The sequence below is a fragment of the Uloborus diversus genome, chromosome 1 (genome assembly GCF_026930045.1).
Source record: "Uloborus diversus isolate 005 chromosome 1, Udiv.v.3.1, whole genome shotgun sequence".
NCBI classification, from domain to species: Eukaryota; Metazoa; Arthropoda; class Arachnida; order Araneae; family Uloboridae; genus Uloborus; species Uloborus diversus.
The window spans coordinates 1,875,699-2,019,877 of NC_072731.1; positions in this window are offsets into that span (position 1 = coordinate 1,875,699).

The window sequence follows — 144,179 nt, forward strand, 5'->3', positions numbered from 1 at the left end:
GTTCCTACAATAATTACTATTTACAGAATTTGTAACATTATCGTTGCCAATACATATGAGTAAAGATGCGAATTAAATATTTTGTTCTGTGAATGGCAACATTGAATTGCATTTCATCATTTGTGATATCACACGACAGAAGTGAAAATAATAAAAGCGCACGATTTAAGTAATTTTTTAAAAATATTAAACTTAAATAAATTATTTAAAAAATGGTCAAATCCTATGTTTTTAAGCATGCTCTTTTAGAAAAAAAAATATTTTAAAAATTTTGGAAACGACCCATTCTCTTACAGCTTCGCAAAAGGAACCTAAAGGAAAAAATGTATCTCAATCAAATTTTAATCATTATACTCGCTTCAACGCTCAGTTAAAAATGAGACATAAAAAAACGTGCTGACATAAACAGTCATGAATCTGATTAATAATCCTTTTATTAGAAACATCAAAAAGTTTCTCTGTTAATAACTTCATGCGAAGTATATTTCTTTTAATTAATGTTTTGGTTTGCATCTTAAGTAATTAAGCAGATTTGACTGCACGATTCACTGAACTGTATAATGTCGTTTCGTGTTTTCCATTAGAGAACTTTTTTTTTTAGATATTTTATTTCCCATTGAAGAAAAAGTGGAAGGAATGTCGTTCGTCTCGTTCGAACACTAATTATAAAAATGGAATATAACTTTATTTAAAAGGACATTAACTATTTAGAACCTCTCAGCGTTTTTAGGTATTCTATGGTTAAAAACTTACTTTTATGGTTCGATAAGGATAAATGTGAAATAGTTATTTCCATAGGAATGGCAAACACCTGTTAAAAAATAGTTTTCTGATGAGAAATGATCTGTATGTGTTCCATTAAAAGACAAGTTGTTTTAATTCTTTACTACGAAGCACTCGTCACAGATTTAGAATATTTTTTAAAGAAGTAAGATGCTTAAATCTTAAATTTTCACAAAATATTTCAGAAACTATTTGCGTGCCCGGCGTTGCACGGGCTACTTAAAAAATAAAAGGGATGTCCAAATGGTGTTTTTGTATTACTCTGACATCAGTTTCTAAAGCGCCAAGGAGTAAATAAATACGCGTAATGCAAGGTTTGCAAAACACCAGTAGAGCATATTTTTGGCAAAAATCTCTTTAACGTTAATCATAGTTATCAATGATACAAGTTATGAGTATTTTCAATTAGCACAAAAAATGAAAATATATTCATTATCAACTATAATCTGTGCTCATGTTAAAATGAATTACATCTGGTAGACTGTATTTAAAATATTTATTTAAAATTACAATCAGCTTTTTACATAAAATGACATACACTTTTTGATTGATAACGTGAAACTAAAATACCAAGACTAAATAAATACCAATAAGCATTAATTCAATACCAAGACATAAGATTCCAATTTAACTTTAGTTAAAATCCTTAAAAACAATATTTTTTGTTCAACTCTGTTTCACTTAAAGAAATCCAAACAATCTTTATTTAACATGTTCTTTTAACGATACAAACTGTATTTCAAAAATAGAAACAGGAAGGAAAAAGAGAGTTATTACAATTTGAAAACTCACCAACGGGAAAAAGTCCAACAAAATAAATATAATTAGTCGCACATCCTAAATGTACCAAAATATGAGGCCAGTGAATGATACTTACACTACAATCAATAAACATAGCTAAAGAAACAATTTTCATATGCTGAAAAGAGTTAAGAACGTTGAATGTAAATATAAAAACAAAGACAGACGATAAAATACAGGCTATGTCCGAATAGAGCAACCAATTTTAAACTAATTTAAAATGAAAGTCTAGATGGAAACATACACTAATAATAAGAATAGACCGAGCTATGGCAATCCTTTTGCTGCTCATAAACCAAACCATGTGACTGGTGGATATCCTAGCAACAGCGGCCGTTGATCGTAGCAGACGATCAACGCCCGCGAGAAATAAAATAAATAGAATTGATGGAACACGGAAGAATGATCATTTATGGAGTCCGATATGTAAATTTGTTGTTCTAAGTTGTAAATATTTTGTTAATATAGCGAGTTTTTCGTTTAGATATTACTGTGCATTTTCTTTAGTCAATTTCAATAACTCTCGAAGCAATTAAAGATGCAAGCGCCCAAAAAGAATTATTTTTACCTACAATTTCAAATTAAGATACCGATATGTACATTTTTGTGTTAACACAAAACGTTTACGCCATTACGTTCACGCCAACGCTGACGTAGCAGTTCCGAATGAAATAAAAGTTACTGAAAACTGTGATCAAAAACTAATTACTAATGTCAAAATAATGCATACCTAAAAGAAAAACAGTTCAATCTCTGCACCTGGGAAAAAATTATAATAAAAACACATTACGTCTTAAAATGCATGTCGAGTGCCAAACTATAGATAATGTTGCCATCTAGCAACCATGCTGCCAAAGTTTTCGCCAAGCCTTCCACTAGTCACATGATGTATCCATGAACCAATTTTTTCATCAGCAAGTCTGGGAAAGCTCGGTCTACTCTTATTATTAGTATATGGATGGAAACGATGTTTTAAGATTTGGACAGCAGCCAAAAAAATCTCTTTTAAAACAATTATTAGAATTTTACTTGCTCATCCGTGTGTAAAAAGACAACAGGAAAGAAATAAAAATTCCTGAATAACGTTATTTTTTTAACGTTTTAATTAATATCTCCGCTAATTAAAGTTGCACAATTACGAGATTGGTCCTATTGTTTTCTTTGGAAAATTTTAAATTGATCGATATCTCGTTTGACTCTCGATTCGCAGCGGTTCTCGAGAAGATCGATCTTCAGACAGACAGACAGACGGACGCGAACAGATTTTATTATAGTGGACTAGCCTGCGTGCCCGGCGTTGCACGGGCTACTTAAAAAATGAAAGAGATGTCCAATTGATGTTTTTGTATTACTCTGACATCAGTTTCTAAAGCGCTAAGAAGTAAATAAATACGCGTAATGCAAGGTTTGTAAAACACCAGTAGAGCATATTTTTGTCAAAATTCTCTTTAACATTAATCATAGTTATCAATGATACAAGTTATGAGTATTTTCAATTAGCACAAAAGATGAAAATATATGCATTGTCAACGATAATGTCTGGTCACTTTAAACTGAATTAAATCTGATAGACTATATCTGAAATATTTATGTACAATTACGATCATCTTTTTACATAAAATGAAACACACATTTTGATTGATTATGTGAAACTAAAGCACCAAGACTAAATAAATACCAATAAGCATTAATTAAATACCAAGTCATCAGATTCCAAGATAGCTTTAGTTAAAATCCTTAAAAACAATTTTTTTGTTCAACTCTGTTTCACTTAAAGAAATCCAAACAATCTTAATTTAACATGTTCTTTTAACGAAACAAACTGTATTTCAAAAATAGAAACAGGAAAGAAAAAGAAAGTTATTGCAATTCGAAAACTCACCCATGTAACGGGAAAAAGTTCAACAAAATAAACATAATTAGTCGCACATCCTAAATGTATCAAAATATGAGGTCGGTGAATGATAAACTTACACTACAATCAATAAACATAGCTAAAGAAACAACTTTTATATGAGGAAAAGAGTTAAGAACGTTGAATGTAAAAAATAAAAAAAGGACAGACGATAAAATAAAGGCTATATCCGAATAGAGCAACCAATTTTAAACTAATTTGAAGTGAAATTCTGGATGGAAACGTTGTTTTAAGATTTGGACAGCAGCCAAAAAAATCTCTTTTAAAACAATTATTAGAATTTTATTTGCTCATACGCAAAATGGCAACAGGAAAGAAATAAAAATTCATGAATAACGTTATGTTAATTAACGTTTTAATTAATATCTCCGCTAATTAAAGTCGTACAATTATGAGATTGGTCCTATTGTTTTCTTTGGAAAATTTCGAATTGATCGGTATCTCGTTTGACTCCCGATTCGCAGTGGTTCTCGAGGAGATCGATCTTCAGACAGACAGACAGACAGACAGACAGACAGACGGACGCGAACAGATTTTAATATTATAGTGGATGGATTGATCAGTATCTCGTTTGACTCTCGATTCGCAGCGGTTCTCGAGAAGATCAAACAGATTTTAATATTATAGTGGATGGATTGATCGGTATCTCGTTTGACTCTCGATTCGCAACGGTTCTCCAGAAGATCGATCTTCAGACAGACAGACAAACAGACAAATAGACGGACGCGAACCGATTTTAATATTATAGTGATAGTTTCCTTCTTACAATGAGTTATATTATTTTTTGCTATTATTTTAACTACAAAATTTCTTCTGTTTACCAAAAACTGTGAAACGATTGTTTTACAATTATTTAACTCCATGATTTATACGGATACAAGATTTTTTTTTTCAATATAAATATTGGTGTTTAAAAAAAAATAATTTGAATCAAAAAATTTAGTTTAATTTTTTTCACAGTTAATTTTTTACAAGGTAATTGTAAATTAGTATTGCAACCAAAAGTGTCCTATATTCGATGCCCTAGATCAGCGGTTGGCAACTGTCAGACCGCGATCGGTTCAATTTTGGACCGTCCAACACTATTCTTAAAATATAACTTACACAAACAAATCACTTAAGAATATTCTTCTGCATGAGCAATACCTTTGGGTGCTTAAATCACTTTAAAATCTTCTTTTGCGGGTAACAATACCTTCGGGAACCCCTCTCAGACACTCACCATTATTTTAATGTACTATAGTTGGAGCAAACCTAACCTGGCAATATTGTGAACGCAACACAGATCCTAATCATATCATTCCGACGTTGCCGGCTGAGGTTTGCGCCAAAACCACTTTAAACTCACCACTATTTACATAAACTTCTACTTGCTTGAACCCATTGACTCCCATTGATTTTTGAATACAAATAAGCCTATCGATGGTATTGAACATTAATTTGGGAATAAAAATTTAAATTTAAAAAATGCAAGGCATATGCTGTCTGACCACGGATTGTATGGAAAGGCAAATATCCGGTTTACAGGCGAAAATAGACGCGTCTATTAGTTTTAGGGATGTCAACGTTTGCAGATGAATTTTAGCCTCTAAATTAAGCAGAGTCTCATTCAAATGAATGGAACACGTGCATCAAATTTTAACTATTCCACCTCGTTAAGATAGACTCGTTTTAACTGGACGTTTGCCAATTCCATACAATCCGTAGTTAGACAGTAATTTTTGCTTCTGGACTTCGATGAAATTGTTGCAGAAGTATTCGGACCCCACTTAAAATTACTTGCCGACTCCTGCCCTAGATCATAAAAACACGACAGACGGCACGCGGAGTACGTGCTGAGTACGTGCTACTGAGTTTTATGAGACCGAAAGTCTGGTTGACGAAATAGTTGCCATTGGTGCAAGAGAATGGGGAAGATTTCCGTCTCCGAAGGTCTGTGTCCTAATTGCGAATATGAAAATAACCAGTTGCGCCATCTCTCGATGATTGATTCATTTAGTTTCGTCCCTATGCCCTGCATCCTGCGCAGAGGATAATAGCGTCAGTCTTCTAGATGCTCCTAATCAAATGGCCATTATTCCAGTCATTATAGTAAGTTCACCTCGGAATTGGAGATACCCAGCTGTAAGTCTGTAAATACTTATATATTGACACCCTAAAAGTTGTCTCAAAACCTACATATGGTAGGGTGTACGCAACTATTCAATTTCAAGGTCAAAGGTCACAAAAATCGTTTTTTTTTTTTTTGCGTTTTTTTTTTTTTTTTGTAAATATCTCATTTCCTATGGGTTTTTTGCTATTTGTATTTATTATCAATATTGTAGAATACAAAATTCTCTACAAATTTTGTTTAAAAAAAAATTTTATACTGTGAATCGTTTTCGAGACAGAGGGCGAAGAGCGCGCTGTCACAGGATCACTTCAGGTCAACCGGTGCCTCCGGTCGAAAACGCACCATATATAGCTGATGAACTATCGATACATCAATGATTATAAATATTTGTCAATTTTTATTAACTATTATATTATATTTTATCATTTGTTTCCTAACCTATCCACTTTTTATTCAGTATTAATTTACTTAACAACACTTACCTGCCCATGTAATTGCAGAATTGTTAATGAAAATATAGGAATTATATTTGAATTTTAACCTAATTAATATTAATAATTTCTTTCATGATGGAAAAAAACGAATAAATTATGAATTAATCTTTTTATTAAAAAATATCATTCAATGCATTTATTTTTATTAAAAGTAAAAAAATGGAATAAAGAGTACAAAAACTACAATTTATAATTTTAATCATCTTCTTCCTCTTCATCGTCGTCTTCCGCCTCGCGCTCTCCGCCCTCTATCTTGAAAACGGTTCACCGTATATAAAAAAATTTTAAACAAAATTTGTAGAGAATTTTGTATTCTACAATACTAATAATAAATACAAATGACAAAAAACCCACAGAAAATGAGATATTTACAAAAAAAAAAAAAAAAAAAAGCACAAAAAACCGATTTTTTTGACCTTTGACCTTGAAATTTAATAGTTGCGTACACCCTACCATATGTAGGTTTTGAGACAACTTTTAGGGTGTCAATATACAAGTATTTACAAACTTACAGCTGGGTATTTCGAATTCCGAGATTCTTACCTAATTTAAGCTTAAATAACTGGACTACATCCGTTTCGCGATGTGAAAATAAAGAGCAAAAACAACATTATTGCTAAGAAAATAGTTAAAGCAAGCTTTAAATTTAAAAAAAAAAAAAACAGAAAATTTTAATTAATTTATCGCTGAGGCAAAAACAATAGAATTAACTTAATTCTACTTTTTGTTATCAATTACTCCAAAATGATGTAACAGTATCCCTTTTGTCAGGTCCGGATCATTTTAATCATTTTAGAAGAACTAACAAATCTCAAATGCTAATATTCGTCTTAATGATGCCAGAATTACGAAAATTTGAATTGAAATTGTGAAATTAATGATGCATTGTAGTTCGATAAACTATTTTTTTTTTACGTATCATTCATTATATATTCTCAATTGTTTATTTTATGAGTATGCTTCGTGATTTAATTTATGAAATAAGTAATTATGTTTCATAACTAAATTTTTCAGTACTTCGTACAAAGAAGTTTGTAATCAATGAACAAAAATTTAAACGAAAAGGAAACAAATGGCTTTCTACAAAAGAAAATATTATGTATTGCTCTTCATAAAATGGTTCAGTCATTCAATTATTCATGATTGTCGCGTGTCCTGTTTGCGTTAAAATACGTAGTAAACTGGTAAATACTAACCAACCGATTTCTCAAGATATGCTTTGCACTTTGTTTACACTGACAAAATAATTACATCACAGGGGGCTATGTGCATAACTTCAGGCATGTTAAGTTCTGTTTCATTTTTTTCTTAAAAGTCTAAACACAGAAACTTGCATTCTGCTAATCTTAAGATTTTAAATTTAATTAAAACTAAATTTAAGGTTCTTGATCTACCGAACTTCAAAGAACACAATAAATATCAATAAAAACTAATGCATTCTCACCCCTCTGATTGCACAAACATCCGTGGTAAACCTGTGCAACTTGTAGCGAAAAATCAGCAAATTGTTGAGAGTACAACAAGAACATAAACACACAATTCAACTGCATTACTACTTAGCGCCGTGTATCTAAACTATAAAACAGTCTCAAAAGTAAGATCTAACGAAAATTTAATACAAACATTGAAACTGAAGAATAAACATTGCGTGATACAGAAAGTACATTTAACTTTCAAAAACTAAGTTGATAATTATTTTGCATTTTGCTTCATAGCAAATCATTGCAAATTAAGTCCTCAGTCACTCAATTATAATGTGAATTTTTCTCTTTCAAATACACACTACAGGCGTGCAGTAAAATATAAATAAAGAACTAAGTAATAAAAAGTGCAATTTTCACAAAAGAATGCCTCTAATTAACAACTCCAAATTGTTAATATTTTCATTGAAAGTTCAGTTATGTGTGATCTTTTGAAAAGGAGAGAAATCTTCCCTTCCCGTAAGTGTCGACTAAATCGATTTTCTAAGTTATCTAACGAGCATGAAATTTTCGGTCATTGAAAAAGTAAAATAAACCTCCATTAAAAGCTCATTTAACTCGAACTCACTGTTAGTAATTTTACGTCTTTTTTTTTTTTCTTGAAAGCCAATGAAATTATTCCATTAGGAGCTTATATTTTTAAATTTACATAATTCATAATCCGAATTTGTATAACAAAAAAAAAATGTGTGTAATCACATATATGCATATAGGATAGTATGCCACTCTGAGAAATACAATTTACCATAGGTATTACTGTTTATTACCTGGCTCTTAAATTTTAATCCGATTAAACACGTTTACACTTTAGACATACCCCCCCCCCCCTCCCTAATTCATTTGTTGATGAAAGTATTGCATTTCTGGTAAACGTAATGTACTTAGTTTTAAATGTTACTAACGGATTTTTTACTTTTATTGCATAATGATCCTCTTTTGGTAATTTTTTCTTTGAAAGTGAGATATTATTCATGTAGTGTATTTTAATGCCGGGTTCCACTGCTTTGCGACATTTTCAAATAGATGAGTGTTTTACAGCAACACAATGTTGCACAATATTGAATCTTATTTAGTAATTTTCGAGGCAGTCTATCATTATTCCTTTCCAGGGATCGCGTTAAGCATTCGCCAATGCGCCAAATACGATAAAATCGTAAAATCGGCGAACAAAATTCGAATTTGGCGAATTTATTGACAAACAGAAAATTCTCTAAAATATACACAGAGGAAAAAAAATCGCCCTTGGCCTGAATGGCTTGTTGAATGGCGCGTTTGTTTCATTGTGTTCGATGTCTGAAACATCGGAGTAAGATAGGAATGCAGTCTTTACTTCGTTAAAAGCTTTTATTTCTACTCTCAAATTTATTGAAGAATGATAAATACCACTTGAAGTTGTTTTTAGCCATTTTTTCCTTTGAAAAATTACATATGATTTGGAAAAACTACTTAATTTGCATTTTTTTTCTCACCAAATTCCTAAAAACGAACAAAAATTCCTGGATATACCCCTGTCCTTATCCTCAAAAAATTGTCAAAAATTAAGTTATACTTCACTTTCTGATTAAATATTTCTGCAGACAGAAATACATTTAAAATGAGTAAAAGTTACTCTTTGACTAAAACTTTTGAAATTTGGCTAACACTTTAACATTTTACTTAAACATTTGGCGAATTTACTGGCGAACGATTCGAAATCCTTAGCGCGATCCCTGCTTTCTATAACTGTATGACGTAACTTGAACACTCAATACGCAATTTATGCTTGAAAAATAGCAAGAAGAATGGATTTACTCGGAATACTGACGCGGGAAACTCGACATTATATGCATACATAAAGTTTTGTTTTTGTATTTTCGAAACTTTGCGTGCCAAACTTTGTGTAGTTTGTATTACATTTAATCCGATATTTACTCATTACCTTTTTCTTTTATGTGATTTTGAAAAGCAATCCCTATAACCAAATAACAAAGATTGGGGAAATCACGGTTTTATGTTTCATAAGTAAAAATAGTTGGTAATTGGTATTTCATAACTACATGTAAAGTTCTAGCCATTAAAGCTATCAAATATAAACTGCTGTGATTTACGTCACTTACGTTACGCTTCAGAGAAATCTTATCAACTGCAAAAAAATATTAAACTTTTAGAACGTTTATTTCTATCAAAATGCAAGAGTTTTTTTTTTGTGGAAATTTTATTGAAATTAGTCATTTTTTTAATTAAAATAAAGTATTTCGATGGTAAACATTGTAACTGTAATTAGAAACTATATATTATCATTTGGTGAACGATAGATTTTCATCATATAAACGAAAATCATTTCAACTGTCATTAAAAATATTTTTTTTTTTGTTACAACCATTACAGGGATAATAAGGAAAGAAAAATTACTTGCCTTTTTTTGCAGAGGCAGAAACTTTATTTCCATAAATGCACACAAGAAAATAAGATTTTTAAATGTCACAGTTAAGTTTTTTCAGGTAGAGGATTCGCAAAGTGGTACATTTTCAAATGGGGTCCCATCGTGGTCTAGATTTTGAGAACGTTTAAATCTAATAAATTTGAAAGAGACATTATAAATTGCAGTTCTAGTCTTGTTCTTAGAAATGTATATTTATAAAAATGGATAGATGTATGTGTGCTTTCATAGAAAGAAAATGTTTGTAAGGGTATCATCAATTATAAATGAAGTTCTACACAAATTCTGGTATAAGTCGTCCAGATTTTAAGAAAGTTCTAATTGTTGGAGGAAGTTTTCACGACAGCCTGTACAAAGTTCCCCTACCATCAAAATGGGCTTCGTGTTTACGAACCGTATATACGTGGGTAAATGTCAGAAAGTGCATTTTTACGAGTTCTAATCTCGAAGCACTAAAGGGCATTTTTCGTGTAGAAAGTGAGATTTAAAAAAATCAATTAAACTCAATGTTTTACACTAGCAACAATGAGTTTCAACAATGAAGAAGAGTCAAAATTAATAGTAATTAGTTTCGCTAACTAAGCGAGCTGATGTGTGTATCACATGATTTCTTTTTACGCCAATTTAATGATAATAGTGATTTGGATTTAGCAAGGAAACACTTTAATATTTTTACTCGTAGTCTGTTACGAACCGAAGCAAAAAAAAAAAACGTTTTACATAGATTAATTTTCCCAATATAGTGACAAAACTTGGCGACCAAAAGGCTGGCAATATATCGCCAAGTGTCTGCAAAATGATTACACCACTTGAGTTTGCATTGAAATTAACATTAATTTCCCCCAAAAATGTATAAAAGACCCTTCTTGGAACATCGGAATGTAACCAAAACGAGAGGTGCACAACTAGACCCCCAGTAGGAGTCTACTTACCAAATTTCAACTTTCTATGAAGTCCCTTTTTTGAGTTATACGAGATATTTACGCAAATACATATACATATATACAAACGTACATACGGACGTCACGAAAAAACTCGGTTGTAATTAAATCGGAGGTCGTCAAAACGGATGTTTAGGGAATCTATACATTCTTAGATATATATGCACGTGTGACCAGGTCGAAAAAAACTCAACATTTACTTGGGGGGTGAGCAAAATGAAAATTAAGGCCGATTTTTGAGTGATTTTTTTTCGCGAAAACAATACACTTTCTTTACTATGTAAAAGGAAGTAAAAACGCTCATAATATGTTTTTTATAGTAGATTCAGGTTATTGTTCCTTGGGCGCCTTGTGAAAAACTTTGTTTGGAGTATTTTTTTATGACCTTTTCAACCATATCAAATTCGGAAAGATTGGACCACTCATTCGCTTAGAAAGAGCTGTTTAGGGCGAAAATGCGTTTTTAATTAATGTATCTGTTAATTAGCGTCTGATTTCAAAACTTTTTATTGATGACACTAAAACTCGGCAATAGCTGCTGAACAAAAAAAGAATGAAGAAAACCGTTTGACAAACAGAAGGGAAAATGGTACCGAAAGAAAACGTCTTGCATATTAATGTAATAAAGATTTATATGTTTTTATCCCATAATTATTACGTCTTAGTTTATGTAAAATATACAATACCATAGTTATTCTTCAGTTTCATGTCAGTAGATACAGTAAAATTTAAAAACATAAATGGGAGGGAGTATGAAATTAAAGAAATTTTGAAGCGAAGTTACCCCATATGACTACTGTATGCGTCATTTAAGAGCTGAGGTTTTTTCAATTAAATTAGTTGACGGGGGACGATTTATGATAAAATAAGAACAATGTTCAAAAACACGTGTAAAGGTAAAAACATGTGTAAAACCATCCCATCAAAAATTAATTTCAACTAATTAATGGTAATTACCTTCAATCATTTTTAAAGCAAGTTCTACCCTTAATAATATTTCAGGGCAACATAGAACTTCCGAATCTTCTTAACGAAAAATTAGAATTATTATTGTATAAAAGAAAAAGGTTGAAATGTAATCTTTTCTGTTTTTCGTGCGAAAAAATGAGAGGTATTTTACGAGATTGGTGCTCCCACCCCCGCCCCCCAAGTTTTCGTGGAATTAAGATTTTGCATTGTTTGTTTTTGCATTAAAATCAATGTTTTTAACTCATTAATAAGTGCCTTACTAAAACCAAAGTTTTTCTTGGCGTTAAAAAATGCGTTTTAATTATGTATATTTTTTTCATATGTTAGTTAAATTGGTAAAAACGCAGAAAGTGGAATTTTATGTAAATAGAAACAAATTACTAATCTCCTAATAGCTTGTTTGCGTTTAAATATTTGATTTTTTAATATTTCGGTGATTGTTTTGATCAAGTAGTTGTGATATATTTTCATTGCTTCATTTTAAAATTTAAAAATATCTTGAGTAAACGAATGCGAGGCAAAGTGAAAAGGTAAAAAAGGTACACTGTTAAAAATTCAGGAAGATTTTCTGGTAATTGTTACTGTAAAATTGCATCGCCGACGCATCGCTGATTTTTACTGTAATTTATACCGGAGAAATAAGCGATCCCAGCGCCAATTGGTTGCTGCGGCCTACCGAGGATACCGTATAATTTTACAGTAACATTTGATTTTTACGGTAATAGTTACTGGCAACATGGATGCCAGTAACAATTACCGTAAATTTTCCGGAAAATTTTTAACAGTGTAGGTGACAATATTACATTACTTCTTATTAAGCCTTGTTAGGAAAAAACGCCTAAATTGAAGTTAAAGATAAATGTCTTTTTAATTTTAAAATGAAATCATTCCTATGTTAAGAAAGGGTCCATTCAACTACCAAGTAAAAATACCGAGGCACAAGAAAAAGTACAAAAGGATAGCACGCGTTGTCAAGTTGGTTGTGGTAGGAACTGGACTATTCGCATAAGACGTGTGAATAAAACTTGACTTGATTTTGCATAATACCGAATGCTATTTTTTGCTGTATTTGACTCAGTTTTCTTTTATTATAGTGCAGTGGTACCGAACCTACTGCCCGTGGGTCGCATAGGGTGTATAGCCCTCTATACTTCTCAATGTTAGAAATCGAAACCCACGACTCTTCACAATGTCACTAATTGGAGCGAAATAGTAAGGGACTGGATTGTATGAAAGAAAACAGCTTGAACTAATGAAACAAGCATCAGGCAATGATAATAACAATTCTTGGTTTGAAATTATCTTCAGTTTTCCCCGTTTTCCAAAGTTATTTAGAAATTTTTGAAATATTTCGGAATTTAATGGGTGTCCTAACCCGCCTGAATTATTTTAATATGAGGTGCGGCACCCGCACGTTATCCTCATGTATATAACAGCGAATGATCGAGTAATGCTCCTGACGTCATCAGCAATGAAACTCGCTCCACAGCATGGTAATCTGATAATATTTTTTGGTGATGTTTGACATGCAGGGACATGCTTTATTTTGACGAGGCTGAACTGGATTCGGCATCTTAACTGTTTTACTGGTAAGATGGTCATTTTAGGAGAGTGATGAAACGAAAAAGTGGTTAACAATGAACGCTATCTACTGGAGTTTAGGGATAGTTCACTGGAGTTAGGGTTAAATTTTCCAAACTATCAAAATGTCACCACGTAGACAATTACTTCATTCAAGTGTAGAAGCAATTTTCACCCCTCCTACCTTGATGGGCATTTTTTTAGTATTTAAATAATTCTCGGGGAAAGCGAAGATTGAAGAAATAGTTGACAGGTTGGGTACCACTAAAGCCCTGAATCGTAGCTTATAAGTAGCTACACGTCCGCCATCTTGGGGCCAAACGATGCTTTCTTCTTTATCCGCTATTTGCAACTCCAGAGCTCGAATACGCTATCTTGCGGTGATTAACAATACTAAAGAAAAAGGTAAAACATTCCATTCCACGTGTTTTCTTTGGGGTAAATTACAGGCTTCAGACAGTTTGAGGTGTAATGTTATTTCAGAAAAATAGAAAAGAAAGCTTCCCACAAACACGATGAAAAATTACTGCCATTCACTAAGCGTCAAAGCAAGTTTTAAGTTACGGCATTTGTTTGTTTAATCTTTTTCATCATGCTAGTAGACAATGGCTGTAGCGCCCCCTATAGTTTATTGGAGTTGCGAATAGTGAAGTAGCGTGTTTTGCTTCTTAATTGTGGTTTCTTATTAACTCCATGTTAATTCACAATCAAGAAACACCACATTCAAGAAGCAAAACACGCTACTTCATTGTAGCAGACATAGAAAAAAGCATCGTTTGGCCCCAAGATGGCGGGCGTGTCGCTACTTAAGTTACGATCTAGGGCTTTAGGTACCACTGCTCTGGTGTAAGAAAAACCCTGAAGGAACTATGAATAACCCTGTTGCAACATAATAATGTCTCTAAAGCTTGATTTGCAAAGTTTTTAGTTTCAATCCCCATTACGCCGCAATTCAAACTCATCAGCTATCATTCTACCGTTTGCTTAATGATACTATTTATATTCTAGTGCATTTACAATAATCAAATCTCGTATTGATATTTTTTTACCTCTTAAATTACTCTCATTAGTTTCTTGAATTTAGCAACCCGAAGTCCTCAGTAACTCGAGAGCTATCAGTGTACCGTTTGCTTAATGATACTATTTATATTCTAGTGCGTTTACAATAATCTAATCTCGTATAGCTGTTTTTTACCTCTTAAATTACTCTCATTAGTTTCTTGAATTTAGCAACTCGAAGTCCTCAGTAACTCGAGGGTTAAGAGCACGTCCCCTGTGCGTTTACTTTTTGCCTTCATTAACCTTTGGAAATACACTGAAATTTCTCTGACAAGTAGCCTGCAGCATTGAGCAATAGCTCAACTTAAATCACAGCTAAAAATACGTGCGCAAATATCACTGATCGCTCAGTTACAACTTAATTTGCGATGATAAGGACCATAAAGATAGCGGAAAAAGTTACAATAAAGGTTTTTGTTCATAATTTTTGCTTAAAAAGTTTCTAGCCGAGTATTTCAAATAAATGAAAATTACGATATCAAAATGCATAGTAAAATAATTATTTTGATTTCTGAAATCTAATGAGCTAGGAAGCAACATCCTCTTGTGTAACTTACAACACAAGTACCTGTATTATTGACTAGTGGTACCCGCACAGCTTTGCCCGTAGTTGAAAATTAAAAGGTTATTCGGTTCGCCTGTATATTTACAAATAATGGATGACGAATTTCTCGCCAATTGGCTATGTTTATTTGCTCTCCCATTCCACATCATGATAATTTCGTAATTTACTCGTCCATCTTATGATAATTGTGCTCTGGAAAATGTTCTTAAAATTGAAATAGAAAAAGAACAAAATCGAATTTTCGAAAAATCGCTTCGAGGTGCACAGCCTCACGCTACAAACTAACTTTGTGCCAAATTTCATGAAAATCGGCCGAACGGTCTAGGCGCTATGCGCGTCACAGAGATCCAGACATCCAGACAGAGAGACTTTCAGCTTTATTATTAGTAAAGATTTCCTGAAAGTACATTAGTCGCATATTTTTTACAATAACTTTTATGCAAGAACAAAACACAAAGTAAGGTAAAAACGTAGGCATCGGTATGATAAAATCAAAAACATAATTAAAATCGATATGTGCTATCTTCAAAATTTTAAGTCAGTTAATTTTATCCTTTCGTTGTTTTCAATCCCGATATAATACTTCTATTTACTAAATCCAATCCTATTTTGCCTCCGCTGTAAGATACAATTTTCCAGGTAACCGAAGAATCGATTTGTTGCGTTTTCTCGTGCTTTTGTATTAAGGGAGAATCTAAATTGTAAAAGACCGAAATATTGGCAACGAAAGATGTAAGAAATGAAATTTCTGTTTTATTTTTCGGATAAGATTGTTTATTTGTGCAACCTTTTTGATGCCTCCGAGTATATCTGATAAAGTGTTATTTCCGCAACGTCATCGATTTCTGAGTTTTTTTTTTATTATTATTATTATTATTATTAAATCATACCTCAATTTACCAGTTATTAAGTTTTCAGAAAATGATGAAATTTGTATTTTGCACAGAATTTCTCTTCTTTTGGTGGGGCTGTGTTAGTTCCTAGCCAACTTATTTCCATTTATGGTTTCCGGCACGAGTCTAAAAGCTAGGTTAAAAAGCAAAAATTGTTCTTTCATCCCAAACGGGAAGATAAGCACTTATATTTCATATCAAATTCAATGTTGATCGTAGGCTTTATTATTACTAATTTTGAATCTGTACAATAATGTGACAAGGGTTTTATAGACTGCTTCAAATTTAAGATAAAATGATGCATATCAAATTTTATAAACGTGTAAAAAAGAATTAAAGTAGTAATTAATAGAATAAAAAGTAATAATAATTTCGCAATAACTAAATATTTCCGGTATGCTACAGAAAAGTAAAAATCTGGTATAATCAATGTAATATTTTCAACAAAAAGTTCACAGTAATTGTTTTGCTCAGTTTCTACCCCGTTATATCAATCCCAGAGATAATTCAGAGGGCACTTGTGTTGGTCTTCGAACTTCACTTATTATAATGATCTTCCTTCCATTGTGACAAATTTAACTGGAGTATGCACTTAGCCACATAACGGAGGCAATATTTTTTTTCGTATGTGTTGGCAGATTTTCTTCATTTTTAGTTTCGAAACTAAGAAAGAAGTCCGTTTTATTTGAAACTTCAGTGTTAAATAGTTTTCTTTGGGGGGAAAAAGGCCTAGTCTTGCTTAATAGTTACGCAAAATAACGTGCTTTTTTACAAAAATTTTTTACAACGGCTGCCGCAACAGTCAACACAAACATCACAAAAATTTGCCCAACTATATCATTCATATAGGCTTGTCAGTTTTGTTTAATTTTCCCTAGTGCTCTTCAGTACTAGTTAAACATATTCGAAACACATAAAAAACTTCCATTACGTCTTAATTTTGTTTTTGAAACTGAGATTTTTTACACTTTGAAGCAGAAACTCATTTAGTTCGCTACTTTTAGAAATGAAGTGACACTGTAATTTGTTTTACGGGAATGTCTGCGTGGATGTATTTGGCTGCTTTTTGAAGTAGAAATTTACTTAAATGTCTAATTACAAAAAAAAGAAGAAGAAGAAGAAGCATCCAAACACTCTAACGATGAAGGCTTAGCAGGAGATTGCTTACCTCTATCAATTCCTTTGTAAGTACAGTTTATTGTTGATGGGAATCATTTATTTTCAGTTTTTCCTAACATTATTAACCACTTTTTTTTGGGGGGGGGGGGGAGGGTAGTTTTCAGCGTCAAAAACTTCACACTTTTTGCGAATATTTTTTTGGAAAATGGTTTGATTAAATGTATTAAACTTTTTGTAAATTATTATGTATGGTTTTAAGAATCTTTATCTTTAATAATAGTAAAGCTGAAAGTCTCTCTGTTTGGATGTATGGAGGATGTCTGTAGGATGTCTGGATCTCTGTGACGCGCATAGCGCCTTGAACGTTCGGCCGATTTTCATGAAATTTGGCACAAAGTTAGTTTGTAGCATGGAGTGTGCACCTCGAAGCGATTTTTCGAAAATTCGATATGGTTCTTTTTCCATTCCAATTTTAAGAACAAAAATATCATAAGATGGACGAGTAAATTACGCAATTATCATAACGTGGAACTGTAACACGGACACAAGCTAATTGGCGAGAAAATTCATTATACATTATTTGTAAATATACAGGAGAACCAAAAGAACTTTTAATTTTTCCATTACAGGCAAAGCCGTGCGGGTACCACTAGTAGAAAATAAGGATGAACTTTTGTTTATTAATAATGACCAAGATAAAATATGTCAATAAGTTGAAATTTTTTTGTCTCAAAACTTTTGTATAAGTTTTCAAAAGCGAACTGTTCTCAAAAGATCTTTATCTACATTTCCGATAATACACACTTGATAAATGTTGAAATCTTACTATTTTGAGAGAAACTATTTTTAAAAAAGTCCGACGTATTTTACAGCAAAAGTTGATAGCAGCGCGAGTCCCTTTAACTTTGCTGTAACTTTCACAAGGTGCTGTGTCTGACCACTACTGAGATTATTACCACACTCTGCTTTAAATCTCACAAGCTGCTGTTTCTAATGGTGCTGTGAATGTTACAATACATTGCTATGGTTGAACTGAAAAAAGAACGTGCTCGCCTTAGTTACGCATAGTAATATCAATTTTATTGATGCAGATGTACGTGCGGTAATTTTCTGTCCTCAGAAGTGAGAGATATTCCAAAGCAGCGAGGGAATCTTAAATAAAATGAATGTCTATTACCCGTGTTTAGTAGAATAATAATGTTACAAAAAAAAAAACTGATAAATTCTGTCACCTTGAAGTTCATTTGAATCATCATTTAGCATTTTATTCTAGGAAAGTATTCTCGACTGCTTGTACGATCTTTCACTCAATAAGTGCATACTTGTATAAAACTTTCCCCCTTAAACTTGATTTCCAGTATGCGTGAAAACTTCTAAAACATCATTTCCAAACGAACTTTGTACTACTTGCTTTATTTTTTGAGACATAAAGCAGCCTTGCTCTTGATTTTTTAAAAATCAAAAGGTTTTCTTTTCAGAAATGGGAGGCTCAGCTTTTCGCTCGTTGTCACTCACTTACGAACTCGAAAATTAAATAATAGTATTTAAAAAAAAGCTCGTTATGATTAGAAAAATATTAAAATCCCTTTTCCATCGGAAGACAAAAAGAACAAGCTGAAAAAATGCATAAAAAAATTTAAAAAAAAGTTTCGAGTAGCACCCTTTCCTCGGAGTCCAGACTAACTTGTGACAAATTTCGCAACTACAGCCGCTCAACACCTAAGGGCCTCCCGAGCATAGCAAAACGGGCATTTTGCACGCTAGAAAAGTCTTTTTCAAATTCGTCGACTCTAGTAACATTTTGTTCTTTAGCTCCGGGGTTGAGTTCAGCTTTGGACTCTCGCTAATGTAGAATCTCATATATCATGTTCAGTTAAATGAAAAAATTGAAACAAAATTCATCTTGTGCAGAACAGCTATTTTGAATGACATAGAACGTTAAGGGATGTGCAAAATTTTTCCTTCCCTTAGTAGACAATTTATGTGAAATTTAACAGAATATATTATTACTAAAAAACTAATCCAATATTTCAAAAAACGCTCTAAGATTACTCGCGGTCCAGTAATTTTGTACTAAATATAAAGGCCTTAGGTGCTGAAGAGTCTCCTGGACACAGGATAGCCACAGACAGAATCTCTTTAAAGTTACTTTTGTAATATAAGAACCATTATATAAGATTACACCATTACAGTAACAGTTTAGTAAGTTCTTGATTCACAACAAGTAAGACAACTCGATCCGGTGCCCTTCGCAGCTGAGGCATTCCACGGAAAAGCCCCGACGCTGGTCCGGGCTGGACCAGACCGCTTACGCGGCCAGTCTCGCACAGTCCTGGTGTAGTGCCACACCCGCTTCGGACCCCAGCCCGACGGGACAGCCCTCAGAGCCAATCCTTATCCCGAAGTTACGGATCGAACTCCCCGATTTCCCTTACCTACATTGTTCTATCGACTAGAGGCTGTTCACCTTGGAGACCAGTTGCGGATATGGGTACGAACCGGCACGAAAATCACACTCTCTCCCTCGGATTTGCAAGGACCGGCAGAGGCGCACCGGACACCGCAAGTCACAGCAAGTAAGATAAGAATTGTGAGTAACAAAACAGTAAAAAGTGAGTCTAATTTGGCAAAACGACATGCACCACCAACTGGTAACAACGCAGTAAGCGGGTTCAAAAAACTATCGGTAATATAAATCCAAGTATGAAGGATAGATTCACCTCAAGCAATTCAAAAAAAAAAAAATCATTTCGTCTTCTACTTACGCACACATTTACCAATCTATCGCAACATTTATGATGATATACATTTATCTTGAAATGCACGGAAAATATTTATTTACTTTTCCAAGGGATTTTTTATGCAATTAAAAATTTGCAAAGACTAGATAATCAGAAAATCTCCCGATTTAATTAGTAAAAAGGCGGTTATCAAATGTTCTTTACAATCAACTAATTTTCACATTTTCCGTATAATACCCTGATTTCCATATTTTCCAAATAATCAGATTAATTCCAAATTTTACGGTTGATTAGGTTATTTACAAATGTTGCTTATTATTCGGTAATTTTCAAATTTACTGGACAGGTGATTTTTACTTTTCCTAGATACTCTGGAAATGTAAAAATCGGGAGCTCACTGAAATTGATCATTAAAATTAATGAGTTTCGTAACTAATGCGGTAGATTAACGAGAAATTAAATTTTAATTTTACAGTGGCAGCAGGAAAGGGATCTAATATTTACTATAAATATACTCTTAACGGAATTAACATTTTATTTTCACTTTTTAAACGAATTCGGAAGTTTAATCATTTTAATGAGTTTGCTGCACTTGTATAGTTATGTTTTTATATTTTTTCATGAAACTTAGCAAAACGATAATGACCAAGACAATCTATCCATAATTGACGCCTGAAGCCTGTGAAGTCTATACATAGGAGGGTAAAGCGCAGTATCTGAGAAATAAGTTTTTGAGATATTTGAAGAAACGTATCTTAGATTTCGCACTAACAATAGAGAAAAGTTGGAACTTGACTTTTTTCCCCCGCGCTTTATTTTCAGCAAAAACCAAATAAGGTAAACTTGTACAATAAAGCTAAGGAGCAATAGATGAAAAAAAATGCTAAAAGAAAAATGAAAAATTTGCAGGTTCTGCCCTTTACATTCCAATGGCAGTATAAAACGCTCAATGCAATATTCCCTCTATTTAAACTTAAGGAGCTTCTGATAGCTCAACAAGTTTTCGCAATTTCTCTGTCATTCAATGTCTCTTTAATTTTTATTTTTTTAATCTAACTAACACCTACTACTAAACCTAACCTACTGGTTAATATAACTAATCTACTTCAGTCATGCAAACATTTCATACCGAAGTCTCAATGTTTCACCTAAAACCGTTTCATTGTGATAATACATCACAGTTCGCAATACAGCGTTGTTATTTTCTATGATACAATGTAGAAACTTTTTCTTTAACTTTTTTATAAAAACAAGTACATGAGATTTTAATAAATTATTACATAATTTTTCTAATATATTCCGATCCTTTACGCCCTTTCCACAATAATTAACAATTATTACAAATAATATTGAAATTTAAATAAATATCATTCAACTACATTTACAAAAATACTGTTACAAATCCTGTAAATAGTAATTATTGTAGTAACGTAACCTGTAAATAGTTTCCCGTAATGAATATACAACCCCTTTTTCATATGGCTAAAATATACGACCCCTATTCCCTTTTTGTTCATTGATAAAAATTTGATAACGGTCAACGCATTTCGAGAAGCGTGTGGAATATTTGAGAAAATTCTTTTCGGTGTATTTAAGCCGTTAGCGATGGATAAACAGTTGGTTTCGATTGAGATTTTCGAACTGAGTGCATTTTTGCTCTGTTTACTGCGAGGCATTTCGCTGTGTTGTTTTCGTATTTGGAAGTAAATACGTGTGTAAACGTTGAGTTTACGGTGTTGTGTGATAATTGCTTAATTGCTGATGAATAATTTAGCAGTTGTTGAAGATCTTTCCTGTACATAGTGTAAATAAATTTCCTGTGTTTTATCAAGAACTGTGTCTTCATTTCAAGAAAGTGGAAGTCGCACCGAATCCGTTACAATTTGGCGCCCAACGTGGGGCTACTTCTGGACTTTCTTGGAGTAAGTGTGACTTTGGACATTATTGTCATAAAGACTTTTTAAATTTGGACTTTGTTTTTATGGTGATTACTCGCGCAATGGATGAACAATTAAAACAACTTCTTGACGCAATCACCTCTGTGAAAAGTGATTTGACTGCAAGTATGTTGGCAAATCAAGACCAGTTAAAAAGCGATTTAACGGTGCTGAAAAAGGACTTAACGTCTAACCAAGAAGAAATTAAAAACGACCTTATTTCGGTAAAGACTGTGATGGAAAATAAATTTAATGACATAGAGCATCGAGTTGATGCTATTGAAGAAAAATTTGATACCGTTGAAAGCCGATTCAATGCTGTAGAAAATAAATTTGAAGAAGAAGATAGAAGATTTCATCTACTTAAAGAAGAGATCGTTAAGGACGTGGGACGGAGATTGGCGACCGCGGAAAGCAGCTCTGTACAGTTTGGCGCTCCCACATCTGTTGCTCGACCGTCCATTAAACTGGCCACATTTGATGGGAAAAGTTCGTGGCAGGTATACAAGACCCAATTCATGATAGTGGCGGAAGCGAACGGATGGGACTCTGCTACCAAGGCCTGCCATCTTGCAGCATCCCTGAGAGGTGACGCAGCGGACATTCTTCAGACCCTTCCGGACAGCCAGCGCCTGGATTTCGCCGCCCTCACATCTGCGTTGGAGCTTCGCTTCGGTGAGAAGTGCCAGAAAGATTTCAGCCGACTCCAGTTGAAGTCCCGTTTCCAGAAAACCGGGGAGACCCTGCAAGAGCTAGCGGCGGACGTCGAGAGACTGTCTCATCTTGCTTTTTGCGACTGTCCTGCAGATGTTCGAGACAACCTGGCACTCAACTACTACATCGACGGGGTTCGAGATCCGGAAATCCAGAAAGCTCTACGGATGGCGGATGTCAAAGACCTGAGTTCTGCTGTTGTGTATGCGATGAAGTTGGAGGCCGCCCAGCAAGCAACCCGCAAGGATCGCCATTCAATCCGCGGCGTGAAAACTGATGAGCCTGATCCGGTCTCGTCACGCTTTGCTGAACTGGAAAAGCAAATAAAAGAAATTGCAGGAATCCTCAAAAGGACTTCGACTCCCAAGTACCAAAATGGACAATCACTTAAGTGCTGGAAATGTGGCGGCGAGGGTCACTTACGAAGAAACTGTGAAGCTCGCCAAGAAACCAGAGGGAAGAGCACCTCTCCCTCCCAGGTCCAGGAAAACTAAGCCATGGCAATCTCGCGGGGCGGAGGTCGCCAAATTGGAATGAGCCCCATCTTAAAGTTTTCCAGATTTCATCGACGAGTGGCGGCAGTAATGGACTGTTTGTTTACGCATACGTAAACGGGTTTCCCTGCGAACTGATTATTGACACTGGAGCCAATGTTACAATTATTAGAACAGATGTGGCTCGTCAATTTGGACTCAACATTCTATGGACGCCGCCCTGCGTTACCCTCCAAACTGTGACAGGTGACAAGATCGAGATTGAAGGTAAAGTAAACTTAGAAATTGTGTTTGGAAATGCCACTTACCATCATACGGCATTCGTTGCTGCTATCACAGACCCCTTCATTCTCGGATTGGACTTTTTAAAGAAGTATGACTTCAACCTCGACTTCAAGACAAATGAGCTGCACTCGATGAGAGAAGACATAGCCGTTTTCCCCGCAGAAAGTGATGTAAAATCCGCTCATCAAATAATAGCCCAAACAGATTTATCGATTCCCTCAAGGTCAGAATCATTAATACCTGGCTCCCTTGAAGAAAGCAATAGTTTTCGATTTGGACTCATTGAATACCCTAACCTAAGCAATAGCCTAAAAGGAGTGCTGGTAGCATCTACGCTTGTGGACCTTTCTAAGGATGTAATTCCTGTGAGAGTCGCCAACGTGAGTGAAAGGCCAAGGAATATCCGGAAAGGTGAAGTGTTAGCAACTTGTACTCCAGTAAACTGCATCATTAGAAGAATCAATTCCCCCGAGACTGTGTCTTCTGAGTCCTTGACATCGAAGTTAATTGGCAGTGCGCCATTATCGAAAGATCAAAGAACTGCTGCGGAAGAATTGGTGGACGACTTCAAGCATCTGTTTTCATCTACATCGGAGGATGTTGGCCGTACGAATTTAACGCAGCACAGGATTTACACTGGAGAACACCCCCCTATTAAACAGCATCCGAGACGACTACCGTTCGCCAAGAAGGAAGAGGTTGAGACCCTCCTGAAAGAGATGAAGGAGAATGATGTAATCGAACCCTTATCCAGTCCTTGGGCCTCTCCCATCGTCTTGGTCCGAAAGAAAGATGGCTCCACCAGATTTTGTGTAGATTACCGACGGCTGAATGAAATCACCAAGAAAGACAGTTACCCTCTTCCACGGATAGACGACACCTTGGACACTCTTTCCGGACACAAGTGGTTTTCGACCCTGGACTTGAAGAGCGGCTACTGGCAGGTTGAGATACACCCTGATGACCGAGAGAAGACAGCGTTTACAACTGGACAAGGCTTATGGCAGTTCAAAGTGATGCCCTTCGGCCTCTGCAATGCACCAGCTACGTTCGAGCGTCTTATGGAGACAGTGTTAAGAGGACTCTCTTACGAATCCTGTCTGGTCTACTTAGACGATATCATCATCGTGGGACGCAGTTTCGAAGAACATCTGGCAAATCTTAGGAAGGTGCTGCAAAAGCTTAAGGAAGCCAATCTGAAGTTAAGCCCGTCCAAATGTAATTTGTTCCGCCGGGAAGTGAACTACCTTGGTCACATCATCTCTTCTGAAGGTGTACAAACCGATCCAGAAAAGGTATCTGCAGTCAAGAGTTGGAGTCGTCCCGAAGACATCCATCAGCTGCGAAGTTTCCTGGGGCTCTGCACGTACTACAGGAAGTTTGTAAAGGGTTTTTCCAACATTGCACGACCTTTGCATAAGCTGACGGAGAGCAAGCAAAAGTTTGAATGGTCCAAAGAATGCGAAGATGCATTTCTACGACTGAAGGAGGCTTTAACATCAACGCCTATCCTCGCCTATCCTCAGCCTGAAAAATCCTTCATCCTGGACACTGATGCGAGCAACGAGGGCATCGGAGCTGTTTTATCCCAAGAAATTGACGGAAATGAACATGTCATCGCTTACTGGAGCAAATGCTTATCAAAGTCGGAGCGAAATTACTGCGTCACCAGAAAGGAGTTACTGGCCATAGTGAAAGCTGTAGAACACTTCCATCATTACCTCTACGGCCGAAAATTTCTGCTTCGGACAGATCATGCCTCATTAACTTGGCTTTTGAACTTCAAAAATCCGGAAGGCCAGATAGCCAGATGGATACAGCGGCTCCAGGAATATGACATGGAAATCAAGCATCGAAAAGGGTTATCTCACGGTAATGCTGACGCTTTATCAAGGAGACCCTGTCCTGAGAACTGCCACTATTGTTCCCGAATCGAGAAACAGTATGGAACGACTAGCTCTACCGCCTATCAGGTGACAGTGACTCCAATATCATCAGAACCTGATCCATGGAGTGACGACCAAGTTCGAAAAGATCAACTTGAAGACCCCGACATAAAACCAATTTTGGAGTTCATGGAAAGTGACAGTCGACGCCCTAGCTGGCAGGACGTTTCTATCTTCAGTCCTGCAACAAAAAGATACTGGGCTTTATGGAACTCACTCCATTTACGGAACGGCGTGCTACACCGGAAATGGGAATCTGACGACGGCAAAACATCTAGGTGGCAGTTACTACTTCCCCGATCAAGGATTTCAGATGTTCTGAAAGAAATACATAGTAGTGCGACTGGAGGACATTTTGGTGTCTTGAAAACCCTCAATAAAGTTCGGGAGCGCTTCTTCTGGAGCAAGGCGAAGGATGACGTGGAGAAGTGGTGCCATTCTTGTGACGCCTGTGCTGCTCGTAAAGGACCGAAGAAGAGAAGCAGAGGGAAGCTACATCTGTACAACGTTGGAGCTCCTTTCGAACGAATTGGGATCGACATCCTGGGTCCTCTTCCAAGAACTGCTGATGGGAACAAATACATTCTTGTTTCCATCGACTACTTCACCAAATGGCCGGAAGCATATCCCATTCCAGATCAAGAGGCTACCACCGTAGCAGAGACTCTAGTCCAACACTGGATCTCGAGATATGGAACACCTTTGCAGATTCATTCCGATCAAGGGAGGAATTTCATCTCTGCTGTGTTTAAGGACCTATGTCAAATTCTCGGAATTGAGAAAACTAGGACAACACCACTACACCCACAATCGGACGGCATGGTGGAGAGATTTAACCGCACCATCCTGAATAATCTCTCACTTATGGTATCCAGAAATCAACAGGATTGGGACAAGAAGCTACCTTTGTTCCTGCTGGCCTACCGCAGTGCTGTCCACGAGACTACCGGATATGCCCCATCTCAGATGCTCTTCGGACGAGAGCTTCGGCTACCTTGTGATCTCGTCTTCGGTCGTCCTCCGGATGCGCCTGCATCGCCTGAGGAGTACATCCAGGATCTCCAGGCCCGGTTGGAAGGCGTTCATAACTTCGCACGAGAGCGAATCAACATCGCGGCGGAGAAGATGAAGACCCGATACGACACAAGGTCTACTGGACATGAATTCAACGAAGGCGACAAGGTTTGGTTATGGAATCCCATCCGACGGAAAGGTCTTTCACCCAAATTGCAGTCGCATTGGGATGGACCCTACAAAGTCGTTAACCGACTAAATGACGTCGTAGTGAGGATCCAAAAATCACCTAATGCAAAACCTAGGGTTGTACATTATGATCGGTTAGCCCCATACTATGGCCATAGTTCATGAGTATTACGTAAACAACCATGGTTGATAACATAAAAGTTGTAGATAATTTTTTTTGCTTTTAATGTTTAGTAATATTTCTTGTTATTATTGTGTTTTCCGTATCTGTTAGTTATTAATTAATGTGTATATTTGTAAACTTGTGATAGAAGTTTGGCACCCTTTCTGGGGATTGTACTGCCCCTGACGTGCAGTCCTTAGGAAGGGGGCAATGTTACAAATCCTGTAAATAGTAATTATTGTAGTAACGTAACCTGTAAATAGTTTCCCGTAATGAATATACAACCCCTTTTTCATATGGCTAAAATATACGACCCCTATTCCCTTTTTGTTCATTGATAAAATTTGATAACGGTCAACGCATTTCGAGAAGCGTGTGGAATATTTGAGAAAATTCTTTTCGGTGTATTTAAGCCGTTAGCGATGGATAAACAGTTAGTTTCGATTGAGATTTTCGAACTGAGTGCATTTTTGCTCTGTTTACTGCGAGGCATTTCGCTGTGTTGTTTTCGTATTTGGAAGTAAATACGTGTGTAAACGTTGAGTTTACGGTGTTGTGTGATAATTGCTTAATTGCTGATGAATAATTTAGCAGTTGTTGAAGATCTTTCCTGTACATAGTGTAAATAAATTTCCTGTGTTTTATCAAGAACTGTGTCTTCATTTCAAGAAAGTGGAAGTCGCACCGAATCCGTTACAATACAAATGAACAAGATTTATGCTAGTGAGGAATCAATCTTTATACAAAACAGTCACTTGAAATTATCACTACAGATGATGAATTAGAACTGTTATAAAATTTTGGTTGAATTTTTTAGTAAATAAGATGTCATATTTTAAAAGTCGTTGCTCACTGTAATGAGCAAAAGTATAGCGTTTAAATTAAACCCGAGTACATATTGAGAAAATCATCAGTTTTTCTCCTTGCTGAAGAGCAGCCCCCCCCCCCCCCCCCTGCTGTTTTAAACAAATGAACTTATGTTTACTGCGCTCGCAAATCTAGACTTTTCAAACTACTACTACCCCCCCCCCCCCCCCTTCTTCAGTTTCAAACAAATGAACTTGATGTTTACTGCGCTCGCAAATCTAGACTTTTCAAACTACTACTACAAAGCAACAGAAATATACTTGAAAATTTCACGGAAGCAATTAAAACTTCAAAACTTTGAAAATTTCTGGCTTAAACTGGAACAGATAACAATGTATCTCTTTATTAAATCTGCATGTCGGTGAGAAATATTCTAAAAGTTTTCGGATTTGCTTTGTCAGTTTTGTGATAGAAAGTGAAAACGCAACAAACGTGACAAAAATTAATTTAATCAGTTTACAAGATATTTCAAAGTATTTAGCTTGTGAAAAAGAAATATCAAATGCCCAGAAGAGAGAAAGAAAACAAATTTAATAAAAATTAGGATCTGATCTTTATCAAAATTTTTGTACGTGGAAAATATACAATACTTTACTTCTAACTGAATATTTAACTAGTATAGAAATAAATAATTGCTTGCTAAAAATTTAAGAATTTTTGGAAAATATTTTTCTTACACGTTTGCATTAAAATCAGTTTTTTTTTTTAATTTTTATAACCAAAGTGAACTTTTAAATATATATTTGAAAGGATTTTGGTGGCAACATCTTATTCTTAAATTAACGAGGCAGGCAAGATTTCTAATGAAATAAGATACATTTGATTTTTTGTCGAATGCCTTTTCAAAAAAAAATTCATTCATTCAAAAGATTAATGTCATAAAAACAAATAATAACTTTAAAAAATAGTGAGGTATGTGTGTGGTTTACATTTTTTTACGACATGCTTGTTCCAGAAAAGTTTTACCTAAATGACGCAACCAAAGCTCAAATAGAAGTGGAAAGTTATTAAACTGGTCTGAATATATCAAAAATATAAAGCAGACGATGTTTCTTTGCTTGTTTGTACCTGATGGTCAGAAGCCCCCATAGCACCTACAGCTCTGAAACTTGGCACAAAATACTAGAAAGTTAGAATAACTGGTAACATATTCAAGTGATAATAATATTTAGAAAAGGGTGCCTTTTTACTTCCTTTTACAAAAAAGGAAGTATTGTATTCGCGAAAAAGTTTTCACTCAAAAATCAGCCTTAATTTCCATTTTTCTCACCCCTGAAGTTTTTTTTTTCGACCCGACCACACGTGGATATATGCCTAGGAACCTACAGACGCCCGAAATATCAATTTTGACGACCCCCGAGTTAATTACAACGAATTTTCTCGTGACGTCCTTATGTACGTATGTATGTATCTCGCATAACTCAAAAACGGTATGTCCTAGAAAGTTGAAGTTTGGTACGTAGACTCCTAGTGGAGCCTAGTTGTGCACCTTCCCTTTTGGCTGCACTCGGATGTTCCTAAGGGGGTCTTTTGGCCACTTTTGGGGGAAAATCATCGTTAATTTCGATGTAAACTCAAGTGGTGTTATAATTTGGCCAATCGCCAGTCTTTTGGTCGCCAAGTTTTGCCGCCAACTTGGCGAAAAATTTGGCGATATTTTTTTTTTTTTAATTTGGTTTCAATTTGGCCACTGTTGGTGATATTTAGAGAGTAAACAATTGAATCACATTAAAACTGCCAATAATGGGGAAATGACATTAAATTGGAGTAAAAGGAAGTCATGTGATGCACACATCAGCTCGTTTAGAAGACATCCAAGAGTTAATGTCCCGTATTGAATTAGAGAACAACTCCCATCATAAGACGTAAAGAGCGTTAGACAACGTTGGGAAAAACTGAAAATTAATTATTTCCAGGAATGATGAACTATAATTATAAAGTTATTGATAGAGGCAAGCAATCTCCAGCTATGCCTTCAACATCAGCATCTTCGGATGCATTTGTTTCTGTAATTAGCCATTCAAATAAATTACTGCTTTAAAAAATAGGCGAATACATCAAAAAATACATCCCTGTAAAAGGGTTATTTTATTTCTAAAAGTAGCGAATCAAATAAAATTCTGCTTCAAAATGGAGGAACTCGTATTCACAGTTGACCTGTACATATATCACATTTTCAAAAAGAAAAATGCGTACAGCTAAAAATTTTTATTCATTAATGTTTAGAATATGAAGGCTTTAGGGAAAATTAAATGAATTTCACATACGCCGTAAAAAAAATTGTATAAAAAAACGAAGTTATTTTGCATAACTACTAAGCAAAACTAGACCTTTTTCCCACAAAGAAAACTATTTGATACTGAAGTTTCAAATAAAAGACTTCTTTCTTAGTTTCGAAACTAAAAATAAGGCAAATCTGCCAACACATACGCAGAAAAATAGGAGCTTCATTATCAGGCCAAGTGCATACTCTAGTTATATTTGTCACAATGGGAGAAAGATCATTAAAATAAGTGAAATTCGACGACCACTACAGTTGCCATCTGGATTTGCAATTATTCTGTGATATTTGATCACATGTCTGTTTCGTCACAAATGTCTGGGATATATTTAAAGCGGTATAAAGTGCGCGAAATAATTAGTGCAACGTTTTTGTAGACAATATTAACCAGATATGGACATTTTTTGTAGTTATAACAGATTATCAGATATAGACATTACCAAGTTATTACCAAGTTATACCAGATATGGACATTTTTTGCAGGCTACCGGAAATCTTTAGTTTTTGTGAAATTATTTTTATTATTATTATTGTATTATTAGTTTTTTTTTTACGCTTAACAAAATTTTATGTTCATGGCGCGAATATAAAATTTTGTTAAGTTGTATTTCGAATGCAAATTTTACATTAGAAATAGCTACGAATTCATGGAAAACAATTTATTCTCCTTATTTTTGTTGCTTGTTGAGCTTGGCAATTATTGCCCTATTTTCTCATTGTGCCATTTATTGGAATTTTACAAAAGTTTACTAAAATCAACATGTCTTCATTTAGACAATTTCGAAAAGAAAACGAATAAGAAATAACATCCTACTATAGACAAAATAAGATTCATTCCCGTAGTTTTATTCATTTAATACATACCTATTTAATAATATTTTATTTCTTTGCTGCCTTTACTGTTCAAAAACTGACCAAAAAGCCAATCGTACAAGCTTTGTGACAGTTTCTATTCGATATAATTATAACACATCAAATGCATGGTAGTAGCCATTTATTTTCCGTGTTTTCGTTGATTACAATCTTTGCTGATTTTTTTTTTCTTTATTTCTCCATTTATTTGTTCAGAATAAAACAAAAACTGATTAAAATAATCTCTTGTAAGTATATTATAAAAGGAAAAATAAATAAATATACCAGATAAAAGGAACCAGGAAATTTTTTTGCACCAGAAAAAAATAGAAAATAAAAAATAACGACATAAGCTCATTTCTTTTGCATTGAAAAGGGCGTTCTTTAACTCCGAAACACGTGTCTGCAGTAACCTGCAATTTGTGCCATTTGACGTTATTTTCTTTACATTTTATGCTGATAGGTATTTATTTAACGCAGAAAGAAATATTTAAAAAAATTCGTCTATTATTCAATGCGAATTATTCTCAAACTAGTCATTTTGTTCTTTTAGGAACACTGAACTTCCCCAGCAGAAGTTATTAATACGTGTTATTTCCGTACAATAAATAGAAAAAGGAATTTGTGTACCAGAAGTATCGAATCTTCCCACAGCTTTAACCAAACCGTTTATCTTTCCGCTCTTCTAAATCACAGACGATATTAATGCCTTCTGTTTCACAGACGATACGACGGAAACGCTCATTTTTTACTTCATTAATTGATAATTTCTACTCCGTTCCCTAAATATGTCTTTTGACGATAATAGACTGAATTAATTATATGGGCGTACGAGGAAGCGACAGGAGGTCTGATAAGAAAGAAGGAAGGCAATATTTCAATTAACTTCTTTCTGAGGTCGATTCTTTTTTGATTAAGCTGGTAAGTGAATTCCAAAAAAAAAAAAAGACAGAAATAATCCATTTTGATAAGAAAGTCGGAAAAATTTTTGAACCTCGTTTCAAGTCGCTAGTTATTACAACATTGCTTCTTGTTGAGTCTTGTATTCGTAAAACTGTCATCATTGTATATTGTACTGTAATATCAGTAATCGTTGTGAAACTGGTGTGAGAGGATCAGATTTTTTTTAACGCATAAATACATTGAACATTCTATAGGTTTTTTTTTCAAAATATAATCACAAACATTGTGATAGATTGGAAAAGTGCAGGTAAGTATCAGAAAAAATTTTTATTTATTAAGCAATCACGATTGCTTATTGCTTTCATTTGGCTGTTTTTTTTTTTTTTTTTTTTTTTTTTTTTGGCCTCCTATCACTTTTATTTTCCCACCGCCACCCTCCGCACCATCACCGTCGACGGACTCCTCACGATGCTGCTCCTATAGCGAAAGCCGTCTCCAGGTTGCATCCATGCATACATACACAACTACACACACACACACATATATATACACACGCATACGTACAGACACCCACTCACACAAACACATACACACGCGCATACATACAGACACCTACATATACACACACAAACACATACACACGCATACATAGAGACGCCTACACATACACACACAAAAAAACATACACACACATACACACTTATGCCAGCACACAGACAAACACACATGCCTACACGCACTTACACATACCCCCTACACACAAACACAAATACCCCCCACACACAAACACGCATACCCCCCACACACAAACACACATACCCCCCACACACAAACACGCATACCCCCCACACACAAACACACACGCCTACATGCACACACTCGTGATTGCAAAAAACATAATTTAAATCCAAGATGTCAAAATTCAAATTTTTTTTTTTTCATTTTTTAAACAAGTTAAAAAAGTTTCCTCAGATAAATGAGTTTGCTTCTCATTTGCAGTTATGTTTTCATGACTTTTGGTAAAATTGTGTAAAATGATATTGAGTAACACAAATTCTCCATAAAGGACGCGTGAAGTCTGTAAAGTCTATACATATATCACCATAAAGTTTAATTCATGATTGCTTTCCTCTAAGTATAAGCAACTCCTAATAGCTCAACACGATTCCGCAATTTTTCTGTTGGAAAGCGCATTTTGCCGATTCAGAAACCCTTACATTTTTATTTTATTATTTTTTTTAACGTAACTCTTTTAATCTCAGTCACAAACTATAATAACTTGTGGAATAAGAATGCAATACTGCGTACAATAGTCTACTCTATCTGAAAATTACTTCATGAACAGAACACTGACGAACACAAGATAAAAAGAACAAACTTATTTACAAGAATGCAATCTTAACTGAATTACTGCTGGTGTTACCAAACAAGAAGTCTAAATTCTTAAAAGCACAAATCTTGATACGATACATAATAATGATACGATATATTACACAAACATTTCATACAGAAGTCTCAGTGTTTCGCCTAAAATCGTTTCATTGTGTTAATACATCACGGTTCGTAAACAAGCGTTGTTATTTTCTAGGAGACAGAGAAATAATGTTGAAACTTTACTTAATTTGTGTATAAAAGCAAAGAAATGAGATTTTAATAAATGAGTATTTGATTTTGCTGATATTTTCCGATCGGTTTCGTTCTTTACTTCATTTCTAAAATAATAAACCAGTATTAAAAATAATATTGAAAGGAAAATATACGTCATTCAAGTTCGTTTACAAAGATTTAAAAAAAAAATAATTTGAATTTTTGGCATCTTGAATTCAAATTATGTTTTTCGCAATCACGAGTGTGTGTGTGTATGAATGCGCGTGTGTGTTTGTGTAGGCGCATGTGTGTGGGTGCGCGTGTGTGTGTGTGTATGCATGTGTGTGCGTGTTGTGCATGCAGTGCTGTGTACGCGCGCGTGTGTGTAGGCGTTCGTGTGTGTGTGTATGTAGGCATATGTGCTTGTGTGTGTGCAGGCATGAGTGTGTGTATGTGTGTGTAGGAGTGTGTGTTTGTGTCTGTGTGCAGGCATGAGTGTGTGTGTGTGTATGTGTGTGTGTGTAGGCGTGTGTGTGTATGCGTGTGTGTGTAGGATATGGACGCAACCTTGAGTGACGGTGGTGCTGGCAGAGGGCGGTGGTGGGAAAATAAAATCATATTAATTCAAAACAGTCTTATGAGAACAATAAGCAATCGTGATTGCTCAAAAAAAAAAAAAGTTTCGCACTGGTGAGGAATCAAATCTTTGACAAAGCGTTCATTTAAAATCATCACTACCGATAATAAATAAGAACTGCTATAAAAGTTAACTTAGATTTACACCCCCCACCCTACTTCTCCTACAGTTTCAAACAAATGAACTTGATGTTTACTGCGCCCGCAAATCCAGACTTTTCAAACTACTACAGCGCAACAGAAATATACTCGAAAATTTCACTGAAGCAATTAAAACTTCAAAACTTTGAAAATTCCTGGCTTAAACTGGAACAGATAACAATGTATCTCTTTATTAAATCTGCATCTCGGTGAGAAATGTTCTAAAAGTTTTCGGATTTGTTTTGTCAGTTTTGTGACAGAAAGTTAAAATGCAGCAAACGTGACAAAAATTAATTGAATCATTTAACATGATGATTCATAGTATTTGTTTTATGAAAAAGTAAGCTCAGATGTCCAGAAGGGAGATGAAGTAAATTTAATTAAAAGCAAGAATCGGATGTTTATCAAAAATAATTTTCTACTTGGAAAACATACAATATTTAAGTTCTAACTGAATACTTTAGTGTAGAAATAAGCAATTGTTTCCTGAAGGTTTTTAAGAATTTTGTGAATATTTTTCTTATACGTTTGCATTAAAAACATTATTTTTTTATAAAAACCAAAATGTACATTTAAATATAATTTTGAAAGGCTTTTTTTCAAAACGATCGTATGTTTGAATTAAAAACGTATTCAAGATTTCTTCGAAATAACCTGCAAATACAAATTTCCCAATTATCTTGCATTTGATTTTTTGTAGAATGCTTTTTCGTAAAGAAATTCAAAAGTCGTAAAATTCGTGTTATGAAAAGTAAGTAATTAAAAAAGTATTGATTTGCTTTTTTTCACGAAATGTTTATTCCAGGAAGGCCATATCTAAAGAACGCTGAATAAGTTCAATTATGAATAGAATAGTTATTATATTTTTTCATAATAAAACTTTTTGCATGTTTGTACTTCTTCTATATATATAAAAATGAATGTTTGTATGTCATCCATGAACTCAAAAACTACCCGGCAGATTTGGCTGAAACTTTCACCGTTTGTTATTTTTGGTACTGGGAATGTTTATAGACCAGTTCGAAAAAAATCCGATCGATAGTTCCTTTTTTATTCCAATTTAAGTCACAATCCATTGGATAAATACGAATAAAATGATCGGCTGCAGAAATTAATTCGCGTGAAAGATCTCATTGATAAGAAGTGAGCTGTTGCCATTTTTCTTGAGTTTGAACAAATAAATTCTTTCTTTATTTTTTATGGCTTTTCATGCAACGGGGGGATTTAAAACTTTTTCTATTCGATATTTTTAGCGATTGATTGATCTTGCAAACTGCGTGAGTACAAAATTTGAGTATAGTCACGGCTTCACTTGATACCTGGACCGATTATTATGAAAATTGCTATATATATGTATTTTTCCACGGAGAAGGTGCATAATATGCTCATTGAAGCCACTCGCCACCAAGTGGCACTGCAGAGTAGCAACTTCTGCCCCGTTCAACCGATTGTCATGAAAATCAGTATAATGATTTATTTTTCTGTTGGCGTAGCAACGCGCGTCGGGTACAGCTAATTATTTATAAATTTGAAAAGAATAGTCCACAAATTAGTAATTGTCTACAGAGCCATTTCACAGAATTTCGGACAAATGTCCGTTACGTGACACTTTTTTTGTCACGTGGCAACGTGCCTGAACTCAGCAGAATAATCAAACGCAAATCTGGTAAAGTTATTTAAAGTCACCGGCTTGTGCTTGGCTGTGGCACGGTACCTGAAAAGGTGTTGAAGTATAAACTTACGATTGATCCTAGATGGGACTGTTTAATTTATGTTTATTACTTTAAATGTAATGCGTTTCAGTTGGAATCTTTACTAATAATAAAGCAGAAAGTCTCTCTGTCGGGATCTCTGTCTGTCAGGATCTCTCTCTGTCCGGATCTCTGTCTGCCAGGATCTCTGTGACGCGCATAGTGCCTAGACCCTTCCGCCTATTTTCATGAAATTTGGCACGAAGTTAGTTTGCAGCATGGAAGTGTGCACCTCGAAGCGATTTTTTGAAAATTCGATGTGGTTCTTTTTCTATTCCAATTTTGAAAACAAAATTATCATAAGATGGACGAGTAAATTACGAAAATATCATAACGTGGAACCGTAACATGGGCACAAGCCAACTGGCGAGATACAAAATTATCATAACGTGCAACCGTAACATGGGTACAAGCCAAATGGCGAGAAAATTCACCATATATTATTTGTAAATATACAGGCGAACAAAAAGACCTTTTAATTTTTCTATCACGGGCAAAGCCATGCGGGTACCACTAGTATACAATAAAAGGTTCGCTTTTAGTAGCTGCATTACCTTTAACCACCGCCATAATTATTTAAATTACTGCTTGATTTGCAAGTTACTTTAATTTGGGTTTGTGTGTTGGTAGGACAAACTCAAAATAAAATAATGTGCTAATCAAACAGTAAATTAAAAATTTTGGCAAATAAATTCATGCTACGGACTCTACATAATTGTCCAAAATACCGTGAAATGACCCTTTAGGAATAACGTTTTTCCTAGTTTTTTACAACAATGGTATCATGTTTCAATGCTTCTTCACTTTCTCAATTTTGCATTTAAATACGAAAAAATAAATAAGGGGATAAATAAAAACATATTTCTGAATTATTAGTTCAAGAAGAGTTCGAGAAAGCTATTCAATGATCATTTGTTGCAGTGATATGATCTATTGAGTCATCATTTTTCCCCCCGTGTAGAACATGGTTCCCAATACCTTGACTGCATCAAAGTTCCACTCGAAATCGAACAGCAAAAGTTCTCAAACTCAAATGCAAAGTTATCAGTCTTAGTTATGTTGCTCATTTTTAATACATCCAGTTCGAATGCTTCGTATCAGAATCATGGAGCTATTTATTGGAACTCAATGATATGGGGTGATATACAAGCCTAAATACCGGCTTTGCTATTAGTTACCTTCCGCAGTTCACGCGCATGCGCACACGTTAACAGTATGTGGCAGGATTCACCATGTCAAACATCACAACACTTGTGATTTACCAAAATAAAATACATGCGAATCAATTTTTACCTTTCATGGATTGATAATGCTTACCAGTCATTGATTGCTTAAAACACAAATTAATTAGATTAAAAAAAACATCCATCATACACTTGAATGTTCACGTCTTGAATTCTGGTTGTGTTTTTCGCAATGAAGAATATCGATAGGATTCTACTCGTAGGGTTTCTTGTTTCTACAATTGGAACGGAATGGAAATGGACAAGAAACTTGCACCCGTCCTGTTATGACTGGTGATTTTCTTAAATAAGTAATGTGAGGCATATGCATAGAAAAAGAAATGGTGATTAGAATGCGGTAATTAATAAAAAGATTTCATATCCGATGTCCACCAGTACACTTATCATAGGCATAAGATTATTTAGAGCACACAATATCCGTTATGTATTTTCTTTTTCTTATCAATCTTAAATGATGGAATGAGTCATCTGGAAATTTTGTATTTAGATGAAATTTTGCTGTTTAAGTTCATCTGTAAAGGTATTTTTTATTGAAAAGACGTAATTTTTTGAAAACCTTATTTTAATGTAAAGTCTGCTTGAGTCACTTTCTGAAAAAAATGGGAATAAAATCAAACTGCAGACGATTTGCAACTATGGCGATGGAAATTTTGCTCTCTAAACAAATATTTAAAAAAAAAACGTTGCCATTGTGATGTATTTATCATTTGAGATGGAGTGTGCATGTGTGTATTTACACATAGCAGAGGCGAGGCATAATTTAAAAAGGCACAATACTTTTATTATACATTATTCACATCTCGAACAGAACCGGAACTGAAACTTATACGCACAAATATAACCGTTACGGTTATCACTAACCGGTTACATATCGATATATGACAGCCATAATGATCTAAAAAATCAGAGCAACGTCAACTTTGGTCAAGTGAAGATAATAAGCCATTCGTGATTGCTCAATAAATCTCAAATCTGGTTAATAACAGAGGAATCTTTTTATTCAAGCTAACAAAATCACTTAGCAGAGAAAAGGTTAGATTAATTCATGACATTGCAAAAACATGCTTAATGAGTGGTCTGTGTCTTTGATCGTTAGTTTAGTACAACAGTCGTATGATGTTACACGAAGCTTAATGAAGTGTATTTGAGCAATGTATGGGGATAATGATGACTTTTTATGATGAAACGTGCTTTAATTGTGTTTATTCCTTACTAGGAAACATCCCCAGCGTTGCCTGGGTCAGTAATAATATTGAGAAACATTCTATACCTTCCTTTATTTTTATCTGTGCCCCGTGGTTTCACCCGCGTTAATAAGACAACAGTGTATTAAAAAACTATTTTAAGTACATCGCGCTATGATGTAAAATATGACACCATTGTCCATCGACGTTTTTCGTTAAATAAGAAAATCGAAAAAAAAAAATTCAAAATAATTGTAAAGCTTTGATTTAAATTTCAATTTAATTTTATCGGTATTTTTAAACGAAATAGGACGCTGAAAATCTTCTCGCCCGCAGTCGGGTTCGAACCCGAGGCAGTGTTGCTGGCCGAGCGCTTTACCGACCGAGCTATCTGTAGCGGACAGGAACCTTCCATCGTGCTAAAAGATAGAGCGAAGCCTTGCAGGCGTTGCGTTGCAAGAAGAAAAATAATAACTTTAACTTTCACTTTCAATTTAGAATTCCATAGATAGGAATTTAACAAAGATAGCGATATAAGTTTGTGAGTAAAAAAGGCGCTTGATATTTTGGTGATTGATTGTAAATAAATGTATATATATTTATGTTTATAATTTTGCGGCTTAATATTTTTATTTATTCAACCTTCTGATTAATTATTTGATATTCGATAATAATAATATTCAATACATCAACACTATCCACTGATATCAAATTCGAACTATTGATGCAATAACTAATGCATCATAAAAATTATTGATTTAATTTCAATGTATTGCTGCTCGACTCCTATTAGTCATAGCGTGATGGTTTATAGCCTATATCTTTCCTCAATGAATGGACTATTCAACACAAAAAGAATTTTTCAATTCGAACCGGTAGTTTCTGAGATTAGCGCGTTCAAACAAACAAACTCTTCAGCTTTATTTATCAGTGTAGATATCGAAACATTTAGGTTATTTATAGCCATACAGGTTCCCATTGCAGTTTGAAAGTTGCAAAATTAAACATGTTTCTTAAACGAAAACATATCAGATTTCTCCTGCTCATTTTTTGATACATACGCTACGAGCCACATTTTTTCTCTGAACTTCAATCTCCATCATTGACAATTAACCTGCACTTTTGCTAATATATCTAATCTCAATGTCATTTGAATACGCTATATTACGATATTTTTCTTGATTTATTGAGCAATCACGATTGCTTATTGTTCTCACTTGACTGTTTTGATGTCCTTTGATTTTATTTTCCCACCGCCACCCTCCGCACCATCACCGTCGACCGGGTCCTCACGATGCTGCTCCTATAGCGAAAGCCGTCTCCAGGTTGCCTCCATGTCCTACACACACGCGCATACATACACAACTACACACGCACGCGCATACATACACAACTACACACGCACGCGCATACATACACAACTACACACGCACGCGCATACATACACAACTACATACACACGCACACATATACACACATACACCTACACACACGCATACATACAGACACCTACACATACAAAAACATACACATACATACACACAACTATTCACACATTAATGCATACATACAGACACCTACACATACACAAACAAAAACATACACTCACACATACACACAACTACCCACACTTTCATGTTTGCACACAGACACATATGCCTACACACATACCCCCACACACACATTCATACACACAACTACCCACACACTTATGCCAGCACACAGACACAAACACACATGCCTACACACACATACACATACCCTCTACACACAAACACACATACCCCCATACACAAACACATACGCCTACATACACACACTCGTGATTGCGAAAAACATAATTTGAATTCAAAATGATATAATTCAAATTCATTTTTTTATTTTTTATTTTTATTTATTTATTTATTTTTTTATTTTTATTTTTTTATTTATTTATTTATTTTTTTTTTTTTTTTGATGATGATAAGCTTTATTTGATGAAGATTTGAACTAGTGTTATGTGGGGAATAAAAGTATTTTACCGAAGAATATTTCCGTTGAAATTAAAGCCTGAAAAGAACGATCCATTCCAACATTTTATTAGCGATTATTCGCAACTCCAACGAACTATAGGGGGCACTGCAGTCACTGTCTAATGGCGGAATTAAAAACTAAAACAAACGCATGTGGTAACGAAGAAAATGCTAAAAGTGTTGTGATTTTTGTTGTCATGTATGATTTTTTCGCTTTATTCATTTGAAAAGATTTTTCAAAGTCTTTTGGTTATTCTGACCCATATAGAAAGAGATTAGAAACCAAAAAGTATTACGAAAGTAAACAATTAATGCAGAACACACAGTAAGTTGTTCTGAAGCAGCCATTTTCACGATGTTGAATTCGGAATTCATAAATTTTTGGTTCGCTTCGAACGGCATTTTCATTTTGTACCGTTATTTCTATACATTAGTACATATTAAGTTCAGTTTCGTGACATTTCCGGCATTTGTTGACATTTTTGTCACATAGTGCACATACGTGGCAGACTGTCAAGAGTAACGTTTAACACTAGATAATTTATTTCTATGACTATATGATTGGATATCTAAAGAAATCATGCATTTAATTCATTCGTCATGGAAATGATTTACCTGATATGCGAAATCTTGTCAAGATACATTATTCTTTCACACAATTTTAAAACCATAACCCTATAAACAGATTTTTGGCGAACTTTTATTTTTTATTGTTCAAATTCTTAACGTTCTTTCTGGATTTTTCAATCTGTTCTGCGATAAATATTTTCAAGAAAATTTATTTGCATACTTTCTATTTCAGTAGGATACTGTAGTAAGAAAGGTTATTTAAATCATTTATGTGGAATTAGGTTAAGGAAAAGTGTCCAGTCAATGTTGTTAAGTTCGTTTTTTTTTTTTTTTTTCAACGAATTGAAAAACTGATATTTATTCAAATTCACTCAGAACAAAATAAATAAAATGTGTACTCACAGTTTATATATGGTGGTAGTTTTCTTTTCAGTTGATTGACCATTATTTCTTTTTACTTATCGAATTCTGTAATCTTACTATCATTTTATTCCACTCATGATAAAAATTAAAAATGGTTTAACTAAAAACGCGAAATCTCGCCAAGGCTACTTTGCTCGCACAATTCCAAAACTATAACCCTAAACAAATTTGGCGAATCCTTTCAGTTGAGAATAAAAGGAATAAAGTAAATTCTTTCTCGGTTAAACACTTTTCATTTTGTTCTACGACAATAAATTCAAGAAAATACTGTCCATTCCAACTAAATGCTGCTGTAAAATATGATTAGTTAAATTAATTTAAGATTAAAAAAAACTCATATTCTTACAAATTCATACAAAACAATAAAAAATTTTACCTGGTATAACGTTATCCAATTTTGTTAATCCAGAGTTTTCTTGTTTACGCTTCCACCATTTAATACTTTTTTGAAAGAAATAAGGAAAACTAACATTATTTTGAGAAGCTCGAGAATACTACTAAGGGACGAATTAATTTCTGTTGTTGAAGGCGTTCTTAGACATGTTGAATGCGTTACTCAGAACAAACTGACCGCGTTTACGTCAACAGATACACGTGGAGCGCAACGTGGCAATGTTTTAGTTGCATTCGCAGTTTTATAAATCACCGAAGGTAGCGTATTCGAGCGCTGGAGTTCCGAATAAGGAAAGAAAAACAGTTTCTTCAAATATCTCAAAAGCATATTTTTGTACATACCCCCTGCCGTTTACCTGCTCACGATAGGAATGCTATAGCAAACCAATGAGAAACTGAGCAGAAAGTACTAGTTTGCGCAGTTGATTTAAGAATATTAGTTTTTAAAGAAGTATAGGAATTTTATGTTACATGTGAGAAAAATTTACAGATGATTTAATCACTTATTTCAGATAAAATGAAGCAATTGCTAAACATTATTTCCCACTGACATTTTTTCACACACACACACACACACAAAAAAAAAAAACTGCGTACCTTTTTCTATACCGTCTGTATTTCTTCTCCCAATTTTTAATTAAAATTTTATTTGCTGCTTTTAAATTAACATAAACATAAATAGATTAATGATCAACTTCAACTTCTGAGTGTTGCAATAAAGAAATCATATTATAATTTTTTATTTCATTTTTTTAGGGCTCTTCAGCTTATTTAAGTGGTCCTTAAAATTTCAAAAAAAACAAAAACATTTTTTATATATACTTGAAGTGTGACGTTTTGAGATTTCAAATATTTTTTCTTGTTACTTACCCTTCTCTGGAAAAAAAAACAGTATTAACTTTTGTTTTAATATAAATGTATTGCGTATAAAGAGAGAACAAATTGTATTTACAATTAATCTTTTTTAATTCTGTTGTTTTGTATGCTCGAATTTAGAAGCACTTTTGAACAATATAGTGAAAAGCTTGCTTAATATCTCGATATTTATTTGTTAAATTTATTAATTATTCATTTACTCATTGTTTTTTGGCAACAATTAAAAACCAGAAGTGTGGTAACTTTATAATTGCTATTGTTTATCATTATTTTTGTCAACAATTAAAACCGGAAGCAAAACGTAGGGATTATGACGAAGAAAGTAAACCGAGAAATGGTCTTTAAAAAAGCAGGAAATGAACTATTAAATGTTACCATTGATAGCGTTATTTAATGTCAAATTAGTTAATATTTGAAAGGTTAAATTTATCTAAATACTTGCATTAAGTTCAAGAAATTCGGTTCGTCAAGCAGACAATTGCAAATCCAGTTAAATCATTTGAACTCAACAATAATTGTAAGATTTAATCAAACTCCTGACATCCTCGAAATATTTGAACTAATCAACAGTGCTCTAGAGAAATTGAATTATACGATCATTTTGAAGATTCTTGAGAATTGAATAAATAAAGCTAGAGAGAGCTTCAAGCACCTGGTGGGGAATTACGAAAGCAAAAATGAAGCCATTTAAATTGAAAACTTAGTGAATACTTTCTTTGAATTTTTCGATTCCTCAGCTACAATTAAAAAGGAATTCAAGACATAGAACCGAAATAATTCAATGCGAACTCACTACTCATTCTAAGTGTACCAATGTTTAAGGACCGAACGAACTTTCTGTGTCTGGCTATTTTAATTCAAGAAAAGAGTGTCTGTAAAGTAAAGTACAACCTCGATTATCCGAACAAACTGCAATCAAAGTCAATTCGGATAAATGAAAATCCGGATAGTAGGGGTAACAAGCAAAACACATTCGAAAAATAAGCAGACTTTTCTTTTATTACACAAAAAAAAAAACAATGCTTTGTGACAAAACTACACGGTACCATTTCTTGCAAATGCTTTATCATTTATAGTTCAACCTTGGTGGTGTCGGACTGATGCTCCTAGTACGCCATCAATTTATATTTCGTAAACTATTACGCTTACCACTGTAAATGACACATAAAAATAAAGATAATCTGCCAAAGTTTTTTTTTGAACTTACGTAACTACTTAAACGTGCAGCCAGAAATTCCTTCCGAAAGCGTTTTTGAGCAATCACGATTGCTTATTGCTTTCATTTGACTGTTTTGATTGTGCTATCATTTTATTTTCCCGCCAGCACCACCATCGACCGGCTCCTCACGATGGTGCTCCTCTTGCGAAAACCGTCTCCAGGTTGCGTTCATATCCTACACACACGCGCATACATATATATACACACACAAGCACATACACACACATACACCTACACACATACACAAACACATAAACACACACACAAACACATACACACACGCATACATACAGACACCTACACATACACACACGCATACATACAGAAGACACCTACACATACACACACACAAACACATACACACAACTACCCACATATTCATGCATGCACACAGACACAAACACATATACCTACACACACATACACATACCCCACCCCCACGCACACAAACACTCATACATACAACTTCCCACACACTCATGCCTGCACACAGACACAAACACACATGCTTACACACACATACACAAACCCCTACACACAAACACACATACCCCACACACAAGCCCACACGCCTACATAAACACACACACTCGTGATTGCGAAAAACATAATTTGAATTCAAGATGTCAAAATTCAAATTAATTATTTTTTTTTTTTTTGTCACAACAGTCCTCACACGTGTACTACCTACTATATTAGGATTGGAAACAATGTTGAAACCAAGACCTGTAGGGGTGTTTTTACCCCCCCCCCCACTTCGCTGCGCCACTGACGTTCCGCGACACTGGATTTGCTGTGGAGGTGATACTGATTTACCCTTTATGCGTTGGTCAGCCAGATCTCCAAACCTAACCCCATATGATTTTTTTTTTGAAGTGATGACGTTTTATGGGAGGGTAAACCGATTTGTGACATAACGCACGTAACGGCGCAACTTTCGTCTAGCATTCCTTTGTTCGCGCATACAACAGAAGCGCGCATGGCTGGTCGGGGAAATTTTGTTTTTTTAATCTTTGGGTCAGCTTTAACAGTTAAGTGATAGTAGAAAAAGTAATGATACTAACAGAAGATGGATGATCGTCTCAACATAACGCAATCTCCTAACGAAAGGTGAGTTTAATAATATAATACCAATAACATTGTAAACAATATATATTCAAGACAGCATTTAATCTTTAAATTAATTTTTAAAACAAAAACATTTTTGGGATTAGTTAAAAATATCTCGCTTTATTTAGGATTTTGAACTGTGATAAGATGTACATATTTTAAACGAATTCCATCTCCGCAGATTCCGACGCAGGGGTTGGGGACGACCGAGAAAAAAAATAATGAATAAACATTTAATTTGTTCATCACAGAATAAAATCTAAAATGTTTCGTAAGTTTGAGTGTTTTTTCTGATAAACGAAATATTTAGAAACGACGCGTCATTTAATCTATTGTTTTTGCGCCGACATCAAAGCTTATGTTTCGGAATCCGATCATCGGCCGATCAAAGTTTGATCGGATTTCGATGAATGGCCGATGAGTTAAAGTTACTCGGGATAAAGCGCATTTCATGCTTAGAATAATGTGAGGTGCGTAAATGTGTTCCTTTTCTTTTTATCGGAAAGACAACATAAAACAGTTTTATGCAGTAAAATTTTAAACATTGTAACGTCCCCCATGAGCTCCATTTGTGTTATGCAAAATATCAAGTTGAAATTCAACTTCACTTTCAGCCAGGTATCCCTCCAATGATTTGAATGGATCGTTGTTTTAGCCTGCCGGTATTCCAAACTGGAGTTGCATACACTCGTTTCAGAACGGTTTGCTTTCACAGATCCACAAAAAGCACTTTTCTTTTTCCTGGAACTCATCTATTTGCACACTGACGCAATCATAAAAGTTTCCCGAAAAATTCTGTTACGCCATGTACCGGTTTGTGTAAAAGTTAATAAATGCTTAAAATTTTGTGACATATTTTTTTTTAAATCGGATAAACAATTCAAAAGAAAAAGTATGTATCCCAATTTGTACTTTTCTCTTCTCAGCATCTAGTCCGCTCAATTCTTTACGCTTGCATTTCATACCCACAGAACAGAATTTTTAAGAATTAGGACAAAGCGAGCTTTGTATTTACTTAACCGCAGGGGGAGCTCATCAGGATATCAGCTCTTCCCACGCCAATTTCCGGAAACAAATAAGAATACACGCCTTGGGAAGTTACAGTATCATGAACTCGGGCAGTTTCTGCCCCCAGGGTAAAACGTACTCCGGGAAAATCCACTTAGTGAATCCTTCACGATGCACGATTATCTAAGAACTCTTGAGAAGGATTAATTCTGTTTGTATATAACTGATTCTCCATTCAACTCTAAGCAGCGCTTTGGAAAATATCCATGGAAATGGATTTTAAAATAATTGTTTCACGCTCTACTGTAAATATAATGTAAAAAAAAAATTATAATAATAATTTGAATTTTGGCTTCTTGAATTCAAATTATGTTTTTTGCAATCACGAGTATGTGTGTGTATGTAGGCGAGTGTGTTTATGTGTCTGTGTGGGGTATGTGTGTTTGTGTGTAGGGGGTATGTGTGTGTGTGTAGGCATGTGTGTTTGTGTGCAGGCATGAGTGTTGGTAGTTGTGTGTATGAGTTTGTCTGCGTGGGGGACGGGGTATGTGTATGTGTGTGTAGGCATGTGTTTGTGTCTGTGTGCAAGCATGAATGTGTGGGTAGTTGTGTGCATGTGTGTGTTTGTGTGTGTGTATGTGTAGGTGTCTGTACGTATGTGTGTGTAGGCATGTGTGTTTGTGTCTGTGTGCAGGCATGAGTGTTGGTAGTCGTGTGTATAAGTGTTTGTGTGCGTGGGGGCGGGATTTGGTGTATGGGTGTGTAGGCATATGTGTTTGTGTCTGTGTGCAGACATGAATGTGCGGGTAGTTGTGTGAATGTGTGTGTATGTGTTTGTGTGTGTATGTGTAGGTGTCTGTATGTATGCGTTTGTGTATGTGTTTGTGTGTGTATGTGTTTGTGTGTGTATGTGTTTGTGTGTGTATGTGTTTGTGTGTGTATGTGTTTGTGTGTGTATGTGTTTGTGTGTGTATGTGTTTGTGTGTGTATGTGTTTGTGTGTGTATGTGTTTGTGTGTGTATGTGTTTGTGTAGGTGTCTGTATGTATGCGTATGTGTTTGTGTTTGTGTGGTTGTGTATGCATGCGCGCGTGTGTAGGATATGGATGCAACCTGGAGACGGCTTTCGCTATAGGAGCAGCATCGTGAGGAGCCGGTCAACGGTGATGTTGCAGAGGGTGCTGGCGGGAAAATAAAATGATAGCACATCAAAACAGTCAAATGAAAGCAATAAGCAATCGTGGTTGCTCAAAAAAAAATAACTTTCTCTTTGATCTTTTTTTTACTAACTGTTGTTTGCATTAACGAATTTTTTTAATATAACCGCATATTATGTTGCATTATATCTGTAGTATCTGTAGCTCGAAGCACGAAGAAGTAATGTCAAAAAAAAAATTAGTTTGGAGAAAAGTGGTCGTAAAGTTTGTTTATTTTTTCTGTAAATTTGTACCTAATTTCAAATTATTTTAATCATACTTGAATTATGGGGCAACACTGATTGTTTTATATCCAAGCGGAAATACTATTGAAAAAGCGAAGATATAGGATTTAGTTAAGTGTGATTATTATAACTCCTGAAAATGCTAGGGCCGGATTTCGAAATGTGCAGTGCAGGCATCTGCCTAGGGCCGCCAATTTTTAGGGGTGCAAGACTTTACTTAATTCTACGAAACCCAACTAGCTACTCCTGTCAATATAAAAAAATAAATATAAGCTAATAATGCAAAAGTCCTTATTTCTGTGCGGTTTTTGATTTTATGATTTTGGTACACTCCTTATGGACACATTCTTTAAAAGTGAGTTCAAGTTAAGTTTTTTTTTCTTTTGTGAAGAATGGATGGAACGCATTTTTCAGGTGTGTTTATGTGCGACATCGAGTTAAACTTCGTCCCGATTAAGATTTACCCCGGTGAGATGGAGAATGAACTGGAAGCCGAAAACGGAACATTTGATTTGTAATCGATAGGATCAGCGAAGTCGAGCGAGCAGTACAAATTTTACTGTTTGCGTGTGTTCGCTGATCCTCCCTATTACAAAATGCAATGTCCTACTTCTGCTTCCAGCTCAGCCGCCTTCTCTCCGTGATCAAGTTATAGTGTACTGCATCATATCGGTTATTGTTTTACCTACTTCATAGACAGATATCTATGATGTACTGAACTTTGGCTGCTTTGGTTCCAAGGTACAGATATTACCCGCAAAAAGAAAAGAGCATTGGGGTGCTCTCATACTTCATTATTTCAGATAGCGTGCTGATCTTTTACTATCCTAAATTTCCAGTAATAATGGGGTTGTTTCCTTCAGTCAAAAGTAGTACTTTTAGTCACTGAAATTGATAGAATAAGCAAAGAAAAAAAATAACATGGACCCAAAAAATACTTTTATTTTCCCAACAGTTATTTTTTAATGAATCATTTTTTAAAATGTCCGATTTTTCAAACAAGGTGTGGTCTTAATGACGTCACAAATGATGCGCTTGGCACATCTTTCTACCGTGTTTCCACGTTATTATAATCAAGAAGCGATTTAAAGTTGCGCTCTACGCTTGCTATCAATCATATCGTTGACAATACACGTGAGTAAAGATGCGAATTAAATATTTAGCTCTGTAAATGGCAGCACTAAATGGCATTTCATCATTTGTGATGTCATCGGTGGAAGAATAAACAATGAAAGCACACCGATTTACGTAAATTTTAAAACATATTAAACTTAAACTATTTTTAAAAAATGGCTAGCTCTATCTTTTTAAGCATGCTCTTTCAGAAAAAAATACTTTTAAAATTTTTGAAACGACCCCATTGAAGGTGCACTAAAATTTTAATAGGTGTGGTATCATTAGAAAGATGTTTTTGTATTTATTTAGCGGAAAAGTAAACGTCGCAGAGAAGTTTTATTTTTTTAAATTCGAATAGAAAGCAATACCACACTTAGAAAGTAGCCATTGAGAAGGGTAAGCAGAATTTAATATTGATAAAAAATTAATATTTTTAATGCATCTCACCAATATTGGTAAACATTCGAAAATTCTATTTATAGATCAATGTTCAACGTATTTGAGACGCTTAAAGCAGTTACATAAAATGAATTTAAATTTAAAGCAGGGTTTTTCATTGAATAATATTTATGAACAAAGCATTAAAAAAAGGTTTTCGCATTGGCTTTTTTAACTGAAGCGTATGGCTAAAAAATTACGTAATTCCAAAAATGCTTAATTGAAAAAGTTCACGTATATGTCACTACAAAACCATATTATTTACAATAGCATTTCCTGTTTTGTTTTTATCCTACCTAAGTGTAGCAATATCAGTGGAAAAAAAGCACAAAAAACGTATTTTCTAAAAAAAAAACTAGATGTATCTACTTTTGCAGCTACACTCCTCAGTGGAATCGTTTATTTCAAAAAGCAGTTAAGCGACAAAAATTGTAAATTTTAGGAAAGCATCTATCCAGTCGAGTCCCGACTTACGCGAGGGATGCGTTCCAAGACTCATCGCGTAAGTCAAAATTTCGCGTTGTAGAAAAGGGTATGTATACATATTTTTTTGAACCATACCAAATCCTCTTGGACACATATAAACAGCCCTCAAACTGATTTAAAGCATTCCTCAACTACACATTAAAGTTTCTTATAATTAAGAACTGTACTTATACTGTACTTAAAAAAATAAAAAACTGCTTCATTCAACATAAAAACTGTTAAGATGCACAAAATAAATGATCAATAGCAGGCAAAGACATAAAATAAAACTACATGGTACGTACATCACTTATACTTTATTGTCCTGCTACCGTCTACGTACTTTTTGGTTGTTCAAACATATCAAATATATCTTAAGCTTTTTTTTTTTTTTTTTGCTAAAAACTTTCCTTCTCTTCCCATCTTTACAAGCTTTATATGAAATAGTGCACTAAGGTGCCATTTTTTCATCAACTTTAATATTTAGAAAGAAAAAAGAAACAAAGACGCCGAGTAGTTACTCGATGCACTAACTAAGCGATGCGTTGACTAGTATGGTGAAGGGAATTTCCGCTGTCAGAAACATTGTAGGGATAAAATATATTAACGAAATCAATATTTAGGACCTAATAACGAAATCGATACTTCCTTCCAAAAAAATTCGTATTGCGAACGAGGAATTTGCGTTAGCCCTAAAATTCATTACTCGGGGGGGAAAACTCACGTTATAGACATTTCGCGTAAGTCGAATCGCGTTGTAGCGGGAGTCGACTGTATCACCATATTAAATTATTCAATGATGATTACAACACAATTGAAAGAAATATCAATAAATATGTACATCCCTTTTAGTTTAATACATTGTAATCCTTATAGAAAATGTTTAATACGTAGGTAAAAATGCATTTTCGAAATTTTAGAGTTTGTCGCTTGGATGGTTTTCAAAAAAAACGATTCAATTTTTCTGAAAAATTCAAACACAACATACACTATCTTTGAAGCACACAAATATTAATTTACGTAATCATCTAAACAATAGAACATTTCTTCTTTTGTATGATTTTTTTGTCTTTGTGATCAGATTTTTGGTATGTACGTTTGTTCATTGAAATTTATTTCAGTAGCGATCGGTTGTACTAAAATCCGTTTTCATTTGTTTTCCTTAATTTCAACAGCAAAGAAAGGCAATCAAAATAAGGAACTGAACTACATTAAAAAGAATACTGTCGCCGTCAATATTCCTGCCGGTCATTAACCGTATTTGCACTTGATACGTCGTTACAAATGAAAGAAACAAAGCTTATACCGTTTGAACATGTCCCTGATGTGCGCAAAAAAGCTCTCCCTCCTCCCTCCCCTTAAATTCAACTTTGTTCCATTTTCGTCCCAATTGGTAGAGTACCTTTCCCACAAATGTCCTAATTTGGAGCAAACACAACCCTCAAACGCTTTACATTTTCAAATGAATAAAAAGATCTGTCCTTTTTTAACAATTTAAACTTTGTTTAAACTTTCTGAGAACGTCCGTGTGTGTGTAACTAACGTTTTAAGGAATAAAAACTTCACTGTTCAGATTTTTTTTTTTTCAGCTATTTTTCGGGGTTTTTTTGAACGGGAAGGATGGGAATTTGAGAAGAAAAGATTTCGGATCGTTTTCGACTTTTAGTTTTGAGCTCAATGTTTTCATGTAAAAAAAATTCCTTTTATTTTGGCACATTTTAAACACATTTCTGGTGCAGTATCACGGTTTAAGATTTTGCTTTCTGTTTCAAGTAGACCCGATAGTTCGATTTCTTCCCAGCGGGATTTCTTCTTAATGCAAATTACACCAAAAAAAAAACACAAACCACTCCCACTTATATACAAATGCATTTATTCCTCAACTAGCCGCCTTCGGCGACCAGCTGGACCGCCTTTTTACGCAATCCGCCTTTCGCACCAGGGTTGCCGCCTTCGGCGGCTGCTTACACAATTTAGCGACGGTATTAATCAATATTTTTCTCTATATATCAATATTATCATTCGCCTTTTTACGCCAATGTTGACTTTTTCGGCGGCTGCTTAAAAAAATTGTCGATGGTATTAATCAATCTTTTTCTCTATACATCAATATTATCATTCGCCTTTTTACGCCAAGGTTGCCGCCATCGGCTGCTGTTTAAATAAATTTTGTGTTGAATAAAGTATTTTCTAGATCTATCTCCCGTTATGTCTTTTGGAATATTTTTAAGGGGGGGGGGAGGCACAAAGAGCATACTGTTCATGCAAATTTTGTCGGGAAATAACAAAAAGCATTTCCACTTTTATATGAAAGCATTGTTTTTCATAGTCATGGTGTGTGTTTGTGTGTGAGGAGGTGGGGTGGGGGGCTATTGATCCCTCGTTGAAGTTCCTCTATTTCTTACTGTCCATCTACTGTATCCACCTCTATATTTGTCCACCTTTTTCTTTCTCTCTATCTATCTATTTATACGATCCATGCATATCTACCTCTGATAGTAATTAACAATCCTTTCTATGTAAAAAAAACATTTTTTGCCCACTTAATATCTCTCTATCTATCAAACATAACCACCAATCCCTACAAAAATCATGCAAAATACCGCGGGCTTTATTTATTTACTTAAAATTGCACGCAAAAAAAGGCTCTAAGTACCCATAAATATAGCAAAACGTCCAGAAAAAAAAAAAAGAAGTTGGGAAAATAAAGATATGAAAACTTTGAACGTTGGAAAAAAAAAGTGAAGAGAAAGCAAACGATTTCAGTTAGGTCACATGATTAGGAAGTGAGGAACTCAGCCGGCAATGCTTACAGGTCGCGTCGTGTTCTGCTACTATTACCAACTAAAATTTTGGAATTGAGGGCTCAATACTTTTTGCAGGATGGGTTTCGAAAAAAACTAAACCCAGAAAATAATGCGAAATAAAGATTTTTTTCAAAAATTTATAAAAAATACAAAAATTGCTCTATTTTCAAAATTTTTTCATTCATCCTACTTAAAATTAAATTTCCTACACTATAGTACAAAAAATATTTGTGTGGTGCGATTGGTTCGGGGTCTGTGAGGTAAAAAGTACTAAAAAGTGCAATAAAACGCATAAAACATTAAATAACTTTTTTTTCTAATTAAAATATCAAAAATCGAAACCCGAGGTGTACAACTTCAGCAAAAACTACACCTGTATACCAAATTTCATCTTTCTAGGCCTTACCGTTTTCCCGGAATGCGCGCCACACACACACACACACATATATAAACATCTTATATCATTATATGTATAGATACTAGGAAGCAATTACCTCTTCTGATTCTCCTCTTTCTACACTTTCAATGGTTTTGGCACAGATTTTTTTTTTCATAAGTAAAGTCGTGAAATGGGACCAAAAATTCGCTTGCATCATGAAGGTGTCACAGCAGCTTTTTTAAATAAAATTCTTTGTATTTTTTAGTTTGCAAAAAAAGGTCATATTTCGATCACATTTTGCAAGTTCTTTTTTACTTTCTTCTATATCTAATATATAGAAGAAAGTATTGGATTCATGCAAATTTTCGAATTTCGACGGATTCGAACGTTTTGAGGTGTACTGAGTCCATTTCGACTATTTTTATAAAATGTCTGTGTCTGTGTGTATGTGTGTATGTGTGTCACGTCTGTGTGTGACCAGTTTTTTGTGGCCGCTCTAAAACTACCGCATGAAATCGAACGAAATTTGGTACACATATGTGCCGCTATGTGAACTTGTGCCATTGGTTTTCGGCGCGAATTCCTCCAAGGGGGTGGAGCAATAAGTAAGTAACTGGCGGAATCAAACAAAATTTGGTCCATATGTTGCTATTAAAAGGAACAGGAACTGATTCAATTTTGGTGTCAATAACTCAAACGGGGGTTGAGCTCTAGAACGTTTTTGTCGTCAATTGTGACTGCTGTATCTCAAGAAATAATGAACGGAATGAAAGAAAAATTTATCGGCAAGTAGCCCTTTGTGGGTATAAGAGCTGATTTTATTTGGTGTCAACAGCTAAAAAGGAGGTAGCGCAATCATCCGTTTTTTTTTTTTTTTTTTTTTTTTTTTTTTTTTTTTTCCATTGTGAGTGCCCTATCTCAAGAAGTAATGCTACGTTCTGGTTGAAATTTGGAATATATGTGAATCCATATGTAAACAGGCTTCGGTTCAATTTTGACGCCAATTGCTCCAAGAGGTGTTGATTTTTTTTTTCTGCGCGAATAAAAATAGCTTTATTAATGCAACAATAAGAAAGATAAATCGTAATAGATTGTCGTCTGCGTATTTCTCGTGATTTTAATTGTATGGAAATGATCGGAAATATTATCTCAATGATTTAAAATTTTTAACTGTTGCCATCTAATGTTTGTTAACAAATAAAATATTTGTAATTAATTCAAGCAAGGCTTTTAAAATAACTTTCAATTTTTGCTCTTTGCTTTGCTCTTGCAATAATTTAGACATTGGGATGGTCATCAAGTTTTTGCATGTGTAATTTTGTTTTTGTTGGGAATATTGCTTCCTCATCAAGCATGGGGAGGGATCAGAAAAAAATATATATATAGAAGAAAATTTCGTGATGGCCACAACATACTAGTTCTTTGTCATCTTTCAGTTTGAGAAGAAAATATTGCTTATATTATTTATCACAATATTTATAATAATTCAATGGAAAGTAAAAAAGTTACTCAAAGAGAAATATGAACCAAAAACAGTGACATTAAAAATGTGTATTAAACGTGTATATTAACCAGAAACCTAAATGTGAAAAAACTACATTTTTGTTGCTAAATACCTAATTCCTTCACATTTAGGTAAACATGAACTTGTTTCAGAGTTGCAAAAAAAAAAAACCCTTCAGCAAAGCAGAAAAAGATGTGCTTCGGGAAATTGGCAATCCGAAGCACTTCGAAGTTCACAACTTTTGCAATTGGAGTCAAATGCCTGAAACAACCGGTTACGAGCATAAAGGAATTCCCATAGAACTTATGTAAAATGAAAGGGTTACTGCAAACACGTGTTTCGGCGTTACAAGGACGCCGTTATTTATTACTTTATTTTTCGGCACAAATGTATTTAATTATCTTAACAATCAATTGCTTAAATATTCTTTAAATGCGCGAAATACACCACCAGCTCAGTCATTTCCAGCCGAGGACTGCAGTTTCGTGCTTATTAGCACTCATCATCCCGGCATAGGAAAGTGACTGAGCTAGAGATGGAAAACCTCTCGTTTGTTTCGCACTCTTGGCTTCCTTAGAGGTTTTCCATCTCTAGCTCAGTCACTTTCCTATGCCAGGCTGATGAGTGCTAATAAGCACGAAACTGCAGTCCTCGGCTGGAAATGACTGAGCTGGCGGTGCATTTCGCGTATTTCTGCTTTAACCCTGGCTAATGGGCGGTAATTTACTGAATATTCTTTAAATGATTTTTAAAATTGCTAGTTTGTATTTCCTTCAACAATATCTTCGCAAAATTTAGCCGTCTGCTAATAGTAGTATTCGTTCAGTTTCCTTTATTTACTCCCTTTTTTCCCCGCAAAGAAAAGTTTTGAGTTTTCTCTCCCAAAAAAGCGCAGAAATGAAAGTACAATATGTTTGAAGAATCTGAAATTTGACTTTTTCTTCAAATGTGTGATTTTATTTGCAAAGCTATTTTCTTGTAAAAAACATCTGCAAAGCAGAAATTCTGTTCATAGAAAAAAAACTTCTTGTACGAAAAGTGATTTTTTCGTAGATTTGATTTCTTTCCCAGAAGTCGGCAGAAATCAAAGCGCAGTCTTTCGAGTGCTAGAATTTCGAGAAAGATGCAGATTTACAGAGACAGCTCAATTGAAAAGGATTTCTTTTACAGCTAAAAAGTGGTATTTTACACATTATTTCAAGAAGACAAAATATTAAACTCATCGTGAACATTATACTAAAAAATCAATTCACTTGATATATCAAGTTTTTGCCTTTGATGCGGAAACTAATGTGCCTCCAGTTAAGGGGAACAAAGATTACAGAGATAAATTACTATTAAAGAATCTGCAGCTAACCCAACAAGATAATAAACTGTATTTCAAATAATATTGTAACGGATTCGGCGAGACTTCCAACTTTCTTGAAAGGACGACACAGTTCTTGATAAAAACACAAGAGCTTTATTTACACTATGTACAGGAGAAATCGTTAACAACTGCTAAATTAATCATCAGCAATTAAACAAGTATCACTCAACACCGTAAACTCAACGGTTACACACGTATTTACTTCCAAATACGAAAACAACACAGCGAAATGCCTCGCAATAAACAGAGCTAATACACTCTCAGTACGAATTCTCAATCGAAACTAACTTTTTATCACGCGGGACGCTTTTATAAACATCGAAAGAAATCTCTCAAATATTCCACAAGATTCCAAACGCTTCTCGAAAATAGTAGACCGTTATCAAATGTTATCAATGAACAAAAAAGAAATAGGGGGGGTTGTATACTTTAGCCGAATGTATAGGGGTTGTATATTCCTTACGGGAAACTATTTACAGGTTACGTTACTACAATAAATACTATTTACAGAATTGGTAACAATATAAAAGGCATAATATATTTCAAGTGTTAACCGCTTCAGACCTGGTGTCCGGTATACCGGACATACACTTTAAAAAGCTCCTAATCACATTTAATAATTGATTTAATTAGTTTTTTTTTTTTTTTTTTTTTTTTTTTTTTTTTGTAGTTATTCTTTACATTCTACTTATTATAATCTGTGAAATAATTTTTCGTTTTGGGATTGACAACACTGACATATAAGGATTGAGAGATAGAGAGTGGCTCATTTTTCCAACCATGGATTTTCATCTGAAAAGCGAGGGTTTTTTTCCTGATTTTTTTTAAAATATATAATCTTTAATTAATCGTTTCAAACGCTTATATTATGTTTTATAATTGTTTGTAGAACATTTTATAATTAAGTTTGTTCTGTATTTCTTGTTTTTGTATATGAAATATACAAGTATGGACGTGCCATAACTCTTAATTTTCTCCTACAAACTCAAAATTTTGTCTATAAGATACCCTTTACCATAGTACACTGTGTACCAAATATCAACATCTTTGTTCCAATATTTCATAATTCCGACTGAAGAGGTTAAAGAATATGATTTTTAAAAATATCGTGACATGAGACAAAGAAAGGGGAGGGAGGTAAGGCAAAATGTGACTTTGTGAAAAGGGGGGCTGGTGGCGTCAAATATTGAAAAAAATATGCCATCGTTCATGAATAGCCTGTAAATTAGCAATTACAAGAAACAACAATTACAAGTTCACAAAATCAAGGGTTGTAATCACTTAAAGACGAGAGATTATGCACTTTCAAAAATGAGACATTTTCAGAATTTGAGAAAGCAAATACAGTCTCGCAAACAACGTTTACTACATTCAATAACTATACCTTCTACAAAATATGCGATCCCAAAACAGTTACACATAAAAATGGAGTTAGTCATTAAGAACGATGAATAATTTCTAGATTAGCGTCTATTGATTATTTTCGGATTAGAATAACATTTCTCCTAGACATATTCATTATTATAAAATCGTGATTAGTTACGAGAGTATTATATTTCTATTATCATTTACTTCAAAGTAAGAATTCATAATGTTATAAAACTATTTAAATTCCCCAGAAGTATTTTGTGTTTTAATTTAACCTTTGTGTCCCCAAGGGCGTCGTTATTTCTATGATGCATATTTTCGGATGTACCTACCCATTCTTTTATATCCAGGGGCGGATACAGACTACCATTCTACCATTTGGAGGGGGTCATGCTGAAGAATGCTCCCCCCCCCCCCCCATGAACGAACTTACGGCTTTGGTACCAAATATTTCTGAACCCGCTTAGGGGTCAATAAAAAGCACCAAATCGACCAGGAATAAAGCATAAACGTTATTTCATAAGCAATGAAAAGTAGCAATATTTCAAATATTTACTTTAAATAAATTAATGAATTGAAAAGCTAAGTGAAATTGCTTACTTTTCATTCATCAAGTTCTTGAACACAATGTCGACGGATAATACTTTCGACGGTTTAGCGGGTCATGACACAGTTGACCCTCTCTTTGTATCCGTCATTGGTTATATCTCCCATACCAAGGGTTTTAGATAGTAGCCTGCTAGAATCACAACCCTACCAAATGCGTCAAATAATACAAAAAAAAAAAAAATAATTTCATCTTTTCCAACAGACAAGGTGTTAAACATGTACTTTTGAATGCGTATGGGCATAAATTGAACTGACTTCAACATTCCTAGGCTGAAATCTTATTCTGGGAGGCCTCTTGCAATAATGGGATTTTTTTTTCTATTGGCTCCAATCAATTTTTTAATTGTTGTTGAAACACCAAAGAAACCAACTGTAATGGATCGCCCGTACATTGAATTACCATCGTTAAAATGTTTTAAAAATATGTAAACTTGGTTTCAATATGTGTTCGCTCGAAGCAACTTTTATTTAATCAGCATACTAAACAACGCTTCGCCTTAAAAACAAAAACAGTTAGATATAATAAAGCTATTTCTCAAACACAAATAGCACACATTTTTAAACACTGTCTTTAATTAAAGGATTTAAGGCAGATAAAATGTGCAAAAGGTATCTCAAAACATCACTTACCAATTTGAAAAGATTGTATTCGGGTTAGTCTTCTGTCGCAGAAAAAAATCCAAAATTAAATATTCATAATTAGTTATTTTTTCGCATCCTAGAATTTCAATTAAAAGTTCAGAAAAACCCCATTGAAATATCCACGTGTTAAAAGCACATAACTTGAATCACTTCCACGTAACACTCATTTCATTTCATTTAGTTCAATATGAGACATTTGCTACACGTAAAATCCATTTCCATTTATTGACTACATACATTTTGAGTTCGTGTACCTGGTCACACAGGTCCCATTTATAAACTCACGTCGAACATGACAAATAGTACAATACAGGCACATAGTGTAGGACAAATTAACAAGAAAATTAACAGATAAGGAAGTTATAATCAGGGCAGTGGGCGGGGATCGAACCCACCACCTCGGAATTACTACAATGACGAGCCAACCAACTGCGCTACCGAGGCCAGACGTAACACTTAAAATTTTGGGGCCGTGGTAGCCCGATCGGTAGAGTGTCGGATTCGTGGCCGGAGGTTCCTGAGTTCGAACCTCGATGGTCGAAGATCCACCGTCGTCATTAAAGGGGACTGGGCGACGTTAAATATGCTCGTGGTCTCAATGTCCTCCAAGTGAAACGATACCTCTGGGGGTGCTAGCACCAGGTAGCTATTAGCTCCTGGACTAGTTCTAAATTCTCATTAACTGTTCGATCCGGTGATGGTACTGCCATCTATCGGTATATAAAATAATGGAGGCAAGACACTTAGTATGCAGTCCTCGACATAATTACAGTTGTAGTCAGTTGTGACTCGGAATCGAAAAAAAAAATCGAAAAAACTAAAAATTTTGTTTTATTCGGCAGTCATCTTTGTTTTGCGTACTAGCGTTGCGAACTTGTTTTTATTTATTCATTCAGAAACTACACAGCTTCACACACATAGAGGACTGTGTACTAAGAGCTTTGCCTCCGACACACACAGGAAAGATTTACAGCACAAGAGAGGGAAATAACACCCAGGGCATCGGCGGGAATCGAACCCATGACCTCCGGCTTAGAAGACGAACTTCTATTCTTTTATTTCTTCTACTACTATTTCTCCTTCTTTTCGGAGTGTGATGTTCTGGTTTTTATTTGATGAGGACTACAATCTAACTAGATGTTTCGCCTCCCTCATATATATTATAATTTTATTCCATATAAGTACAGAACATGAAAACATTTACAGCACAAAGAAGGGAATGTACATCCGGGGCGAGGGTGGGAGTCGCGCGGGAAGCAACCGCTTAGACCAGGCCCCAAATGTGACCCCTCACTTTCTTTTAACTTTATTTTTTGTACCGCTAATTAGTTTCATTTCTTTGCTATTTCGTGCTACTTGCAGCTATTTTTATTGAGAACGAATAATTAGCGTCAACGTTTAGAAAAGAGTAAGTATATGACTCAAAATTTTAATTTCGATTTTTTTTTACTTTCTTCTATATTTAATATATAGAAGAAAGTATTGGATTCGTGCAAATTTTCGAATTTCGAACTTTGACGGATTCGAACGTTTTGAGGTGTGCTGAGTCATTTCGACTATTTTTGGAAAATGTCTGTCTGTCTCTGTGTGTGTATGTGTGTGTGTGTATTCTCAAAGTTCTCTAAAACAATAGGATATGATTTTTTGGGGGTGAAACCAACTACATTACCGTACAGAAATGAAGTTGAAAAATAAAAATCCTTGCCTCAACTTTGTATTATTGTGGATATGTTTGCTTTTGCATGGAACCTCCTCAATAATGTACCTACGTGAGAAAAAAATGAGTGAGGAAACCAATAATTGAAAATCTATAGGGTAACGGCCCAGTAACAGACATGCTTAAGACATCGTTCTCAGATTAACTCAATTTTCTTCATCTTTTGATGTAATCAGATTTTTACTTTCTTCTATATCTAATATATAGAAGAAAGTATTGGATTCGTGCAAATTTTCGAATTTCGAATTTTGACGGATTCGAACGTTTTGAGGTGTGCCGAGTCCATTTCGACTATTTTTGGAAAATGTCTGTCTGTCTGTGTGTATGTGTGTATGTGTGTCACGTCTGTGTGTGACCAGTTTTTTGTGGCCACTCTAAAACTACCGCATGAAATTGAACGAAATTTGGTACACATATGTGCCCTTATGTGAACTTGTGCCCATTAGTTTTGGCGCGAACTCCTCCAAGGGGGTGGAGCAATGGGACGTCTTTTGAGTTACGCGTGATTGCTATTCCTCAGGAAGTAACTGGCGGAATCAAACAAAATTTGGTCCATATGTTGCCATTAACAGGAACAGGTGCTGATTCAGTTTTGGTGTCAATAGCTCAAACGGGGGTTGAGTTATAGAACGTTTTCTGTCGTCAATTGTGACTGCTGTATATCAAGAAATAGCAAACGGAATCAAACAAAAATTTTTTGACAAGTAGCCCTTAGTGGGTATAAGAGCTGATTTTATTTTGGTGTCAACAGTTAAAAAGGGGGTAGCGCAATCGCCCGTTCTTTTTTTCCATTGTGAGTGCCCTATCTCAAGAAGTAATGCTACGTTCTGGTTGAAATTTGGAATATATGTGAATCCATACGTAAACCGGCTTTGGTTCAATTTTGACTCCAATCGCTCCAAGAGGTGTTAATTTTTTCTTTTCTTTTTTTTTTTTTTTTTTTTTGTGAATAAAAATAGCTTTATTAATGCAACAATAAGAAAGATAAATCGTAATAGATTGTCGTCTGCGTATTTCTCGTGATTTTAATTGTATGGAAATGATCGGAAATATTATCTCAATGATTTAAAATTTTTAACTGTTGCCATCTTATGTTTGTTAATAAATAAAATATTTGTAATTAATTCAAGCAACGCTTTTAAAATAACTCTTGAACAATTTTCGCTCTTTGCTTTGCTTTTACAATAATTCAGACATTGGGAATGGTCGTTAAGTTTTTGCATGTGTAATTTTGTTTTTGTTAGGAATATTGCTTCCCCGTCAAGCATGGGGAGGGATCAGAAAAAGGAAAAATATAGAAGAAAGTTTCGTGATGGCCACAGCATACTAGTTTTTTTTTTTTTTTTTTTTTTTGAATTCCAAAAATGTAATTTTTGTTACTTTGGTAAATCTGACAAAGATCCGACTTGACCTGTGAATATGTTATAAGATAACCCTTTACGTGAATTCTTTAGCATCAAAGGGCCTCTGTGCCGAGTTTTAAAGAGGCTCGTAATAGGTTTTGTTTCTATAAGCAACATACACACACACACACACACACACACACATATATATATATATATATATATATATATATATATATATATATATATATATATATATATATATATATATATATATATATATATATATATATATATATATATATATATACAACATGAGATACATTTTAAGAACATATTTTAAATATAAATTCAAAGACATTGAAAAAAGGAAAGAATAAATGATAAAGTGTACTCTAATGCCAGCGCAAAGCTGCTAGAAACAAAAACAGTATAAACATATTCATGTATGAACAACCTAAATAAAATTGAAGATGCAAAACGCAAGAATGAAAAAAGGCGAACCAGGGACCCACACTTTCTCAAGGGGAGGACCGGTCCCTAAGTTTTGGGACCTTCCCTCTTGCTAAACAGAAAGGGCCTTGTGAACTTAGGGACCGGTCCTCCACTTGAGATAGTGTCGGTCCCTGGTTCACCTTTTTTCATTCTTGCGTTTTGCGTCTTCAATTTTATTTAGATTGTTTATTCGTGATTATATATATATATATATATATATATATATATATATATATATATATATATATATATATATATATATATATATATACACAATTAAATTTCAAACTGGCTGTTGATTGTAACAATAACCTACATGTCACCTGTTCCGTACGCACTATAGGGTAACAAAACCATAAAAAACATTGACCTGATAAATGTCTCAACTTTACAAATAAATACAAGATGCATCAATTTATTATGATACGAATTTGTCATTCCAGTCAGAATTTCCGTTTTTCGATTAACCTATTGGTAGAAACGCTAATACGTGAGTTTTCAGGAAGATGATCCCGAGGCGAAACTTCTTGAAATAGTTTTATAATTCGTAAAAAAATTGATGTTTACACGAGACTCTTATATTTTTGAAAATTGACTTTTAAATCAATACTTTCGAGGTTAAGGAGCTAATCCTTTTTTCTTTTCTTTTTTTTTTCTTAATTATAAACATTTTACCGCGTTCCGCAGTGGTAACTCTACGACACAGATGAAACTGATCAGAATAAAACTAGCAAACCAAATAAAAGAGACCAACATCAAGGGCAAAGGGAGATTTGAACCTGCAACTTCTTCACTGCTCGCAGGCACCTGTTGGAGCTGATACCCCTGACCGCTAGTTAATGGAGACAAAATACTTCTTCAAGAATAATGTGGCTACGGGGCCTTCGTGTATCTGTGGTAGAAGCTTCGCTGGAGGTGGTGGGCTCGATTCCCTTCAATGCCTGGGTGTTATTTCCTTTTCTTGAGTTGTGTTGCGCTCTGCACGCAGTCCTCGATGTACGTGAAGCTGTTTAGCTTTTGTATAAATAAATAAGTAAACGTGGCAGATTTTCTAAATTTGCTGTGATGCTCGTTAATAGTACATTTGATTCTTCAATGTTGTCACTGAAACAGTTTACAGAATTAGTATCGCTCAAACACTTCCACTTACGTGACTTATGCACGTAAATTAAAGCTTCTTTACTAATAATAAAGCTGAAAGTCTCTCTGTCCGGAGGATGTCTGGATCTCTGTGACACGCATAGCGCCTAGACCGTTCTGCCGATTTTCATGAAATTTGGCACAAAGTTAGTTTATAGCATGGGAGTGTGCACCTTGAAGCAATTTTTCAAAAATTCGATGTTGTTTTTTTTTTCTATTCCAATTTTAAGAACAAAAATATCATAAGATGAACGAGTAAATTACGAAGTTATCATAACGTGGAACCGTAACATGAGCACAAACCAATTCGCGAGATACGAAATTATCATAATGTGGAACCGTAACATGGGTACAAGCCAATTGGCGAGAAAATTCACCATACATTATTTGTAAATATACAGGCGAACCAAGCGACCTTTTAATTTTTCTATTACGCGCAAAGCCGTGCGGGTATCACTAATTAAAAATAAAACTACCGCGAGATAAACGATTACAACAAACAAACTTTTTTCTGTGAATGATTAAAAATTAATAAATAAGCAAATTTTAATGAAAATAACAACTGTCGATTGCATATTTTCCATAAAATTTGGTCAAAATTTCTATTTTCCGGCATCTTTTCATATTCGATAAACATCTGGAACGATAAAGTTAGTCAAAGTGGTTTAAAGAATTATATTTAAATATAACTTCGATTCGCCCCTAGCGATAAATAGATGTTTGATTTGAGAACCCGCACTGAGACTAATAACTGCAGTTTGCTGAATGCATTACGGAATTGAATTAAATTATTCGAACTTAACAACTCTTAGATTTAATGAAGTTCGTGACATCGTAGACTCATTGAATATTAATTAACTAAAGATACTCAAGATAACTCAATTTTGTTCCCTTGGGGAGATTGGGAGAGAAGGCAAACGAGCCATCTTCCGGAAAATTACTCATGCAGTATTTCCAGCAGAAGAGAGTTAGAAGTGATGCACTAAAAACTCTATTAGAAAAACTATCCAACGATTTTTTTAAAGATTCATTAAAGTTAAAAGCCGTTTCAACTTTTAAACGAACATCACCAATGTTATCACACAACTTTAATTATTGAAATGCTGATAGCCAATAGTTACGCTTGGGAAATTTGAGCTGTGTTTAGCTTAAAGACGCTCATAAAAAATGAGTTTAGTTGAAACGTTTTTTATCCCTTTAAGGCACTTAACGGATGACCCTCTGTTATGTTTATTTTATACTATAACACTCAGGAAATCAAAATAAATAAGAAATACAGTCGAACCTCTATATATCGAACTTCCACATATCAAAATTTTCTATGTATCGAAATTCCAGCAAATTTCTATTTTCATTACATAGAAAAATTGATTCTATGTATCGAAAAAATCTCTATATATCGAAAAAAAAATCGAGACATTCGTAGATTTTTTTTTCACGTCTCATGAAAAATGAAGGTTAGGGGAGAAAATTATGTTCACTAAAGGTTGCTACGAAACTCATAAGGAATCTGGAGTTGAGGGATGTGCAGATAGGTCGTTCTTCCGTTATGGAGTTCTGAAATTCCCTCAAGTTTATTTCAAATCATAGTTGTAACCAGTAACATTGTAAATTCAGTTTCAAGCTACACTCTAAGAAATTTCACCGTTAGAATACGGTCAGTGACCGGCAGAAAATGGTCCGGTCACTGCCCGTAAAAATAATATTCTGCCCGTAATCTTTCATGACCGTAAAAATAATAGGTTTGCCCGTAATTTCCTCCCCGTAAAATAAAAGGGGAGTGACCGTAAATTGACAATGTGCCCGTGAAAATTATATTCCTTTTTCTACGGCCACTGCCCGTACATTGACTATGTGCCCGTAAAAGCTAGAATTTGTTTTCTACGCCCATTGACCGTAAATTGATATTGTTCCCGTAAAAGCTAAAATTTATTTTCTAGTCCTATTGCCCGTAAATTGATATTGCTCCCGTAAAAGCTAGAATTTATTCTCTACGCTTATTGCCCGTAAATTGATATTACTTCCGTAAAAGCTATAATTCGTTTTCTAGGATCACTGCCCGTAAATTGGCGTTATGCTCATAAAACTTTTCTATGGTCACTGCCTCCTGTAAATTAACATGATGTTCATAAAAAAATGTCATTCTTTATCGTCACTGCTCACAAATTATTAGGTGCTTTAAAACTTAGTTTATTGTCATATAAGAACCAAGTTATAAATAAAAGTTTTAAGAACACAATAAAATGCAAGTCATTTTTACAATTCAATTAATGCGTAAAATAGGCTAACACTGTTAGTAATGCAGTTTGAGGACCCCAGTTGCCAGAATTATAAATATTCTATTAAATGATCTCTAAAAATGAGAATGCATGTTTAAGAGAGAGAAGTATAAAAAGAAATATGGAAAAAATCCCGTGAAATAAGGGAAACTTAACTGAAAAAAAAAAACAAAAAACAAATTCAGTAAAGCTTTTTTACTGTATGGATTATAGTAAAATACAACACTTAATATTTTATGTAAAATGCTTACATACACAATAATTTGTTTCATCGCTAAAACACATGTTACCAATATTGGCAACTAGTGTTTTTTTAATGGTTCGTCCATTGCCTTTACTTGTTTGCTAACCTCGTTCATTCAAAGAACATAGAACATTCAAAAAAGTTATAGAAATTATTAAAAAACATATTTATACTTCATATTTAAAAAGTTATTAATTAATTAAATTATACATAAATTAAAAACTTGTGCAGTCGACTTCAAAAATAGACTGCATTTTTTACTAGCTAGCATAAACTTGTGGATAAATTAATTTTTAAACACCATAAGTACCTATTAAAGGTAAGCATCTCGAAAACAATTTTATCGAGAGAAAGAATTTTAGCTCAAAAATTATTACCAAAAAAATATGTGAGCATGTCTACATAAGAAATAAGAAGAGACAATATCCAGAAGTGTCAACAATGAAAACAAAGAGTTTAAAACATCAAAAAGGTTTATTTTACACTAATTACAAGTTAAATAACAACATAATTACAAATAAACTTTTTCAGAAGAGAAATTATGGTCAAATTTTTCAAAACTTGGTTGAATCACTTTTTCCAAATCTTTATTCTTTTTGGATCCTTTAGTTCAGTAACTTATCCAAAATATTGCCCTAAAAAGAAATCACCATAAGGAAAATTAAGAATGATTTATTTTTCACACATTTAAAGCAGAGCAGCATTCTCACTAAATAGTAGAGACGTACCGAGTAGCACTTTGGCCGAGTAGCCGAGTACCGAGTACTCGGCCTTTTATTACTCGGCCGTGTACCGAGTTACCGAGTACTCGGCAGAGTTTCAAGTACCAATTATGTTTTAAGAAGAACCACTGACACACATGTGATGAATTTTGAACTTATTGGAATAGTAGTATAAACCTCCTTGTCCATATAATAGTTTTTAAAACTAAATTCCTGCTGAAATTTAATTACGCATTATATATATACAATTTTGTTTGTGTCAAAAATTTTACAAAAAAATAATTTTTTAAATTAAAAATAAATAAATAAAAGGTATGATTAATCAAGTTGGAATTAAAACAAATTACAGTAAAATCCCTCTAATGCGGACACTAACAGGACAAATTTTTTTTCTGCAATATAGAGGTGTCCGCAGGACAGGGGTTTAATAATGTTATTTGCATTGGAACTGGGGAATTAAAAATTGTCCGCATAAGAGGGGTGTCCGTTAGGAAGGGTTTCACTGTATACCAATCAATTATAGTTCTAATCTGCCAAACATAAATAATTTTTAAAAGCAGATAAAACAAATGTGCAGGAACACTCCAGACCGCGTGTTTCTGCCCCCCCCCCCCCCCCCGTTACAAGGAACGTCTTTTTCAGTGCATAACATGTGAGCTAAAGAATGTAAAGACATTCAACAAAAAAATACGACTTTTGTCGGAGGCTTTTAAATCTACGAGCCCCCATTTTGTGCATTGAAAAAGGAATTCCTTGTAATGCCAAAACACGTGTCTGCAGAGTTCCTGCACTGTACTTTTAAGGTTGTTTTATTTTTTAAGCAAAGGTATTTTTACATTTTTTATAACTAATTTTTGTTTGTAGCAAAAATCAATTTTTAATATAAAAATTCCATATTTTCTATACTTACATTTCTTGCGTAATTTTTAATAAATAAGTTTTATTAACTTTGGGGACATTAAAATAAAGATTTATTCCATTGAAGCATTACAAACTTCATTATTCTCAAAATTTAAATTTGACTTATAAATTTTAATTGTAAATGATTGCAGAATATAATGCTTGCTCTTTTTTTATAAATTTTAGTATCTGTCTTGGACAATATTCAATTTTTTGCAACTACTCGGTATTGGCCGAGTATCTGATCAGAATTTGGCCGAGTACCGAGTACTCGGCAAATTGGCCGAGTAGGCCGAGTACGGAGTAGTTACTGAGTACTCGGTACGTCTCTACTAAATAGTGAAAATCAAAATAAAGCATTTTAAAGCACCCTATTTTTTTTCACCCCTTTCCCTGGTTTCATAAGGTTTTCCTCCCTAATATGATGTTCAAAGGATTTTTACATAATTTCCAGGAATCCTAGGAAAAAGCACATGCATACATAGAAATATAAGCTATAATAAAATTAAACAAAAAATTAAGGCTAGATCAAAAGACATCGTAACTGCTAAAATGTATAAATCTTAAGCTTAATGCATAAAAGCTGGTAAACATGTAAATATCGAAAAATTTGTTTCATCAAATCAAACGAATGACAAAGAAAAGCATTTTTCCGACATCAATTCAAAATATGTGGTCTGTTTTGAAAAGAAAACAAAATGAGGTTATGAATATTTAGTGAACATCAATTTCAAAAAAAGAAAAAAAATCAATTGAAAACATAAACAATAATGATGATCATTAAGAGATATAATTAAACATAAAGCACTTTGGAGTCTTGCAAAGATCTCGGGGGAAACCTGCAACTGTAGTACAAGTATAAGGGGAAATTTCAGGGAAAAAACATTTTGGCATTTTTAGTGCCAATACTGGCTATTTCCCGACGGGCATCTACAGTATGATAAACAGATATTGAAAACACCTTTTTTCAGAGCATAAGCATCTAAGCTTTTGGACCCCATACATAAGCATGATAGCAGATTTTCTAATAGAGGGGCTAAGGGGGGCCACAAGGGATACATAAAAATAAACTATTTTATTAGATAAATTTTCATTCATTTTCCCATACATAAATAAAACTTTTAAACAAATTTTATAAATAAAAACATAAAACATATTTGAATAAAACCACTTTTGTTCGCTATGGGAATAATATCGGATTCCGAGTCCAGTCCTAAAGGATGCATTTGTACTGGTTTAATATTTGTATTTTTTTTCCAAGTTCGAAAAGAAAAGTAAAGACAGAAAACATGTTGCATTGTTGGAAGGAAAAAGAAACTCCGGGAATCTTCAACTCCTTTACCCCAAAATAAGAGACAGCAAATTTATTGATCAAAAATTTTTTAAGTACAAAGAAGCTAACCAATGTATGACTAACCAATTTTTAATGCTTGAAAGAACTGTCATGGAAAAATTAAGTTTTTTAAATCAATTTCAATTTTTTCCTCCATACATTCAGAAAAAACTAGTTTTAAATTTTAAACTTTAAATCTTTTTGGATTTCCTTTTTAACTGAAAACTTATTTCATGCTCAAGATCCATATAGATGTTCCAATAAGTGAAAATTTTCCCTTGTGTATGTCAGTTGATCGTTAAAAAAAGATCTATATTCGGTACTTGACCCAGTAGCAAGAACTTGGGTCGAGTACTCAGTACTCATCCTAAGTACTACTCAACTACACTAAATTACTGCAATCAATAGTAGGACAATGTTTTCAACCACACATGCACACTGGGTTTTAACATGCATACCCACCAACTTTGAAAAAGCTCATCATTTAAATTAGGGATACATTGAGTATGCAGTTGATTTTTGGTATACTGATGGCTATTTGGCACACAAAACCAAATACTTGGTTTGGCTGAATACCTTAATATTTAGTCAGCAATTGAATAGTAAATAACATAAATAGTTGACAATTAGTAGGCAAACAATTTTTTATACAATGAATGTATAGTACTCTAGTACAAACTTCCAACCTGTTATTTACTAATATTATCACATTTGGGTAATTCTTCAGAAAACGTAACTTTTGAATGCAAATATTTTTCAATCTCGAAACCTTTTGTTTCCTTTTTTTTCCCGTTCTTACATGAAAGTGTTACCTACTAGAAGTAACCATAAACAATGGCCCAGCTAAGTTTTAATTATTTTACGCATAAATGAAAAATAAAATAATCCCTTGTTCGTAGAAATTTTTTTTAAAAAAAGAAAAAAAAAACTTTTAGTATTTAAAAATTGAGGCCAATTTAATATCAAAGTAGTAGTTTTGTTAATTGTGCAATCAATCAGCTATTTTAATGATTAGTGGGAATATAATATTAAGTTCTCTTAATTAAAGTATGGTTTAATTAGTAGTTTCAAATACATGTAAAATACTACTAAATGAACTAAACCACAATATTAAAAAGTTAAATATACTTAAACAATTATCATTTGAGGCACTTGTGAAAGGAATAATTAATAAATAAGTATATACTTTTAATTAAGTTAAGCAACATAAACAGCCACACAAGGTGTGTGACATGCCACGAAAATGAAATTCACACGTTACGAACCAAAAATAAACTAAAATAAAACTTATTATTCAAAAATTGGTGGCAGGTTTAAATCGATATATTTTTGATGAAATTAAAAATCATTGTTTAATGAATTGTTCCTAAAATTTTTTACTGTAAAAGGCATGTGACAGAAAAGTTACTTTTTGAAGAATGACTCATTTAAGGTGATTTTAGTGCAAGAGAAAACATTCAGATGTTACATTTAAGTTTCGTAGCCTTTCACTTTCTTTTATATCTTACGCCACATAAACATTTTTTTTTTACCGCTTATAAGTCATAAGTATGAAACTAAACTCAGTGGCGCAAAATTAGAGGCAATCCCACCGTGCCCATATCAATCTTCATGACAGAGGGCTGTGGGGTGCAAAGGCAGGTGTTCTAGTAAGGTGGTCAGCCGAACGTGGAACCTCCAGTGTTTAGTTTCCAAGCATGCTTGGTACTCATTTTATTGACCCACTTATGGGATGAAAGGTCGAATCAACGGTGCCCGACGGGGAATTAAACTCAAATCTGCAATGAGGAGGCACAAAGTGCCACTGGACTTCTTAGGTATGAAACACTAAGCAGAAAAAATCAATTTGTGAAACGTTTCTCGTCTCACAAATGTTTAAAAAAGGCAATTTATAACGTGCAAAGAAAACAATCAGAAATTAAATTTTGCAGCATTTTGATTTCAGAAGTTTTACCATTCAAAATATTATGTAATGCTTAAAACAAAATAATTAATCTACAGAAAATAGATAAGCATCCTCAATTCTGAATTGCCATAAAATAAAAATACAAAAATTACATTTTTTAGCCAAATATTTAGTCTTCAGTCAAATATTTGACTAGAATTCTAATAAAATATTCGCTCAAAAACATAATTGAACTATCAAATAATCCAAAAGAAATCAATAACCAAACTCTCGACAACAAACATTCTTTTATAACACTATTTAATTAAAACACTAAAGAAACAATCATTTAAAAAACACAAAGGTATCTGTTCCACAATAGTGGAGGCTCATCCCCTAAAAGACGGTGCCTCAAAGAAGGACATTCCTAAAAAAGACACCCTTACAGTAAATTTTATTAGCAGTCTACTTTTGGTTCTTTTCAATAGTAAATGAGTGTTACTGATATGATTAATATAATTCTTAGATTGCAAACATCGCAATTGGAAAACAAAATATCAAACATATCATACTATTTTGAACACGCTTAAAATGAATTTCTGCTAAGATAAACTACATTTGTGATCCCTGTCCTTTCAATTGTTAATGATTGATATTTGGATAAGATAAACTAAGGTGAAGGCCAATAGATTATAAAGGTCCCTTGGAGTTAGTTTTAATATGGTTTGACTGTATTTTCAAAATAAATATGGAAATCTGTGCATCTTACATGCAACGATGGATACAAGGTGAGGGTCATAATTCTCTGCCGACATTATTATCCAATCACTTTGTGCTCAAATATACTTAATGAATAACCTGCAAACAATTGGAGTATTTTTTTTTTAAATTCACTTAATATTTTTTAAAGTAAAAATCTGGAATACAACTTCCTTTCATTGCTTTTAAAATTAATTAGTATTGTTTATGTCCCACAAGGTGCTTTATTTCTGGATAAGTTATTGCTTTAATTGACACCCAAGTATTTTCAGAATTTTTTATGCACCTTAAAAATATTCTTCAGCGTGACCAGCCCTAAAATAGCAGTATCTAATCCTCTAATATCAACCTTTTCATCATTTATAAGTTGTACCACAAAAGATGGCAAATGCACTTCTTTTGTCGTAAGTAGGATCAGGCCCGGCATTTTAACTACTGTGAATGCGTTAGGCATTAGGATTGGCAATGGGTGTTAAAACCAAGGATTCTGGGGGGAATTGAGCCCCTAAAACTTCCTAACGGGCAGCGCCCGTGTATACCCTAGCCATGCTCATCTTTTTTTCTTGGAAGAAAGGGAGGGGGAAATCCCCCCCCCCTCCAATGATGAGCATGGATGGGTATGCAGTGGGACAGCCAGGGTTGAGATTTTAACTGTTGAAAGCTGCCCAAGTATCCTTGGTTGTAGCACATGTTGCCAATCCGAAATACAGTAGTTTATATACGTATAAGGCAAGGGGGCCCATATAGGGGTGAAGGGGGGCTAGAGCCCCCCCTTGAAATTAGAATTTCCTTGCTTTTAGTACTTTTTTCCTTGCAAAAATGTAAAAACATTTCTCCAGCCATTAATGAATAAGTTATTAAAAATGTCAAATTTTAATGACTCTAATCTGTCCTGAAATCAGTTTCCATGGGGAAAACATATAGCTAAACCACAGGGAAAATATTTGAGCCCCCCCCCCCCTGCAACTTTGCATATGGGCGCCCTGCCTATACAATACAATACAAATAGGACGTGTTCTCATACCTATACAATACAAATAGACTACCTAAGATTATAAAATGAAGAGTTCTGTTTTCGTGTCCAGTTCATCGGACATCACTCTGTGGCACAATTATACTGAACATTTTATATTCTTTTAAATTTATTATAAAATTTTATTATTTCATATCGATAACATTTAAATACAACAGCGACCAGAAATAAAAGCACTGAATACAAGTAACAAGTAGAAAAATTAAAATTGTTAGTTTAAGAGCAAAGAAACTGATCGTCGCTCAATAGAGTTTAGAAAAACATTTCTTAAAATAAAATATTAATACATACCTCTAAATAAATTCCGATGAAACACTTCTTGATCCAGAAGTTATTTTTCATCCAATTGTGCAAACTGGATCAAACTTTAAAGCAAGGATTGTCTGGGTGAAAGAAAATTCAACTAAGTATATGGAACAAAATAAAAAATGGTAGGTATGATTATGCATCATTTATATAAAAAAACTCCAGATTAAATAAAAAATTATTAAATAAAAACAAAAAACCCGACTGCGTAAAAACCAAAAAAACTAAAAAGAAAAATGTATAAGCCCAGTAGTTTAGAATGTATTCAGCAGGGCTGCGGAGTCGGAAGGAAAATGGCCGACTCCGACCCCGACTCCTGGATTTTGAAACGCCCGACTCCGACTCCGGATTTATTTTATTTTTTTACTTGTATTTTTTCAACTCCCTCTCTCCCTTCAGGGGAAGGGGGGAAACCTCTAAACAGAGATTTAAATATTAATTACTTTTTATGAAAATTTCGCATTTTGTTTTTTATTGTAAACCTAAGACGCATACAACGTTAGAAATACAATTTAAAAATCAAATTTTGCAATAGTTACGAGTTAAAAAGTGAAATGACATAAAAATCCCTTTTAAAAAATTTGAAAAGGATTATCTGTAATTTGCCCCCCTTTAATGTTTAACAAATTGATATTGATCAAATCGTGTGCTTTCAATTTTTGAAAGCTGTAACTTGAGAGAAAAAAAGCTTTTTTTCTAAATCCAAGTTTTTGAGAGGGGGGTGGTTGCCCCGGGTGACACCCATCTGGTAGATGACACCAAAAGTTAATTTCAGAGTTTATTAAAAAAATATAAATATTTTAATTCTGAAAATTTTCGCGAATATGTTTTTAATTATATTTCATCAATACAATTTCAGCGAAAATAGGGCACATATACGTCAGGAGCTAATTTTACACAAAATGCGGGGGTATACAAATTTATACGAATAGCTTTTACTATACCTATATTTCTTCTTCGCTAAATTTTTAATTTACATTTTATTGGCTGCTTTAAGATTAACCTTAATATGAAGATTTTAAGATTAACTGCAATTATTGAGTGTTGTAATCACTAATAATAAGTCTTAATAAAGAAAAAAAAGAGATTATTTCATCGGATCTTTTGGATTCGTGCTTTCGCGCCATAACTTTTTTGAATTTACCGATCACCCTTAAACGTTTCAACCTTAGCTACGGGCCTCGACTTACTAATTTGTTACATTTCTTTTACTATTTTATAACTGAGATCGAACAAAACACTATATTCACACACTTCTATTTTTATTTGAAAGTGATTACTTGAAAATGTTAGGCAACAAAATCGTTTGCTGACAGTTGCTATTAGTTCAGTTCAAAAGCAAGCAAACTAGGGGACGGCTACAGAAAGTTCGGTAAGCACTCAAGCTAGCTGATTGCCATAACGGCTGTTATTTTCTCATTAGTATCTTTTTATACATGTAATCGAACCAATTGGTAGTCAGTTTTTAAAAATTGCAAGGAGAATCAGTGAAAAGGAAAGAAAATAAGAAGCCTGGAGTCGGAGTCGGCATGTTTTTGAACAACTCCGACTCCGACTCCTTTACCCCAAAATCTATCCGACTCCGACTCTTCGACTCCGACTCCACAGCCCTGGTATTCAGTACTACTAAATAACTACACCGTTGAAATAGTTTTATAACCGTACACACATAAGACAAAGCATAAATTCAAAAGCAGAACAGAAGGATCAACAGTAACGGCCCATTCCTTTCTGATTCAAGAACCCCGTAAAGTTTGAATGAACAACATTTTCGAAAACGTTTTCGATTTCGGGTAGTTTTTCGAAATTGAAGATCGAAAAATTCAAAAATTTTGGCGATCTTTGATGACATTGGAGAGAGGGGGTTGAGGACTCTCCCCTGAAAAAATTTTGGAACTAAAGTCGTAAAAATACAGTTGGCGATTTTTTGTGATGAGTTTGGGGGGGGGGGGGGGGAGGTTTGGAGACCTTTTCCGGAAATTTTTCGAATTTACAAATTTAAATTTGCAAAGGTAAATTTAGGTTTGTGAATTCGGGGGGGGGGGGGGGGGATCACCCCAATTGCTCCCTCTGTGGATCCACCACTGCCCCTCCCCCACTTCAAGGACCTACAACCATGACTCCTATAAACCTGCCATTATGATTAAAACACATTCCAGTCAAAAACATTCATACCAGAACCAAATCATTCAAAAGAATAATATGAAACGCGCCTTTGACAACAAACATTCGATTATAACACTATTTGAAGGAAACACTTCAAAAAACAGCAGTACAACCAGGGGGAGCGTTCATGGATCTAGACCCAAATTGAAATGACCAAGAAAATTCAAAAATGAAAATATTTGTGTTTCGCATATAATTTCATTAGTCGTAAATAAGAAAACTTGAAGTAAGCACGATTTAAACGTTTTTGAAAGTACTGCATGAAACAAGCCTATTAAATGAAAAAAGTATAATAGGTATTCGTTATTATGTATTGAACTCAGCAGTGACTAATTTTAAAAATGTATAAATGATAAAATAACTGCGATTCAGACAATACAGCAGTTAATGATGTGAACATTCTTCTTACAGTAATTATTATACAAAATATTATATTTTAAGTTATGAATAGTTGTAAGTTATAGTAAAACATAGTATTATTATAGAAATTTACATTTAATTTATAAGTTTAGGCACATTGAACCAGAAACAATTCAGTAATTAATTAAGTGTTGAAAGTTGATAAGAAATACATGTTACATCACATTATTTTTGGTTTATAATAATTGTATGAATAACTGTTTAAAGATTTAGCTACAAAAAAAAAAAAAAATGTATGAAACATGTTTTAAACATTTATAGCTGTGAAACTAATGAAAACAATGATGTCATTATTTATATTTTGTACTAAAAACGAATCTGTCGTTAAGAGGTAGCCTAAAGCAATTTATTTTCCACTACGTACCTATGTTTTATTTCATTGGTTTAAATGTAACATTTGAGTTCATTAAAAACAATCTAAAAAATGTAACCAATTCCTATTAGTCATTGATCATGGTTATTTAAAACCAGGAATATAAAGCATGCAGAGAATTAGTAAATAATTCATTTTGTCCTCATGCACAACATCTTTAATTAATTACATTAATTTAGAAAAATACTGCAGAAATTTTTGAATGAAACTATGAAAATTAAAACACATGGAGCATAATATGATATTCATTTGTGCGTTTATATTGCATCACGTTTGCATGCATTGTACTATGTAAGTATGTCTTGATACAATCAATATCAATGCTAAATTTCAACGTTACAGCGACGCTTCGGTACTCGCCATCAATCAATGCTCACAAATTATTGTTATCAAAATAGCTAATAAAAAAAGAACAGTGGATTAAAATTACACTTAAACAATAGTATAGAAAAAAAACCACTTACTTAATATTTTGAATCCAGACATTGGAATCACATGGCGAGGCGACGAAGCACGAAGACAACATCTTTCTTTCGATGCCTAGGCGCAATACTTAGATGAGAGCCTGTATGTCAGAGTCCCTACTCTCCAATACGTATATTTGGTTCAGATATTGTGGGACTTATATCATACATTACATATTTAAAAGGTTAAGTTCTTGGAAGGGACTCTAGTTGGAAGACAACATTCGTTCAACACAGGCCATCCATCTTGATTTTTCTCCTTCCCGCTTCTTTGCGTAGAAACACGTGACAACGACACGTGATCTTTATCAGCTAGCATATTACGGGGAATGACCGTATTCTGCACAGATTAAGGGACTGGACGACTGCCCCGTAATTTTACGGTCAACGCAACTTAAATTTACTGTAGTTTTTTTACAATTACGGTCACTGCCCTGTTTCCTCGAAGAAGGGCACTTACCGTATAATTTTATGGCCAATGCGCCTAAATTTACGGAAATTTTTTAGAGTGTATCCCTTTTGTCTGTTATCATTCCTAGTCTTTTTAGCTGCTGTAAAAATTATTCAAGTTAAGTAGATTGATTTTTTACTTTTCTCTCGCGTACATTGTCAAAACGAAAATCCTCTAATGTTGCGGATCAAGTTGAATTGCCGAAGAATGAAGATGTATGAAGGCGCAAATACGTAATTTCTGTTTGTTTGTTTTTGTAAATTATTAACTTTCATTTAATCCGATGCTCGTATAATATTAAAAATAGGGTTTCATACACGAAAATTAGCTTTAATTTTAATGTTTTAGGAGATTTTAAGGATAAAATAAGATTATTTCTACATATTGAAATTTCTATAGATCGAAGTTTTTTCTGGAAATTTTCTACTTCGATATATGGAGGTCCGACTGTATAGTTTTTCTTACTTTTGTTGAGAACCTGGTAATTAATGTTGTATTATAGCAAAATTTAAAAAGGCATTTTTTATTTATTCACTTGACCACTTTTTTAAAGAAAAAAAGGGGGTCTCAGTACTTCTGGCTCTGACGAGCATGCAAAAACAGCTCTGTTTTCAGACATTTTAATCTAATTAAGGAACTATTTTGGCAAGTAGATTTTTTGTGGCTACAAATACACATATGAATGTGTAATTTAGTACCTTCAAAATGATTTTTCATTCAAAATAATGTAGACTATGATGCAAAGCGCAATATGATTTTCCTCCAAATCGCGAAAAGTTAATACTTTGCTTCGAGCGTAATTCTGACGGGTTTATGTTTTCCGAAATTGACTTAAATTACAGCCGTGTCACAGTAAGATGCTGTAAATATCTTTTTAGCTCATAAAGTAATAAAAAACCTATGTAAAAATTTTGTATAAAAATCATAATTGTGATGTAAAACATGACTTTAATATATATATATATGTTTCTACTACTTTTATATGAATTGAGGATATATATATATATATATATATAAATGCATGAGCAAAATTTTAAGTTAAGATAATCACTCGAAGCATTAAAAACTAATGCAGTGAATCCAAGGATGAAAAATCGCTGCTGTCCTTAAGTTATAATCTTATACATAAAGGGGTATCTTATTTCAGTTTTAAGACAATTCTGGATTAAGTTGCTTTTCAATTCGCAATCTAACCTAAATGACGCAAAGGTCATGTGAAACATTTTCGGAAGATTCCAAAGAAGATATTAGCATTATATTAACGGGGATTATTTTCCATTTTTCTCCCGATGTGAGTTGAACACGAAATTTTACGCAATTAGTTCCCCACTTTAATCCCTAAAAGTAATTTTGTCGTATATATCATCTCTCTCGACTTTAAACTTTAAGCTTACAAATTTCGGCCGCTATGATTTCGAGCTTTGAGAGTAAAGCCTCATTGAAATTATTTCATTAATCCAGGATTGTTATTAAAATTCAATATTTAGAACTTGACACAAGGCTTAATCATTTATTCTTGCTTCGGAGGATTTTGTGATGTATGAGGTACATTGTCTTTATTGTTTCGCAGGAGTATATTAAAAATTCAAATATTTTTGGTGAATAGAAATATGTTCTAGTGCATAGTTTCTTAATTTGTTTGATAAGTGGAACCCTTTTTGAGTGTCGACCTTTTTTGTGAAACCCCTGTTTTTTCCTCTGTGGTACAGTTGTCTTACAACATTCTAGAAATGGTTTATTTTCAACAAAAGCGCTTTTTTTTGTTTAAAAAAGTTATTTCAAAACCAACACAAATTTTCTAGCTTCAAACAAAATTTTCAAGTTTTAGTTTTAATGATATGAGACACTTTTTTTTCTGTGACAGATACACCCTTATATCGGGCTTTATGGATGAAAGTTGCATTCTCAGATCAGGTTCAGCACTAATCTGTGGTTATATTTAGTTTTTGCCACACATAAGCTAAAAACATAAATTTAATTCCAAACAGTAAAAATGCCAACTAGTAACTTCGTGACAATTGAGAACATTCATCTTTTAAATTATGCCAGAAATTTGCTGATTGGCATCATTTTAAGTTTCTAGTGCAAGGAAGAATCATGTGTCATTTCAAAAAAAAGAGTCGTATTCTAGAGCTGACATAATTGATGGCAATACATCGAACAATAAATCTCTTTTTAATCCACTATTGATATTTTCTCAGCCGTTTACTCGGAATAAGGCCCCTATAACTAGGGAGCCGACCATTGACTAATAATAAGTGTAGACCGAGCTTTCCCAGACTTTCTGATGAAAAAATTGGTTCACGGATACATCATGTGACTGGTGGGAGGCTTGGCGAAAACTTTGGCAGCATGGTTGCTAGATGGCAACATCATCTATAGTTTGGCACTCGGCATGTGTTTTAAGACGTATTGTGTTTTCATTATAGTTTTTTTCCAGGTGCAGAGATTCAACTGTTTTTCTTTTAGTTATGCATTATTTTGACATTAGTAATTAGTTTTTGATCACAGTTTTCAGTAACTTCCATTTCATTTGGAACTGCTACGTCAGCGTTGGCGTGAACGTAATGGCGTAAACGTTTGGCGTTAACGCAAAAATGTACTAATCGGTATCTTAAATTGAAATTGTAGGTAAAACTCTTACCGTTTGCCGATTCTTTTTGGGCACTTGCATCTTAATTGCTTAGAGAGTTATTGAAATTGACTAAAGAAAATGCACAGTACTATCTAAACGAAAAACTCACTATGTTAACAAAATATTCACAACTTAGAATAACAAATTTACAAATAGGACTCCCATAAAAGATTATTCTTCCGTGTTCCATCAATTCTATTTATTTTATTTCTCGCGGACGTTGATCGTCTGCTACGGAACAACGCCCGCTGTTGCTAGGATATCCACCAGTCACATGGTTTGGTTTATGAGCAGCAAAAGGGTTCCCATAGCTCGGTCTGTTCTTATTATTAGTCTATGAAGCCGACGCATCCGCCATTTTGGATCAAAGTGACCGTCTGTTCTTGAGCCATTGCCATAGGGTGAATTATTAAAAGACGCAAGAAAGAATGTTAAGGTCGTAAAAAAAAGTGAATGTGCCGCAGTGTACTGTGCTAATAGCTCACAGAAAACATTTTGTTTCTTTAAATTTCAAAATTAATAACCAAAGATAAAAAAAACAATTTTATTGAAGATTTGCTTTAAATCCGAAACTAAAACTCGGCAGTGCGAAAGCCGTAAACATTGTTATGTAAATTCTCGGTACTATTTTTATTGCTATGGAGTAATTTAGTTTGAAGAAATGTGCTTATATATATATATATATATATATATATATATATATATATATATATATATATATATATATATATATATATATATATATATATATATATATATATATATATATATATATATATATATATATATATATATATATATATATATATATATACAACTGTTACATTTTTAAATCAGTTGATAAATTAATTGCTAAGATCCAAAAATGTAATGCTGCCAAAAATAGGACTAATTCACTTTATTGGAAATTCAAGTATATAGTATTACCACACAAAAATAAATAGTTACACAAATACTAATAAGAGCATTAATAGCGTAAAGTAATACTAGTTTCATAACTAATTAGCAAGTTAGTTAATCACGCAAATAGCCGAATAATAATAATATATGTAATATTTCACCAATTGAAATGTTTTCAATTCCTTAATGTTTTGTTGGTTTGTTTATTTTTTTTTAAATATGACTAATTGTTCTAATGTCAATTTGGGACAAAAACGAATTCATTACGATAACATAAAATGAAGCTGAGAGGAAGCGAAAACACATCTAGTGTGGTAATATTTCTCCGACTTTTGATCCAAAATGGCGGACAGTTCGACCTGGTATATGTAGGGGCTCTAACTCGGAAAATACCCATTAAAAACTTCACTCAAACCTTTCAAGTCACTAGTTTGGTCGTTTTGGGGAAAAAAGAAAAAGAAAAGTTTCATGAAACCGTTAAGTGATCTCCATGGAACCCTGGGGTTCCACGGAACACAATTTAAGAAACGCTGTTCTAGTGCTTTATAAACATAATATCTGCTACTTTCCAGGAGAGAGCACACACACACACTCGCAGACACACACAACACATACGTGTTCAAAGGCATAGTTCCTTTTGTGGAGCTCCCAAATTTTATATGGTACTAGCTGTACCCGACGCGCGTTGCTACGCCAACAAAAAAATACATCATTAAACTGATTTTCATGACAATCGGTTGAACGGGGCAGAAGTTGCTACTCAGCAGTGCCACCTGGTGGTGAGTGGCTTCAATGAGCATATTATGCACCTTCTCCGTGGAAAAATACATATATATAGCAATTTTCATAATGATCGGTCCAGGTATCAAGTGAAGCCGTGACTATACTCAAATTTTGTACTCACGCAGTTTGCAAGATCAATCAATCGCTAAAAATATCAAATAGAAAATTTTTTAAATCCCCCCGTTGCATGAAAAGCCATAAAACAATAAAGAAAGAATTCATTTGTTCAAACTCAAGAAAAATGGCAACAGCTAACTTCTTATCAATGAGATCTTTCACGCGAATTAATTTCGGCAGCCGATAGTTTTATTCGTATTTATCCAATGGATTGTGACTTAAATTGGAATAAAAAAGGAACTATCGATCGGATTATTTTCGAACTGGTCTATAAACATTCCCAGTACCAAAAATAACAAACGGTGAAAGTTTCAGCCAAATCTGCCGGGTAGTTTTTGAGTTCATGGATGACATACAGACAAACATTCATTTTTATATATATAGATATAAAGAGTAATTGAAAGTCATTTCCCTTCAATAAACGTAATTACATTCTCCATGTAGTATACATCCTCCCTAAAAGTCTATCGCCAATTACTTCAACAACACTTTTGCTGTTTGATTAGGAAGCAGAATTTATTTTTATGAGCATTTAAACTGCAAACGTAAATTGGACTGAGACGTTATTTCTCCCAAATTACTCGTATTATGAAGAGATGAATACTGTTTATCTACTACAAGCGAATAATTTTATTGATTTTAGAACTTCTATGCTTTCGATTTTTATTCTAAATTTTAAAAAAAATCTTTAACTACCAATTAATAAACATGAGCTTTTCTTCAAGCGTATAATTGGGAAAATTTGCTTTAATGTAATGGCTAAACGTTTCATGTTGCAAACCATAAACGAGGTATTACCACAGTTTTTAAATCTTAGATAAAACAAGATAAATATTGCCCGTTTAATGTCAAAACAATTAAGTTTTACGAATGCATGTATATTGTATACAGTGCTGTTGGGAAAAAAATGTAATGGAACGCACTTTTTTATAGACAGAGATTTGAAAGACCAAAGAGATTAGTTTTGACTACTTACGCCAGCTTTCATTTGAAAGACAGACTTATGCATATATATATATATATATATATATATATATATATATATATATATATATATATATATATATATATATATATATATATATATATATATATATATATATATATATATATATATATATATATATATATATATATATATATATATATATATATATATATATATATATATACATATATATATGTATATATATATATACATATATATATATATATATATATATATATATATATATATATATTAAACTACCGGTAGTTCCTAGTTCCCTTTAAGTTTCTAAATCAAGTTTTAAAATTCTAAAAAAAGAAAATTGTGAAACGTAAAATAAAGCTACCACTGACCTATTTTTTATGTACCTTGAAAGAAAGATGCTAATGGTCAGGGCCTGATTGCTGAATAGGTCAACTAGGCCGTGGCATAGGACCCCCGATTTTTTGGGGCCCCCAAATGACATAAACTGTTTTAGCCAAGGGTTAAAATTGTAAGGATTGACTGCATAACATAACTCCCCAGGGCCCCCTGTTCCTATCACTTGGTGAGGATTAACTACAAAGGGACCCCGAAAAACCATTGGCCTAGGGGCCCTGCTATCTTAATCGGGTCATAAGTCTGAAAAGGCACATCTTTATTCTTGTATACTGACAACATCGGAAGGACACGAGGAACGAGAGGAATCGGGTAATTCTCCCGGAAAGTTTTCGAAATTGGTTGATCTATATAAGCCTAAGGAGAAAAGAAACGGGAGAAGGGGTTCCATGGTTTCCTTCCAAGCGATATTTTCAAAGTTGATGTCAAAAAACCGCAATTTTACAATTTTTGGTAACGTTAGAGGAGACGAAAAAGAGGTGTCCCCACGATTTTGTCTTAAATAGATTTCAATTTTGGAAAAAAAAGAAAAAATTAAGCCTGTTTAAAATAGAATGTCAAAGGCTCTTCCCAGAATTTCTCCGAAATGGGAAGTTTTAGAAATGCAATTTAGGCTACCCTTGATAAAATTAATGGAACAGGGAAGCATCGGGAGCTCTCTCGGTTCTCTACGAAGACGTTTCGACTTTGAGCTATTAAAAAGCGCAAAAATATCTTTGGTCACGTTTGAGAGAGTAAACTCAGTGATCTCATTTGGAAGCATTTAAAAACTGAAGTATACTTGACACAATTTAAAACTACAATTTACCACATTGAATCCGGCGACTCTGCCGACATTGAAAATTTAAAAACATAATCTTATAATATGCTTGGGAATATTAAAAGGGAAAAGGACAGTTTTCCTGAGTGTTTTCCCTAAGATTTTTTTTGGAGGGTGCCGTGACTTACCTCTTTTAAGCTAACCTTTGACCCTAAACTTAATCAACCTTCCTTCCCGCCCCTTAAAAGTTTAAACAAAATTTCACAAAAGCGATTTTTTTTCCAAAAGGTAAAGATTCACACTAGCCTGTATTTGAAACATCACTCCCTCGTTTCAATCACTTATCGATAAGAATATGATTCGAATATATCTGAATGTTCTTTGCATTACCTTTAAAACTAAACATCAAAAAGCTTTTTAATATTTTAAAAATAATTACTATCGAAAACACTTGAACTTTGTAGCACTTATACCAAAAAGTAAAAGAAGAACCTTTTTTTAATTTGACAAAATTTCTCTTAAAAAGTACCCTTTTATCAGAACGCGCACTGCCCTGTTTTTGGTCTGAGGAAAACACTAGTTCCTTCTGGGTATTTTTTTCTGAAACTAAAATCAATTTTAGGCTACAGTGTAGATAAAAGGGTTACGGAGTTCTTCCATGGAAATTTCTATCAGTGAAATTTTAAGCCATCTTTAGTAATTTTAGGGACTGGCGAAGATTTTAAGGACTTTGGCAATTTTTCGATATTTAAATCTGAAAAATTCAAATAAGGGGACTTGATCCAAGAACCAGGTAAGTCCAGACTCACTCATTTTCGGTAAGACCAACAAATATACATTTTCCGATAGAAAGGCTAATATCTTTTCCACATGATTTACTACAAAGCAGAGGTATGATCTTATATTTGTGTCTCGTTTTTGCACCAATCGAAACATCAATAATCTCCGCACGCAAAAATTGAATTTAAAAAAAGGGAACAGTTCGGACGTAACTGGTTCTTGCATCAAGGTCCTCAATGGGTTTTTTTCCTCAGTGTGGCGACAGATCAGGGAAATCAGGGAGATCAGGGAAAAGTCAGGGAACTTTATTAATCAGGGAAATATCAGGGGATTTCGAAAAAATAACAAAAACTCAGGAAAAATTGATTTTATGAAAAAAAAAAATTTTTTTTTCTTGCTTTACAAAATTAAAATTCCCAACGCATTTTCCGCCAATTATCTGTTCAAAAAAAAAAGTAAAATTAATGAGGTACGATTATACATTGCCGCATATTTGTGCATCTTTTTTCCTCAACATCAAAGTATTGAATCTAACTTATTAACCACAGGATGAACTTCCTAAGATTGCTTCTGTGTCTGTTAAGTTATTTATTTTACCTAGCTTGAAATTTCCTTTTACGCTTTCAATGCTACATAAAATAAACAACCATACAGGCAAAGAGGAAGCCTTCATTAATGCCTCAGCTCCTTTGCCTTTATTCTATTGTCTCGAAGTAATTAGCGAACTGTAATCACGATTTCAAGAAGAAATCTTTGGTGTTTGAATTAACACTATAAAAGCTTAAAAGTTATTATTTCTTCGCTTTTTTAAATAAATTGCTAAAATTGAACTTTCAATAAAAAAAACTTCGTTTTTTGCCGTTTTACTATTTGTTGTCACTGCAGATTATAAAGGTTTTCTTTTCTTCAGACTTAAGTGATTCTTTAATTTTATAACCAAGTTGTATTCTTCTTTTATGTATTTTGAAATTAACTAATCGTTTTTTTTTTTTTTCTTTTTTTTCTTGCATTTCAAAGTTGTTTCTTACAAAAGCAATCTAAGATTTTTTTTCGTTACATACTGAAATCATTTGAAATAGAGTTAACTTGTGTACTTAAGTAAATATCTTTATTTTTTTAATTGTTTAATTAAAATGCTGTATTCATTCATTAAAACCTATGTTCTTGATTAGAGAAAAGCTCCCTATGAATAAATGTCAAATGGTTTCATCTATTTTGCATAAATATTGTCAATTAGTTATATAAGAATAACTACATTACTTCTATTCTTTCACTATTACTTGTTATTCTTTCAACAATTATTATACTGTTTGAAAACTTATTTCAAAATAATTTCAATTACTTTTTAGTTCTATCATAAATACACATATGTTTTTAAGAGTAATTTTAATAGTTTCTTAAAAATCTTGTGCTAAGTGGTTTCTTGAAGTAAAGTATTTTTTTTTTTTAATTTTCTGTAATCTTTCCATGTAGAAAAATTAAATATACTGTTTTGTAGGTTCCCCCCCCCCCCCCCCAAAAAAAAAAATATTGACTTGATATGTTTTTTTTAACCATTTTATTAAAAAAGTAGCATCTTTTTAAAATTTTTCTTTAGTTCAACAACTTTACACAGCTTAAAACGTTTAAAATACTGCTTTTTATACAAACATACAATGGATTTCAAGTAGAGCAAAGAAAGAAAACCATTATCACTGGTAACGTAAATCAGGGAAATTTGATGAACTAAATCAGGGAAAAGTCAGGGAACTTTTTTTCACAGTTCCTGTCGCCACCCTGTTCCTTCAGTCAAAAGTACTACTTTTAGTCACTAAAAATAATAGAATAAGCAACAAAAAAAAAGAAGAAAACATGGAGCGACAGAAAAACTTTCATTTTCTTAACCCTTAATTTTTAGTTAATTTTTAAAATGTCCGATTTTGAAAATGAGGAGTGGTCCTTATGACGTCACAGGTGATAGACTTTGGCGCATCTCCAGTGGCACCCTGAATGCTTACGCTTGCTGTCTACCGCGTTTCCAGGTTATGATAATTCAGAAGCGAAATAAATATTCCGCTCTACGCTTGCTATCAATCATATCGTTCGCCAATTTGTCAAATTCTTTCCTATCTAACGTTTTTGGTTCGTTGTTGTTTTAACCCTTTGAAAGCACGGTAATTGTGTGCAATTACTATTTTCGTTCAGGATTTTCTAATCTAAATGTACTCAATTGAATTCATGAGCAAATGTTTCTCATTTCGATTTTAGTATGAATCAAAAACATTAAAGGATAGCCCGAAATGCATGTAAAATTATAATTTTAGAGGTACGGATTATTATCGTCTATCTACACTCCTTGAATTTAAAATCTAATTGGCCTGAAGGGACTCTCAGTAACATTTCATTTAATTTCACTTTGAAGCGCAAACATTCTGTGACTCTACATGGTTTTCAATGTCCTAGGCTAATGGAATGCTATGTACCCTATCTTCTGCAGCCACAAATTCGTTTAAAGCTTTTGTCGGTTCTCACGCTGTCAACTTGCTATTTTTTTCTTTTGCGTGTTCCCATCCCTCAGCATTCAGTTCGAAGAGAACTTTTAGATATTATTGCATTGCATTCATTTCAAAGAGAACCTCTTTCTGCATTTAATCAAGTAATTTCAGTACTCAAAAACATACTTTTTAATAATAACTTCCCTAAAAATCTGGTTGAAAACATTTGCTTAAGTATAGCCTTCGATGAGCATTTCGCTTCTTTTGAAACCGTTTAACTGCGTAAATGTATGATACAACCGTGACAAACCATTTTTTATGAATCACCGGGGTGGATGAATTTTACACGTGGGAAACGGACGACTGGCATGTCTCTGGATTGATCTTCTGGATATGATTTTATTTTTACGTTGACAACTGGAAAGGATTTTTATCAGGTTGAACAATGGATTTGGCTCTTTTTATATGGATTTCAAAGTAAGATAATTTTGTTATAGGCAGGTACTGTCCCGTGGATGGCTAATTATCGGAACTTGTTTTCCTAATTAGTCGAGGCGAAACCCCCTGCTTTTACATAAAAAGTAGTCGAAAACTTTGTACTGCATAGTGAATAAAATATGACAACGTATATAAAGTACAAATTCAAAATGAAAAAAGGTTAAAAAAAACCAGCAAACAGCTGTTTCGGCACTCTAAAATACAAGTGCCATCATCAGTGCAATTAAAAAACGAAGACAGGTTCAACCCGGCTAAAACACAGTCGAGGCGAACATTGGAATGAGAGACGAGTTGTAAAAGATATGAGAGCAGTACCGGAAACGATGACGTCAAGGTTACGTCAGAACTACAGAGGACAGTTGCACAAATCATTGACGATTAAAACTTTACTTTAACTTTACTTTAATCGTCAATGATTTGTCTAGCACTCCCCCTTTTCCTAATGTTTGGAAGTCTATTATTTGATTTATTTTTTGTCTGTGACGTTTTCTCCTGAGTGCAACTGTCCTCTGTAGTTCATACTGCTAAATTTAAAACATAACTATATATTTGGCTTCATTAATATATATACATATATATATGTATATATATATATGTATAGATATATGTATATATATATATGTATATATATATATATATATATATATATATATATATATATATATATATATATATATATATATATATATATATATATATATATATATATATATATATATATATATATATATATATATATATATATTTAGGGCGGTCCTTATTTTTGAAGTTAAAAATATATTATGTGACGCCCCAGTAAATTGTTCCATGTACAAATAATTTTCTTTGCAAAATTTTATGTTTATGATGAAATATTATTACTTTTTTTATGTTTGAAGTAATTTCGAACTTTAATAGATGTTGTTTCTTCCTGACCGACTATTCTGTCATTTTCATTCTGCAAAATTTTAAATTTGCATGTTATATACTACATATACACCAACGGCCTTGAATCAGGCACATCATAATGAATCCCAGAGGCAATTAATTGCCTCCCCTCGACGTTGAGCTGTAGATTTACAACATTTCCTGCGTCTCTAATAGGGGTGGCAAAAGGGGTCGAAAGGTTGAAATGGCTTGAGAATGGGGGTGTTGGGCTCCATAGGATTTTCTTTTCTTGACACCTTTGAGTTTCTACCACATACTTCTCTCAAGGTGGTATTGCCAGGGTTCTCTTTGGGAGTTAAGAGTTATATAACTGATAGTTGGAGTGATTTTCACGCCATCATGACACAGAAATCAATTTTTCTTCTCGGTTTGACGACGAATCATGTTACTTGTGCTTAATTACCATCTTGCGGCGATATTTTACGTTTACTGTTCTGCAATCTGAGCGAAGTTATTTGGATTTTGTTGTTATTTACTGGGATACAAAACTACTTCCAGATGTAAATACAAAAACAAACCCCGATAGGTTTCCTGTAATAGACATACTTTCCCGAGGGACTCCCATATGATAAGTCACACTGTAACAGAAACTAGGGGCCTTCGGGGGTTATGTGATAGCCATAGAATAGGGGTTTCCTGATGTGATAGCCATAGGCGGATTCAACTGGTAAACAGCTAAAAGGAATTTCTGAGCTTCCTTCAAGTACTGTATTTTAAATTTCTTCAGCTGTAATATACAGGGTGTCCCAAAATTAACGCAAGATTTGAATTTGCCGCCATTTTTGCAATAAATGGTTGGCAACCCTGAAAAAAGAACAGTTTGACAGCTGAGAGTTTAGGGTAATCAAAAATGGAGCGTTATACGATACAATAACGCGCTTTCATTGTTGAACAATTGTTTCAAAAATAATGAAAGTTGAGGCTGGTCAAGCAGTTACTGTTATTGGCGCTCGGTATCGCAACACGGTAATGCACGGGTGGTTGTGGGCTTGTTGACATAGACCTTTGAATTCAAATAACCCCATAAGAAGAAATTTAAAAATGTTAAATCACACGATCTAGGGTGCCAATTCTGATGACCGAAATGAGAGAGTACGCGACCAGGAAATGCCTTATGCAGTCATTGAAATGTTTCACTCTCTCTAGCTGTATGGTACAATAACACCCCATTTTTACTAACCCTAAACTCTCAACTGTCAAATTGTTCTTTTTTCATGGCTGCCAACAATTTATGGAAAAAATGGTGGCAAATTCAAATCTTGCGTTAATTTTGGGACACCCTTTATTACATGATTGATCATTATTGGAAACTGGTCAAGCTGTACACCGGCTCGCAGTACAGACCATTCAAATGGTGCATGCAATTTGTTAGAGCAAAACCTGAACCATCATTCATTGCATTTGTCTTGCCGTCATCATGCACTTGATATTGTAATGAAGAGTGTCTTTAAAAAAGTTCATATCTCAGTTCTGGGCTAATTATTTCATTATTTAAACATTTCAAAATTTTGAGGAATGATCTCGGTCATTCAGATTTTCTAGCATTTCAATCAATTGCAGATATCGCGGAAATTCTGAAAAACGAAGTTGATAAAGTATTTTTACATGTGAAAAAAAAAAAAAAAAAAAAAAAAAAAAAAACAGAATTCAGAAAGAGCTTTTCCGTGAAGATTACCAAGAATTCTTAGAACTTGTACTAATGTTTCTTAGTGGATATGTTCTCAGTAACCTGGAGCTAATCACTTAGCGAAATGGATGGGCAAATAAATTTTTTGTCTAAAAATTTATATATTTAGTAAACAATTTAAATTGACCTCATATGAAGAGAAAGAGCTTAAATGGATTTCCTGTTGCAATAGTTAACTAAGCTAACGCCATGGTTTTTCGCAACAAACCCGATCGAGGCTCCTTTAAATGATATAATGTTTCTAAAAAAATGAGTATCTTAGAAAAATGATTACAAATAAGTAACAGGAGCAGCGATTGAAAAACTTATAAATCTGTTGTGGTATTTAGGAAAGAACAAGTAGAATTATCTGTAGGGTAATTCCGAGAGAGATGAACCAGTCGGAAATTTCGTTATTGCGCCTCTCAGTAGATGAAATGAAACGACTACCTAAATCAGGTACAGAAAGAAATTTTGTGTAACATGCTGCTGTTTACTTCTCAAAAAACAAAATGTTTTTTAGCTAAAAATCATTGTTTCTTTTGGTAAGTCAAATAATTTTTCTTATATAGTTATACAGTGACCTCTCACTTATACGCGACCAAAGGGGGACAACGAAATTTTCGCGCACAAGTGAGATTCGCGCATAAGTGAAAAACCCCAAAAATAAGCTTAAATACAGTAAGTTATCAACAGTTATAGTAATACTAATAGTACACTACTGATACTAATGAATAAATACGCACATAATTTCCATTTATGCATTGTAATTCAATAAAAATGTAAAATTTGAAGTTGCACGTTTTGTCATTTTTTATACTGTACAGTATGTAAGCGAATTCCACAAAACCTAAAAACTGTCGCGTGATCAGTGTCACAGTCTGTGAGGATACAAAAGATCCTCGATAGGCTATGTCAATGCTTTCCGCTTCACCACAACTTTTAGGAAGGTCAACCTTTTCGCATGTAACCCGTTCTCCCCTCTCGATGTCAATCACAAGCCTAACTGCACCCCCAATCGCACACTTGCGCGAAAAAAACGCTTTCTTGGAAACATTTTGAGCATTGGAATAAAGGTGTGTGAAAGCATTCCAAGAGACATCAAGAAGGGTACAAATCTTCCGATAAGCAAAGCGTAAATAGGCGATTTAACTAAAACTTGAAAAAATTTATCGCGCATAAGTGAAAGGTGCATTTTAGGTTTCGCGTATAAATGAACAAGAGTTAACATTGTTTTCCTATATCGCTGGCCGGGCCCGTGAGAAAAACGCGTATAACAGAGGTCGCGTATAAGCGAGAGATCACTGTAGTTATACAACATAAGCTATTGTATGAAATGCAATCTAACTGCTTTTGATGCTGAATGTCTGGGTACATGTCGACTTCCTGATAACCAAAAATGGCAACGTGAACTCCACAATAAAAGGTTAATAGGGATTGTACTTATCACTCAGACAATCGGGAATGATAGACCACGTCAAGACGGGAGAGATGGACCACGTCTATACAAGAGAGATAAACCCTATACAACCTTGATGTTTTAAAATATTGATTTTTCAAAGAACTGAATTCAAAATACTAAAGGATAGTATTTTCCTGTTTTTAGAATGTGCCATTTACCTATATGAGAAAAGGTTCGTAAACACGTAGGGAATGTATGGACTGCAGTTAAGTTTAGCTGTTAAAGTTGTAGAAGAGAAAAATATGGGTGTTCAAAGGTCTCCTTAAGGAATATCACCTTTATGAAAAGTCCCTTAGTATCTTTAATATGGTTAGAACTGCTTTACAGTTGAATAATAAGTCCGGCAAAGAAATTGTCATTTTATAATCTAAAAATGTGGCATCAATTATGTTTGGAGTAAAATGAGAAACTATTTTACTTTTAGCACGTTGTAATGGCGAGGGAACATTTAATCCTCCCTATTTTAGTTTAAAAGGAAGCAACATTAAAGATTTGCTAGATAGAACGCCGCCTGGAGCACAATTAAAATGTCGCCACAGTCTGCTTACGTAAGTTACATTTTTGGATTGGTTAAAAAATGTAATGAAAATAAACACTTATAAATACACTACATGTGCAATTATTTCATAATTTTATTGTGGTCCGTCTCTCCCATGGTCCATTTGACCCTGACTACTTCGGGCGAGATGGACCGTATAGCAAAATTTTTTTAAAAATCATAACAGGAATTCCTTTAAAGGTATGACCTCCTATATTAAGATTTTTGTAAGAAATATCATACACTATATATAATGAAAAGTAAAACATATGTAACTGTAAAGCTTTTAGAGAACGTAGAAAAACGGTGATCCATCTCTCCCGGAATTACCATGTTAGAGGAACAAATGAACCTAGACGATAAGAAGAGACGAGTCCATAAAATACCTCCTGATGAGACAGATGAGTCTGATGACTACTGCTTCAAAATATTTTATTTACCAAGGTATCTTTACAATGTAATACAGGTATCAGGGTCATTGGGCTGAGTTGATGCTCATCAAATGCCGCTGAACTATTACAAGAGATGGTCCTTCTTTGACGCGCAAAAAGCAATCGGAAATGAAGCGTTTGCAGCAATAAGCAAAAAGCACTGCTTTCCAAAAAAATAAGCATTGTTTTGTAAAACAAGACCTATTTCATAACATTTATTGCACAGGATTTGTTTTTTTCTTTTTAACATTACCTTCAAATTAGTGTGTGGTTGCTGTGCATCTTTCTCCAATGGGCTTTCATGTGTCTTGAAAACAAGATCTAGTTTTTTAAAAAAATCCACTACCATATTCGTTTTTCTCGACCCAAAATTAGTAAGAATTGACTATTTAAAACTAGGATGAAGACAAAAAGTTATTTTCTGTTGACCAGTATTATTTGGAATACTTTCTTGGTAAAGATCTTCTTCTTCATAGAATCAATTACAAGTCAGTAAAACTGTTTGATCGATTCCAAATACCAAAAATGGTGAAAAATAAATAACAGAAGCGGCGGTTGAAATATTTATAAATCAGTTGCAGTACTCGTATTTAGGGAAATAACAAGTAGAATTTTCTATATAAGAAGAACAAATGAACTTAGATGATAAGAAGAGACGAGTCCATAAAATGCCTCCTGATGAAACATATAATTCTGATGACTGCTTCAAAATGTTTCAGATAACAGAAAACTTTTTGGAATACTTTCTTGATAAAGTATTCCAAAGAACCTTACCAAATCCAAAAGTATTCTGAAGAAGTAATCCAAACCTCTTCATAGAATCAATTACAATCATCCAATCGATTCCAAATACCTAAGATTTTTTTCAAACTTGATCCAAATTCATGGCAAAATGAAGGAAGCTAGTTGAAAGGAAGAGACATTGCTAAAACATACAATAATTCGAGAAATGATACAGCTGAAAGAGGACCTAAATGAATCGAAGAATTTAATAACCAGTTTACAAAAGATGGGTCACAGAAACAGCTCCCTTTACAGACAGTCCAAGACTATCGGGAGAAATATATGCTAAACACAATCGAGAGACATTGAGAAAAGCGTAAGATTAAGGTAACGTTTCTAAAGCTTTATTCCATTCTTATTCATTGTAAAACCTTTAACTGATGTAAAGTACAGTAGAGCCCACTTCATGGAATATCCAATTTTTCATGAAAAAAATATTCTAGTAAGCGGAATATTCCATTAAACGGGATTAAAATAATTGAAATCAACGGTTTGGTACATTGGACTGTATCACATAGAGCGGGATATTCTTTTACCCAATATTCTAATGAGTCGGCTTGACTGTTGTTAAAAAATTTAATTTTAGTGTTACCTCATTGTAGAAATGATTCTTGAACCACATATAAAAGATAAATTGAGTACAAAGTAAAAACTAGAAGATTTGAGGAAAGGTTTTAAAATTCAACGTCCTTGGGGCACGAATTAGGTCAAACTTGTCCCACGTTACTTTTCAACGCTTCTGGCACGATGTATAGTTGCATTATCGCCCATGAAGTATCCGTCGCCATTAGGATAAAAATGCAGCATTGCATGGTGCACTTGCCAGTATATCTAGGTATCGCATGGCTGTTTGTTTACATCCGAGGAACATCAGGGCACCGCTTCCATGCCCTGGAAGAACATGTTCCATATCATGACACTCCCTCAAGACCCTTGAACAGAGCGAGTAAGGCAAGAAGTTTATCTCAAACGGTGGCGGATTTACTAGGGGGGCAGTGGGGGCGACCGCCCCCTCCGTGATTGGCCTTTTCTAAAACCAATGATATAGAATTGAAGAAATTACTAGCAATCGCTACTAATTTCAATCAAGTACATTCCGCAAATTTGCTTTAAATTAAGCTTAGACAGTTAGTGTAATCGAGGATGGATAGCGTTACCCACTTTTTAATTTGAACCGAAGCTCGCCCCTTTCCCCTTCTTTGAACATTAATAATTTTTAAATTCCTATATGTGTCTTCTAACCTTTTTCTTCCATGGACTACACTATATTGGTATGATAATACATTGCTGTGACTTAAAACAGTGGTTTCCAACCCTTTGGGCGATATCCCCCAAAGGAGAGATTTGTCACTTCAAGGGGCGATAAGTTCGCGAGGGCGATTAGTATTTAAAAGACAGGATAAAGAAGAAGGGGAGGAATTGACTTACTGCCTCCCCCCACATGAGGGGTTCGGGGGAGGGGAGGATTTACCCCTTTGAATCGACTGTAAATCCGCCCCTGATCTCAAAGGTTTCTAATTCATTGGCCAGTGAGTGTAGAATGCCTCCTGTTTTGTAGTTTTGAAATTCGGTTTATGGGAAAATTTAGTTAACCATCCAAATAAAAATACTGTGCAAAAGAACCTATTTTAAAGAAATTTATTTCGAACGAAAATTTGAAATATGATTCGTGCCTAAATTATATATAGATTCCTTTGTATCGCATGCAAAAGTATTGATCGTGGGTTTGAAAAACGGTTGAGCTTATCTTCAGACCATCGAACTGAATTATGCTATTTCTGTTACTGTGCACTATGCACATGCGCATTAAGTACATACTTATAGGAAAAGATATCATTTAAAACATTTAATAATGTTCGCCAAAAGATTCGATAATAAAACAGTTTTCTAATCAAACTACTTTTAATTTAAACATGAGTCTTCTACGAAAGCGACGATTCCGCAATGCAATAAAACCAAAAAAAATTTCAGGTTTGAAATTAAATTCTTAAATTTTGAATGTGCATAGTCATTATTAACGTTTTGTCTTGCTAATTACTTCAAAAGTACAAAAGATCTGTTTAATTAAAACTCCTTGAACGTCAAAATTCCTAAATAGATTTTCATAGACATTCTTTTTTCATGATAGAAAACATCCCTGTTTGATTTATAACCCAGCAAACGACATTAAAATGTTCGCCAAAATATTTAATTAATACCTTTTTACCTTTTGAAACTTTATTCTGCCTTCATTAAAGCGTATCTTCTTCGAATTAACTTTCATTTTATTCCTATGTCCTTCAGTTATTTTAAAACTTCGAGACGAGATCCTTAAAATATTTATTGTAGCACTACACTATTTTATGACTCTTTGGCTTCGTTTTCTAAGCGAAAATTTAAATTAGGAAGCAAGAAATTTGTGCTAAGGGCAGTTTTCTTTTTTTCCCTCTCTCTCTCTCTCTCTCTCTTTATCTTACCTTTCGAGATATAATAGGAAATTGTTGAAAAGTATACAAGTATTCCTGAAAGTATGCAAGATAAGTGCTGATGATAAAACTTATGTTTAACATAATTTATATAGATATAGTACAAGAGAAATACAAAGTGTTTCTAAAAGAATATCGAGATTTCAACCTTTTGTAGTATTTATTGGGTAAAACTTAAAATCATAATTAATACAGGTAGGGAAAGGTCGTGTAACTAGGGCAGTTTTTTTTTTTTTTTGAGCAATCACATTGCTTATTGTTTTCATTTGACTGTTTTTGATGTTCCTATGATTTTATTTTCCTCCCCGCCTCAATCTGCTGCACCACCGTCGACCGGCCTCACGATGCTGTTCCTCTAGCGAAAACCGTCTCAAATTTGCGTCCATATCCTACACACACACACGCACGCATACATGCACACCTACACACCTACAATACACATATACACATATACACACACACCTACACACACATGCACACACCTACACACACATACACACACACCTACACACACACACACACGCCTGCACACAGACACAAACACACACGCCTACATACACATGTACACGTGATTGCGAAAAACATAATTTGAATTCAAGATGTCAAAGTTCAAATTATTTTTTTTTCAATGCTAATCTTTAGCATGTTAACGCAATGCAAAACAAATGGTTCTTGATTCTACAGGTTCTCCTGCTTGTTAGCTTCCTACTTCTTTTTGAAATTTTGAAACATTTTGATTTAGTGATTTTTTGGGGGGGGGGGAGTTTCCAAAAAAAGTAATTTTTGGCCCAAGATACATTCAAGGGTTGTACTCTTTGTTTTTCACTTTTACCTTGATTGTACCTGAATATACCTTGCCTTGCGTTCAATCTTCGAGTTGAACCGAACCATTGCTTCGGTCACTCGTCTGGTCTGCTAATTCTACATTAGCTACCAGTTTGTTTCGCACTCTTGGTTTCTTTAAGAGGTTTTCCATCTCCAACTCTGTCACTTTCCTATGCCGGGCTGATGAGTGCTAATAAGCACGAAACTGCAGTCCTCGGCTGGAAATGACTGAGCTGGCGGTATATTTCACGTATTTCTGCTTTAGCCCTGGCTAATGGGCGGTAATTTACTGAATATACCTTGCCTCGCGTTCAATCTTCGAGTTGAACCGAACCATTGCTTCGGTCACTCGTCTGGTCTGCTAATTCTACATTAGCTACCAGTTTGTTTCGCACTCTTGATTTCTTAAAGAGGTTTTACATTTCCAGCTCAGTCACTTTCCCATGCCGGGCTGATGAGTGCTAGTAAGCACGAAACTGCAGTCCTCGGCTGGAAATGACTGAGCTGGCGGTGTATTTCACGTAAGAAATCAGGTTCTTGCGCTTGTTTCGCGCAAAACGTGCCAACCATTCGTGGTTGCTGAGTCACGTGATTTGGGGTCTTTGGGTCAGCTTTTGCTACGCAAATCATGGGACTTGCTGCCTCCATTTTAATTCCTTCTTTAAGGTTCATACAGAATCCCGTGCATGTGCCTGAACTACCAGCTGAAGTACCCAACCTAAGAAACAAAATTGTGGCTGCTGGTGCGACAATTCACTACAGACAACTGAACAAGGTTTGGGAAGAACTGGGCGGTCATTCCAAGCTCGTCAGCTTGCGAGATCGAGATTTTCACTCACGTGATTGGTTGTGACATTTCTACGTCACAACCGATCACGTGAGCGAGAATCTCGATCTCGCAAGCTGACGAGCTTGGAATGACCACCCTGGCTATCGAATTGTGGTGTACTGTGTGACTAAAAATGCTCACATTGAGCACTTGTAAGCTTGTACGCATAAATGTTTGAGTAGCTCTTTTAAGTCGTGTATTAATTATTTTAAGTTTTACACAAACGACAAAAGGTTTTAACCCCGTTACTCATTCAGAAACACCCTTTATATTGTCCTTTATGACGCAATAAACGCTCCAAGTTTTTACTAATTTAAAAAACATATTTTTAGTGCACTGATAAAAAGCGCTACCAATGTTCACCTGTTGCATTCCAATACAGGATGCCGAACCCTATCTGTAGGCATTTTTATTTTTAATAGTGTGATTCGAACAAAATTAATAACTATATTTCGACTTCATTTGGACATACTTGAACCCTGGGGATACATGATCCCACCGGCAAAAATGTACCAAAATCATAAAGTAGAGATTTGAAACCTGAAAATAATATTACTTGTACTTACAAGTTTTACTTGTATATAACAACTGGCAACGCTTAGTCTTTTTCAGCCTCTTTGTTTCTCAATCAATTTTCTGAATGTGTCAAGGGAAACTTTTTTTGAGGAAAGCATTACTTTAAAAAAAAAATAACGAAGTGTAGTGTCAAAGTATAGACCGTCTTTAATAATTAAGATACATTTTAAGTAAACTGCAACTGATTGTTAATAATTGAACAAGTATGTTTAAAAGTCTCATATTAGGGATACCTGATCCCTTCGTTTAAAGGGATGAATGATCCCAGAGATCAAGTATCCCTATGACAGTATAAACACAATGAAAACGAGCTGATGTGTGCATTCACATGACTTCCCTTTACTCCAATTTAATGTCATTTCCCCATTATTGGCAATTTTAATGTGATTCAATTGTTTACTCTCTAAATATCACCCTGAAACAAAATTTTGAAAAAAAAATTTAAAAAAATCTCCAAATTTGTCGCCAAGTTGGCGACAAAACTTGGCGACCAAAAGACTGGTGATATATTACCAAGTGTCCGACAAATTTTAAGACAACTTGAGTTTACAACGAAATTAACAATGATTTCCCCCCAAAAGGGGCAAAAGACCCCCTTAGGAACATCCGAATACAACCAAAATTGAAGGTGCACAACTATACCCCACTAGGAGTTCACGTACCAAATTTCAACTTTCTAGGACATCCCGTTTTTTGAGTTATGCGAGATACATATACACATACATACATACGCACACACATACGTACATACGGACGTCACGAGAAAATTCGTTGTAATTAACTCGGGAGTCGTCAAAATGGATATTTCTGGTGTCTATACGTTCCTAGGCATATATCCACGTGTGGTCGAGTCGAAAAAAATACTCAACATTCATTCGGAGGTGAGAAAAATAGAAATTAAGGCCGATTTTTGAGTGAAAATTTTTTCGCGAAAACAATACTTCCTTTTTTGTAAAAGGAAGTAAAAACACCTCTTAATTTTATTATTGCAAGACAAGAACAAAATAAATTGATTCATGTACTTATCACTCTTTTTTTATTATTATTTGTTGTATTTTTAGCTTCACTTCGCTACTTTAAAAAAATGTTAGTTTTTTTTATAAAATATATTGTTTACAACTGTATTGGAGAATACGTAACTAATCAAAAACATCATAAGTTCATTGAAGTTTTTTTTTTTGCAAATTTCCTAGTAGAATTTAAAACAATGTTATTTTATGTTGACATTATTATAATCTAACAAAGAAAATTAGAAATAGTTTGTTTGTTTTTTATTTTTTATTTAGAAACATTATGTAGAAAACTAAAATCCATAAGTAAATCGCTGATCAATTGGAAAATCTATGTATGTTCTCAATCTTATTAAATATCCCCCTTGAAGGATCATGTACCCTTGATGTGGGAATACATGATCCTTTTATAAAAATACTGGAAAAAATTATTTTACAAAACTATCTGTTTAATTTCAGCTAAAAAAATACTGTCAGATAGAGGAAAAAAATACCATTGTTCACGATTTTTTTTTTTTTTTAACTCATAGTTTGCAGCAAAAAAAAATGAAAACTAAAGTGGGGATCAAGTATCCCCAGTTTCCTCTATATATATCTCTAAGGAGCTCGAAAAAGTATTCTTTACAATAAATATGTGTAATTCGTTTTAACTATATTCTGTCTACATTTTACTTATACAAAAGAAAAAAGTTATGCCCAGCGTGATCGGCAAGCGAGCCACATATATTACACCTATTCTTCTTTGCGGACGCTTGTCCTTCGGGTTAACCGGTATATCTACTCTAATATGCCCTTCTTTTACCTTTCTTATTGTTTCAAGTGTTTTAGTAATACTGCTTAGTTTTTTCTTTTTTTTTCATTTATTTATTTGTTTTTTTTCCCTCAATCAAATATTTTATTTTAGTTGATTTATTTATTTATTTTAAGACTGAGAGACAGCCGCACCTTGCACAATCTTTGCTTTCACAGAAAACAAAAAAAGCCCTTCGTGAACTCAGTAAACACGGGTAAGTTTGTAACGGGAAAGCAATCCCAATCATCAAATATATTTCTCGACTGCAAAATGAAGATGCATTTTAAATTATTACGCATGTCAAATTTATTTTTAAATGAAATTCAGTAAAAGTTTTAAATGTAATATGCAATTTGTTCTGTTTTTTGGAATGGTTCTGGTTTTTTAGATAATAAAGTTTGTGGCCTTCAGGAAACTAAATGTTTTGCCACAATGTTCTATATCAAATGACATTTTCACCTTTTAGCTTTAGATTGCAGCCAACAAAAATATATACGGTTGGATACAACCATTGGATGTTAAACGTTCATTAAACAAACAAAAAATGAATATAAAGGAGAAACTTGGAAACATTAATTTTATGTTTTTTGTTGCACAAGTCACCAACTCATTACCGACCTCCAAAAAAAATGTTTTAACTTCGCAATATATAAACCGTTCGTGTACTATACAGGTATGTTTTAAAATCATTTTTCTTATTATTTTGCATTTTTTGAAATAGATATAACGAATATTCAATTTTTCTATGAAAAAATGTTGGCAAATTCTTCGCGAAGTGCCTTGTTCGCACTTTGTAACCAATTAGTGAAAATATTCGACGTTAAATGCGGATTATTGACCATTGTAACTAGCAGTACAGTTTGTTGCGCTTAGTCATTAATTTGGGAAGAAAAGATTAGTTACTAAGTGCAAAATATAGCACTCAGTAACTAGCAGTGTAGGATGGATCTAATTGAGGTGGTGCTCACCAAGCAACCACCTCAATTAGAAAAGCTTCCCACCAAACAATATAAACAATTTAAAGGATCTATCCATATTTCTGAGGAGTTGAAGGTGGGAGGAGGTTCTAACAGAAGTAGGTGTGATGAAAGAGTTGAACAGGGAGGATGATAATTTGGCAGATACTTGGCGGGCAAACTAGATATTATGACTTTTTAAGGCTGAGGGTTTTTTGGTTTAGGATGAAGGCTTTCTTTTTTGTGGGGAAGAGTTAAAGGTTTTCTTGGCGGGGAAATTTTTACAACAGGGTTGTTTTTGCTGAAATAGTTTTTACAAAAGTAAACCTAACCTGGTAGCGTCGTAATGTTGTGATTAGGATCTGCGAAGCCTTCACAATGCTGCCAGGTTAGGTTTGCCCCAATAGTAGTGTATGCGTCTTCTCGGTAAGACTTGTTGTGTAATACTATGACACATTTAAATAATTTTGTTATACAATCCTTTTAATGAGTCCTATATTCTAAAATATTACTATTTTATGGAAACTATACCACGCAGCCTGTTTTTATTCGTTTGATACAATTCAGTCAAATAGGTAGCTTCTCTCCCTGCCCCACTCGAATCCCCGAACATTTCTTTGCAATGTTATTGAGCTCGCAAAGATTTAAACCTTCTGCTAGGTAGAATCAAATTAAAATGAAAACTAAATTGTACTAAATTCCCATAGGCTCTAATGGACTCCCGGGCATAGGTAATCGATAATGTTTTACATTTAAAAAGTCGCCATCGATTTCGTGGTCTAAAGTAAGATTTTTCTCCTTATCTTCTTGTTTGAATTGAGTTCACCTGGGGATTGTTTGGTAAATTAGAGATCATTATATTTCCTGTTCTAGTTAATTTAAGAAAATGGAACAAATTTCATCCTGTGCAGAAAAAAAGCTCTTTATAATGACATAGGATGTTAAAGTGTGTGGGAAATCTTTTGCATGAAACTTATGCTCAAACAATTTAAATAGCTCTCGGTGGTGCAAATCCCAGGAGTCCGAAGTAATTTTGTACCAAATTTCAAGACTATGGAGTCTCTTGGACGTGGGACAGCCTCGCACAATAGTTTACAATCTCTCTGACACAACATTTTTTGTAATACAATCGAGTCCCGACTTACGCGAGTGATGCGTTCCAAGACCCCTCGCGTAAGTTCAAATTTCGCGTAGTGGAAAAGGCTATGCGTACAAATTTTGATAAACATTTCCAATTATTTTAGACACTTGTAAACACCACCCCAAATTGTTAAAAACAACTTCTTAACCATAAAGTACTGTTTCTTACAACAAAAAAAAATATTTGTATTAAAAAAAAAGTTTTAATTCCACAGAAAATACTGCTATGATGCTGAAAATCAATGAGCAATGAGAAAGAAAGACATAAAATAAATCAGCACGCTACGTACATTATGTAGTAAGAGAAACAAATGTACTATAGATGTAATGTACATTAGATCCAGCAATGCTGTTTGTAACTTAAAAAAGTGAAAATGATGATGATTTATGCTGTGTGATCAAACCGTTATTCTTATATATTATTATATACACAATTCAGTTGCTTCACTTCTTTTATAATATTTCCATCTATGGTAACACCCCTCTTCACGGTTTCTGAACTTCACAATACAAGAGCAGCTTCCATTTTCATAATTTTTGTATTTTGCTTAGATACTACTCGGTGAACTTTTACTAATTTCCTTTTTTTGGCTTTTAATTGTATGTACCAAATGAAAGATTCACTCATACCTAATTGTCGTGCTATCTTCGACGCATTTTATAGTTCTTCAAGCACATAATCTTTAGCTTTTCTGTAATTGTCAGAAACTTTCTATTTTTTCTTTCTATCTTCACAAACTTTAGATGAAACAGCGCTCTTAGGTGTCATTACATTTCATCAACTTTCACATCTTTACTAATAATAAAGCTGAAAGTCTCTCTGTCCGGAGGATGTCTGGATGTCTGGATGTCTGTAGGATGTCTGTGACGCGCATAGCGCCTAAACCGTTCGGCCAGTTTTCATGAAATTTGGCACAAAGTTAGTATGTAGCATGGGGGTGTGCACCTCGAAGCGATTTTTCGAAAATTCGATGTGGTTCTTTTTTTATTCCAATTTTAAGAAAAAAAACTATCATAAATTACGAAATTATCATAACGTGGAACCGTAACATGGGCACAAGCCAATTGGCGAGATACGAAATTATCATAACGTGGAACTGTACCGTCGGTACAAGCCAATTGGCAAGAAAATTCACCATACATTATTTGTAAATATACAAGCGAACCAAAAGACCTTTAATTTTTCTATTACGGACGAAGCCGTGCGGGTGCCACTAGTTTAGAATAAAAAACATAAACGGAAAATGAGTTGTAATTATTTGTGTAAACGATGTTCATACTAGTACGGTGTGGGAGCTTCCACTCTCAGTGATGCTAAAGGGATGAAGGTCCATTCACGAAAAAAAAATAGTAGCTAATAACGAAGCCAATACTTATATTACACACTACGATTCCCTTCCAAAAATTTTCGTGTTGCGGGCGAGGAATTCGCGTTAAGTCTAAAATTCTTTACTGGTGAAAAATTCGAGTTATAGCCATTTTGCGTAATGAGGGGATCGCGTTGTAGAGGGAGTCGACTGTATATAGAGAAAAAATCTTTAAACTGGCTGAATATTTTGGAAGATGCAATCAAAATTACTTATTTTTATTAGCTCATGTTCATACTTATGGTAAATTCATGCAAACATGAAAGTTCATTAACGAGAAATTCGTAAAAATGAGCATCTGTCTCTTGTGCCACTAAAGATAAAAATATTTATCACGAAAATATTTTCTACCTGTTTACCATTATTTTTCGTCATAGAAAAACAGAAGTTCATATACATGCCTGAGAAATATTTACTGATGTCACAGCTGATTCCTTTATTCTCACAAAAAATCAGTTTCCTTCTAAAAATTAAACTACAACTTTTAAATTCATATTTGTTCTGTGGAAATTACTATATATCAGTTCAATCTTCAAAAAAAAAAAGGAAGGATTTTTTATTCTTGGTAAAGAATAAGCTTCTTCAAGGAAAAGAATCGGAAGACTCTAAACCTATTTACTAAAGTGAGACTTAAAGAATAAATTCCGGGATTTGAAGGATGTTTAAAGAGGACGTGTTGCTGGAGATATGTCTTAAGTGAATTTAAGTTTTTTCGACTCTGTTGCGACAGTTTAGAGGGAAGTTTCATTTATTTCCTGAGCTCACACATTTTGAGATGATAACATTTAAGTTTGTTCAGTGAGTATACTGATAACCAGAGTACGACAAAAATTGGAAAATCTTAGGAGCCAGGAAAAGATTTTTTTTTTTTTGACACCATACATATTAAAAATTAAATCAGAAAGTTACTTTAACTGAAATATTCGAAAGAAATATTTCTTCTGAAACCACGAATAATTCAAAAAAAAAGTAATAATGGTTAAAACATTAACTAAACTTCATATTTTGTTTTATTTTTGTTGCGAGTTGTGCTGACAGACTGGTGTAGAGTGTTGCCTTTGACCTCTCACGCCCAAAGGCGCAGGTTCAAACTTGGCTGCAGTCGGTAGACTTTAAAGATGCAGACGATCGACAGCGTCGTATGATTATGTGATTTATGAAAGATTCGTTGAGTACTCGTAGAAGGGAGACAGAATTAACGGGGTAATGGCAACAGCCATTAGTAGAACCACGTGAAAGAATGGATGCTGAACCGAGGAATTGCAATGGGTCTAGGAAAGGTAAAGTCACAAATCCCGTTTGTTAATGAACGTGAAAACGACCTTAGATTGCTGACCCCTGCTTTAAAAGATATAGCTGACATACTACAACTGTATAAATATAGGCACCATGCTTCTTTCTTTTTTTTTCTGAGCAATCACGATTGCTTATTGTTCTCACTTGACTGTTTTGAATTCCTATGATTTTATTTTCCATCCGCCTCCCTCTGCAGCACCACCGTCGACCGACCCACCCGATGCTGCTCCTATAGCAAAAACCGTATCCGGGTTGCGTCCATATCCTACACACACACGCATAAATACACATCTACACACACACACATACACACATACATACACACAGACACAAGCACACACGCATACACACACACCACCACATACACATACATACACACACACCACCACATACACTCATGCCTGCACACAGACACAAACACACACGCCTATACACACACACACACACACACACACACACACACACACACACACTCGTGACTGCGAAAAACATTATTTGAATTCCAGATTTCAAAATTCAATTTTTTTTCCTTGTGAATCGACAATTTTCTGAACTTAAATATAGTGACTGAATAAAGAAATTCTTGATTTCTGAATTAAACTTCTATCTGCTGACTTGATTGATTCATTTACATCAGTGTACACATGTATCGGGTGAAAATAAGAAAAGTAAAATACTTGTGGTTGAAAATCAAAATTTTTATCCGTGTCTTGCTTGTTAACATCACTTTAGCAGTTGCAGGACTTTTGCAGGACGAAGAAAGAATGAAAATACGGTACATTTTAAAAAAGTTATACCTCACTGTAAAAAAATCTTGTGCAACCTTACTCCAAAAAACGGTGGCAGTTTAGCTGCCTCCACTGCTCTGGAGTAACTTAACTGATATAACGGGTATAAAGTAACTCATCGCTCGAGTGTAATGTAACTGTAGCGTATTTTCACTAATTTCCGCGTCTCACTTACAGCGTCTAGTGTAATGTAACTGTAGCGTATTTTCACTAATTTCCGCGTCTCACTTACAGCGTCTAGTGTAATGTGACTATAGCGTATTTTCACTAATTTCCGCGTCTCACTTACAGCGTCTAGTGTAATGTAACTATAGCGTATTTTCACTAATTTCCGCGTCTCACTTACAGCGTCTAGTGTAATGTAACTATAGCGTATTTTCACTAATTTCCGCGTCTCACAGCGTCTAGTGTAATGTAACTATAGCGTATTTTCACTAATTTCCGCGTCTCACAGCGTCTAGTGTAATGTAACTATAGCTAATTCTCACTAATTTCCGCGTCTCCCTTACAGCGTCGAGTGTAATGTAACTATAGCGTATTTTCACTAATTTCCGCGTCTCACAGCGTCTAGTGTAATGTAACAATAGCGTATTTTCACTAATTTCCGCGTCTCACTTACAGCGTCTAGTGTAATGTAACTATAGCGTATTTTCACTAATTTCCGCGTCTCACTTACAGCGTCTAGTGTAATGTAACTATCGCGTATTTTCACTAATTTCCGCGTCTCACTTACAGCGTCTAGTGTAATGTAACTGTATCGTATTTTCACTAATTTCCGCGTCTCACAGCGTCTAGTGTAATGTAACTATAGCGTATTTTCACTAATTTCCGCGTCTCACAGCGTCTAGTGTAATGTAACTATAGCGTATTTTCACTAATTTCCGCGTCTCACTTACAGCGTCTAGTGTAATGTAACTATAGCGTATTTTCACTAATTTCCGCGTCTCACTTACAGCGTCTAGTGTAATGTAACTATAGCGTATTTTCACTAATTTCCGCGTCTCACAGCGTCTAGTGTAATGTAACTATAGCGTATTTTCACTAATTTCCGCGTCTCACTTACAGCGTCTAGTGTAATGTAACTATAGCGTATTTTCACTAATTTCCGCGTCTCACAGCGTCTAGTGTAATGTAACTATAGCGTATTTTCACTAATTTCCGCATCTCACTTTCAGCGCCTAGTGTAATGTAACTATAGCGTATTTTTACTATTTCCGCGTCTCACTTACAGCGTCTAGTGTAATGTAATTATAGCGTAGTTTCACTAATTTCCGTGTCTCACTAATTTCTGCGTAAGGTTACACCAGTATTTTCTGTATGCTTACAGAGAAGTTGCTTGAAAAGTTATACATTAGAAAAAAATTAAGCCGACGAGAATCTCAGACAGGTTGCAGAGCAAGAGCTTCTACCTCTCGGCCACCAAGGACGGGTTTCGTTTCGCTAATAAGAGTTTACCTGCTCTGCGCCGATTCTGATCTTTACGCATGCGCTTTGAATTCTACTGAAACCGTAGGTCAAGGTTCCTCCAACAATTTGAGTTTTTAAAACAATGATGCTGCACACTTCAGAATTCGTGTAGTACTGGTAACACACACTTTTTAGTCTACTTTCCCAGTAAAAGTCAGAAAAAGAAGAAAAAAGCATGAAAGAAGGCTTAATGCATATTTAAAATATCGTGAAAAACAAAAAGTCAAAAATAAATAAAAGAATTAAATAAATATCCAAAAATTAAAAATTGGAAAGTAGGGTATTGAGATGGGGGAAAATGTTGGTGTCTGTCGGTCTGTCGGTATGTTCCGCCCTAATAACTTTTGAATGAATAGTCCGATTCGAACAAACATTTTTTTATTCGAAAGATCTCGGCAAGGACATCTCATTCCCATATTTCACTTTTTGATTGGAACTATTTTTTGTTCAATTTTGAACAGTTTAAAAAACTTAACATTAGCGCCTACGGGGAAATTCAAGGCAATTCCGAACTGTGAGGCGAATTTGCTTCAAACAAACTTTGTATGAAAAAGCTTTTGATGAAAAACTTGTATATAAAATATCTTTTTGATTTGAACAATTTTCCGTTCAATTTTGAACAGTTCAAATCCCTTAACATTAGCACCTATGGTGAAACTGAAAGTCAATGTATTCCGTACTTCAGGACGGATTTACTTCAAACAAATTTTGCTGGAAATAGCTTTTGACACCAAACTCCAGACTCCGACTCCGAGAATTTAGGGGCACCTAACTCCGACGACTGTGCCCGACAATCAATCTGACTCTGACTCCCCGACTTCGACTCTGACTTCGTAGCTTTGGCAAAAATTTATACACGGAGGACAAATGACTGACTCCGATTCTTGGATATTCGACTCCGACTCCTTTATCTCAAAATGAGATTGACTCTGACTCCGACTCCGCAGCTATGGTTTTAACTGTGAAATAATTATTGTTAATATGACTTGTTTTTATTTTCACGCGAAAGTTTTAATTTATGTATTCAGTTTTCAGCGAATAAACTCGAAGTCATTTATTTTTGTACATAAAGATATGCGCAGACAATTGACGATTTTTTTTTTTTTTTTTGGACAATGAAAATTATTTTTTTAAGTTGACATTTATTGTTTTTATTTATTTTGGCAAGTGCATTAATTCATTTAAAAAATTATTTTTTTGCACCAAGGGAAAAAGAAACGATTTTTTTTATATGATGTATTTATTTTAATAAGGTTATTAATTTTAACTATTATTTTTTCGTTTTGAAAGCTGTTAAAAAAAAATTTTTAATGGAAAAAAGTGCATTAGCTGCTTTGTTTAAAAAGTGCTGCAATTTTTTTTTCTTTTTTTTTTTTTAATAAGTAAGGAATATTTTATTTCTAGAAATCAGATTAAAATATTTAAAAAATATGTTTAAAACAATTTGCGGTTTTAACTATTTTTGAGAATATTGATCAGGTACTAGAAAGTAGTGTGGGTATACGGGAAAGTAGGCTCGCTTAGTTCTAGACAGAACTTCTTGTTTACAGTGGTATTAACCGTGTGTGAAAGTCGAAAAAATTATATTGCGTTACTATTGTAACATTACATTCTAATCAATTATATATATATATATATATATATATATATATATATATATATATATATATATATATATATATATATATATATATATATATATATATATATTTATATATATAACCATTTAAACTATTTTGCCACTGCAAAATATTCTTCAAAAATTCAAGGCGGAAGTCGGTAATTTCTGAAGAAAATTTCAAGTGAACATTTAAATTATAAATGAATGAGAATAAAAGAATTTTGATGATTTTTTTATTCTAAAGTACCAAAAATGTATCTGAACTACATCGCGTCGTTCTGAGAGGAGCACAAAATCAAAATGAGCTTCAGTTGAACGATGCATTTCAAATGCCAAAATCAATTCTTGAAGACTGGATTGGAAGAATCAACACCCAAGATGCGTCCACTAGATTCTTAAAGAATCAAAATAAACAAGAACGTGATTCGAAGAGCTTATTTTCGGAAAAAAAGAAGAGTGTTTTTGAGGAAAATATAAATCCATTATTCGCGAATAAAAGAATATCGTGCTTAAGGAATTCGATCAATCATGCAGCTAAGCCCTTGCAATGATGTATATTTCCCTTCGCTTTGGGAATGAAGAACAAAGACACGCTTTAAAATTCAATGAAAGGAACAGTTTTCTATTTTACGGGTAAAGAATTATTAAAATTGTTTTTCAGAAAAATTTGGGATGAGTTGGCGCAATTTGAGCGCAATGTTTTCTGGCATTTTAAAAGAAAAACTATAACTAAAAACAAATAATATATTAAAAAAATAACAGTTTAAAAAACTAAAAAAGTCATGCTTTTGTAGCAAAATGAACTAAAAAGTAAAAAATATATTAATTTGAATTTTTGGCATCTTGAATTCAAATCATGTTTTTCGCAATCACGAGCGTGTGTGTGTACATACATACATACATACATACATACATACATACATACATACATACATACATACAGGTGAAGCTAATAAAAGCGCGTTAATTAAAAAATATATATATTATGAGTAAAGAGCTATTAAAATTTATTTTCAGATAAACTTAAGAATGTTTGGGGCATTTTAAGTGTAATTTTTTCTGGCATTTTAAAAGAACTATAACAAAAAAATTCAAGAAACGTATTATGAGTAAAAAGTTATTAAAATTGTTTTTCAGATAAACTAAGGAACGTTTTTCGCAATTTAAGTGTAATGTTTCTGGCATTTTAAAAGAAGAACTGTAACAAAAAACAAGTAATATATTTTTAAAAAAATTGTGTACAGCGTTCAGAATAACTCTTTTTTTAAGTTTCAAATCCGCCCCAGATTTTCAAAATGAAGGGGTAATTGTGAATTTGTAATAAAAAGGGCAATTCCACGGTGTCGGACGAAGAATTTGCACAAAATTTACCAATAAAGGTTCATATTTTTCAGAGTTAAAATGAATGAACTGAGCCAATTTTTTTTCTCAATACTTATGTATGTAGGAACAATATCAAAACTTATAGAATTTCTGAAAAAAAATTCAAACTATAAATATTAAAAATAAAAAACCTCATGGTGTCGGACGTAGATGAAAGGGGAACTGAAAATTGACGTACGTTGAAAAAACCCAAGTTTCAGCTCAATGAACTGTTTTCAGATTTTTTGACTACTTGAATGTTGAAAAGTAAAGCTGAAATATGAATAATTTTTCCTTTTTCACCAAATTAATTCACGGATAAATAGCACAAAATTTTTTTTCCCTTGGTGTCGGACGTAGAATAGTTGGTGTAGGACGTAGAATGTGCAAAGCAGACAACATCCGACATAAAATAAACATCTTAAAAAGCTGTTTAACTCTTAATTCGTTTATGGAATTATATATTATGGTATTTTAAAGCATAAAAAAGGGGAAAATATGCATAACAGGAGTCTGTGCAGAATTTTTCCCAGGGCTCCATTTTTTGTGAAAAATCAAATAATTTTGTGAAAATTGAAATAATTTGAAACTAAAAATTTTATGCAAAAAGAATGTGGGGGGAGGGGGGGGTCATGGCCCAAGTTATGCCATAGAACTTGTTTACAAGGAATGTTTTTCAAGACATTTCTTTGTTTTTCTGACAAAATATTATTCTTCTGGGTGTTCTTGAGGGATTTGAGGGGGGCAGGGGGGATCTCATTGCTTTTGGGGAGATGGACACCCCTAATGTATCAATATCTGTATACCATTAAAGGAAATTTCTATTTTAAGTCTTCACTCATAAAATAAGGAAAATACTATACCGAGAATAAGAGAGATTAGACGCATTTTGTCAAGGTTTTTTTTTTTTTTTTTTACAATCTCTATGTGAACAACAAAAAACTCAATCTCTAGGGTGAAAAGAAATGAAGATTGATTTGTAGAATTTTAATGAAGAAAAATCTAACTTATTAACAAATAATAAGAAATTTGGATGTTGGTTACAAATTGTTGAAAACGAAACTGAGCATTTCTAGGCACAAACAGGAGTTGTTGTGAGTTCACCAAAAATACCTGAGAGTTTTTAAGTGAAAACTGGGGAAGAGAGGAGTGTTATTTTTGAACTGAGAACTATAATGCTTCTTAAATATTCATAATTTTATACATAACTACTTTAATCGCTATTGATAAACATATGAGACTCATTTCTTATCTTCAGATATTTTCCCCAGTCAAAATATTGTGTATATGTTCTTTAAATTTATGTTATGTAAAATATAAATATAAACGCATAATTAGGCATGAATAGCATGTGTGAATTATTTAATTTAACCAGGAATTTTCGTATACTTATAAACCTAGTTTCAGTTAGGAAAATATTGGTGTCGGACGTAGAAATTTTTCTGACCATTTATTTAAGCATAACAAGTTTTTTGAAATTTAATTTAAATGATTATTTTTAATTGCCCATAAAATCTTTATTTGCAGACAAAATATTTTGTAAAAATCTCCACTCAGTTTTACATAATATAAACTTTCAGCCAATTTGGTGTCGGACGTAGAATTACAAAAATGCCTTATATGAAAAAATCCCTAAAAATTAAGTCTTGCGGTTAAACTGCATTTTTTTTTTTTTTTTTTTGCATATAACTCTTCTAGAGAGTTCTGAGAAACAAATTTTAGAGAGAATATTTGAAAAATGCGACAATGCAAGTATCAAACAGCCATTCTTAAGTCGTATAAAAAAAGTTACTCGTAAGAACATGATCATAACAAACTGATTTGAAGCCTCAGAACTCTCATTCATTTTGCTTTTGTTGCATATTTTTTGTTATTTCCATACACTTCAGATAATTACCTTTCAATTGATACCCAAATTGTGAGAAAAAAAATATTTTAAAATTCTGCCACCTTTTCCCCTTTTCTGTGGAATTGCCCAAAAGCTAAAATTAAGGAAAATAAGAGAAATAAATATCTGAGGAAATCGGCCAAATGAAGTAGGTTTATACATTTATTTCTATAAAATTGAAACACACATAAAACAAATTTAAATTTATCCAATGCGTTGTCAATCCGAAGTATTAGTGAAAAAAAACTATGCTTTTTTCAGTAGTGAATTGGTTCAGTGAGAATTGGCTAAAATTTGTGAACCATAGTCTAGAAAGTACAGGAGTTGGATGATCGTTTCCAAGATTTTATAGCATATTGAGAAGGAACTGAAAATTTATTTTTTTTAATAATATTACTATAAATATTAAAATTGCAGACGTAGTTCACAATTTCGCACACAACCCTATGTCATTTACCGTTATTTTTTAAGTTTTTAGAAAAATATTAATAATGAGGAAAAGGAGGTAATAATAGCTTGGTTAAGCAATATTTAAAGACAATAACGCTTTTTCATCACATTTTTTTTTAAATATTTCCTAGGCTATTTCAATCGCTATACTTGAAAAGGCTGTGGTTCATTTTCCTAGCTTTGCATATTGCATAAAAATCAAATAAAAAATTAATGCAAAAAATAAAGCCAAGAAATAGAGCTTCGTATATTTTTTGCACATGTTTTTATTGTTTTGAAGCTATTATTCGACTCTTTTTTAGTTTTTTCTAGAAAAATTTAATCGTTTTAATACTTTTATGAAGCACTAGTAGTACACGCACGGCTTTGCCCGTAATAGAAAAATTAAAAGGTCTTTTGGTTCGCCTGTATATTTAAAATAATGTATGGTGAATTTTCTCGCCAATTGGCTTGTACCCATGTTACGGTTCCACGTTATGATAATTTAGAATCTCGCCAATTGGCTTGTGCCCATGTTACGGTTCCACGTTATGATAATTTCGTAATTTACTCGTCCATCTTATGATATTTTTGTTCTTAAAATTGGAATAGAAAAAGAACCACATCGAATTTTCGAAAAATCTCTTCGAGGTGCAAACCCCATGCTACAAACTAACTTTGTGCCAAATTTCATGAAAATCGGCCGAACGATCTACGCGCTATGCGCATCACAGAGATCCAGACATCCAGACATCCTCCGGACATCCAGACAGAGAGACTTTCAGCTTTATTATTAGTAAAGAAGATAAAGAAGATGCCAAAAAAGAAAAAAATTCAAATTCCAGTAGAACATATTTTGTAAAGTTTAAGAAAACAGGCCGTCAGATAGTTACCTCTTCTGACGTTCTTTTACAAAAATAACTCAAAGTCTGTTATCAATAGATGTTTTCGTTTAAAGCTCATTCTTTGTAATGGGCGCATCGTGAGAAATAACAAAGTTGTGAAGAACATTTATTCTTTTCAAATTTTCTCATTGATTACGTGAGGATCAATGCCTTGTTATCTTTGTTGAACGAAGGCAAATATTATCTTTGGGATCTTCTTTTCCCTTGTGCGCTATGTATCCAATGACACTGTTACTGCCACGACAATAGAACCCGTTTTCTGATATCCTCTTTCAAACAACGGAGAAACAAAATCGGTTGAATAATTTATTACCTTAAGAGATAATTAAAGAACATTCGTGCCTAATTAGCACTGCTTCTTTCGATTAGAAATATTTAAAAACCGTTTGAATGTAAAAATAACAAGGAGATGCGAGCGAGAATTTCGATAAATATTTGTGGCCACAGATATGATTAAAAGCAGATGTTGGCTAGTAAAGCTAATTTTAAGAGAAAAGAAAACAATTATGAAATTTAAAAAGATCGTAATGGTTTCTTTTCAAAGAAAAGAGCTAATTAATGAAATTCAACAAACCTTAAACACATTTTTCAGACATATTTTATAGAGCGTTTGCAATGTTGAGATATTTGTGCTACATTTTGGATTAAAAGTCTTACGGTTTTTTTTTTTTTTTTTTTTTTTTTTTTTTTTTTTTTTTTTTTTTTTTTTTTTTGAGCAATCACGATTGCTTATTGTTCTTATTTGACTGTTTTGAATTCCTATGATTTTATTTTCCCATTACCTTCCTCTGCCAGCACCACCGTCGCGTCGACCGGCCTCACGATGCTGCTGTTCTTGCGAAACCCTTCCCAGGTTGCATCCATATCCTACACGCATACACCCACATACACACACTCATGCCTGCGCACAGACAAAAACACACACTTCTACACACACAGCACTGCATACACAACATGCACGCATACGAACGCCTACACACACACGCGTGTACACACACAGCACTGCATACACAACACGCACACACATGCATACATACACACACGCGCATTCATACATTTTTTTTTCAACAATAGTATAACCTCAATTAAACAATTGTCAAGGGACTAGGAAAAGTTATCGTTAAATCAAGGATATCGTTAAATCGTGGTGCAGCATAGACACTGTCGAGTTAATACAGTCGAGTTCAGACTAGTATTATCGATTATATATATATCGATCATTAAATTGAGGAAATCATTAAATCGGGTATCGTTGAATCTAAGTTATGCTGTATTCTTTTTCTTGCATTCTTGTTTTTTATTTCATAAAGCGCTTAGGATGCAAGGAGGGAATTATGAACGATTCTGTGAACATGAATTCTTTGGAAAAAAAAGGTATCACTCAAAATCAGAAAACGAAAGTAAAGTGCAGCCTTTTTTGCTTTTAAAAACATTCAACCTTACTCACCTCAGGTAACAATAGGTTTTTTGCCTTATTACACTGTAAAAAAATTCCGAAACGCCACTGATTACTTTCGGGTACCGTTTCGGGATTCCGAGTGCTTCCACCAATTTCCTGTGAAAAAAAAACAAGTTTTGCCGCGAGACAGTTTCCTGACTAGCAGCAAGTTCCATGAATGCCGATTTCATACTGCAGAGAAAAATATTTTTTGGTACCAGTGTAAAAAAATATTAATCTTCTCTATTAGCTTAGTCACGGCCTCTCCGGAGTGACTGAGTCCCAATCAAGGGCGAAGTGCAGTCTCCGGATATAGTAGCTTTGAAGGAGTTGCTTGCAATTCCGTCTTAGCTATTTCCGTATTTGCTTTAGACTCTTTTATGGAAAATCCGGAAAGTGCCAAGCCATATACAGGGTGATTATAATTAAAGTTCCATTTTCAAAACGCTGTAAAAATAAAGCTACTGGTCAGAATGACGTCAAACTTCAACGGAATATTATCAAAGAAGGGGGGAACTGGATGGCAGAAGAAAATAAATAGTTAACATTTTTAGCAACAGATGGCGATGTAAGCATCATAATTTAATAATGGTCGACTACAAATGACAAATAAATCATAAAATATTACCTAAGGTGTAAACTATACGTTAAAATACCGTACTACTTAGCGTGCACGAGGGTACAGGTGTGATACTGTTAGTTAAGTAAGCCCATCCAACACGGTAAGGTCATATCACATCGGATGGGAAAAATCGGTTTTTAATTGTACTGAGGCCGAAAACCGCATAAAAAGCATCAGTAAAAATCAAATCGGTCTTTAATTTTCGTGAGACTGGCGCAAAAGATGTTCAGTATGATGTACCCTGTTTTCTGTAACAAGTTGAAATCGTGAAACAGCATGTTCTACGACTGATTGAAGTGTTTTTGGGTCACGTTTAGAATGTGTTGTGCGATGCATGCCTACAGCTCAGCAAAGTTTGCATTCGGAGCACTGAACGCAACAGCATTCAAATAGCCCCATATCCAGAAGTCACACGGGTTAAGATCAGGTGATCGGGACGGCCAGGTCGTTCATCGAGACAGTCATAGTGAACTTCTCAGATGCGAAATGAGGGGGGAAAACGTGTATTTGGCGTTTTTGTAACAACTTCAATGAGTCGTGCGCATGACAGGTGTTTTGATTTATATATTCTGACACTTGCAAGCCATCTACTGCTAAAAATTCCAACTATTTATTTTCCTTCTGCCATACGTTTTCCCCCTTCTTCGATAATATTCCGTTCAAATTTGAGGTCATTCTGATCAGTGGTTTTATTTTTACAGCGTTTTAAAAGTGGAACTTTAATTATAGTCACCCTGTACATATATAAGTTTCAACTGAAGTTCCTGGGATAGTCCAGAAGCATGACTGGCTTTGATTGCGAAAAGTTCTGAATTTTTCAGAAAGATTCCAGGCTAACTTCAGGAAGGTTACTAACTTTTATCCCGAAACGTTCCTGTTTTTATGTAAGGTATATTACTAGCAGAAATTGGGCATATCAGCTGCCCATTATTTTCCAGGAGAGTTTTTGAATTGTTTTTACAGTGTAAGGTAGTAATTCATTGAAATGTATGACCAATTTGAGATATGTTCTTTCTTCACTACCTAATACAAAATGTAAGTGAAACATTTTTAAACTAGTTACTGTGAATTCAAATCAAATTATCCAGCTCGTTTGCAAAAACTGAAATTTTATTTGTCTTAAAATTTAATGACACAGATGTGGTTCAGCCTGTTATTGACAGTAACTAGTTGAACAGTAACTAGTTTAAAAATTAAGCAATAAATAAATACCTTTGTGCCGAGGAATAACAGGAAATATCCAACGTTGTTTATTTGTGCTAAACAACGTTGGATATTTCCTATTATAGCTTTAAAATGTTTCATTTATATTTTGTATTAGGTAGTGAAGAAAGAACATAGCTCAATGGGTCTATCTGACGGCCTGTTTTTTAATATTTACAAAATATGTTCTGCTTGAATTTGATTTTTTTTTCTTTTTTTATCATGCTTCATAAAGGTATTAAAGCGATGAAACTTTTCCAGAAAAAACTGAAAAAGAGTTCGAATAATAGCTTCAAAACAATAAAAACATGTGCAAAACATATACGAAGCTCCATTTCTTGACTTTATTTTTTGCATTAAATTGACGCATTGAGCTATGTTCTTTCTTCACTACCTAATACAAAATATAAATGAAACATTTTTAAACTAGTTACTGTGAATTCAAATCAAATTAAGATGCTTCAAAATTTCAAGAAGCAAATCCCTCTTATTGTATTGGCGTACAGCTACTTTAACTCGCTTAATTTTTGTTTCAAAGAAAATATATTCTGAATCTTCAAAACAGAGGCGAGCTATTTCTATTGTAAATCTAATTTGAAAACGCGTTAAATTTCAAGGAAATAACTGCCATTCAAATCTTTTTGAGCAATCATGGTTGCTTATTGTTCTTATTTGACTGTTTTGAATTCCTATGATTTTATTTTCCCACCAGCACCCTCTGCCAGCACCACCGTCGCGTCGACCGGCCTCACAATGCTTCTCCTTTTGCGGAAACCGTCTCCAGGTTGCGTCCATATCCTACACACACACGCCTACACGCACAGGCCTACACACAGACACAAACACATGTGCCTACATACACATACACACGAACGCATACACACACACGCGCCTACACACAGAACTACATACACAACACGCTCACATATGCATACATACACACACACACGCACCTACACACATGCCCCTTAAAAAAACACACACGCGCATTCAAACACACACACGCTCATGATTGCGAAAAACATGATTTGAATTCAAGATGCCAAAATTTCAAATTTATATATATATATATATATATATATATATATATATATATATATATATATATATATATATATATATATATATATATATATATATATATATATATATATATATATATATATATATATATATATATATATATATATATATATATATATATATTTGTTTTCTTTTTTTTATAACATTTAATCTCCAAATTGATATTTATGCTCTCGATTATTCTAATAACTTTAGGGCTGAATTAAATTGAAAGTTTAGTGTGGAAGTATATAAGAAAGTATAGAGCGGATGATTTTACGCAAGGAATCCATTCATTGGGAAGAGACTTATGATAAAATGTATTCATTCTTCACTGCTTGGAGGCGGGAAAATAATCTATAACCAGGATCATTTTTCCTTCAAACAGAAAACATATACAGTATTTTTTTTAATGCAAAACATACCAAAGCAAAAATGTGTGTATGCTTATTATAAACTAAATAACTTTCCTTCGTCAAAAAACATTTTAAATCATAAGCATAAAACGATTCTAACAAATACGGAAATTTTAATAAAAATGCATACGTGCATATGAAATGTATAAATTTCTTAATGTATTCTAGATATCTTAAAATTGCAGTAGTGTAATATGAAAATCTCATATGATCAGCTCGAAAATTGTTTATTATATAGCTCATTGTCTTTAAGGAGTCAACGTTGCCTTGAAAACTTTGGTAGATGGGTTGATGTAAAATACCCATTATGTTACAAGTTAATGCAAAAACACAATTGCTTAAGAAAAAATGCCTTTTTATTTCCGTCAAATAAAAGTAATGAGGATTAAGCCTTTTTTTTTTAATATCAAAATGCTCTTACACAAATCGTTTTTTTTTTCTTTTTTTTTCTTTTTACCAAAATGTATTGTACTCAATACCATGAAATGCAACATGTTTTAACATTTTGTAAATCAATTAATTCTATTAATGTGAGTTATCAAAGCCCAGAGCTTAATGACAAAATTTACACACACATACGCAGAGATATTTCTATGTACCAAATCAAATTAATTTCTTAATTTGGAACGTATTCATTAATAAAGTTACAGGGGCAAAAAGTTCCCTTTGGGTTCAGCAGATTTGGGTTCAGTTGAATAATTCTTTTAATGATAATTAAGTTCAGGTGTGAATAGTGAATGTGTTTTTTTTTTTTACTATAAAAATAATACCATGGTATTATAACACAGTAACACCATAATGTGTTTCAAAAAATAGTACAACAACGTCCTATTTCTATAAAACGCATTTTTTATAAACAATAAATTGCACATAATCAATTAACTCTTCTCTTTTGACTCAGGTGAAAATAAAAGTGTTGCGAACATCTTAAACACTATAAAATATATTTTAAGAAAATCATGAATCAGCAAGTATTAGATACAGGCATACAAATTACTAGCGAACAGGTTGAAGTTTCAAGAAATCCGGCTATTCGTCAAACTAAATTTATGAGAAATAAATCTAACGAGCTGATGTGTGCATCACATGACTTCCTTTTACTCCAATTTAATGTCATTTCTTCATTATTGGCAATTTTAATGTGATTCAATTGTTTACGCTTTAAATATCACCAACAGTGGCCATATTGAAAACAAATAAAAAGAAACATCGCAAAATTTGTCGCCAAGTTGGCGACAAAACTCGACGACCAAAAGACCGGCGATGTATCGCCAAGTGTCCGACAAATTATAACACCACTTGAGTTTACATCGAAATTAACAATGATTTCTCCCAAAAAGGGGCAAAAGCCCCTTTGGAGCATCCGAATGCAACCAAAAAGAGAGGTACACAATTAGACCCCACTAGGAGTCTAAGTACCAAATTTTAACTTTCTAGGACATTCCATTCTTGAGTTATGCGACATACATACACACATACGCACATACATACGTACATACAGACGTCACGAGAAAATTCGTTGTAATTAACTGGAGGGTCGTCAAAATGGATATTTCGGGTGTCTGTAGGTTCCTAGGCATATATCCACGTGTGGTCGAAAAAAAAACTCAAAATTCATTCATGGGTGAGAAAAATGGAAATTAAGGTCGATTTTTGAGTGAAATTTTTTTCGCGAATGCAATACTTCCTTTTTTGTAAAAGGAAGTAAAAATTGAAATTCATGAACTGCTGACAACAGCAAACTTTATGTCTATAGAAAAATAATAACTCAACAGAACTGAATCTATCCACAAAACTTTTCAAGAAAACAGAACTTTGAGCAGCTAGTGATATAGCTAGTTTATATGAGGCTTTTTATCTGTTCCTTTCAAACTGAAGAAACTATCTGAAAAAAAAAAACTTTGTTTTATGTTGCTTTTGGTGAAGTCTCGCAAATCTTCCTAAATCCGCCTCTAAAAAAAGCCTATGAAAAGAACAGAGTCATATCACGATGCCTTATTAAGGTTTCAATGGAGGCCTTCGAAATTGGGAGTCTTTTACGGCATTTGGAGAACACGGGAAGCTCAAGCAATCCGATTCCATTTTTACAAAGCACAGATATAAAAAAGAAAATGGGTAATTTCTACGCTTGCCTTCCATATACTTGACTGGTTTTGTTATAAGAATGTCGAGCTAATTTCGAGTTAACAAATCTCAATAAAAAATGATAAATCACAGTTAGAGGTGCGACATTGATAGCAAAACATCGATGTTTCAAAACATCGATGTTAGAAATTAAAACATAGATGGTATTGATACATCGATCAAAAAACATCGATGTTTCCAAACATCGATGTTTTAAAACATCGATCTTTTTATCAATGTATAACATTTATTCCTGAATATACTAAACTAATTTAAGCAATACAAAAAAATACGTACACGACGTATATATTAAAAATACTGAACCTCAAATTATGAACATAATTTAATAAGAATAATTTCGCAACATCTTCATATTATAGTAGGACAAAAATTGATAATAAGACAATATTTTCAAACTGAATGAAACTAAAAGTAAATTTACATCAAAAAAGAATCTAAGAAAAACTGTATCATAGCACTTACCGTCAGTTGAATGATGAGAAAAAGTTGTGCTAATTATTTAAAAAATGCAAAATTAATTCTAACAATTATTTTTAAGAGCAAGAAATATGTGTTGTACTGTTAGTTAATAATTAAACACAAATTGTAAGTAATAGAAGAAAGACTTGTTGGGTTGTTCTAGTAATCTTCTACCATCTTGTTGTCTTCCCAAAAATCATCCTCTGCACAGAAAAATTGATCTTATAAAATGGGTGCAAAAAAAAAAAAATTATTTTTTTTTTTTAGCAACTCCATAAGTAAACTTATTACCTAAAGAGGAAATTGGAGCAAATTTTATGATAATTTTCATTAAGATACAAAAAACATCAACATCGAAACCATAACATCGAAAGTAAAACATCGATGCTAAAAACATCGACGTTTTCACAAAAACATCGATGTTTCCTAAACATCGACATCGATGTCGCGGCCCTAATCACCCCTAATCGCACACCACAGTATGTTATTTTAACTAATAATAAAGCTCAAAGTTTGTCTGGATGTCTGGATCTCTGTCGGGATATCTGTCCGGATCTCTGTCGGGATCTCAGTCTGGATGTCTGTGACGCGCATGGCGCATAAACCGTTCGGCCTATTTTCATGAAATTTGTAACAAAATTTGTTTGTAGCATGAAGGAGTGGAACTTGAAGCGATTTTTCGAAAATTCGATTGTGTTCTTTTTCTATTCCAATTTTAAGAATATTTTACGGAGCAAATTATCATAACATGGACGAGTAAATTACCCAATTGTCATGGGCGATCAAATGAACATAGCAAATTGGCGAGAAATTCATAATTCATTAATAATCCTATTTGTAAATATACAGGCGAACCAAATGACCTTTTAGTTTTCCACTACGGGTAAAGCTGTGCGGGTACCGGTAGTTTACAATAAATTTACACAGCTTTATCATCTCAAATCAAACCTTAGATCAACTACGAATGTATCCAAGACCCTCGGTCTGATCATTTGAGCAGCTCTCCCGTTCACTGGTTTATTAACTTCGATGAGATTTCCTGTTTCATGGAGAATTGCTGAGTAAATTCTTTTAAATTCTATGTAATAGCCCCTTCATGGCATTCTTTCCTACCTACACTAAAAAAAAATCCGAAACGTTACTGATTACCTCCATGGAACGTTGCAGGGTTTCGAGGATTTTCACCCATTTCCCCGTAAAATCAAGTACCTTTGCAAAAAGGTTTCCTGAATTGCTTCAAGTTGCACAATGCAGACTCCTCGCTGGTGCGAAAAATATTTTTAGCTTAAAGTTTAAAGATTAACTGAGTATTTATTCAGTGTATCGTCTTTAGTTCGATTATGGCCCGTCCACGTTCACTAAGCTCTAGCCGCGTTCACAACACACTTTTCGATCCGGTTAATCCCCGCTCTGGCTCCGCAAAAGAACGATTGAAAAATTCCCCGTTTCCATGCAAACAGAAGTTTCCCATTGAGCCACAGAAAGCGATTTTTACCCAACCTCCTTAGCGGCTATAGACGAACTCTTAGACTAATAATAAGAATAGACCGAGCTATGGCAACCCTTTTGCTGCTCATAAACCAAACCATGTGACTGGTGGATATCCTAGCAACAGCGGGCGTTGATCGTTGCAGACGATCAACGCCCGCGAGAAATAAAATAAATAGAATTGATGGAACACGGAAGAATGATCTTTTATGGAGTCCGATTTGTAAATTTGTTATTCTATATTTTGTTGATATAGTGTGTTTTTCGTTTAGGTAGTACTGTGCATTTTCTTTAGTCAATTTTAATAACTCTCTAAGCAATTAAAGATGCAAGCGCCCAAAAAGAATCGGCAGACGGTAAGAGTTTTACCTACGATTTCAATTTAAGATACCGATTAGTACATTTTTGCGTTAACGCAAAACGTTTACGCAGTTATGTTCACGCCCAACGCTGACGTAGCAGTTCCAAATAAAATAAAAATTACTGAAAACTGTGATCAAAAACTAATTACTAATGTCAAAATAATGCATAACTAAAAGAAAAACAGTTCAATCTCTGCACCTGGAAAAGAAAATATAATGAAAACACATTACGTCATAAAGTACATGTCGAGTGCCAAACTATAGATAATCCTGCCATCTAGCAGCCATGCTGCGAAAGTTTTCGCCAAGTCTCCCACCAGTCACATGATGTATCCATGAACCAATTTTTTCATGAGCAAGTCTGGGAAAGCTCGGTCTACTCTTATTATTAGTCTATGGACGAACTTGTTTCGCGTAATGCATTCTGGGTAAAATTCTGCTTTTCTCCCTGAAGCAAGCAGGAGGAGAAAAAATCCACATATACCCCGCAAATAACCGGAAAGCGGTGAAAAGCAGGTTTTCCGGGGTCGAAAGTGTCCATGGAAATGGCCCTAATGAGTGAATAAGTCTCTGGATAGCTGCAGCTTTGCAAGACAGGAATTGCAGGCAAGGGATATGCTTAATGCTTACTTGCAGTTCTGCCTTATCGCTTTGGCCATGGTTGCATTGATGCTTCTGATGGAGCTTTCTTAGTAACCCAGGAAGGTTCTAATCAATTGTATACAACCTACCGAGTTAACCTTGATGGCTCTAGACTAGCTTTAACCATTGAAATATCCATATTCTTCAGAAAGATTCAAAGCTAATTTCAGGAAGGTTACTGATTTTTAGCGGAAAACGTTCCTGGTTTTTGCAAGATACTACTAGCAAAAATTCACCACTTCAGCATCCCATTATTTTCCAGAAAAGTTTCTGAATTGTTTTTAGAGTGTATATATATGTGTAAAAATGGTTGTACGTAGGCTGTGAATGTGCCTTATGCAAATCTACAGTTTATGTCGGACCATTGCAAAAATTGGAACAGAGGTTTTTCGATGCTCAGGAACTCACGCATGGTGATTTCGATCCCTATGGGATGGCACCTCCACAAGAGGGGGGGGCGCACGAGGAAATCCGTGAGACGGAGTATTTACCTTTATTAATTACAATGACTAAGTTTTAACAACTTTAAATTTAAATTTTGAGTCGTAAAAATGCCTTTTTTTACACGTTGACGGGAAATTCAACACTTTTTACTTCATTTTACAAAAAAGAAAGTATTGTATTCGCGAAAAAATTTTCACTCAAAATCCGGCCTTAATTTCCATTTCGCTCACCCCCGAATTAACGTTGATTTTTTTTTTTTTTCAACCCGACCACACATGGATAAATACCTAAGAACTTAGAGACACCCGAAATATCCATTTTGACATTCATCGTGTAAATTACAACGGCTTTTCTCGTGACGTCCGCATGTACGTATGTATGTATGTGCGGATATGCGTATGTGCGCATGTGCGTATGTATGTCGCATAACTGAAGAACGGTAAGTCCTAGAAAGTTGAAATTTGGTACGTAGACTCCTAATGGGCTCCCTTGTTGTGCACCTCCCCTTTTGATTGTATTCGGGTGTTTCTAAAGGGGTCTTTTGTCCCTTTTTGAGGGGAAATCATTGTTAATTTCGATGTAAACTCAAGTGGTGTTATAATTTATGCAAACACTTGGCAATATATCGCCAAGTTTTGTCGCCAACTTGGCGACAAATTTGGCGTTTTTTTTTTTTTTTTTTTTTTTTAAATCTGATTTCAATTTGGCCATTGTTGATGATATTTAGAGAGTTAACTATTGAATCACATTAAAATTGCCTATAATGGAGAAATAACTTTAAATTGGTGTAAAAGGAAGTCATGTGATGCACACATCAGCTCGTTTTCTTTTATTTAAGTCTGATACTTGAACGTACCAACGTACGAATATAAATAGTTTTCTTCCCTTTTTTTCTGCTCCTAACATTGTTTTCTTTCGCTATAAGAATGAATATGCTAAGCCAGGCTTAACAGAAAAGGGTATAGTCCAAGAGCCCAGGACCTCCAAACCTTACTTATTTTCTGAGTAACAAAATGTGTGGTAAAGAAGAGTTAGTATGCAATTTTGGGACCTACGCATGCCTGCTAGATTGGGACAGGAGTACCCAAGGGGAGGGGATCATGACGCAGACTGCGCCATTGAAAATTTTAGGGAGGTTGGGGTTTAGCTTTTGGGGGGTCTTTACGACAGTTAGGGGGTTCGCGCTTTCTCTTAAAGGAGTGGGCACCCCTGGAATTGGCGGAGAGCCAATTTTCAGGAATCAGGTGTTGAAGGTGCGCAAAAAAATTAGAACTTAACGTATTTTTGAGCTGATTTTATGCATGTTTTACAGAACACGTGTTTTACGATAACTCGTAAAAAATACTGCCAGACACTTCCCGTACGCTGAAGTTGCTGACAGACGCTCACAGGTGCGCAAAAATAACGTATCTTTGCCAATTCCATGTCAAGTGAACTAGTGCTCCCTACCCAACTATCTATAAATCAAAATAAATGCCGAAAAAAATCTAATTTTTCAAAACTATATCCATCAATTGAAGCCTCACAGAAATTGAGACATGGAGAAATGGCTTCCCTGAAATATCTGGAATATGCTTGCGTCAGTCTCAGCCCCGGACTCCTCACCCTTCGTGATATGACATCTTAAGTTTTAACAATTTAGGATAAACATCAACACATTTTAAGAAAAGTATTGACTGTTTGTCATAGACTAGGTTAAAATCTTATTTCAAAATCAAAATAGAAAATGATAAAGTCTATTTGTCCTTTACTTTTTTTTAGCATAAACTACTTTAAATTATTGGTTCTATTGGATTCCTCCTTTTACATAACAAAGCCAAAACCTTTTGAAATTTTGTGCTCGTTTCTTGACAATTTTGAATATCTTACGAAGAAGCACTTAAGTAAGTGCAAGGTTGCATTTTCATCCGGATAAAACCTAATGGCTCAACATAAATCCTTGATTTTCATAAAAGAAAACGAAAAGGTTTTTCCGTACGTCTTAAACTTCCTTAACATTTCGCTTTCTGAAATATTCACTTGGCCCTTTTCAAAAATTCTTTTAAAAAGGCAGCGTGAAAAGTTTTGTAGGTTCTCTTTTCTTTTAGTTTCCGATTCCAGTTTTTTTCTCTTTAGAAGTCAATTGATTAAATTAACAGAATATACTCTTAATAAACAATGTTGTTGTTGTGTCAGCTAGGCTGGAAATTAGGGGTCCGCTGCTTCACTTTTCCAACTGTATCGTATTTGGTGTGAAGTTCGACTTCACAGTACACACACGCCATAAGGACCCGTTTATAGGGTAGACAACTATCCACAGCAGCACAATAACACTTTCACACAAAGGAAGGATAAGGACAAGAGACAGCAAGTATATCCCCGAGCCGGGATTCGAACCCGAGACCTCCCTATCGCCGTCAGACTTAACTTGATAAAAGGTTTTCAGATGAGTAAAAATTGGTCAAAAAACGGTTTTTCATTCATTGTATCTCTAAAAACTAGACCTTTAACTGAACAGTTTCCCCTTTTTTTACTAAAAAATGCATATTAAAAACGCATATGAAAAATGCATATAAAATGCATGAGTAAAAATGCATATAATATTTTAATTTTTAATACTAATACCATTTCAAATGAATTATAAGACCGTTTTTGTGGTGAATTTGTATTAAAAACTAAATTGTTTATTCAATAATGAAATTTGCTATAGTAAAACAGAAAAAGTTGATTTTCAAAAAACTAATTTTCGACATAATTACAAAATTCAAACTGCTCCTAGCAAACGAATTATTATTTAAATTTGCTGAAAATTTTGTGTCAAGTATTTAAGTGGTTTGTTAACATTTTGTTGTGAAAGATTTTTCTGTTTGATTAGTTTTGGGAAATATATTTGCTATATTTTATTGAAATATGAACATTTTTTATCGAAAACGTCTAGTTTTTGGCTTTTTTCCCCATTATTTATCTTTACCACAAAGTTCTTAAAAAGTAATTCCAACATTCTAATTTCGGTTGCCTTACGTATCATATTTAGCTAGTATTTTATACTTTTGATGAAATTTCATCTGCAAGGAGTAATATGATAAAAACGTTATAAAATCTAAATTTTAATTTTAAAAAAATTAAATTTTAAAATAATTCAATGAAATTTTATATTTGAGTTGGTATTAGCATCATGTAACTATGCTGAAAATTTCAAAGAAGTTCATTGAAAATTACTTTAAAAAAATTGAAACCCCCGTATCGCCTCAGACTTAACATATACAAAGAATACACAATAAAAACATAAGAGTCATTTATAAAAAGTAAAAAGAATTTGCGAAGAAAAAAATGAAGCAAACATCAAAACAGTTTTCAAAAAAAAAAAAAAAAAGAAACGAACTACTTGCAATTAAACGGCAACTTGTTCTGAAAAGTAAAAACGAATTCGATTCTCAAACAACACGTAATGTTTGAAGTTGGCGGAAAGTTATGAACAAAGTTATAATTACCGTTACATTGTCTCCAACTTAATGTATGCAAATGTTGTGAAATTGAAGAAGGAATTTGCGCTGCGTCAGGGTCCATGTAATTTTAAGCTATGGTTATATACGATTTTATGCATTACTTCTGCGCTAACTTTAAATATATCTGGAAGCAGTAGTGATGGTGTTTGTGAGAATGAATTTTATTTTTTATTTTTTATCTTAATTTTCATAAACTATTAGGAGTTTCAAGATTCCTCCCCCCCCCCTCCCTCAATTACATCATCTTTTCAACGTTGGTTTAAAATAATACTAGTGCGGCAAGGGCGTGACGGTCAACCCTCCCTCTTTATCTTGCCCTTAGTTTAACACAATTACCCATTCTAATATGGTAGTTTATATACAGTTAAGCACTTAATAACAAAACACAAACACACACAGAAGGCAAATCCGGTCTGCTCTCTCTCTCTCTCTCTTCTGCACATTATATTGTGTATATATATATATATATATATATATATATATATATATATATATATATATATATATATATATATATAGCCAAGAGCCTGTTTTTTTTTTTTTTTTTTTCCTTTTTCTTTTGAGAGAAGCTTTCATCAAAAGTTCTTGTTAAAAGTTGCTGATGACAACTTATACTTCAAAACAGTGGTTTTCTTATTCATCAATTTTTTTAAATTAGAATCAACGTAAGCCTTATAGTTTAAATGAAAATTGCTGATTTTTACGTATTCATATGGAGCAAGTTAGGTCAACAAAGACACGGGACCTCAGTTCAACCTCTCCATTGGTTGAAAAAATGTCATGAAAATTGGATCCTTCGGGATAAATTATAGGGGATGAGCAAAAATTAGCTTAAAAAACATAAAGAACAAATTGATAATCTATTCTATTTTAAAGTCGGTTAAAGCTGTGATTGACATTTGAACAGGAGGTTTAGCTAAACACATATACCCCGATATAGTGGAAAAGGGTGAGTTTTAAAAGCCATGTAGATTTCTGTGAAAGAGAATTTTAAAGAACAACCTCTGTGGTGTAGTCTAAGAGCCTCTGTTTGCATCTGTGGTGCCTTCAAAAATATAGAGTGTGTTCGTTTTTTCGAATTAATGAAAAGTAACAATTATTTTCTTTAAGCTGTAAGTAGTAGCTTTTAAGCCGATGGAAGGGTAAAACTACATGCAACATTTCAACAGCCCGGTTATTACATCCAGAGACTGCAGTTTCGTCCTCGTTATAGACTCCTCCGTCTGGAATAATCAATAACCAAGCGGGTGGCAGATGTCATTTTATTGAATCTGAGAGTGCCAAGAAACTGGTAGCTAAAATATATTTAGCACACCAGCTAGAATCCGCAGCAGTGGTGAGGTTCAACACGTCAATTGAAGGCAAAGTTCTCAAGCCAGGGTCAAGAAAGAATTATCTTTACTAATAATAAAGCTGAAAGTCTATCTGTCTGGATCTCTGTCTGTCAGGATCTCTGTGACGCACATAGCGCCTAGACCGTTCAGACGACTTTCATGAAATTTGGCTCAAAGTTAGTTTGCTGCATGGGGTTGTGCATCTCGAAGAGATTTTTCGAAAATTCGCTTTTGTTCTTTTTCTATTTCAATTTTAAGAACATTTTACCGAGCAAATTATCACAACGTGGACGAGTAAATTATCATAAGATGGAAGCGTATCCACAGACTGCAGTTTCTCTATTGTTATATATAGTCCACTAGTGGTACCCGCACGGCTTCGCCCGTAATAGAAAAATTAAAAGGTCTTTTGGTTCGCCTGTATATTTACAAATAATGTATGGTGAATTTTCTCGCCAATTGACTTGTACCCATGTTACTGTTCCACGTTATGATAATTTCGTATCTCGCTAATTGGCTTGTGCCCATGTTACGCTTCCACGTAATGATAATTTCGTATCTCGCCAATTGACTTGTGCCCACGTTATGATAATTTCGTATCTCGCCAATTGGCTTGTGTTCACGTTACGGTTCCACGTTATGATAATTTCGTATCTCGCCAATTGGCTTGTACCCATGTTACGGTTCCACGTTATGATAATTTCGTATCTCGCCAAATGGCTTGTGCCCATGTTACAGTTCCACGTTATGATAATTTCGTAATTTACTCGTCCATCTTATGATATTTTTGTTTCTTAATATTGGAATAGAAAAAGAACCACATCGAATTTTTGAAAAATCGCTTCGAGGTGCACACCACCATGCTACAAACTAATTTTGTACCAAATTTCATGAACATCGGTCGAACGGTCTAGGCGCTATGCGCGTCACAGACATCCTACAGACATCCTCCGGACAGAGAGACTTTCAGCTTTATTATTAGTAAAGATAACAAGAATGAAACTGTAGTCTTTAATGTCATAACCGGGAAGTCGGTATATTGCAAGTAACGAATTAGTTTAAAAATCTCTCTTGTAGCGATCCCAAACCTCCTTCAATTTTTTCCTAGGATCCGAAATTCAAATCAAACGCACATAAAATAAAAATTTGTTACAAGGTTTCTATCCTTTAGGTATGATGAAGTAGTTTAGTTTTGAAAATTCATAAAGCATGCTGTTCTCGAGGTTCGTCGGCTGCTTTAATAATTGATTTCAAAAAAGGAAGTATCGGGTCTTCATAACAATACTTGCCACAGTAAATATCCCCTACAGAGAGAGAACGACTTTCTAATAGCTTCGAGTTCTTCCATTCACGGCTCAATATTTTAAAGAAGATTGTCGATTAGAAATTCCCCTCTCAAAGCGAAGTTTAAAAGAGGCTCGTAACTTAATTTTAGAGGCTGAATATTTAATGAATCTGGAAGGTATTAGGAGAATAATTCAACATTAAAAAGAGGTTGTGCATCACCAGATTTCCACTAAAATGCAGATCTGAGCTGATAATCGGCTTTTCGCTAACAGCAAAGTTGAATGATTTAGTTAGTTCTTAAATAAATGATAATCTAACTTAATCGTATGTATGTAGACGCTTCTATTATGTTGATGGACATCGTAATGCATCGTGAAACAATAGTTAATCTTATAATTATATGAATTTCTATTTCACGTTTAAGAATGAAGTTATGCACTGGATTTTTTCATTTTTAAGAAAATACAAACTTGGTATTGATAAATTCAAAACAAAATGCCCATTTCATTCATTCTCGTAGTCGAAAACAATGGACCTGATGCAAGCTTCAGACCTTCAAAAATGCCAAAGGAAGAAAGGCGAAGAGTTATGAAAAACAAATAATGAATTAAACTAAAGAATTACAAATAACTAAATAAATAATTACTAATTAAGGAAGCTCTCTCTCTCTCTCTCTTTTTTTTTTTTTAAACCAGCATAGAATGTCTAAAACTGCATTTTTTGAACTTCAAATTTGGACATTTTCCGGAGGAGCGCCTCCGGACCCTCCTTTTCATGTCACAATCGGAAATAACTGGCAATGGCTTACTTGAAGTTTGCATTTCGTTAAACTATCGGGGGATGGCCCCAAATCTCTCCCTCCCTTTACATCCATGGAACGTCTAAAATTGCTTATCGAACTAAAAACTTATAAAATTTGCGGGAGAGAGCCACCGGATCCCCCTCTCCTGAGCACAACGAATATGATGTGCAATTGGATTTAGGAAACTTCAATTTCAAAAAGTGTTCGGGGGAGACTCGCCAGAACCACCTCCCCCCCCCCTTTTAACATGAAATATAATTTAAAACTGCGCTTTCTAAACTTCAATTTTGAAAAATTTGCCGGAAGGTAGCCCCCCACTCAGAGTTGCTAAACTACCCGTATTTTAAGGGACTGCACCTTATTTAGAAATACTATCTCAAATCCGAGGAAACTTTGATACGGACGGCTAAAATCTCGTATTCTAGCTAAAAGCAATACTTTATTTTAGGAATAAGTTACATGAATAAAACACAAAATACGAAATTAAGAGAGATAAGAAAATCATGGGTGGCAGCAAACGTAAAACCTTCTTAAAGCATACTGTTTTTCTGTTATGATGTTTGTGTTCTGTTTAGTTAGTTAAAGCATAATTCATTGTCAGATCAAGAAAAATAAGTTGCAATAAAATTTATCGCAGCTTGAAAACCCAAAAAAACTTGAAAAGAATTGCTACCGCAGTAAAATAAAGTATTAAATATGATTTTTTAAAAAAATACCGTATCACCCCGCAGTAGCCGGCATGCCGCAAAATTCGAGGGTCATCAGATTTTCAATAACCCTTGCCTGGTCCTTTCTGGCATGCCGGAAAAATCAAGGTGAGAAAAAAAATTAACACAATAAAAAATACATGTTCAGCTTAAAAAAGAATATTAGTTCTATACATATATTATTAGTACTAATAAACAGTTTAATTCTGGAAAAAATATTTGCTAACACTGTCATTTGTTATTTCAACAAGAGAAAAATATTGTTTAATAACGAATAATTTTACAAACATTAAAACTAAGCGAACATTTCAGCAGTAAGTTATCACCCCTAAACCAGTGCTAAAGAATTTACCATAGCTATTCAATAAATAAAAATTAAACTTGCCTCTCTAAAAGGAACCTAAAATATTTTTTTTTTTTTAATTATGAACAAATCGCAGTAACAATGATTGCTTCTGAAATAATTACTTAATTCTTAGATAATTAAATCCGTTAATAATGACCTACTATAAATAACAAGCACATATATGCAATACTTTTTTTTTTTTTTTGAGCAATCACGATTGCTTATTGCTTTCATTTGACTGTTTTGAGGTCATATCATTTTATTTTCCCGCCAGCACCCTCTGCACCATCACCGTCCACCGGCCGCCTCACGATGCTATCGCGAAAACCTACACACACACGCATACATACACGCACGTACACACACACGCATACATACACGCACGTACACACACACGCATACATACACGCACATACCGTACACACACACGCATACATACATGCACGTACACACACACACGCATACATACACGCACGTACGCACACACACACACTCACACACACACACATACCCACATACACATATATACCATATACACAAACACACACACAAACATATACACACACACGCATACATACAGACACCTACACATACACACACACCTACACACAACTACCCACACACTCATGCCTGCACACAGACACAAACCCGTATGCCTACACACACATACACATACCCCCTACACCCAAACACACATACCCCCCACACACACACAAGCACACAAGCCTACATACGCACACACAATCGTGATTGCGAAAAACATAATTTGAATTCAAGAGGTCAAAATTCAAATTAATTTTTATTTTATTTATTTATTTATTTATTTATTTATTTATTTTTTAAAGAAGACTATTTTCAGGATTTATTTATTTTTCGTCTTACACTGGTTTGCTTTCTGATTGAACTGTGCTTTCTTTTCTAAATGAATATTATTTTGTTGCTTATACTTACTTGTTATTTTAGTTTATAGGTAAGGATGAAGTTCGATTTTTAATCTCGTCAAAAGGATGTTTTTCGCGTTCTGCCAGTAAAAAAAAGAAAACAAAGGAAATTAGCTATTGTTTCTTATAGTTATTACTGTCGCAGGGAACGCCGGGTATTTTTGCTTGATTTTTCTGTGCTATTTACGATCTTTTGAGGGTTTGTACCCAGGAGTCAGTAAGCTCATGAGGATAGAATTCATCATTAAATCATCTATTAGATATGCCACGTTAATGAGCACCCGAGCAACGCCGGGTAATAAGTTAGTTTTGAATAAATATACACATGTATACGACATTACAACATTTTTCATGTGCCGACACTTTTCTGCTTTAGCGTAGTGTTTTTGAAAAACCCTATAGTTTTTATGAAGTATAAAAGTCTTGGATTCAAGGGCTACTAATGTTTTAAATAAATAATAATTAAAAATTTTGGGAAAATTAGGAACGTGGTGAAAAATAAATCATCGCTCAGAAATAAACAAAAACAATTTCTGGAGTCGAAACTATAAGAGAAAAAATTATTGAGAAATTGATAGTATTGAAAATAATCATATGAGCATTAATCGACTCTGCCGGAGAATCAGTCGAGTATCAAAAGTCGATTATTCGGCCAATTCGCGTATCGGCGCTTTCACTCTCCTCTCTACTCGAACCGCATCCTACTCGCTCATCCCACTGATCTTGCGCATCCTCGTTTACCCCATTCATCAAATTAACTGGTTGTTTGTGCTGCCATCTATCGTCCGGTAAGAGATGGAGAGTAAAAAATTTTTTACCCTTGCGGAAAATTTCAAAAACAGGTGTAAATGAACAGAAAAAAAAAATTAAAAATAAATCAAATTTAAAAATGCGATGAAACCTATTTCGTAATTGGTTCGGTTTCACGACGAATGTGCCCACTTTTGGCGAAGACTTTTAACCTTCACAATTTTACATTTCGCAGCATTTTACATTACAATCGAGCTTGCACACATTGACAAAAAGCCGGTTGGTTACTGGTACTTTAAAACCACGATAAAGAATTTTTAAAAAAAAAGCGAATCATTGCAGGTAAAATTTTGAACATAGTAGGGGAGGGTGGGGGCACAGTGAGACGAAAATTAAAAAAAAAAAAGGAATTTGGAAATTTTGATTCTATAAGAAAATTTGGAAGGTGAAGGTAATGCAGCTTCAGTACACAAACTTTTTAGACGGAACACTTTTCATTACTATTTAAAGTTTTTGACATAATATGAAACGAGCTGATGTGTGCATCACATGACTTCCTTTTACTCCAATTTAATGTCATTTCCCCATTACTGGCAATTTTAATGTGATTCAATAGTTTACTCTCGAAATATCACCAACAGTGTCCAAATTAAAACAGATTTTTTTTAAAAAAAATCGCCAAATTTGTCGCCAAGTTGATGACAAAGCGGCGACCAAAAGACTGGCGATATATCGCCAAGTGTCCGACAAATTCTAACACCACTTCAGTTTGCATTGAAATTAACAATGATTTCCTCCCAAAAGGGGGCAAAAGACACCTTTAGAGACACCCGAATGCGACCAAGAGGGGAGGTGTACAACTAGACCCCACTAGGAGTCTACGTACCAAATTTCAACTTTATAGGGCTTTCCGTTCTTGAGTTATGCGACATAAATACGCACATACATGCATACGTACATACAGACGTCACGAGAAAATTCGTTGTAATGAGCTCGGGAATCGTCATTATGGATATTTCGCGAGTCTATACGTTCTTAGGCACTTATCTACGTGAGGTAGAGTTTAAAAAAATAAAAATTCAGTATTCATTCGGGGGTGAGTAAAATGGAAACTAAGGTCAATTTTTGAGTGAAATTTTTTTTGAGAATACAATATACTTCCTTTTTTGTAAAAGGAAGTAAAAAGAAAACGTAAAATTTTGTCTCACTGTATGACTGTACCCCACGCATGGGACACAGTGAGACAGCATATAGGGCTGAGTGAAACATGATGTGTTCAACTAAAATCAACATCAACATCTGATACAGATGGTTAAATGAAAACAGTCAAAATTGTTTTACTTTTGCGCAAAATACTAATGTATAAGTCTTCATCGTTATCAGCTACCATTACACTATATTTCTGACATACAAAAAAAAAAAAAAAAAACCTGTTTGATGGCAAATTGTATCAAAACTTCAAATATCTAGCAATGTAGCTCTTCAAACCCAGAAAGTATAGATTTTCACACATGTCAATATGGTCTGATAAAATATCACATCCCAAATTAATTTTTCCTACCTCATCATTTGTGTCAAATAAGTCAACGTTTTTTCGATATATTTGATGGGGAGTTTTTTCCCCCCATTTCTCTTTTTGTGCTTTTTTCTTCCAAAATTTGTTTTCCAGGAGTATCACTTGCAATGATACTTTTACCCTTTTTATGCTCTTTCTTCATTACTCAACCTTTTTCGGATATCCTCTGAAACACAAAGCTATTCGGAACTCGAGCGCTCGAATACGCTACCTTGCGGTGATTTACAAAACTGCCGAATGAACTAAAACATTGCCACGTTTTAGTTCCATGTGTGTCTGTTGACGTAAACACAGGCAGTTTGTTCTGAGTATTTATTAACGCAATCGATGTGTCTTAGTTTGCTTTCAGCTACAGAAATTAATTCGTCCCCTAAGAGTATTCTCGAGCTTCTCAAAATAATGTTAGTTTTCCTTATTTCTTTCAAAAAAGTATTAAATGGTGGACGCGTAAACAAGAAAACTCTGGATTAACAAAATTGGATAACGTTATACCAGGTAAAATTTTTTATTGTATGAATTTGTAAGAATATGAGCTTTTTTAAATCTTAAATTAATTTAACTAATCATATTTTACAGCAGCATTTAGTTGGAATGGACAGTATGCAAAATATTTTCTTGGATTTATTATCGTAGAACAAAATGAAAAATGTTTAACCGAGAAAGAATTTACTTTATTCCTTTTATTCTCAGCTGAAAGGTTTCGCCAAATTTGTTTAGGGTTATAATTTTGGTATTGTGCGAGCAAAGTAGCCTTGGCGAGATTTCGCGTTTTTAGTTAAACCATTTTTAATTTTTATCGTGAGTGGAATAAAATGGTAGTAAGATTACAGAATTCGATAAGTGAAAAGAAATAATGGTCAATCAACTGAAAAGAAAACTACCACCATATATCCGTGAGAATTTTGTTGATGATTTGCATAACATGACACAATTAAATCGTAACTCAGAAATTAGAAAAATCGAAACAGAAAATTTTTAAATGAACCGATTAGGGAATTCGAGAGAAATAACTCAGCTACAAATGGAAAAAAATAAGCGCTAGCCAAGCAAGGCAAAGAAGTATCATCTTCTTTCGATAATAATTTGTAATGTCATATTGAATTTTCTAGCATTAATTGTTGTTCTTGTCAGGCCACAATTATTATTTAGTTTTATCAAGAATTGATAAATATCGAATTCAACATCATGGAAATAGGTGCTTAGAACTACGAACTACGTAGTTTGCATTAATCTTTGACGTTTAGTAATGCTTCTTGAATTCTCATTTCTTTCTACGTGGGCCAGAATATCCACAAGACTTTGAAAATTAATTTAAAAAGAATAAAGCGAAAAAAATCATACGTACGAACAAAAATCACAACACTTTTAGCATTTTCTTCGTTACCATGTGCGTTTGTTTTAGTTTTCAATTCCGCCATTAGACAGTGACTTCAGTGCCCCCTATAGTTCGTTGCAGTTGCGAATAAGAACCTAAGAAACGAGCTGATGTGTGCATCACATGATTACTCCAATTTAATGTCATTTTCCCATTATTGGCAATTTTAATGTGATTCAATCGTTTACTCTCTACATATCACAAACAGTGGCCAAATTGAAACCAAATTTAAAATAAACTAGTATGTTGTGGCCATCACGAAACTTTCTTCTATATTTTTTCTTTTTCTGATCCCTCCCCATGCTTGACGAGGAAGTAATATTCCTAACAAAAACAAAATTACACATGCAAAAACTTGACGACCATCCCAATGTCTGAATTATTGTAAAAACAAAACAAAGAGCGAAAATTGAAAGTTACTTTAAAAGCCTTACTTGAATTAATTACAAATATTTTATTTATTAACAAACGTAAGATGGCAACAGTTAAAAAATTTAAATCATTGACATAATATTTCCGATCATTTCCATACAAATACTCGAGTTGGGTCACTTTCCGCAGGAGTGGAAAACTGCTATAATAATCACTATTCCAAACTAGTATGTTGTGGCCATCACGAAACTTTCTTCTATATTTTTCTTTCTTTTTTTTTTCTGATCCCTCCCCATGCTTGACGAGGAAGCAATATTCCCAACAAAAACAAAATGACACATGCAAAAACTTGACGACTATCCCAATGTCTGAATTATTGCAAAAGCGAAGCAAAGAGCGAAAATTGAAAGTTATTTTAAAAGCCTTGCTTGAATAAATTACAAATATTTTATTTGTTAACAAACATAAGATGGCAACAGTTCAAAATTTTAAATCATTGAGATAATATTTCCTATCATTTCCATACAATTAAAATCACGAGAAATACGCAGACGACAATCTATTACGATTTATCTTTCTTATTGTTGCATTAATAAAAATATTTTTATTCGCAAAAAAAAATCAACACCTCTTGGAGCGATCGGCGTCAAAATAGAACCAAAGCCTGTTTACATATGGATTCACATATATTCTAAATTTCAACCAGAACGTAGCATTACTTCTTGAGATAGGGCACTCAAAATGGAAAAAAAGAACGGGTGATTGCGCTACCCCCCTTTTAGCTGTTGACACAAAAATAAAATCAGTTCTTATACCCACTAAGGGCTACTTGCCGATAAATTTTTCTTTCATTCCGTTCATTATTTCTTGAGATACAGCAGTCACAATTGACGACAAAAAACGTTCTACAGCTCAACCCCCGTTTGAGTTATTGACACCAAAATTGAATCAGCACCTGTTCCTGTTAATACCAACCTATGGACCAAATTTCGTTTGATTCCGCCAGTAACTTCCTGAGGAATAACAAGCACGCGTAACTCGAAAAACGTCCCATTGCTCCACCCCCCTTGGAGGAATTCGCGCCAAAAACTAATGGGCACAAGTTCACATAGGGGCACATATGTGTACTAAATTTCGTTCGATTTCATGCGGTAGTTTTTGTTGTAGAGCGGCCACAAAAAACTGGTCACACACAGACGTGACACACATACATACACACACACACACACACACACACACACACATACATACACACACACAGACAGACAGACATTTTCCAAAAATGGTCGAAATGGACTCAGCACACCTCAAAACGTTCGAATCCGTCAAAATTCGAAATTCGAAAATTTGCACGAATCCAATACTTTCTTCTATATATTAGATATAGAAGAAAGTAAAAAGGAAAGAGCAACAGCGGAGCCGTCGGAATACCGACCAATCAGCTTGCTCTCTGCTCTCTCCAAAATTACTGAATTCTGCATTCTCAATAAACTTCTTGACTTTCTTGCGGATCACAACATCATACAAGCTGAACAATTCGGCTTCCGCAGGAAGTACTCTACAAACCACCAACTACTTAGAGTCACAGAACTAATCAGAGAGGCTGAAAAAAATCATCAGAAAACCATCGGGCTTTTCCTTGACATAGCGGAGGCATTCGATAGGGTTTGGATTGATGCGCTAATTTACAAACTTATACGCCTTGGGTTACCTCATGCACTCATAAACATTATCAGCTCCTATCTTATGAATAGGCACTTGATCGTTCGAGTGAGAGAAACTCTCTCAACACCTAGACACATACGGGTCGGGGTGCCTCCCCCCCCCCCCCAAGGCAGCCTCTTAGGCCCAACTCTTTACTCAATTTCCTCAAACGATATCCCACACATGGACAACACGCATCTTGCCATTTATGCAGATGACACCTGCATACTAGCCTCCGCTCAGGGACTTTATCAAGCCTTTTCAGCAATTCAAAACCACTTAACACATCTAGATATCTGGCTAAGGACTTGGAAAATCAAGGTTAATGCCAACAAAAGTATAGCTACCTGCTTTTTTACAAGAACAACTGAGCTCCCTCCTATTAAACTGCATCTTTATATCGACCCGATTGATTGGACTCAGCGGGCGAAATATTTAGGCATAACGTTCGACCGTAATTTAACCTGGCGACCTCACATTGAAGAGGTACGCAAGAAGTACCTCACTTCCAAAAAACCACTAAATTGTCTCCTGCACAAAAAAAGCGTTTTATCAACGGATAATAAACTGCTCATTTATAAGTCCTGCCTAAGACCCATTATTACCTATGGAGCGCCCATATGGGCGACTTCTGCAATCTCTAACTTTAACAGAGTTGAGAACTTGCAGAGAGTGATGGTTCGAGCGGCGTGCGACCCTCCCTGGTACGTCCGTACGGACAAGCTGGTGGAAGAGGTTGGCATCCCAACGCTCCACAACTTTTGCAAAAAGCTCGCCAAGAGATTTCACTACAACATCCCCCGTGTTGGCAATCCACTACTTAACATCCTTCCAAATTACGATCCATTGGACCCGGCAAATTCTCGCAGGCCTCGCGCTCTGCTAGCTTAGTTTCAAATTCGAAACGGGGTGAGTGAATCCCTTATCGGGTTCATACCTCGTTTCGACTCTAGTTATTGTGCTACACTCTGGCTGGGAGCATGCTCCTATCTATTTTCATTTCACTATTTTCTTTTTAAATTTCTTATCAACATTTTATCATTGTCTTAATTTTATTTTATTTTTATTCATTCAAATAGCCTAGAAATCCCCCACGGGGGAAAAAAGTATAAAACTTTAAAAAAATATGTAGGAAGCGAAAAAAAAAAATACTTAAACTTATTTAAATAAAGAAGAACTTTAGTTGAAATTTACTTTGAAGAGCCTTCGGCTAACCATTATGGTACTCCCGTTAGAGGAAGCCACATCTCTCGTACATCCACGCAACCATCTTCTGCGCCAAAATAAAGCCATGCCCCCAACCGGGGAACTATCAACATACCACACCAGAGGATAAGGGGCAGGGCCCCAGGTGCCTCAAGCAACGAACTTATATTTCCGTGGCATTTCCATACGATTAAAATCACGAGAAATACGCAGACGACAATCTATTACGATTCATCTTTCTTATTGTTGCATTAATAAAGCTATTTTTATTCGCAAAAAAAAAAAGCAACACCTCTTGGAAGTTGATTGGAGTCAAAATTGAACCAAAGCCTGTTTACGTATGGATTCACATATATTCCAAATTTTAACTAGAACGTAGCATTACTTCTTGAGATAGGTCACTCACAATGGAAAAAAAGAACGGGCGATTGCGCTACCCCCTTTTTAGCTGTTGACACCAAAATAAAATCAGCTCTTATACCCACTAAGGGCTACTTGTCAAACAATTTTTGTTTGATTCCGTTCGTTATTTCTTGAGATACAGCAGTCACAATTGACGACAAAAAACGTTCTATAACTCAACTCCCGTTTGAGCTATTGACACCAAAATTGATTCAGCACCTGCTCCTGTTAGGGGCAAAATGTGGACCAAATTTTGTTTGATTCCGCCAGTTACTTCCTGAGGAATAGCAAGCACGCGTAACTCAAAAAACGTCCCATTGCTTCACCCCCCTTGGAGGAATTCGCGCCAAAAACCAATGGGCACAAGTTCATATAGGGGCACATATGTGTACCAAATTTCGTTCAATTTCATGCGGTAGTTTTTGCTGTAGAGCGGCCACAAAACACTGGTCACACATAGACGTGACACACATACACACATACACACACACATACACACATACACACACACATACACACACATACACACAGACAGACAGACATTTTCCAAAAATAGTCGAAATGGACTCAGCACACCTCAAAACGTTTGAATCCGTCAAAATTCGAAATTCGAAAATTTGCACGAATCCAATACTTTCTTCTATATATTAGATATAGAAGAAAGTAAAAAAATCTCGAAATGTGTCGCCAAGTTGGCGACAAAACTTGGCGACCAAAAAACTGGCGATATATCGCCAAGTGTCCGACAAATTATAACACCACTTGAGTTTACATTGAAATTAACAATGATTTCTCCCCAAAAGGGGCGAAAGAACCCCTTAGGAACATCCGAATGCAACCAAAAGGGAAGGTGCACAATTAGGCCCCACTAGGAGTCTACGTACCAAATTTCAACTTTTTAAGACGTACCGTGTTTCAGTTATGCGGGATACATACGTACATACTGAAGTCACAAGAAAATTCATTGTAATTAACTCGGGGGTTGTCAAAATGGATATTTCGGTTGTCCGTATGTTTCTAGGCATATATTCACGTGCGGTCGAGTCGAAAAAAAAACTAAACATTCATTCGGGGGTGAGAAAAAGGGAAATTTAGGCCGGTTTTTGAGTGAAAATTTTTTCGCGAATACAATACTTCCTTTTACAAAACTAGTATGTTGTGGCCATCACGAAACTTTCTTCTATATTTTTCTTTTTTTCTGATCCCTTCCCATGCTTGACGAGGAAGAATATTCCCAACAAAAACAAAATTACACATGCAAAAACTTGACGACCATCCCAATGTCTGAATTATTGCAAAAGCAAAGCAAAGAGCGAAAATTGAAAGTTATTTTAAAAGCCTTGCTTGAATTAATTACAAATATTTTATTTGTTAACAAACATAAGATGGCAACAGTTAAAATTTTTAAATCATTGAGATAATATTTCCGATCGCATTCGATGGAGAGGTAAAAGCTATACACCTGGCTTTAGATCAGTTGAAATACCGTGATTTTAAACTTAAGGGATGCGTTGTCCTATCGGATTCTCAAGCGGCTATTGAGGCGATAGCATCGATAAAGAGCTGCAAATCGCAGGAAATTTCTGAATGTCGCAGTTTCATTAACGATCTGGTGCAGCAGAATATAAAAGTGGTGTTGCAGTGGATCCCTGCACACTGTGGGATTAGAGGAAATGAGCTTGCTGATGCTCTGGCCAAGAGGGGGTCTGCTATTATTCAACTACCAAATGAGCCAGTCTCATTCAATGCAATAAAGTTATATATGAGGAAAAAATCAAGAGTTTTTTTTTGGCAAGACCTAAAAGCTAGAAGCAACCACAAAGCTTGGTTTATAAACCGTGATTTTGTCCCTTCAGCACCAAGAGCAGAGTCAGTGGCTTTGTTTCGACTTTTAACTGGCCATGACTGTTTACCAAAACATCTTTACCGCTTAAGGATTGTGAAGAGTCCCAATTGTCCCCTTTGCAATTCAAACGAAGAAATGGACATTCGTCACCTGCACACTTGCACCCAGCTTTCCAGACGTAGCCTGTGTGACCGTTATTGGGAAGCAAGAGAGCGTATCGGCAGCTAAATATTTCACCCTATTGTTTCTGTATTTTTCCTTGTTCTGTGTATTGTGTTTGTTTTTGCTATTTTGTTCTTTGTAACCTTTTCTTCCTGCCAGCCATTGGAAATAAAAAAAATATTTCCGATCATTTCCATAGAATTAAAATCACGAGAAATACACAGACGACAATCTATTACGATTTATCTTTCTTATTGTTGCATTAATAAAAATATTTTTATTCGCAAAAAAAAAAAAAAATCAACACCTTTTGGAGCGATCGGCGTCAAAATTGAACCAAAGCCTGTTTACATATGGATTCACATATATTCCAAATTTCAACCAGAACGTAGCATTACTTCTTGAGATAGTGCAATCAAAATGGAAAAAAAGAACGGGTGATTGCGCTACCCCCTTTTTAGCTGTTGACACAAAAATAAAATCAGTTCTTATACCCACTAAGGGCTACTTGCCGATAAATTTTTCTTTCATTCCGATCATTATTTCTTGAGATACAGCAGTCACAATTGACGACAAAAAACGTTCTATAACTCAACCCCCGTTTGAGTTATTGACACCAAAATTGAATCAGCACCTGTTCCTGTTAATACCAACATATGGACCAAATTCTATTTGATTCCGCCAGTTACTTCCTGAGGAATAGCAAGCACGCGTAACTCGAAAAACGTCCCATTGCTCCACCCCCCTTGGAGCAATTCGCGCCAAAAACTTATGGGCACAAGTTCACATAGGGGCACATACGTGTACTAAATTTCGTTCGATTTCATGCGGTAGTTTTTGTTGTAGAGCGGCCACAAAAAATGGTCACACACAGACGTGACACATACACACACACACACACACACACACACACACACACACACACACACACACACACACACACATACACACACACACACACACAGACAGACAGACATTTTCCAAAAATGGTCGAAATGGACTCAGCACACCTCAAAACGTTCGAATCCGTCAAAATTCGAAAATTTGCACGAATCCAATACTTTCTACTTAGGTACACATATGTGACCCTATGTGAACTTGTGCCCATTGGTTTTTGGCGCGAATTCCTCCAAGGGGGTGGAGCAATGGGACGTTTTTTGAGTTATGCGTGATTGCTATTCCTCAGGAAGTAACTGGCGGAATGAAACAAAATTTGGTCCATATGTTGCCCCTAACTGGAGCAGGTGCTGATTCAATTTTGGTGTCAATAGCTCAAACGGGGGTTGAGTTATAGAACGTTTTTTGTCGTGAATTGTGATTGCTGTATCTCAAGAAATAACGAACGGAATCAAACAAAAATTTTTTGACAAGTAGCCCTTAGTGGGTATAAGAGCTGATTTTATTTTGGTGTCAACAGCTAAAAAGGGGATAGCGCAATCGCCCGTTCTTTTTTTCCATTGTGAGTGCCCTATCTCAAGAAGTAATGCTACGTTCTGTTTGAAATTTGGAATATATGTGAATCCATACGTAAACAGGCTTTGGTTCAATTTTGACTCCAATCGCTCCAAGAGGCGTTGTTTTTTTTTTTTTTTTTTTTTTTTTTTTTTTTTTTTTTTTTTTTTTTGCGAATAAAAATAGTTTTATTAATGCAACAATAAGAAAGATAAATCGTAATAGATTGTCGTTTGCGTATTTCTCGTGATTTTAATTGTATGGAAATGATCGGAAATATTATCTCAATGAATTAAAATTTTTAACTGTTGCCATCTTATGTTTTTTAATAAATAAAATATTTGTAATTAATTCAAGTAAGGCTTTTAAAGTAACTTTCAATTTTCGCTCTTTGCTTTGCTTTTACAATAATTCAGACATTGGGATGGTCGTCAAGTTTTTGCATGTGTCATTTTGTTTTTGTTAGGAATATTGCTTCCTCGTCAAGCATGGGGAGGGATCAGAAAAAGAAAAAATATAGAAGAAAGTTTCGTGATGGCCACAACATAGTAGTTTTAATTTGGCTTCAATTTGGCCACTGTTGGTGATATTTAGAGAGTAAACAATTGAATCACATTAAAATTGCTAATAATGGGAAAATGACATTAAATTGGAGTAAAAGGAAGTCATGTGATGCACACATCAGCTCGTTATAAAAGGAAGTAAAAACTCTCTGCAACACTAGAGCAAGAGGGCTCTTTTGTATCAGTTTTATCAATAATTTACAGATTATTATGATCAACTTAATCTGAAATGTCACTTTCAATCAGAAGGTAAGTTACAAATGGATTTCTTGTGGAATTTATTTACACAATCCCCGATTCGTAATGGGAAATGCAATGTATTTGAATAATTCCGTAGAATAACGAGGGTTTCATTCCAAAAAAAAATAGTATTTTTAACACAAAGAGTTAAATGACAAAAGATCAAACAAGCTTTGTGCTACAATATGATTAAATTGAAAAACCAACGTAAATAAAGCACAAATGAGCACGAAAATATAGCAAATAGCTATTTCAGGGCTACATTGGAGCCTCTTCATCAGTGCAAAAAAGCCCAACACACAACCGAGAAAATCGCGAGAGAACTGACAGTACTGAAGTAACTAAAACTTATTTTATCAATTAAAACAAGGTTTGATATATATCAAAGCTTACAAAAATATTTCAACCAAAAAAATTAACAAAATTGGCGTTGCTTTACTTTAATAAAATAACTTAGAACAAACAAATTAAATTATATGTCATAAATAATGTAATCGGAGGCGCTACTAAGGGAGGGGCCAGAGGGAGCGGTCCATACCAGATTACACCTTTCTGCAGTAAACTCAAAATAGTCAGAGTTTATAAAAAATAAAAATACTGCAATTCTGATAAAATATCCCAAATAGATCTTAAATTACTTACATTATCGACAACTTAATCAACACCCCCAAAGCCTGGAGGAGGCAATTGGTTGTTGTCAAAGATCATTCATTAATGGAATAGGCCATTCATTAATGGCTCTTAGTTTTTAGTAGAGTTATTGTTGTAAGAGCACATAAATTTATGAGTGATTTTAAAATTAATTAGAATTATTTTTTAATTTAAATTTTATAAACTTTGTTAGCATGCAGTGTTTTCTATAACATGGGATTTGCTTTTGTTAATTGAATGTGAGAAAACACTTGATATTTTTATTTTGTACTATGAAAGGTAATGTATATTTTTTACGAAATAAACTTATAATTATTTTCATTTGTTCAGGTGTGAACTTAATTTGTAACTCTATTTTGACGAAATGTGCATCGTTTATTTACATCATTAATTTTTATTTGAGAGTGGTTTCTGCGGTAACTCTATTTTTACGAAATGTGCATCATCTAACCAAGTACAACATTGTCTTTTATCAAACACTTTAACTGACGAGTGATTAGTGCTGCTGGTTACTTTTGCCTGACTTTTGAGACGATCAACCTATGCTTGTAAAATTGCACCAACGTCTCTTCAGGCAAATTAAGATGTGATTTTTATATTGATCTTCTGGGTTATATATTTCCAAACAAATTATTAGAGGGAAGCTACCATCGAACAGACAAGTTTTAAGCAGCCTTTTTTTTTTTTTTTTAATTTAGAGTTGTAAGTTTGACAAAAAAAATAGTGCAGTGTTAGAGATGTTAGAGATTCAAGAAATTTCCCCCCTCTGCTCTGGCAAAAGGTCTAAACTTCAACAAAAAAAAAAAACTTTTCTGCCGTGTGACTGTTGAAGTGGGTAGAGATTCAAAATTCCCGAGGCCTTTGATTGTAATCTAATTACAAGTAAGAACAAGCTTGATAAAAAATCAAAGTTTTAATATGGTTACAAAACTCTCTGGGAAATACAGTGTCGAATCTCCATATATCGAACTTCCACATATCGAAATTTTCTATATATCGAAATCCCAGCAAATATCTATA